Below are 144,179 nucleotides of genomic sequence, written 5' to 3'. Positions count from 1 at the left end.
GGTATTCTGGTGCGGAGAATTTCTGGTTTGGACCCGGAAATTGCAAAACGTCACGTTTGACGTCAGACTTAACAACCGGATATTCAGGGCTCTCAAGTCTCACGCATTTTTTTATTTTTACTACCCCTAGTGGTAGTGGCTCTAGGCTGCAGCCTAGGTAAGCCTATAATCTGCGCATGCTCGGGGCGCATTTTTTGCGCCCCGACCGAGAAATAGCAGACAGCCAATTGGAGCGCTGCTACAGCTCACGTGTAAGCCAAAAGTATTTGGACTGCCATAGACTGCCATTCGGCCGGCGTCCCGAACTCCTCCCCTATGTATTTTCACAGTGAATTTTACACACACACAGATAAAATGTTTATTGTATTGGAGGATTTTTAATGAATGCTGATAGGCGCCGACAGAATATCAGCCGCATTTTATGAATAAACAATGTTTATTTTTAAAAATCTTTTACAAGTAGCAACTAGGAAGTGGGGCTGCGTTGGAAGGTGGGGGCGGCGCCCTAGCGCCCTCTATTGGCCAGCCGCCACTGCTTATAAGTTGTGTTGTTGATACCGTGTACAGCTAGCTAACTGTGTTTGATAAAAATGTTTTACTGTTCAGAACAACTTCATGCTGTGGTACTGTGCCTGGCCTTGCCTTGACACTAGCCCTCCACCTCCTGATTGCCTGAGTTTCCAGCACTTCAGGTAATTCATTCATTCACACGTATTACCTCTTTCATTTTATGAACAGGGTATTACGGTAATATTATTTCATTTACTGTGGGCAATAATTCAATGTATTGTCGTCCGTCTGTTCCAGCTTTGATGCTAAGGAACCTGGCGTGGTTATGGCTGAAAATCACTGATGTCAAGCCCCCCGGAGGTGATCTTCATGCGCAAGGCCCACTCGGACTTGACATGGCCAGACTAGGGTTGCCACCCGTCCCTTAAAATACGGAATCGTTCCGTATCTGACAGTTAAAAGATGCGTCCCATTTTGAACCAATACGGAACGCTGTTTGTTCCGTATTTTCAATCCACCCGCATTGCGTGATTCCTCCAATATATCATACAGAGCTGCCAAGTCTTTTATTTTTGAAATTCCTTTAAATAAAGCTACCGGACGCGAGTTTCGTGGCATCTTTCTGCACGCGCGTTAACTTGAGTCTGCAATCGAAGCGGGAGGCGCGCGCTGCTGGAAGAACCTGTGTTCACGCGAGCTGCATGTAAGTCTTAGAACGTAGTAGTGTTGCCAGATTGGGCTACTTTTGGTCACACTGGACGGGTGGATTCAGCAGCTTTTAGACTGGTTGGGCTGGAAATTGTCAATTCCGTCTGGCAACCCTGGTAGCAAAATATGTGCATACGTAACTGGTAACCTGGTACATTCAAATCGCAAGTTGTTTCATCCTCTGTTCTCTTTTTCGGGGTGATGGAGGAGAGATTGGCAGTGAAATATCCATGATGGGACTTTGCTCATCATCCTCCGTCCTCACACTCATGTTTTTCCCCCTCCATTAATCTTCTGTTATTCAACACGAGTGTGAACACGGATTGTATTCTTTATCTCAAAGACACTATGGCATACCGTTTCTTAAATAGGCCTATTCACTTAATATTCACTTAATTTGGGTGAGATGATAGGCCTACTTTGCAACTTTACAGTTTTGGTAACGGTTTTTTGTTTCTCTACTGTAACATAATATAACATTGTTATTATTATTATTATTATTATTATTAATTACAATGTACAATACAAATACAACAATTGGGGGTCCCTCAAAAAAAAGATTGCAGCGCTACGCGCGCACAACATCAGTCCCAAAGGCCTCATTCAGACCCAGGAAAAAACATGGTATGTCCTGTATCCGCTTGTTAAGTCTGACGTCACACGTGACGTTTAGGAACTTCCGGGGCCAAACCAGAAATTCTCCGCACCAGAATAACATTAGTGTACTAGCGATAACTTACCATTACACTATTATTATACTATCATACTATCTATAACTAGCTAACAATTACAAAGTTAGTCAACAATGGCTGAACCTGTGAACCTTTTCACGATCACGTCTTTCTTTAGTGAGGCACCATTGAGAGTTAAAAAGGGTCTAAATTCGTTCAATTCCAACAAAGTGGTTAGTGTCACGGTTTTCTCAGGGGGTATTATCAAGGGTAGTGTCCAGGCATCCATGAAAAAAATGATTTACGAGGTTGAGGTTAGTTAAGTTAGCAGTAAGTTAGCTAGTTGAGATGATATGCCATGTTCTGGCTGAGGTGAGTTAAGTTAGCAGTAAGTTAGCTAGTTGAGATGATATGCCATGTTCTGGCTGAGGTAGCTATGTTATTATTAGCTATGAAGATGAAAAACGAAATATTGGACGGAGACGATACTTAACAGTACCAGCCAGGTTTTGTAGGGTTAGTGATGTTAGGCTAGTTGACAGCTGCCACCCCCTGGCTAACTATAGTTAACTAATATAAACACAGACAGCACTGGCAATATTGTTTAGCTATTTATGTAAGGGGGGTTAGGGATCACATTGTTTTCAATGCAGGTGCACGTTGAGGGTCAGTCAGTCAGGTACAGCACCTGCGAGTGCCCAATCGGCAGAGACAAGTGCCACCATATGGCTGCTTTGTTGATTTGGGTGGAGAAAAATGTGTCCCGTACCGACGTGGAATGCGTGTGGAAGAGGGCAAAGACACCGAAAACGAATGAAATTGCAGCCAAGACAGTGTCTGAGATGACTCCATCCACAACACAAGGTTAGTAATTAATTAGCAAGTGGTGCTTATGTTGTTACTAAATCAATACAACACATATTCTCAATTAGTATTACTCATTTCATACTATTATTTCAGCTGGAATCAAAAGACCGGTCACCCAGGAGGACAAGGAATGGGCACTGGCATCCCTGTCCAAACTTGGCCGTTTTACTGGGATGGGGTGGATTTTGAGTCCAGAAATGCCTCAGGTACGACTTATGTCTTTTGTACTTTGATATGCTTTCCATGTTACCAGAAACATTCCAATTACACAATTGAAAGGCGCTATAGAAATTAAAGTTATTATTACACTGAAACCTCATTGACTTACAAGGAAATCATTCTTATTTGTACAAATCTGACACTGTGCTTAACTTTGAATCTAGACTCTCCCTATCAAGACCTTTGATGGGCTTGTGACCAGCCCAGGTTATGCGCAAGCTGAGCACAAGGCTCTTTATGTGCTGTCATCACTTGCAGTTACTGAGGAAGAAAAGCAGCAGATTGAGAGAGCCACAGTTGGACAAGCAAAGAATGTGTTATGGTAAGAAATTGCATTAATAAGAACAAAACAAGAAACAAGCCAAATCAATTACTATTAAATGAAACTGCTCAACTTTTCAGACACTTATAGAAATTGTAGCAACTGCTAGCTGCAACAGGTCAGATTGTTTTACATGTAACTGTAATCTTCATAACAGGTCAGCATATCGCAAGAAATGGATCACAGCAAGCAACTTTGGTTTGGTCTTGGCAGCAGTGAAGCGGAAGTCTTACCCGCCTTCCCTATTTAAAACCCTGCTTGGCCAGTACAACCTCAAAGAAGGACCCAAAGTAAGTTGTGGGTAATTATTTAAACTGAAGGCATCCATGTTTCTATGTCACTTACTGTGACTGGTATGTTTTTTTCCAAGGCATGTGATTGGGGAATCCTCCATGAACCAAGGGCAAAGCAGGAATACAGTGAGCGCACTGGTGTGGTCATCCAGGAGAGGGGAGTGTTCCTGTCTGACAGCGGCCTGCTCGGTGGATCTCCAGATGGGACAGTACCTGGTGATTGCATTATTGAGGTGAAGTGTCCGTGGTCAGCCAGGACCAAGACTATCCTGCAGGCAGCAGAGAGTAGGGACTTTTTTCTGGAGTTGGATAAGGTGACTAGTTCCCTGAGACTGAAAAAAGCTCATAACTACTGGCATCAGATCCAGGGCAACCTACACCTGACCAGAGCTAACAGTTGTCACCTAGTTGTATGGACTCCTCTTGACCTTGTCATCCTGCCAGTGCACAAAGACCCAACATGGGCTGTTAACTTAAACATTCTCGAAATGTTCTATAAAGATTGTTTCCTACCAAACATTGTCTCGCAGTTGTAAATCAGTATCTGCACTTGTACATACCCTGCAATCATTACCTGTAGTACTGTCCTTGTATAATACCCTGCATGCATTACCTGTACTACTGTCCTTGTATATACCCTGCACTACTGTCCTTTGAATTGAGTAACAGTTATAACCTACTAAATACAGATTTGGTTTACAATACAATAACATGTTTTTAAAATGTAAATATTTTATATTTATTTTATATTTTAATGTATATGTAAATAAATGTTTCTGGGATATAAAGAAGAGTAACACTTTTTTTAAATCTACTATAACTTTTTTTATTCAGTAAATTCATTCAATTTCACTGGGAATGGGTGTTTGCAAATTTGTAAGACACACACATACTTTAAGTATCTTGTTTATACTTTTTTTGAATTGGTATGGGATGTTGTGCAAAATAATAAACAATTTCAGCCTCTGAATGGAACGCTCAACGTGTATCCTAGCACTTAATTAGCTTGTTATTTTTCACTTCCTCCTGTGTGAACTGTCCATTGACAAGGAAAGACGGGATGTTCAGTGAAACTCCCTCTGGCAAAATGTCCCGAATTGTGAAGCCCTTGTCTCCCATGACCATATCACCTGGTTGTAGATGTTGGAGAAGTCCACAGTCAGCTGTTATTGCCTTGTCTGAGGCACTCCCACCGTACAGGTCACTGGTGAAGGTAAATACTCCATTGGGAGCCACACCAATAGAGCCTTCAGTGTGGTCCGTCCTTTATACTGGCTGTACAAATGACTCTGTGTGTCAAGCCTCTCTGTGTTAGAGACAGCAACCTCTGTGCAGTCGAGCACTATCCTACAGTTTGGAAAGGGGCGGAAGCAGTCTGGCAGTGATGTTAGATTTTTTGCTGTGGAGGGGATGTTGTTCTCAAACAGACCGACGTACAAAATGTAATAAAGCACACCAATGATGGTGTTAAAGATGTTGGTCACTGTGGCTGTGCTACAATTAAACCTTGTTGCAAGGTCTACGTGTCCGCTATTAAGTTTTAGCTTCATTAGCGTCAGGAGCAATTGATCAACTAGGGGCATAATTTGGACAGTCCAATCAGAATTATATTGTAGCTCAAATTTAGAAATAAGCGCTTCCAAAAACAGGATCGTGGCAGCATCTGGCAATCCAGAGAAATATTTGACTTTGTCAGGATTTGAGGAAATTTGACTGAAGGAAAAGGTTTGCTTCTGTTTCTCCAACAGTGTTTTCAATTTTTCATTCTCTTCTTTCAGCATGTAATTCTGTACCTCAAGCACCACAAGACTGTTTGAAGTACAAGGGGTCTGTGCAGTTGCATTGTCATCATTGTGTTGATCTGTTCTTTCCTCACAGTAAACATTTTCCTCCTCAACACCACTGGTAAGGACCATTTGTTTCTTCCGTTTACGGTGGCTGCGGTGGTCAGGGAATTGTAAGGTCTTCCCCTCGTTCCATGTAAATCGTGATGGCCCAGCACCTTTGCCATTGGGAAAATGCCAACTGCACACCCTTGAGTTGCAGTTTGGGGTGAAGTTTTCACGCCTGTAAAAAATAAAATAAATGGATCACCATTGATTAGTCATTGTGCACAAGTTTCAATTATAGTGAAGCAGTCATTATTACATCTCAGGCTCCCTCCAACAATGCTCAAACGCTATGTATAGAAAATAAAACAATATAATGGTTGTTGGTCAGACAAGCCAAGGATGAAAATATAGCTAGCTAGCTAAGATTTAGCTGGACCGCACAGAAAAACGGCCTGACAACCGAAACACGAAGATTTGGGTTTATTCATAGCTAGCAAGAAATGGTAGTTCTGACCTCGCTAGCTAGGTTAGTATCCACTGACTGGCGCCAATACATTTTTCATTACATCACTTGTAACTTACCTTATCAACTGCAGCCATTTCCTCTTTTCTTTATCATTAGAAGGAAAGCGGTAGAATGACAGTTCAATCGTTTTTTTAGACTCGAATCTATTCATACAACAAGGGACACAACACTGCGGCATTTCGAAGAGAGTGCCGCCTCAGCCAGAGCCAGAAAAAAGTCAGAAGCCAGAAAAAAAACACACACAAAAAAACTGACTGGACCCGGAAATACGTCACGACTTAACAAGCAGATAACATGATAGCCATCTATGAGCAATGCAATGTATATTAGATGATGACCAAGGGGCTGAGTCCTGTTGATTTTCTTTTAGACTCTGTAGGCTACTGTATTTGTTTATTAAGACTTACATAAATATGATATATTGTCTGAATTTGTCTTGTTTTATCAAATGTTCCAATTATTTTTTATTTCTTGTGCTGGTTTATTATGAACAACATGTACAATTGCAGGAAACTGGCACAAATAATTGTGTGGGAGAGAGGGGCACAGTTTTGCACAGTTTTGGGTCGCTCCACCGCCAAACAATCTCACTCCAAACTTTTGGTGAAACTTGGCAGCCCTTACGGCTTTATTGAAACAATGTTTAACTTATGATTTACTAGCACTGGCGCCCCCACCCCGCCCTTGGGCCCGTGGTCCCGAGGAGCGGGGCCCCTACTGCGAGGGGTGTCCCTTATTTCTCTGACTGAAAGGTGGCAACCCTAGGCCAGACAGAAGTATATTTTTGATCAGAGAATTCTGTTCAGATGAGGCAAAAGACACCACATGCCCACCAGACTCCACAGCACCTCAGAAAACTGTATTACTTATCATTACTTACTTTACTTATTTACTTATTATTGTGATTATGTACCTTGCTGCAATGCTAATGTTGAAAAACCAAAGCCAAAGATTTTTATTCTTGTGTACTGTAAAATAAATTCTGATTCTGATTGAAGACTTTTTTGTATCATTAAAAGAATATCCAGTGTTTCCCCTAGGTTTGCTGCCTTGAGGGGGTGGCATGGACTGTGGCATGGACCCCCCCCCCTCCCCCAGGGGGTAAGACCCTGCCTCATACCAGCGTCATGTCCAGGGGTGTACTTGTACATTAAGCCGCCTCACACTACGGAAACAGTAGATAGGCTCCTGCCCTATGGGCCATTAGGCTCCAGAACCATCGGTTCTCAAGGCTACTTACTTATGTGGTCTTGACTACCTGTCCACTTTCTCACCTGGTTCTTGCTCTCTCTCTCTCTCTGGTGTGCCGACACCACCCTGCTCTCTCTCATTCTCTCTCTCCCTCCCTACCCTCCTCTCTCCCTTTTGCTGTCAACCAAAAGGGAAACAAAACAGCCAGAGTATTTATAATCTAATAATATATAACATAATTATAATTGAATATTGGATTGCTGTGGGCAATCCAGTCAGATAATGTCATTTTGACTTTACTCTCTCACCTGAAAAAAAATCGTATGTGCAACTATAAAAAACAGACATTTCCAATGCTTCAATCAACTGTCCATGTACTGTAAATATGCCATTATGGTATTACCATGAAGCCCAACTCTAGCAGAATAAGAAAGATAGTATATCTACTTTAAGTAAAATAATAAAGTGCCTCCAGTTAGCTCTTTAGCTGGCAAGTGTGCAAGGAGACTAGCTCATCTCATCACCTCTGAGCTAGCTAGCTTGCTAGTTCTTTGACACTATTTACACTATGGAACTATAGTCAGACACTTTCTAGTCACGATAATAACGACACATTTTAACCAACTTTCTCTGTCAGAACACTCAGCAATTATATTTGCTAACGTTTGAACTTGCTTACTTTCAATCTGCAGACATCACAGCCGGCAAAAACTCTCGCGTCTCTCGCGCACACTTGTGCAAAATCTTGTATTATTCTCCAGCGCTGGCACAGCGCGAAGTGTGGAGATAGGTCTGGCTATGCGAGACTACGGCGGGCTAACCTTACCAACGAGCCAATGGGCTTGCCACTCGCCAGATTCGGGTTGGGTGCGTTTAAAAAACGCGGATATTTTAGCCTACTTGTCAGATGTTTGGTGTCTACGTCCGTAATAATTCCTCTTTCTTGGGGGGGCGGGGGGTTCCGTTGGGAGGGCGGCCCGCCCCCCCAAGGCAATGGTAGGGGAAACACTGATATCAGTTACAACAACCATAAAGCCTCCATAATGATAAGCTGGCTAATTTAGCTTAGGTAATACCTTGCTAGGTAGTCATGTTAGCTATAGCTATCTGACCCAGTGACTAACACTGACAGATATTGATAGTTGACAGCTGTCAATCTAGATGGGGTGGGGTTAACCAGCCATTGTTACCGCCCATTACCTGGCTGTGTGAAGGTGTGAAAAAGAAGGGCATTTTGAAGGGCATTTTCTCTGCTTAGTGATTTCAGGTGTAGCAACTCTAAAATACTCATGTTGTCTTCAATTTGTTTCCGATTCTTAATGTATGACGCATCATTTGAAATCTTACAATCTGTAGTTTAAGCACATGTAAAAACAACTGTAAAATTATTTTGCCTACTGGTAGCTCTTTTCACTGTCTGTTGTCACATATTGTCACATGCATATCGTAACAGGTACAATGTACAGTGAGATGTTGCTGATAGGAGGCATCAGTAACATCTCACTGTACATTGTACCTGTTACGATATGCATGTGACAATATTCAGTTCACTGGACTCGCTTCCTGGAATGGACCTCAGGTCAACCTTTATATCGTAATTTGAGGATCTTTGAAATTAAATAAGCCAGTTTCATTTAGTTAATGTAATTATTTCATTTTAGCTGTATTTGATAAGACTTAGTTGGACTAACTCACTTGGTTTTAGTTGGCTACATATATTTATTGGATGGAAATCCTGCCTACAATTTAATTGAGTTCATCCAATGAGTTATTTTTTTGAGTGTGACTTTGTCACCACATTCCTTGACGTAATCCCTAACGGTAGAGGTGTACAAGTCAAGGTCTGTGTGGTGGTCCTGAGTGGCCTGGGCTTTGAGCTGGGGCCAGGGGGCTGTGTCAAGCAGCTGATTGCCCTAGGTGGGGAAATGGAATGGCTCTGTAGCAATTTTGGAGTAGACATGATCAAGGGTTTTGTCTCTGGTAAAGGGTTTTGTGAAGCAGGAGACATGCTGGTGGAATCATGGTAGTACAGTCCTCAGGTTAGAATGGTTGAAATCCCCTACACAGTAATGAAAGCACCCTCTGGTAGGGTGTTCACACCGGTAATGAACCGTGCCGGTTCGCATTCGCGAACCAAGTCTGGAACCGGCCGGCGCGTTCAGACCGAAACTCAATTGGTTCGGACTTCGGAGCCTGAAAAGTTCGCAGCGGGAACCAGAAAATAGTGGTTCTCAAGCGCAAACCAAAACGTAGAACAGCCACGTGTCAGTGGGTGTGTCATTCTAGGCTGCAGAGACCAGCAAGAAGGAAGTAGACAACATGTAATCAAATCTAAATCTAATCATTAGTGATCAAAAACAATATCAAAAGTTTAATTATTCTCTCTATCTTCCTCACATGCTCAGCAAACGCGCGGACATGCGCGAACGCACATAAGCCATTTCGATTCCAGTAATGGAGCAGTTGATTAGTAAGACAACGCGTGTAGAAAGTGTCTTTTGTTTTGTTTAATAGAAAATTGTGTTTATTTCAGATACTGTAGTGGAAGATATTATCCTCTTTTCCAGTGAAGTAGCTGCCATCTAGTTGTGACATTTTTGTTTATCCCGCCCCTTCATCACCCAGCGTTGATGACGCGGATGGTTCTGGTTACACTGGTGTGAACGCAGGCTCGTTCGCCAGACAGCACCAAGGTTCAGACTGCAGTGGCGGCTGGCCGATAGAGGGCGCTGGGGCGCCGCCCCCACCTTCACTTCCACCTTCAGTTGCGATTTGTAAAAGTTTTTTTTTTAAATAAACATTGTTTATTCACAAAATGCGGCTGATATTCTGTCGGCGCCTATCAGCATTCATTAAAAATCCTCCAATACAATAAACATTTTTATCTGTGTGTGTGTGTGTGTGTGTGTGTGTGTAAAACTCACTGTTAAAATACGTAGGGGGAGAACGCGGGGCGCCGTGTCAATGCAAGTCTATGCCAGGACGAATACTTTTGGCTTACACGTGAGCTGTAGCAGCGCTCCAATTGGCTGTCTCTATTTCTTGGCCAGGGCGCACAAATGTGCGCCCTGGCCAAGAAATCTCCGGTTGTATTGCAGACAATGCATTATGCTGAGGACTCCCGACTTCCGGTTTTCCGGACTTCCGGGCTTCCGGAGTATTTTAAATGAACATTCGTAATGTCTGTCTCTGATGTTCATGGTCAATTAAATCAGCCTATTTTGTGCAACTAATAATGTTCCCGCTAATGGGTTAACCAAGCAGCCTCGCACCTAACGTGCAGGTGTAACAGAGTTGGGAATGTATGTTTAGTTGTGGTGAATATAGATGAGTTTCGCCGTGCTTGAGCAGCCCTGGTTGTTGTTGGAGCCCCCCATTGGAGTTTGGGTGTACTGCAGGTCTGCACGTTCTTTGTCCTTCTCTTGTTGCCGTACTTGCGGTGGTGCGTCAGAACATGGCCGCCACCTTAATGGGTATGTGCGTGATGTGAAATGCTCCTCGTGTTTTGTTGTTTGTATGGAGAATCTTGTAATGTAGGGTGAAGGTGTTGGTGTAGTACTGTGCTGTTTGTTTTTACATGTATTGTGATGATGTGATGTATTGTGATGATGTGAAACAGAACATTTATTGTATGTTGTTTTGAACGTGCAGATTCACAAGCAGACCAGAGAAGAATTGTGTTCTATATGTCTTCTCTGCAGGTATGTCGCTCCACATGTTGTTTGTAATTGTTATTTGTAATGTTTGAGGGAAGTTTGTGTTCTTTCTGTGAACAAATTGTCCTGATGTGAAATGTACATAGACGGTGGTGGGAGAACATGGCCGCCACCTTAATGGATTCACAAGCAGACCAGAGAAGAATTGTGTTCTATATGTCTTCTCTGCAGGTCAAATAAACGAATTAAATGAAAGAAGTTTGGCTGTTTGACCATCGTTACACTGGTGCCGTGACACGTCGATCTCAAGATCAGCTGAACGCCGATCTCCGTGGATGCTGCGTGGATGCCAGGTCTTAGTGTGATAGATCAAGTGTGGTCAGAGTATTATAGTAAATGGTCATTCAGTCTGAGGTCTGTGATTATATCAGTTTAAAAAGTGCTTTGATTGTTTTGGTTTTTATGTCCTGCTGTAACTTTATATATTTTTTTTAAACATTATTATTATTATTATTTTTTTCATTCAGTAATATTACACAACGCAAGTCTGTACCACTATGGCTCAGAGGCCAGGTTTTAATGATGAGATTTTTGCCAGTCCAGTGTTGCCTATGGGGAGGGGTGCATGGGGGGCATGTCAGAGCAGAGCAGACAGTGCTGTCATAGACATTGACAGTGCTGTCAATAGTAGGGAGGTGGGGTGTTCCCAGTTGTTTACTGACAGTGGTAGAGGCACAGGGTCAGGTCAGGACCCAGGTTGTGCTGCTGTCGGACAGTTTACAGGGGAGGCTCCTCCCACATCCACACCCAGTGTTAATGACACTGAAGCTCTTCATCACCTTTCAGACATGATGGGTCAGCTAGGTGCTCAGATTGGCGAGTCCATTGTAACCAAGTTAATTTCAGCTGGTGTAGTTCACTCAAGTAGTATGAGCAGTGCACACCTCAACTGCACATCGCCTCCAGATCCTGTAACTGATCCTAATGTTGTTAGACAGGAGGTTCCGTGCGTTACTGTGAATGTAACATCAGACAGGGAACCACCAATGTTCCGAGGTGATAGTTCTGATAAGTGTTCAGTCCAGGATTGGATTGACATGTCTAAAGCTTATCTGAGAAAGCAGAAATGTCCAATGCATGAACAGGCTGAGGAGATACTGGCAAGGCTGATGGGTAAGGCAAAGGATGTTGTGAGGGTTGGTTTGCGAAGCGATCAGACACTTGATGTGAAGCAGAACCCTGATCTCATCTATGATATCCTTCTCAAGTACTTCAGTGATGTGTCATCATGCCTCCCGTTGTCAGATTTCTATGCCACTCTACCCAGACCCAATGAGAACCCTGTAGACTACTGGTTGAGGATCAACAAAGCAGCTGATGTAGCTGGTGAGGGCCTTCGCAGACAAGGTAGGAGGATGGAGAACGTGGGTGAAGAGGTAGCACGGATGTTTGTCAGGCATTGCCCGGACTCTGGACTATCCCGTATTCTGGAATGCAAGGCTATTGAGGAGTGGAGCTCACGAGACATACAGTTGAAGATTGATAATTATCAGAGAGAGCTGAGAGCCTCTGGCAGGACCGGTAGTTTTGTGCCATTGAAGAGCCATGCCACCGCCCTCCACACTGTGCAGTCTCATCCAGAGCCTTCGATTCAGTCTGTGTCTGAGCAGTGTTCCACCCAGTACCCCCCTTCTCCTGCCCATAGTCCAGTGTACCACACACAGTGTCCGCCTTCTACCCTCATTCCTTCCCAGGACCATGCTTTAGGCCAGCTTCCGTGCCACTCCTCCGCGACTGCTGTGGCCCAGAACACTCAGCAATCTGAAGACAGGATTCTTGCTCGCATTATGGAGAGGCTGGAGCAGATGATGGGGAAAGTGCAGCAGCGTGACAGTGCTCCTCGTGGCGGAAGATACCAGGGTGGCGCCCGTGAGAAGGCCTGCCGAGTCTGTGATGACAGTAGACACACTACCATCTCACACTGCATGTCAGAGAAGCTGTGCTTTGTCTGTTTAGCCCCAGGTCACACAAAAGTTGAGTGTCCCACCAGGTCGTCCCGAGCACCTCAGCCTCAGGGAAACTAGGTGGCCTGTATTCAGAGGGAGAAAGTATAGGTTGCCAAGTAAACTCCCATTGTGAGGACGAATCTAGTGCTGAGACAGTGTATATAGCTCTCAAAAGCTCAAGTGATAACTCTGAAGATATTGTTTATCAGAATACGCATACAATTAGTGGTAGTGACAGCCTTTTCTACACACCTGTGACAGTTGGTAATACAGTGACTCTAAATGCTATGCTAGACAGTGGGTCTATGGCTTGTACAATGAGTAAGACGGCAGAGGGAAAGCTTAGAGAGGTTGGAGTTGCTACAGAGCATAACCAGTTCAGTTCAAATGTGGTGCTTGTTGGCTGTGGTGGTCGCCGTGTCAAGCCTGAGTCAGCTTTCAATGTGGAAATGGAGGTGTATGGCTGTAGGATTATGGTTCCCACTCTGGTAGTTGAAGGCCAGCATGATGAGTTGATACTAGGCACCAATGTTATTAAATATATCCTCCGGCAGTATAAGCAATGTGATGGCTACTGGAAGGCTGTGTCTACGCCCTGTCCTGCTGGCGATCCAGAATCTGAACAGTTTCTCTCGATGCTCGCTGGTCTGAACCGTTGGCGAGGTGACGTCATACCTGACAAGATAGGCACAGTCAGGTGCAACTCAGCCGTGTGTCTTGAGCCTGGTCGGGAGTACCTGATGTGGGGCAAGCTACCCAAGTCCACTATTGTGTCTCCTGGTAGCGCTGTGATGACAGAGCCCACATCGTGTCGCTCAGCTCCAAGAGGGGTTCTGGTGGCCAGAGTTGTTACTCCTTTGTGGGGAGACGGATGGGTTCCATTGAAGCTGATCAACTCGTCCGACAGGCCCGTCTTGGTAAGACGCAATGCTAAATTGGCCGACGTCTTCTCCTGCATTGCGCTCGAGGACATGGATGAGACCGGACCTGCTGAGGTCCCACTACTCAGTTGCTGTCAAGTAACCCCGTCCAGTGAAAATGCGGCCCGCACTGTTGATGAGGAACTGAAGTACATGGGATTGAGTGGGCTCGACATACACTCCTGTGACGTGTCTGAACAGTGTAGAAGCAAGATGGCTGACCTGGTTGTGCGCTACAAGGACATCTTCTCACGCCATCACCTGGATTGTGGAGAGGCAAAGGGCTTCATACATCGCATTCACCTCTCAGATCACAGGCCATTCCGGCTCCCATTCAGACGAGTGCCCCCCAGTCAGTATCAGAAGTTGCGCCAAGTACTGAGTGAGATGGAGGAGAAAGATATAATCAGGAAGTCAACCAGTGAATATGCATCTCCGTTGGTTCTTGTATGGAAAAAGAACGGAGATCTCCGTATCTGTACAGACTTTCGCTGGCTGAACAAGAGGACCCTGAAGGATGCTCACCCTCTCCCTCACCAGGCCGACTGCTTAGCTGCACTTGGAGGTAACTCCTTGTTTAGTACTATGGATCTAACCTCAGGGTTTTATAACATGCCACTACACGAGGATGACAGAAAGTACTCTGCCTTTACAACACCTATGGGCTTGTATGAGTATAATCGCCTCCCGCAGGGCCTCTGTAATAGTCCTGGGAGCTTCATGCGTATGATGACTAGCATTTTCGGAGACCAGAACTATCTGAGCTTACTGGTTTATCTGGATGATTTATTGGTGTACGCCCCTGATGAGAGGACAGCTCTGGAACGCTTGGAGATGGTGTTCAGTAGACTGCGTGGTCATAACCTGAAATTGGCCCCCAAGAAGTGTTTTTTTCTCCGGAAATCCGTCAAATTCCTCGGCCACATAATTAATGACAACGGTGTGTTGACTGATCCCAGCAAAGTTGAGAGCATCGCAAAGATGACAAGTGCTGACCTGATGGAAGCGGACGGTGTAACCCCCTCACAGAAACGAATCAGATCTTTCTTGGGGATGATCAATTATTACCAGCACTTTGTGCCTAGCTTCTCCGCTATTGCAAAGCCTCTCTTCTCTCTGTTGACGGGCCAGAAGAGAAAAGGGAAGGTGAAACAGTCCAAACAAAGGTCACAAAGCAGGAAGTTGAAGGTTACTGACTGGACCCCCGAAACGGAGCAGGCTTTCCAGAAGCTGAAAACGGCGCTGGTTGAGACGGCTGTCCTGGCTCACCCTGATTTCAGCCGTCCCTTCATGCTGTCAACGGACGCGTCCCTTGATGGCATCGGTGCTGTCCTGTCGCAGATCCAAGAGGGTGAAGACCGAGCGAGGCCAATCGCATTCGCCAGCAAGTCCCTCTCTCAGTCTCAGAGAAACTATCCAGCCCATCGGTTGGAATTCCTAGCCTTGAAGTGGAGTGTCTGTGACAAGTTTAGCCATTGGTTGAAGGGGCATGATTTCACTGTTTGGACGGACAATAATCCATTGACTCATATCATGACGAAGCCCAAGCTGGACTGCTGCGAGCAACGATGGGTGGCTAAGTTAGCGAGCTATAACTTCGACATCAAGTACGTGCCAGGCCCACAGAATGTTGTCGCTGATGCCTTGAGTCGTGTGCCTTTCGTCAAGCAGAGAGTCAGTCACAGATTACTTGAAGAGCCCTACAAGAATCTCCTCTCCGAAGTCCAGGATGTGTCGAGTGCTTCTGTACAGGACGCCTTCCGGTCGTCCAATGATAGTGGTGACACTCCACGCCAGGCAGAGAGTTACGCTCAAAGTGTCCCATCACCTCTGCATGTCCACGCTCAGTCTATGGAGATGGATGAAGTGTCTGTTGTTCTACAGTCATATGACGATCTGTGGGAGGTCGGAGCAAGAACGCGCGCTGTAGCAGTCTTGCACCATTTGCCTCAGTTAGTCCCAGGTGGTCAGGACTCACTTCCTGCTTACAGTGAGAAGGAACTCCGGGATGAACAGCTCAGAGACAGGACTCTCTCTCGAGTCTTGTACTATGTGGAGAGACATCGGAGACCCTCCAGGAGAGAGAGAGATAAGGAATCAGTCACAGTCATGAGGTACCTGAAGCACTGGGAGAAACTTGTTGTGAGCAATGGGATACTCTACAGAGTCTCGAGGGATCAAGTCGTGAAGTCAAAACGCCGCCAGTATGTGGTTCCTGAGTCTAAGAAAGTTGAAGTTCTGAGAGGTGTTCATGACCATGCTGGCCATCAAGGTCAGTTCAGGAGTCTTGGCTTGGCCAGACAGAGGTTCTTCTGGCTCAACCTCGACAGAGACGTAAGAGACTACGTCCGTAACTGCCAGCGGTGTATTGTCAGTAAGACTGTTGAACCTGCTGCGAGGGCGCCTTTGCAGAGTATCACATCAACCAGGCCACTTCAGCTGGTTTGCATTGATTTCTGGTCAGCGGAGGACTCAAGGAACAAGTCAGTTGATGTGTTAGTTGTTACTGACCATTTTACAAGAATGGCCCAGGCATTCCCCTGCAAAGATCAGTCAGCCAAACAGGTGGCGAGAGTTCTATGGGACAAGTTCTTCTGCGTCTTTGGGTTCCCAGAACGTATCCACAGCGACCAGGGAGCTAGCTTCGAGAGTCAACTAGTGAGTGAGCTGCTCAGAGTCTCCGGTGTCAGAAAGTCGCACACAACCCCGTATCACCCGATGGGTAACGGTAGTGTGGAACGTTTCAATAGAACTCTCGGTAACATGATCCGAGCGCTTGAACCAGAGGCAAAAATCAACTGGCCGAGGCGTTTGCAAACTCTGACGTTCATGTACAATAGCACAGCGCATGAGTCAACTGGCTATGCACCTTTCTATCTGATGTTTGGGCGTACTCCTCGTCTCCCTGTCGATATACTCTTCCGGACAGTCCTGAATGATCCAGCTGTGGTCAGCTACGACAAGTATGTGATGTCTCTCACGAAGGATCTGAGAGAAGCTATGGTCATAGCCCAGGAACATGTCATAAAAGAACAGCACCGTCACACAGAGCTCTACAACAGACGAGTAAAAGGGCCCACCATTGACGTCGGAGACCGTGTGCTGTTGGCGAACAAGAGAGAGAGAGGAAAGAGAAAGGTGGCTGATCGTTGGGAGTCTACTGTATACACTGTGGTGGATAGGAACTCTGAGACTCACACATATAGGATACAAGACACTGTCACTGGACGAGAGAAGGTAGTCCACCGTAATCTATTGTTGTTGGTGAACTTTCTGCCGGTGTATGATACGAGTGTGATCTCTGACCCAGTTTCATCCCTGTCTGCTGTTCATACATCAAATGAGCCAAGTGACATGTCCGTGTCGGAAGTGGAACAGGATTCCTTGCCTGGGGAAGTGAGTAGAGGAACCGCGTTCGAGTCGGAGAGAGTGGATTCCTGTCCTGGGAGTGAGGGAGGGGAGGTTGAAGACATGGAGTATGGGGGAAGAGCTGTTCGGGAGAGGGATGTTCCCTTGACTGTTCCAGAGCCCAAGGATCCCAAGGGAAGAACCCTGGAGTGGGTCACCCAGTTACCATTCCCTGACCACTCACGGACAGAGGCTACTAACACTGTAGTGTCTTCAGTCTCGTTTGCCCCTCAGAGGGTTCCCGAGCAGATGGCTGAGGAGCAAATGGTAGATCAGTCCATTAACTCTGATTCTAGATTTGTGGTTAGCGCTGATGATTGTACTGATGTTTCTGGTAACACAAATCAGACAGATGATGCTAGTGACACACAGCGTACTGACACTTTAGCTTCTGTCACACAGTGTGAACATCCTAGTACAGTCACACAGGTCAAGTCCAAGTTTGGTCGCCTTATCAAACCAGTTGACAGATTGATTTATACTATGTCAGGACAAGACATTATTCAAGACACTAAGTCAAACATTCGAGCTGTTTGCAGGTCAGTGTTCCAGGCTTCCCACAGTTAGATAAGCCGAAGCTCAGTTCAGTGCATGTATACACTGTGCACACTGACATCCTATGACATATAGGTTTGTTCGTTATTCTGATTGTTTCATAAGAGGTTGTGGCCTCTTGAAGGCTAGTAATACACAGTGAAAATAGGGTCTTGTGGGGTGTAGAACGCATCCTACCGCCAGTAGTTGGTTGGAGAGATAGGTTACCTCTCTTTCCACTTCATCCTTATAGGATACTTTTCAAGTTGGCTGTCCTGTCCTTTGGCGGCCCTATGTAATAGTGTAAAAAGTAAAAAGTAGTGTTTAAATGTATAGTTGCTGCTCAAGGTTGGCGAAATTCAGGGGAGGTGGGTGTAACAGAGTTGGGAATGTATGTTTAGTTGTGGTGAATATAGATGAGTTTCGCCGTGCTTGAGCAGCCCTGGTTGTTGTTGGAGCCCCCCATTGGAGTTTGGGTGTACTGCAGGTCTGCACGTTCTTTGTCCTTCTCTTGTTGCCGTACTTGCGGTGGTGCGTCAGAACATGGCCGCCACCTTAATGGGTATGTGCGTGATGTGAAATGCTCCTCGTGTTTTGTTGTTTGTATGGAGAATCTTGTAATGTAGGGTGAAGGTGTTGGTGTAGTACTGTGCTGTTTGTTTTTACATGTATTGTGATGATGTGATGTATTGTGATGATGTGAAACAGAACATTTATTGTATGTTGTTTTGAACGTGCAGATTCACAAGCAGACCAGAGAAGAATTGTGTTCTATATGTCTTCTCTGCAGGTATGTCGCTCCACATGTTGTTTGTAATTGTTATTTGTAATGTTTGAGGGAAGTTTGTGTTCTTTCTGTGAACAAATTGTCCTGATGTGAAATGTACATAGACGGTGGTGGGAGAACATGGCCGCCACCTTAATGGATTCACAAGCAGACCAGAGAAGAATTGTGTTCTATATGTCTTCTCTGCAGGTCAAATAAACGAATTAAATGAAAGAAGTTTGGCTGTTTGACCATCGTTACACAAGCACCTATGTTCGAACTATTCATAGCAATATGCGCGGGGCAAGGCGGAGGTACGGGTAAACACGGCTCATGTTCTGTCATCAAAGGTAAGAGTTGGTTTTCTTTAACTCAGCTGATGCATTGTTGTGTTTCTGACATGGTCTGGTTGTGATACATCATTGAATGTGTTGACCTGCTGTGATGTGTTGACCACCATCACTCTCCATCATCATCCATCATGTGTCTATGAAATAGATAGTACTGTACTACTGACTGCAGCATTCATCTCTGCTCATTGATGTAGCCATGTCACACAGACACATAGTACACATATTCATCTGCTACCTTTATTAACCTGAGTGTAGCTGTGAGGCCTGTACTAGCCTTGTTGACTAGACTTCCTCCTTGTCTGACACTGGGTATTGGACCGTACCGACGTCCATAGACCGGTCACTCTTCCACCTCAGTGTCTGTAGTTGACAGGGTAACTTCTCCATGGCCACACGGTCATTTTAAGGGTGAAAGTTGAAATTATACAATGGTTGTAACGCCAGTGCGTGTTTTATGCGCGTGCACGCGGGGAAAAAATCGTGCACGCGGGAAAAAAATCGCGCGCGCTGCGCGCGCGAAAGAAGACCCCCCGCCACACTGCTGTGCCCCACCCAAAAAAATGTGCACCAGCCGCCACTGGTTCAGAGGCACGGTTCTTTGCCGGTGTGAAAGCCCTCTGGGTGTGCAGTTTGTTGGTTGCTTACGGCAACATGCGGCTCTTTCATTGCAAGTTTCGCATTGGCATCAGGGCATATGTAGGCTGCGCTAAGAATAACAGCAGAGAATTCTCTGGGCATATAAAACGGTCTACACTTGATCATCATATATTCCAGATTCATAGAGCAATGACTCTCAAGGATGGCAGTGTCTCTGTGCACCAAGTTTTGTTGACATAAATGCACAGACCACCGCTTTTCGTTTTACCTGAGCTCTCTAAAGTTCTATCAGCTCGGAACATGTCCCTTCCTGTTAGCGTAGCAGTGCTGTCCAGTTGTAGCCAACTGCAGTCATTAAGATAATCATCATAATCTCACAGGTTGAATGAGCATTCAATGAGGTCCAACATTAAGAATGAAGAACAAATCATTTAATATTAGAGCAACAGCCTTGTCCACACACTAGACTTTGTAGATTAATATATCAAACAAAACAAGACTGAACACATTTGGGTGGCCTCATTATAAACAGTGTTTTGTATGTTTAACCATAAAAAAGGATGTTTAAATATATGTAATATAGTTTTTCATTACTGGAAGAAATACTGTATATATTGCATCGTCTTCCACCAAATTAATATTTTATTGTAGCCTGATGGTGTCTCCTCTATGCACATGCTCCTACAGAAAACACTTTAATGTTTACATTTCGAATTAATATTGTAAATAAGTTTATTAGCCTGAAATAAGGTCCCTTGTGCACTGAACTGCCTGTCGTTTGGGGATTATATGTTTATTTATACTGTATAAGTAGCAAACATCAAACAGCTGGCTCCTTAGCTCACTGCGCATCCCAGAAGGCCTTGTGTGCAGTGATAGAACGTTGCCATGCTGGGGGATTACCGAGACCAAATGAGTAACTGGTCCAATTAAAAGCTCTTAAATAAATGACATTGTCATTAACATTTACAACACAGATTCTTAAATGCCTCTCTTTATAAAGTACGTAGAACTGCGGGGTATAACAAAAAACAACAACAACTACAACATGACTTGAAAATATAGAATAAACACAATGTACAATTGTTGTGAACTGTTGGTATTGATTAAGATCAACTCAATAGGTGTCAAGCTCTGGCCTTGTAATGGCCGAAAGGCAATTGGAACATTTCAGGTTGTAGCCGAAGGATCAAGTCAATACCCTAGCAGTCTCTCTGTAATGTCAACGGCTCAGAGATGTCAAGTCAATACCTTACCCCAGACCACCTAATTGTGCCCTCCATTAATATATATAATACAAGTACTGATAATGCGAAAAGGTTAACCATTGGATAAGACCACAGAGCTAATTTCCCTAATTTACTGGTCTGATCCCCCAACGCTACAATTTGTATATAGTATTTAATATAGTATTTTAGGAATGAGGGTTTAATGTTATGTCAATTCAAATGTGATTCAGTGAAAGTGATAGTTCACCCAAATGACACAATTACATTTGGTTCCTGACCCTGAAAGGACTCTATGGACATGGACAGACTTGAATCCACACATATGTTTATATAGCCACTGTCACTAACCACTAACTGCTACCATTTCTTTACATTGTCCCCTGTTTTATCATCTTTTGAATGTCATGTCCAAATCATCTTAAAGAAACTTACAACAACTTAAGTCCAGTTCTCTGTTAATTGCTACAATGCCACAATGTAGACTACACACCAATATCATCAGAATATTCACCCAACAAGCATCCACTCTATCAGACTCAGCGAGTGCAAACCAAAAATAATGATGTCTCTGCCTGAGTAAGAAATGCCTGTACCGCTAGTTAGACTTCGACATTCCCGCTCTCTGCCCCCTCTCCATCCCATTCTCTAAGTCGAACCCCTCGTCCTCGCCAGCTCCCAATCATGGTCGATACCTTGTTACCGCTGAGAAATCAATTCTCAGTAAAGCAGCAGGGGGAAAAGACCATAATGAAAGAATGCCTCTCCCTTTGACTATGCTGGCGGCCATTAAATATGAATTTATCATTGGTTGAGGGAAGCTGTGTGTGTGAGCCAGTCAGAGGGCTGAGTTCACAGTCTCTTTCACAGTCTCTCTCTTTCACAGTCTCTCTCTCTCTCTCTCTCTCGCTCTCTCTCTCTCTCTCTCTCTCTCTCTCTCTCTCTCTCTCTCTCTCTCTCTCTCTCTCTCTCTCTCTCTCTCTCTCTCTCTCTCTCTCTCTCTCTCTCTCTCTCTCTCTCTCTCTCTCTCTCTCTCTCTCTCTGTAAAGAGGTCCCTGCTAAAGTGGTCATTACCTGGTTGAGAGTGCAGTCCCAAACATACGGTGGAAAAACTGAACCACAAAACTGAACCGCTCAACCGTCAACTGTTTACTCGCATGTTCTTGACTGCAATGAGCTGAAATTTGAGCATTCATAATTGATCTTTAATGCAAGCTCCACAACCAGCAGAAATTCGATCTGAAATAGTTGAAAATAGCCACACCGATAAAGTCCCTTCTGATGTTTCCCCCTTCTCTGCAGTAGCCTACCTCCTTTAGTCTTAACACTATTCCTGCAGCACAAGTATAGCAGGCTTGTCTTTAACCCTGAGTAGTGATTGCATCTGTAACAGAGATTGATATGCAAAGCCAAAGTAGGGTCTAGAAACCACTGTGTTTGCGGATTAGTAAACGCTCAATGTCAATCTCCCCGTGTTGAGATCTTACATTTGAAGAAGCCAAGTTGTTGGGTGTCCCTATTGATGGAACATTATCATGGTCAACTCATATCAATAATATAGTGAGGAAAATGAGTCTCTCCCTCCGAGGAATCTCCAACATCAGAAGAGGTGCTCCTTTTTTGATGGATACAACAATCGTATTAGTTCTCTAGTCTTGCCCGACTGGTCTCCAGGTCTCCAGACCACTCAAAACAGAGCTGCACACCTGACACTTCGATGCTCAATCAGACGTAATGTGAATGTAATGCATACAAGGCTGTCAGGGGTCGTAATGCATACAAGGCTGTCAGGGGTCGTAATGCAGACAAGGCTGTCATGGGTCAGGGGTCGTAATGCATACAAGGCTGTCAGGGTCAGGGGTCGTAATGCATACAAGGCTGTCAGGGTCAGGGGTCGTAATGCATACAAGGCTGTCATGGATGGTGGTAGATGAAAGACTGGCATGTAGCATTATTCTGTACCTTACATAAACCCCTTAGCCTGTTCTCACAGTTACTACCACCAATGATAGACATACCTATGATACCAGACAGTTACTACCACCAATAATAGACATACCTATGATACCAGACAGTTACTACCACCAATGACATCACACCTATGATACCAGACAGTTACTACCACCAATGATAGACATACCTATGACACCAGACAGTTACTACCACCAATGATAGACATACTGTAGCTATGATACCAGACAGGCCTCAAGCTGTCGTTTCACCCTACAAAGGCCTAGAACAAATGTGTTGTGTCCACACATAGGGATACTCAGAGTTTGATTGCTTGTGACTATTCAAATGCATGTATGACCGATTACTCTGTGATTGTGATGTGTAGCCTAATTGATGTGTCTAAATCTGTGATGTATTGCTCTTGTCTATGGTTGATACTTCAGTAAAGAACACGGTGACGCTATGATACAGTATGTGGTGTGCTTCTTACCTCAAACATAACAAAATGCACTATGGAAAACATGTTTATATAGAGCTGTGGTATACTGGAATAGGCTCCCAATATCTGACCCTTAAATCCAGCTTCAAAAAGAAACTGAAAGAAGCTGTCGTCCGAAAATAAATGAAGGTTTAGCCCAGTCTGACTTTTGCCCTGACGATAATACTGTAGTTTTGGCGTGAGCTCTCTGTCTTCTTCTTTTATTTGGTATTCTACTTTGCTACTTGTATTTTATTTAAATTCTATTAATTCTATCTTATATTTCATTTCTTTTCTTTTTCTTTTATAGTTTAATAAGTGAATGCTGTTCACTAATTATTCCTTTGTTGATTGATGTTGTTATGTTTGACTGTCTGTCTTTCATGTGGACCCCAGGAAGAACAGTCATCACTATGGTGATGACTAATGGGGATCCGTTTAAATAAACAAATAAATAAACATTGAGCCTACCACTCCCAGTGGTCAGTTCAGCAGTGGAAGTGAGAACAGACACAATGCTCTATTACTCGGCATAGATATCGAACGTTGTCCACTTCATACATGTTGTTTCTCCCTGTGCCATTCCTCACTGTGCAGCTTGTGGAAGGGAAGCTCCCCCGCTGGACTGATGTCTGTCAGTCGCCACTATGAAACAACAGACAGACACAGAGGCTGGTTATGAAACGACAGACACAGAGGCTGGTTATGAAACGACAGACACAGAGGCTGGTTATGAAACGACAGACACAGAGGCTGGTTATGAAACGACAGACACAGAGGCTGGTGCTGAGGTAGAGCCGTGTTGTGGATTAATAATGAGACTCAAGATAGGAACTTGCTTTAAATCTAGGTATAATATTTATTAAAGAAAATGGTCTTTTCACAACTCGAGTTGGGACAGTCAAATGACTTCACAATGGGAAGCTTTCAAAAAGACTGCCACCCAACTCTCACATTGTACATTTGATATATTGTCAACATAGTCACAACATTGATAACGAGTCTGCATTCCATCACTGTCCCTGAACACAATCAGGGCTCTGTGTTCATAAACAGGACAGCCAGACTCTCAACAATCCCACAGGAATAACTGCATGGAAATCTACTGTTACACTCTGTGTGAAAATGGATACACCATGCATACATACAATACATGTTAAAAATCCTTTACAAGATGCAGTATAGAGCATTATGAAATGCCATACATGTGAAAAATCCATTACAGCCGGAATGGCTCTACTCGGCATAGATATCGAACGTTGTCCACTTCATACATGTTGTTTCTCTCTGTGCCGTTCCTCCACTGTGCAGCTTGTGGAAGGAAGCTCCCCTGCTGGACTGACGTCTGTCAGTCGCCACTATGAAACGACACAGAGACACAGAGGCTGGTGCTGAGCAGTGGTGTGGTCTACGTGATACGCAGGACTACGCCGTATACCCACTAGGAAAGGCCAAGGATTTCCATATACCCACTTAAAAATGTGTGAGGATAACAGCGTTTTGTAACAGAACTTTCACACTTTCATTCATAAAATTCACCCCGTCTGTGTTACGAAGCACTTGACTTTCGGACCATTGGGACTGACTATAGCGTCATATACCATCAACGGGGGGGAATGCGACTGAAATGAAATATGTCAAAATGCAGCACTATCATGCACAGATCAGCCTTATAACATTAAATGTTAGATATATATAACGTTAGACAGGGAGCGCAGATGTACTATTTTTATGGTATTCCGAAATGAACGATATGAGGCGGGAGGGGAAAATCACAGTATACCCACTAGAAAACACTAGACTCCACCACTGGTGCTGAGGTAGACTACACTGGTGCTGAGGTAGACTACACTGGTGCTGAGGTAGAGCCGGAATGGCAGACTTTTTTCAATTAAGTGTCTGAGGCATCCTCTCAGGTGACAGGAGGGGCGGTGGAGCCGGGGAGGCTGATGGGTAGGTGGGCACGCCAGTGCTGTTGGCCCTCTCTCTCTGCCCATTTGGACCTGTAATGAGGCATTCTGACGACTTGTCTGACAGCTGCTGGTGAGGGAAAAAAATAAAAACACCCCAGCCGGGGGAGAAGAGGGAGAAGTGGAGAAGTGCAAATGAGAGCAAGCGAGGGAGGAGAGAGAAAAACATGTAATGCGTGCTTGCTCTTAAGGCAGCAATAAATTCAGTTTTAATGGGGCACCACAGCAGTAGCAGGCACTCAGCAGTCTGCTGTGTTTGATGCCAAATTGTGCAGAATAAACAGATTTGCTGTGCAGCTGGTCTCCAACACACTTACACACAAACACACACACACTTACACAAACACACACTCACTCTCTCTTCCCTCCCCCTCCAAACATCCAAGACGCAAATTAGACAAATCATCACAAAAAGATGGCAAATGCTTTGATTTATTTATTTCCCCTCAACCGAGCACTCATCCCCAGCTGTCAGACACAGCTACGGAAAACTGTGTGTTTTATCAGGGAGACAAGAGCCACATGGCAGCCAATGACTTTGGGTAAAAGACAACACAAACAAGGTAGCTTGTTTCCATCTTACACGTGTCACTTTTAGATGACCTTTGACTATTCAGGTTGAAACCAGTGGTGTAGTCTACGTGATACGCAGGACTACGCCGTATACCCACTAGGAAAGGCCAAGGATTTGCGTATACCCACTAAAAAATGTGCGAGGATACGTAACGGCGTTTTGTGACAGAACTTTCACACTTTTATTCATAAAATTCACCCCGTCTGTGTTACGAAGCACTTACTTCGAACTTTCTGACATGTTTGTTATCGCATAACCAGTCGTTCAGAATGCTAGTCTCAGTATTTCCCCTACAATTGCCTTGGGGTGGGCGGGCCAGACCTCCACACACAGCTTCGTGCCGCTGGAGAATGGTTTTGTTTTTGTTTTGTGTGCGCGAGCGACGCGAGAGAGTTTTTGCAGGGTGAAAGCTCTGCAGAAGAAAGTAAGCAAGTTGAAACGTTAGCAAATATAATTACTGTGTTCTGACAGAGAAAGTTGGTTCAAATTAGTCGTTATTATTGTGATTAGAAAGTGTCTGATTATAGTTTCATGGTGTGAATAATAGTGTCAAAGAACTAGCTAGCTAGCTCAAAGGTGATTAGATGAGCTAGTCTGCTGCACACATGCCAGCTAAAGAGCTAACTGGATGCACTTTATTATTTTACTTAAAGTATATATACAATCTTTCTTATTCTGCTAGAATTGGGCTTTATGGTAATACCATAATGGTATATTTACAGTACATGGACAGTGGATTGAAGCATTGGAACAAACCCTCACTCATTGGAAATGTCTGTTTTTTGTAGTTGGACATACGATTTTCTTACAGGTGAGAGAGTAAGTAAAGACAGTATCTGACTCCACAGCAACCCAATATTCAATTAGAATGATGTTATGATTTGATATGAATTCAATGTATACCTCTTATTAAATTATAAATACTCTGGTTGTTATATTTGCCTTTTGGTTGACAGCAAAAGAGGGAGAGAGGAGGATAGAGAGGGAGAGGAGGAGGAGAGAGAGCAGGATGGTGTCGGCACACCAGAGAGACAGCAAGAACCAGGTGAGAAAGTGGACATGTAGTCAAGACCACATAAGTAGCCTTGAGAACCGATGGTTCTCGAGCCTAACGGCCCTTAGGGGGCAGGAGCCTATCTCCTGTTTCTGTAGCGTGAGGCAGCTTGATGTACAAGTACAGTCCATGCCACCCCCCCCCCCCCCCCCCCAAGGCAGCAAACACCGGTGTAGATGCATACTGTATGCATAAGTGAGTGTGGTGGTGCTTATGGGGTGTCGCTACGGGACAGGTGTCGCTCTGACTGGGAGGGCAAAATCACAGTATACCCACTAGAAAAAACTAGACTACACCACTGGTTGAAACAATGATTGCATTTACTAGTAGTCCAGCAGTATCATTCCAGTGTTTGTTGTTTTAATTGAACACCTATAGTAGAACCTTGAAACATATAGTTGTTTGTTGTTTTAATTGAACACCTATAGTAGAACCTTGAAACATATTGTTGTTTGTTGTCAGTTGTCTCCACTATGTATGTTGACTGCCTTCTCTCTTATGTGCTCCAGATTCCATCTCTGTCGTTAGAGCGGCTGTGGCTGAGGAGGTAGAGCCGGTGTCTAATGATTGCAAAGTCAGTGGTTTGATCCCCGGCTCCTCCTGTCCATGTGTCGAGGTGTCTTTGGGCAAGACACTGAACCCCAAATTGCTCCCAATAAGCGGGCCGGCGCCTTGCATGGTAGCTTGCCGCCATTGGTGTGTGTGAATGGGTGAATGAGAGAAGTGCCATTGTGAAGTGCTTTGGAATAAGGCATATAAGTTTTGCATATAAGTTTTTTGCATATAAGTGCAGTCCATTTACCACTTTAACAAATTATAGCAATGTAAAGCGTGATAATCTAATTAAATGTAAATCGGCATCAGTATTAATTGACAAGACTCAGGTGAAGCCTCCAATGCATACTGGAGGTATGATGATGTACTGTAAGACCACGTCAGTCATTATTGTGTTTATTAAATTAAATTTAATCTATAGACCCTTTTACAGCCTAGGTCATCAAAATATGCGCACATGTAACCGGCTCGGTCTGTCTCGAGTCGACTACCTGCGTTGTGTTCTGTGCTGACCGATGACAGGACGCTGATGTGTACTTTAGGCACCTTTAATCTGTATAATGCACACAAAAATAATGTTGGAATGAAACATCAAAACATGTAGGTGTCTTCTCAGCACGAGTCAACCTCTCTCCGTCTTATAGAATGCAGACTGAGTTCAGTGCCATTGAACATTGAACAAAAGAAAACATTTCAACACATTACATTTTGAACCTGGTATTGGGAGTAGCAACATACCTGTACAATGCACACAAAAATAATGTTGGAATGAAACATCAAAACATGTAGGTGTCTTCTCAGCACGAGTCAACCTAGCACAAAAGAAACATTTCAGCTAACTGATACGGAGAACAGTGACGAGCGCTAGCTGACACAGTGATGACGCTAGCATACAGAAAAATGAACCACGAGGTTAGCTAAATGAAAGTCTCTAAAACGCTCAAAACACCAATGTTTTTGATACAACATGACAGAATTTATGTGCACTCATCCTTAAATGCATGTACAACTTCTCATATGCACTCAAATTAAAGTTATGATAGGTATGTTATACGTTTACATTGCACTGCTGTAGACACGTACCTCTCTCCGTCTTATAGAATGCAGACTGAGAGAGAAACGCGGAAAATGCAGCCTATAGCCACCACTGTCCTCTTGATGGCGCAATTACACACAAATCTCCCAATACCTACAAATTACAATGAACAATACCAGATTTTGGTTAAATAAAACTTACCTAACCACAAAATATAAAATGAAAGGTTACAAACATACTACTCATTCCTTAACCTGTTACATTCACCCCTCTTTAATTTCACCAAAATCCTTCAACGCGTAGAGGGTCGGAAAAGAAACAAAAGATAGAAAACAAGGCTAATGTTCACTTGGTCCAAGATAACCCTGGGGACTTTCCCATACACAGCATAAGAAGCTACTTACAAAGTAAGTTAAAAGAAAAACAGTAGTTGATCAGGCTACTGCCTCTTCTAGTGAATATGATGCCTTTTACACCATATAATATCTGGGCACACCTCCCCTCCCATATATGAACATCTCATTACTCAAGTCATACTACTGTACATGTGATAAAAGAAAAGCATACCACAGCACTTAAGTATTGCCCTTCTATCTAAAACAGTGGTTCTCAACCTTTTTTGGGCCAGCGCCCCCCTGTCTCTTACCGCCCCCCCATCAAAAAAAGTTGCCTTTTTTTCTTCCCTGAATATTAATGTTGACTAATATTCTGTGTTATATCATTTAAAAAGCATGTCACTGAATGCCAAATAATGGATTTGATTTAACTTGGCAGTTGGAATATCATTATCATTAGTTTACCAGAGAGCAGAAAAGCCATGTGAATGTGAATAAAAATGCTGTTTATGAGTGTTAAACAAACTCAGACAACATCAGAGAATACAAACAGACTGTTTTATGACGCTAATATTTATTAATTTTTGATTGGACTTTGTTAACAAAGTTCCAAAGTTCAGAGCTCTGCGCTCAGAGATGGGTGCTCTGACAGAAAATACCGTTTGCCCGAGCGAACTGACCGTTCGTGCATTTACGAACGTACCTGTAATAACACTGCTGACAGCTGATCAATCGCAAGCAGACAGAGTAGTGGTTTCCTATAGCAACAAAAGACGTTGACTGCTGTTCGGAGTGCTTATGTGTTCGTTTCCAGGGCATCACATGAGGAGCAACATATCACTAAAAAGCGATCGTATATTTTAGTTTGTAAACGTTAAGACGAACACATCGCAATGCTAACCTCAGAATGGCACTAGGGAAAACATCCACAACAACACTTAACAGTAATACATTTATGTAATATACTGTGATGAACCTGCGAGGGGAGGGGACATTCGTAGCTGATTTCTCCAGGTTAGATTATTGGTAGGCTAAGCGACAGAGAACTTTCCGGACTGGTTTATTACAATACGATCGCTTTTTTGAGATAGGTTGTTCCTGCTGTGATGTTCTGGTATGGTGGTATGGTATTAGCACTCATTTTAACTAAATTAAATAAGCTGTATTGAAAGGAAGCGAACGCATAAGCGCAGAGGGTAGTGTGTATACGCGGGGAGGGAGTATTTGGCACGACAGGCTTACGACATGGACTGAGTATCAAAACTAACATAAGAAATATTCTCTCTCGCTTATAGCCAACAATTACAATGAGCCTACAAACTGAAACACATGTCACTCAAGCATAGCCTACAAGGAAAACACTCATAGAAATTAAACAAGACCGTAAATTAAACAACACCTTATCGCTGTTAGATGAGCAACACAAATTAAATAGCCTATTCCTCATAAATCTTCGCCAACTGGCTAAATCCAAAGACAATCAACTATTTACAGTTATATAGCCTATTCCACTCCTATCCGTGTTCATTTGCGGGTGCTATGCAAGAAAGGGATGGCAAGGGTTGAAACATGACATTACAGATGGGATGAACCGGGGTTCTTTCTATCGTAGCATAGCATAGTATTGCAATTTCTGCACTGTACATGAACTGTCAAGATTCTTCTACAATGCAGCTTACCCAGACACATTGGAAACTATCAAAAGCTCTGCCTTTGCTAGCTGAGTTTTTAGCTTCATCTTCTTGATGACACTCTCACTTTAAAAAAAATGTGGGCGCTGCGCTACGTGTGTCTGCATCACAGAGCCCGGCCAAGTTCAGAGCTCTGCGCTCTGGGAGCGCTCAGAGATGGGTGCTCTGACTGAAAACACGGTTTGTCCGAGCGAACACCTAGAACACCTCAACGCCCCCCTTTTAAAAATATTTGTTCCAGCGCCCCCTGATGTTGTCTGAACGCCCCCGTTGAGAAAGGATGCGCTAGACCAACATCTAGCTAAGGCAGGCCTAGCCAAAGTAACCAGCGCTAGCTGGTGTTCTATCTGTCTAGTAAACAAATGTGTGTGTGTGATATGTGCATCATACATAGTCGTCTTGTGTCCTTGTCTTTGGCTTGGGAGGACTTCTGATTTCAAGACATGAAAGTCTGAGTCTATGTCATGGTATTTGATGTACTGTACATGACCACAGATTGCGTAATTGTAGGCATCTAGTGATTTATATGTTCTCAATTTGTCACGGGTGTACACGCTAGTCTTCTCCACCAAATAGGTATATATATATATCTGGCCATTGAATATTGGGCCACTTGCTAATGTCATCTACCCACTTAGTAATAGCACACAGATCTGGGAGTCGCCGACCAATTGACAGAGTTAGTTTATTGAAGTAGCATTCCCCATCTTTTGTAAAGTAAGTAAGTAAGTAAAGCTTTATTTATATAGCGCCTTTCGTACATGAAATGCAACTCAAAGTGCTTTACAATAGAACATATACAACTAAAGATTACAAGGAAAGGGAAAAAAGGGGGGGGGGGAACGAGACACAACAGCAGGGGAGGGGTGGGGGAAGGGAGGGGTTACATCACCCTCTGTAGAACATCTGCTATCTAATCGGCACACTGTGCTGCCACTGTGTGTGTGTGTGTGTGGGGGGGGGGGGGGGGTGCATGTCCATGTATGTAAGAGTCCTTGAAGGAAGTCCGTGTTTGTATGTGTGTGTATACAGGTGTCCATGAGGGATGGGGGAGGGGGGGGTGTAGAAGGCGTCCTTGCATGTGAATCGAAAAGACAGTGCAAAGACTCCGGAGGCAGAAAGCAGACAAGACCAAAGGTAGTGGGAGGGTAGAGAGGGAGCGAAAATACGACCGCCTACCGAGAGAGAGAGATTATTATATATATATATATTTGTGGATAATGTCCTTGCGTAACTAGACAAGTCAGTGCACTCTGCCATCTTCCGTTGCCAAAATGCGCGTGCATACTTGCGTACGTCATCATTGTTTACACACACTAAAAGGGTCTATAGCAAAGTAATTTTACAAACAAAATCCATACATACAAAATAAGAGCAATGTAAGGTTTACAACATAGGTGAGCAGATGCCGCGGTTACAAGGGCTAATAGTTTCCAAAATGTAATCATACGTTTCCTCTATATGCATTGATTCGTGGCGGGTCGCCACGAATCAATTTTCTCCGCCACTAATTGATTGTCCACTTTGATTCAGGCTGCGCAACGATTATTAGTTATTATGACCGGAGAACAGAAAAAAAGCAGATTGAAGCTAGATTTAGGCCGCTTTCAGACCTACATTTCGTTACGATTTAGGGTGGAGTAAGTTACAATATGTTACAATGTTACAATTAACCTCGTCGTTTGTGTTTGCACTGCAATCGAGACTGAATCACTCTCAACAGGCGCGCGGCGCGAGGCGAAACAGTTTTGTGATTGGTGCGAATTTCGCGGGACATTTGGATTTCAGGAAATCACTCTCTCTCTCTCTCTTCGCTCGTGCCCGTCCCTTTAATCCCGTATCCAAATTGAAAATGCAACATCATCAGCGACTTCTGTGGGTTATTGCATTTACTGCTGTTCTCTGGTTCATGTTCTTATACCAGTGCTCAGTATAGAGTATTTTAAATGAACATTCGTAATATAGTCTGATGTTCATGATCAACTAAATCAGCTTATTTTGTGAAACAAGTAATGTTCCCGCTAATGGGTTAACCGAGAAGCCTCGCACCTAATGCTAGCTTCGAACTATTCATAGCAATATGCGCGGGGCAAAAAATAATCTATTGCCTCTAAAAACACCACGAACAGAACGGCAGAGGTACGGGTAAACAGGGCTCATGTCTGTGGCAAAGGTAAGAGTTGGTTTTCTTTAACTCAGCTGATGCATTACCTTGCTGTCGGTTGTTTACCGAATGCTTCATCTGACTGCCACACTGTGATTTTACTTGTGTAAACAGTAACGTTAGCCGGTTTTGTGCGTGTACTCTCATGTAGGCCTACTTCATATTGATGAGCTGATGATCTTTCATTGTGTGTGTGTGTGTGTATGTATGTATGTGACTCAGTCACAAGTTTATATTCTACGGATGTTGTTCAGTGCTGTATGCGTGTTCCCGGTTCCATGTGTACTCTTGTGTACTTCATATTCGATGAGCTGATTATCGCTCGTGTACTTCATATTCGATGAGCTGATGATCTTTCTGTGTGTGTGTGTGTGTGTGTGTGTCATGCGCGTTCCGCATGTTCCGCTGCAACTGTAGGATATCTTGGTATTTGACCACCTTCTATATAAAATCACCTGCTCGGCTTTAATGACTTAACCGCTATTTTAAAAAAAAGAAATGTTGCCACCCTCTAGTTTTTGGTGAAATTCCGGCTTTGTTTTGAGAGCCAGTGCGCGTTTTATGTGCGTGCACGCGAAAAGAAGTCTGAGCGCTCTATGCGCGCGAAAAATGAACGCCCGCCACTAATGTGGAAAATCCTGGAGGAAACACTGCATTCTGTTTTCATCCGCATCTGCTGAACATGGACATCTTTTGAGTTCACTGTCAATCTGATTTTAAAGGAGGGAGGGGCATTGTGGGGAGCATGGTGCGTTCTGGCCTGCAGAGGGAGCCAGACTGTCGGTGGGGGATGGGTGACGACCCGATTGCGGACAGTGCGAGAGAGAGCGAGAGAGAGCGAGAGAGAGCGAGAGAGAGCGAGAGAGAGCGAGCGAGAGAGAGAGAGAGTCTCTCAGTGAACACCTGACGAGCGTATCCCGAAAGGGGGAACTGACGCTGCGGCAATTCCTTATCTTTATATTGTTTTGTTTATTTGAATATTGAAACCGGCGACACGTCCGTGACATGCGCTGCGACTGTGCAGGCTCTAATAAAACGCTCCGAATACACCGTTCCTCTGTGTCGACCTCCCTCTGTGCCTAGAGACTCTTACAGGCATATTTATAGATTCTGGATGTTTGTGTTAATGTACTGTACTGCATCCCTTTCTCTGTCTACTCATCTCAACCCTCTACTAGTAGCCTAGCAACTTATGTTTAGAATTATGCTACAATAGCTTCTACCAAAAACGTGTTTGTCCTTTTTACAGCTGCATCTGCTGGGAGCAGAAAAAGAAAGACCAAAATGGAAGTGACCCTTGAAGTATTTGCTGAGAAGATTAGCAGTGCCCTCAACCAGGATGACACGTAGTTGCAGTTAAAGATGCAAAAAAAGTGCAGCATGAGCATGGAATGAAAATGTTCTCCATGTTCATCCAGTGTATGGGGAGGTCAGACCAGGCAGCAGGCCAGCCTCCACACCGCCGCCTCTGGTTCAGCTGTACCCTTCAGCCAGGCCTCAGCACAGTTCTACCAGCCTCCAGATGAGGAGGAAAACTAAGTAGTTTGAGGAATCATTATCATTTTGTGGGTTGTTAAAGTTTCATTTGGAACCAAAGCTAGCCATTTTTCGGAGCTAAGCTGTAGCCTAAATGAAGCTGTAAATAGCTGTGTATAAAACACACCAGTACATACTTTAAGTTACACAGGACTGGCCCTTTATTATTTTTTTATTGAAAATGTGTTTCAATGTTCTGTTCAACATTTTCAATTAAAGTTTTGTTATTGAACTAGAAGTTGTGGTGATTAATTAAATAACTTATGTTTCCATGTATGTCTATTTCTAAGGGTCAAATGTGAGTAAAGTACTGTACTCACTACTGTTATCGAAATATTTACGTATCTAAAGAAAAATATCAAAGGGCAGCCTGTTTTCTTCAGATTGTTGTAGCAGATTCTACGCTATGAGGGAGGTCGTTTATTTTCGCTCTACAGCTCAGCACATCACTGACGTGTTGGCGGAAATCAGTTTCAAAATAATAAAAGTACACAAATAATAATCAGCCCTTTCGGGATTGGCTCGCTCGTTTTCCGCACTGTCTCTCACTGCGTCTGGCAGCTTGTGTCTGCCTTGTTCACTGCCCGGGGGAACAAACACACACAGGTTAAAAAGACCGGCTGGATGCTGAGGCTGATTACTGACACCTGTCCGTAATCAGCCCCGACATTCACCTTCCACCGACAGTCTGGCTCCCTCTGCAGGCCAGAACGCGCCATGCTCCCCACATACCCCCACCGCTAGGGGGCTATTATGTTAATATTTTATTTAGTATTCTAAGGTATTATTTTCATAAACTGACCACTTAGTTCGAATCTGGAATTTCTCATATCAAAACATATCAAAACTTACCAAATGTCCCAAGTTCAGAGCACTGCGCTCTGGGAGCGCTCAGAGATGGGTGCTCTGACTGAAAATATTCGGTTTGCCCAAGCGAACTGACCGTTCGTGCATTTATGGACGTACCCGTAATAACACTGCTGACAGCTGATCAATCGCAAGCAGACAGAGTAGTGGTTTCCTATAGCAACAAAAGACGCTGACAGCTGTTCGGAGTGCTTATGCGAACTTATTACGAACACATCGCAATGCTAACCTCAGAATGGCACTAGGGATAACATCAACAACAACACTTAACAGTAATACATTTATGTAATATACTGTGATGAACCTGCGAGGGGAGGGGACATTCGTAGCTGATTTCTCTAGGTTAGATTATTGGTAAGTGACAGAGCCCTTTCCAGACTGGTTTATTACAATACGATCGCTTTTTTGAGATAGGTTGTTCCTGCTGTGATGTTCTGGTATGGTGGTATGGTATTGGCACTCATTTTAACTAAATTAAATAAGCTATATTGAAAGGAAGCGAACGAAGCGAACGCATAAGCGCAGAGGGTAGTGTGTATACGCGGGGAGTGGGTATTTGGCACGACAGGACTGAGACATGGACTGAATATCAAAACTAAAATAAGAAATGTTCTCTCTCGCTTATAGCCAACAATTACAATGAGCCCACAAATTGAAACATGTCACTCAAGCATAACCTACAAGGAAAACACTCATAAAAATTAAACAAGACTCACCGTATCGCTGTTAGATGAGCCCAACAATTAAATAGCCTATTCCTCATAAATCTTCGCCAACTGGCTAAATCCAAAGACAATCAACTATTTACAGTTATATAGCCTATTCCACTCCGTGTTCATTTGCGGGTGCTATGCTAGAAAAGGATGGAATTAACTGTTGACGTGTTGCTCATTAGCTCCCGTGCTAACTTAGTGAATCCTGGTCCAGACACTATTATGGTCTGATGTCCTTGCAACAGAAATCCATGCACTTTTCGGTGACTTGCGATTTATATAGCTGGTAATGGTTTGGAGAAAAAGTTGGGCATTGAAAGTTGGCTTATGCTAGCATTAGCTATGGTGCATCCATGGTCAACATGACGTTACAGATGGGATGAACCGGGGTTCTTTCTATCGTAGACTAGCATAGTATTGCAATTTCTGCACTGTACATGAACTGTCAATATTCTTCCACAATGCAGCTTACCCAGACACATTGGAAACTATCAAAAGCTCTGCCTTTGCTAGCTGAGTTTTTAGCTTCTCCATCTTCTTGATGACACTCACTTTAAAAATGTTGGGCGCTACGCTACGTGTAACCAGGGAGTAGCTGAAAAGGACTGTATAATTTAGGAAGGGGCTGGTTATCTAACTAACTCTAAGCTAAATAGGCAGTGTAGGAGGATACAGGCAGGGGGCGCCAGCAAACCGTTAGACTAGCAGTTACTATCGTTAGCATTAGCATGGAATTAGCATTAGCATTAGCCTTGGAATTAGCATTAGCATTAGCCTTGTAATTAGCATTAGCATACAAACAACTAACACACGGTAACGGTATCACATATGAACAACACATTTATTTACAGAACTGAGGTATACATCCCCAGATATATATATATATTCCCTCCCCGCCGGCCACACACACACTCAATCACTCACTCATAGTCTCTGGCCTGAACAGGCTTATAGTCCAGGGCTGTGGTGCGCGTTGAGGCCTGGTTGCATGGCATGTGCGTCGATGAAGGTAGCAGACGAAAGGGGGGGGTGACGTAGCAACGCGGAGGGAAAGGGCCGTCTTCGTGGTCCACAACGAGGTGAAGGGCCCAGGTCCGGTGGTCCGCGTCGAAGCTCCGATGGAGTCAGTGTTCGGTCGCAGTCCGCTCGTGGAGGCGACGATTATGTCCAGTTGGCGTCTCGCTTGGTCCAACGTTTAACAGCCGGCTGCGGGCAAGGCTGTCTAACGGGAACACAACTAAACGGGCTACAGTGGTACACTCAATAATCACTTTCCTGGCGTCTTCAGCTGCTGCACGGTGTGCGTATGGTCTGAATCCGCCATCTTAGATTGGCTTCTCTTTACTCTCTCTCGTTTGGTCTCTCTCGTTCTGCTTCGCATCACACACTGACTCGCGGACTACTTCCGTCTCTCTTATATACACCACCGAACCTAACATCCGGGTCACGGACACACCCCGGATATACTACGTCATCAAACATATACATAAACAGTACAATAATAATACATACACCTTCATAAAACGTACAGAAATAGTATGAAAAATAAGAAAGGAAATAACAGGGCAGAAGGGCTGATTTCGGGGAAACTAAAACTGGCTCTAAAACTGTGGGCCTTCACAACAGCCGCCCCATGAAACCCTCGGTTTCAGTTAACTAAAGAAGGCACACTGGCTAGGCTGCTCTAGCAGCGTGAGGTATGAGGTGATAGGACCTTGGTCACTCTGCCTGTCTGCCAGGCGGCGCGTGGAAGGGACTGGTCGATCACCAGTACCACGGCACCTTCGGACATCTTGTCTCTCTCCCTCAGCAGAGTCTTCTGCTTCTCCTCCTTCTCCAGGGCGCGGATGTGCTCCTCGAAGCAGATCAGAGCGTCTTCCTTGTCCATGTTCTGCAGCTCCTCGTACTCAGCGAAGGTGGGGTCGTCCAGCAGGTACTGCTGGGCCTCGGACCAGGTGGTGCGGTAGGTGACGTTGGCCATGTTGTCCAGAATGCTCTTCAGCGCCTCCCAGTTCCTCTTCCTGAGCTGCTTGGCTTGTTCCTTCTCCTTCTTAGCCTTGTAGGCCTTAAACGCTTGCTTCTTCTCACTCAGCTTGGGCAGGGCGCTGTAGCGTGGGTCGTTGATGATCATTCTCATGGTTTGCTCCCATGACGCGTTGGATGAACCACCATTCTCCTTCAGAAGCTCTTTGAAGGCCTGCTTGGCCTCCTCTTTTGGGTTCCACTTGTACGTTTTCTTCGCCAACTCCGGCCTTTCCTCCTTGGAGGCGTCTACAATACTGGCTGAGACTTCCATGGCTGACGTGTACTCGACGGAGTTGACGGGTGCGTCAATGCTGACCTCGGCCACGTGAGGGTGCATGGCCACCTGCAGGTGTTCCTCGGCAACAGCTGTTGCCGCCATGGCACGGTAGCGCCACCACCGGGACTCCTTAGTCTGGGAGTTGTAGTAGTAAGGCTTCCCATCCAGAGACTTATGCTCTGTCCACAGAGACTTCTTCTTTGGTTGGTCATCCTGTGGTGAACCATTTGTGGTACTAACTGTTCCAGGTGCACTGGCAGCAATAGATTCCACTCCAGGCGGTCCGGTTGGTTGGTTTGCTTCTTCGGTTCGGACATGGAGGGATGACGTAGCTCTCCCGTCTCTATCTCTCCCCTCGGTAGCGCCTTGGAGGGCCCACCCAAGCGCAGTCTTAACAGCCATCGGGCAGCCTCGTGGTCCTCTCAGCGGAGGACGGAGCGACACGATCAGTGCAGCGTTGTCCGAGCCGATGAGAAGGGTTGGCTCCGCTCCTTCTATCGGATGTAGGTCTACTCGCCGTAGGTGGGGATATCTTGCGCGTAACCTCTCCAGGGGGTAGTCGTAGCGGGAGAGCGCTAGCTGGTCTGCGGTGAAGACATTCCGAAGCCGATATCTGTCCGACGGCCGCCCCGCCGGGGAGATAGAGAAGTTGATTCTCGCCCCGGTGACCTCTTTAAGGTCGCGACGTATCGTGCGCAGAGTCAGCTTCTCCGCAGTCCCTTGGAGCCCCAACTGGCGCACTGGCCCCTGGAGAAGGATGGTCCGTTCCGACCCGTCGTCTAGAACGGCGTACGTGTCGTACACAGCGTTGTTGTGGTGAAGTCGGACCTTCACCACCTTCAGTAGGACCTTGGAGCCGCTGCTCCGGGCTGGGTCTAGGTAGTAGACAGGTGTTGCCTCTTCCGGTGCGCTACCGGACCTAGGGCTTCTGGTGCCCTCCGTGGACCTGGCGAGGGAGACCTCGTGTAAGATGTTGAGGTGGACCTCCTCACAGCGGTTGCACTTTCTCCTCAAGGTGCAGTTCTTAGCCAGATGGTCGCGCCCACAGTTCCAGCACCTCTTGTGCTCCTCGAGCCACCTCTGCTTGGCCTCGGTACTCAGGTTGTTGAAGTCACTGCACTCATTGAACCAGTGCTCGCTGGTGCAGTACGGACATGGCGGTGGACCTCTCCGTCCCTTTTGAGGGGGTTGAGAGGAATCCTTTCCCTCAGGTCGGGTGGTCCTCTCTCTCCGAGGCTCCTCCTCCGTGTGCAGCACTCCTACTGGGCGTCCTCTGTTCGAGCTCGGCCCGTCCCAGCGGTCTCCCTTCTCCCTCTCCTTCTTCGGCTCAGCGTAACCCATGGCGTCTACGTTGGTGTCATGCACTTCCTCCAGTAGGAACTCCGCGAAGGCAGCCATGCTCAGACCCAACTTCCCGGGGTTACGAACGCGCTGCTGTCGCCGGAACCTCTCCTGCCGGAAGCGTGGGATCTTGCGGAGCAGCCGCTCTACGTTGGAGGTGCTGTTGATCTCGCTGGCGCCAGCTGGGCCCTGCGTCTTCAGCATTCCAACCAAGGTGTGCACGCGGAGCGCGAAGTCATCCAGCGCCCGGTCATCCTTGATGGGGGCCTGCTGTTCGAGGGCTTGCAGTTCAGCAAGGGCGTGGTTCCAGGGACGACCGTAGCGGGCATCCAAGTCGGCGAGCGCTCTGGTGTAAGGTGTCGGTGCGGAGGCATGGGCCAGAACCATGTTGTGGGCTCTGGGGTTCCTCACATGCTGAAGGAGAATCGCATATTTGTAGGACTCTGAGCAGGAGTCGTCCAAGAGCGTGTCTAGGCAGATGCGTAGCTCCACATACTGGCTCCTGTCCTCGTCCTTGAAGAAGGGGAACTTAGGTCCCTCCACCTGGGGAAACATCCTGTAGTGGATGATCGGGGCTGGAGTGACGGTCTGGGTGTCCGGCCTGCATGCATTTTGGTGCACTGGAGGACCTAGGGGTGTGCTACGCTCTTGGGGGATGGCTCCCCTCCCGGGCAGCGACGCTGGCTCCCTCTGGGCCGCGTAGCGGTCGGGTCCCTGGTCCTCTTCCTTCCAGGTGGTCAGCTGGGCCTGTGGTTGGACAGTCATGGCGGGGGTCATGGAGCCATCGGCGGGGGGTTCAGGAGATGGCACTCGAGAGGGCCGTGCGGATGATGCTCTGGAGCTACGGGCCGACGGAGTTCTGCTGATGCACACGTCGCGCATGGTCTGCATCATTTCCTCCATCTTCTCTGCGTGCAGTTGCTCTCTCGCCATCTGCCTCTCCGCCGCGCGTTCCGCCCCCTCCATCTGGAGGCGCTCGCGCTCGTACTGGATGCGTTCCCTCTCTAACGCCTCCTGGCGCTGTCTCTCCGCCGCACGTTCCGCTCCGTTCATCTGGAGGCGTTCACGTTCTAGCGCCTCCTGGCGCTGTCTCTCCGCCGCGCGTTCCGCTCCGTCCATCTGGAGGCGTTCGCGTTCTAGCGCCTCCTGGCGCTGGAGGCGTTCACGCTCGAACTGGAGTCGTTCCCGCTCTAACGCCGTCTCGGCCTGTTGGCGCTCCCGCTCTAACGCCATCTCGGCCTGTTGGCGCATACATTCGGACAGCGCGGCACTACTCCCTCTGGAGTGCAGGCTATCCGCCCCAGAGGCAGAACTGCCCACGGAAACCCTGGACCGGGAGGAAGCCACTGAGCGGCAGGAGCTAGGTCTCGAGCGCGCCGTACTGGGAGGCAGATCGTTAAGGCTGAGGCCCTCCCTCTTCCGCCCGCAGGCGCTGTCGGACCGGGCCTCTCCTTCCTGCTCTTCCGTTTCCACGGCAAAACCCTGCGGTGCTGCCATCTCATCCTCAGGCTGGTGCTCTTTGAGGGCTGTCTCAGTGCTAGCCACCCGCGCGCCGGCGGACACCTCGGCCTCTCCGACCACTGTATCCCGTGGAGTGCGCTCCTCGCTACCACTCTGTGAGCTTTCGAGCTCAAGCTCATACTCCTGTAACCTCGGAGGCAACCGCGGGACTCTCTGTGGTCGTGGCTCTGGCTCAGGGGGCGGAGAAGGGGGGGTAACTGTCTGGTCTGGTTGGCTGCGCTCAGCCATGCTATCACTACACTACCGATCCGGCTCGAAGGACCAATTGTAACCAGGGAGTAGCTGAAAAGGACTGTATAATTTAGGAAGGGGCTGGTTATCTAACTAACTCTAAGCTAAATAGGCAGTGTAGGAGGATACAGGCAGGGGGCGCCAGCAAACCGTTAGACTAGCAGTTACTATCGTTAGCATTAGCATGGAATTAGCATTAGCATTAGCCTTGGAATTAGCATTAGCATTAGCCTTGTAATTAGCATTAGCATACAAACAACTAACACACGGTAACGGTATCACATATGAACAACACATTTATTTACAGAACTGAGGTATACATCCCCAGATATATATATATATATATATTCCCTCCCCGCCGGCCACACACACACTCAATCACTCACTCATAGTCTCTGGCCTGAACAGGCTTATAGTCCAGGGCTGTGGTGCGCGTTGAGGCCTGGTTGCATGGCATGTGCGTCGATGAAGGTAGCAGACGAAAGGGGGGGGTGACGTAGCAACGCGGAGGGAAAGGGCCGTCTTCGTGGTCCACAACGAGGTGAAGGGCCCAGGTCCGGTGGTCCGCGTCGAAGCTCCGATGGAGTCAGTGTTCGGTCGCAGTCCGCTCGTGGAGGCGACGATTATGTCCAGTTGGCGTCTCGCTTGGTCCAACGTTTAACAGCCGGCTGCGGGCAAGGCTGTCTAACGGGAACACAACTAAACGGGCTACAGTGGTACACTCAATAATCACTTTCCTGGCGTCTTCAGCTGCTGCACGGTGTGCGTATGGTCTGAATCCGCCATCTTAGATTGGCTTCTCTTTACTCTCTCTCGTTTGGTCTCTCTCGTTCTGCTTCGCATCACACACTGACTCGCGGACTACTTCCGTCTCTCTTATATACACCACCGAACCTAACATCCGGGTCACGGACACACCCCGGATATACTACGTCATCAAACATATACATAAACAGTACAATAATAATACATACACCTTCATAAAACGTACAGAAATAGTATGAAAAATAAGAAAGGAAATAACAGGGCAGAAGGGCTGATTTCGGGGAAACTAAAACTGGCTCTAAAACTGTGGGCCTTCACAACACTACGTGTGTCTGCTTCACAGAGCCCGGCCAAGTTCAGAGCACTGCGCTCTGGGAGCGCTCAGAGATGGGTGCTCTGACTGAAAAGACGATTTGTCAGAGCGAACTTACCGTTTGTGCATTTTCGAACGTACCCGTAATAACACTGCTGACTGTTTTTCATGAGAAAATTACTTTTTTTAATACTTTTTTGCCGTGGTTGATGCTGGCAGCTAGAGAAGTCGTGCAAGAGAGCACAGGTTTCAGCCCTGACGACTTAGTGTTTGGGCCCACAGTGCGCGGCCCTTTAGCTGTCCTGCAGGATGACTGGAAAGAGTCCGACCCACCTAAAAATCTGTTGAGTTATGTAAATGGTTTTAGACATAGGCCTTACGCTGCTGGAGAGTTCGCTAAAATGAAACTTGCCTGTGCTCAACAGAAGATGAAAGCAGCGTGCGTTTAGTCCGGGTGATCAGGTTCTTGCCGGTGGTTGACTCTCCTTTTCAAGCTAAGTTCACTGGACTGCATACCGTGGTACAGCGGGTTTCTGATTTTAATTACCTGATCGCAACACCTTTATGTAGGAAGCCTAAGCCAGCTCTGCCGTGTTAATCTGTTGAAACCATATTATGGTCGTGCCAATACGTCCGATTCGGGGCAGGTGGCACCAACTATTTTCCATCCATCCGGTACAGTGGTGATGGAATCATTCCCTTGTGCGGTGGCAGAGTGTGAGGAGGATGGTCTGTCTGCTTCTGATCCAGTGCTGTTGACCGCAAGACTGAACAACTCAGAGTCACTCGGTAAACTGGGTGATTCGTTGGGACATTTGTCTGAGCTTGAACGTGTGCAGCTATTGGCCCTAATTAACGATTATTCTTCTCTGTTTAAGGATACCCTCACGCAGACTCATTTCATTGAGCACAATATTGACGTGGGTGATGCTCGACCTATTAGGCAGCGGTTCTATAGAGTAAACCCTGACAAACGTAAACAGATGGATTCTGAGATTAAATATATGCTCGATAATGGCATTGCCATCCCATCCTCTTCTAGTTGGGCGTCCCCGTGTATAACAGTTCCCAAATCTGATGGCACCTTGCGGTTTTGCACTGACTTGCACAAGGTGAATAGAGTCACCAAACCGGACTCTTATCCACTTCCACGGATGGAAGACTGTATCAACCAGGTCGCTTCAGCAACTTTTATTAGTACATTCTACCTGTTGAAAGGCTATTGGCAGGTGCCTTTGACCCGGAGAGCCCGTGAGATCTTGGCGTTCATCACACCATCTGGACTATACGAGTATACAGTTATGCCATTCGGACTGAGAAACGCTCCAGCGACATTCCAACGTTTAATGAATTCAGTTGTGGCCAATTTGGTAGAATGTGCAGTTTATTTGGATGACGTAGTGATCTATTCGGAAGGTAAGGTTTAGTGGGATACTATAGGAGCTTCTGCTGGAACTTTTCCACTGTGGTGTCACCTCTCACTAGTTTGCTGAGAGGAGATATCCAGTTTATCTGGGGTACTCAGCCAATTGGCATTTGACAACGTTAGATCTCTGTGCTGCTCCTGTTCTCGCGGCTCCTTTTATGGATAGACCATTTATGAATGAATGAATGAATGAATGAATGGTCTTTATTGTCATTGCTATAGTACAGGTACCAAACAACGACATTTAGGAGGGGTGGCTCCCCCGGTGCTAGGAAAGAAAAAAAAACAAAAACAAAACACAAGAAGGGAAGGAGCTGGTTTACATAAATAAAGGCTATGTACACTATCCACTATACTATACTGTACAGATAGACGACTAGGGTTGTCATATTGCACATAGTGTTATTGCACATTCATTTGAAGTGTCGCAGTTTGCAGGCTAGAAATGTACATATTTGTGCCTCAGCACTACACCTGATTTTTTCTTTTTTCTTTTTTTTTTCCAGTCCAGCAGCTGCCATCAATCCGTCCAGACTGTCCAGGGCCCAGAACCTAGGTCTTTGCTGTGTTCAGGGCCTGGATGGCCCTGGGGTAGAAGCTGTGCTTCAGTCTGTTTGTCCTTGCGGCCATGGTCCTGTACCGCCTTTTCGAGGGCAGCCGGGTAAAGTGTTCGTACCCAGGGTGGGTTGGGTCTCTGGAGATCTTGGAGGCCTTCCTGAGACAGCATGTGTTGTACAGCTCTTCCAGAGAGGGGAGGGGGGCACCGGTGATCTTCTGGGCTGTTCTCACGACTCTCTGTAGCGCATTTCTCTCCGCGGTTGTGCATCTGGAGAACCAGTTGCAGATGCCGTAGGTGAGGATGCTCTCCACTGCGCCGCGGTAGTAGGCCACCATTATCTCCTGCTTGCTGTGTTCCTTCCTGAGGACTCTCAGAGCTGCTGTTGTGCCTTCTTGATGGTGGCTGTTGTGTTGTTCTTCCAGGACAGGTCATCCTGTATGTGCACCCCCAGGAATCGGAGGGTTGAGACTCTCTCCACGCTCTCTCCGTCGATGAGCAGGGGCTGGATCTCGGACTTTTTCCTCCTGAAGTCCACGATGATTTCCTGGGTCTTTGACTTGTTCAGCAGCAGGTTGTTAACCTTGCACAGCTTGCTCAGTTGCTCTACCTCATCCCTGTACGCCGCCTCGTCCCCCCCCGAGATGCAGCCCACCACGGTGGTGTCGTCTGCAAACTTTACGATGGAGTTGCTGGGGTGGACGGGGGTGAAGTCGTAGGTGTAGAGGTTGTAGAGGATGGGGCTTAGCACGCAGCCCTGGGGGGACCCAGTGCTGAGTCTGAGGGCTGTGGAGGTGTGGGAGCCCACCCGCACCCTCTGGGGGCGGTCGGTCAGGAAGTCCTTGATCCATGCACATATAGAGTGTGATAGTCCCAGGTCTAGTAGTTTGGTCACTAGCCTGTCTGGAAGGATGGTGTTGAAGGCAGAGCTGAAGTCCACAAAGAGCAGTCTCGCGTAGCTGTTTCCCCTCTCCAGGTGGGATAGAGTGGCGTGGAGAGTCGCCGCGATGGCGTCCTCTGTGGACCTGTGGGCTCTGTAGGCGAACTGGTATGGATCCAGGTTGGGCGGGAGGCGTGTGAGTATGTGGGCCCGGACTAGTTTCTCGAAGCACTTCATGATGATTGGTGTGAGTGCCACCGGGCGGTAGTCGTTTAGGCAGCTCACCGTGCTTTTCTTCGGGACTGGGATGATAGTTGAGGTTTTCAGGCAGGGTGGGATGGTGGCCTGGGACAGGGACTGGTTGAAGATGTTGGTGAAAACCCCGGCCAGCTGGTCGGCGCAGTCCCTCAGCACCCGTCCCAGGACGCCATCCGGCCCCGAGGCTTTCCTGGGGTCCACCGCCTTCAGCACGCGTCTCACTTCGTGCTCTGTGAGGGTGAGGCTGCTGAGAGCTGGAGAGAGTGGTGTTTGTGTTGTGGTTACCTCCGTTCGCCCCTCGTCGAACCGGGCGTAGAAGGAGTTCAGCTTTTCCGCCAGCAGGGGGTCGTCCTCTGCGGCTGTGAGCCTGTTGGCTCTGAAGTTTGTCATGTGCTGAACCCCCTGCCACATCCGCCTGGAGTCGTTGCTCAGGAAGCATTCCTCAATCTTCTCTCTGTGGTCTGCCTTGGCCTCTTTGATGCCGCGCTTTAGGTTAGCCCTGGTGGTGCTGTACAGCAGTGTGCCCTTCCCTGCGAAGAAGGCGTTGTCCCTCTCATTGATCAGTTTTTGGACCTTCCCAGTCATCCATGGCTTCGTGTTGGGGTAGACCCGGACCCGTTTGTCCACGGTGACTGAGTTGGTGCAGTTCACTATTTAAGCTTCAGGTGGATGCCAGCCATGTGGGTGCAGGGGCGGTGCTCCTGCAGTCAGATGAGTTAGGGATTGAAAGGCCTGTTTGGGCTCTGCATCATTTTGATGTATATTTAGTTTCCGGGCTGGCCCCAGTGACTGTGTATATAGATCATAATCCACTAACGTTCTTAAATTCCTTGAAATGTCTGAACCAACGGCTTATCTGGTCACTTATGTTATAGTCAAATACCCTAGACATACGTCACATTAAGGAGCGGGACATTGTAGTGGCAGATGCATTGTCCTGAGCCCCATGTTGAGTTTTTTGGGGGTTATCCTATTTTTGGTGTTTGTATCCTGTTTTGTGGTTCTCTCCCTTCTTGCTTTCTCCTCTCCTCTCCTCTTTGCTTCGTAGGTACCTATACCTGTTGCTGGGGTTGGAGGAGTCGGCGGTGGGGTTTGGACGCAGGTGCAGGGCCTGTTCAGGTTTTGTTTTGTTTATTTGTTTATCTTAGTTGTATAGATTTGTTTATTTTTATATATTTGACATTTTCTTCTGTTTATTGTAGTGCACCAGTGGCCTATGGGTCACTGTCTTTGTAGGGGTGACAGCCCTCTGGCCTTGTCTGGGGCCGATTCCTAGAAGCGCGATTAACTCTGATCCAGGGGGCCGTTCCACTAAAGGTGGCTTAGTATATCGGCGATTGAAATAAATGCGGCGATCAGGCAACTCGGGATTGGAATTCAAGCCTCAGGATCAGGCTTGTGTTATGAGTGTTCACAGAACACCGGCTTACAAATCTTCGATATGGGCGCGTGCACGCAGACATAAAGAGCCCCGAAGAGACGATCTGTCGAAATGAAGATACTCCACTCTGCAGGGGTCATACATTTGCGCAGCATTCCGAATTATTGATCTTTATGAAGACGGAAAAATAAGATGTAAAATGCAATACTGCCGCAATTAACAAGGCGAGGGAAATGGTTTGGCAAGAAATTGCTGACCGATTAAATGCGTAGGTCATACTAGCCCCAGTTATTGTTATATGTTCATATTTTAATAAATGAATATTTACTACTGTGGTGATATCAGCAGCAGGCTACAAACCATCATAACGCCACAATGGCCTAGTGGTATCGACCGCTGCCATAGGATTTGTTCGTCATTTTTAGACGGTGGTTCGAATCCCTCTTCGGACACACTTTTTACTGCATTTCGTTGTCTGAATCTAATCTAAAATCTCATCTAAAAAAGTATGTAGGCTATAAAATTATGGTGCAGGCTAATTTACAAGAACTGACACGATTACAATGGTGTTTGAAGCCTTTGCATGAAATCTTCGGTTAAATGTAAAAAAATATATATATATCACTTAGTCAAGTCACAAACTCCAAGCGCCAGCCAGACCGCTGTGATGACAGCAATGCAAGTTGAGACAATTGCCTTTTTTTTTAACACTCTTTTATTTATTGATCTATCGATCGATCACACTTTCAAAATATCAAATTATCTATCTATCACACAGTCAACCAATCCATCTATCTATCTCGTGTGAAGTGGGAACTAATATTTCCTAAAAGAGGAACTGTCGTTCGGGATGTAGTTTCCGCCTGTGAGCCTTTTTTGACGCGCGTCTTACTTTAGCCAGTGTTTTAGCCTGGTCGCGACCAGGCTAATTATATCTGACTCAGAACGGAGCTCAACCAAGCAGCGAATTATTTGAGCCACATTGATGGAACCGAACGCAAGCTAACATTATCGAGGCTTAGAACTTTATCGAGGCTTAGAAGATAATCGACCTTAGTGGAATAGGCCCCAGGTGTAAATCAGATCCGGCGCTAATTTCAGCTTGCATTCGGTTCCATCAATGTGGCTCAAATAATTTGCTGCTTGGTTGCTAGCAACCAATCCTTCTGAGTAATTCTGGTCGCGAGCTGGTTTAGGTAATATGTGCGTCCAAAATGTCTCACAGGCGGAAACTACAGTATATCCCGAACGACAGTTCCGTCAAGTGTCTTTTAGGAAATATTAGTTCCCACATTTTACGAGATAGATAGATAGTTTGACTGTGTGATAGTGTGATAGATAATTTGATATTTTTCAAGTGTGATCGATCGATAGATAGTTTGATTGTGTGATAGTGTGATAGATAACTTGATATTTTAAAAGTGTGATAGATATACTATCAGATATGTATATACTAAAAAAGTAGGTATGTCTATTAACTTGCATTCCCGCCATCACAGCAGTGTGGCTGGCGCAGGGGTTAAGGCAGCCAGCTAGAGGTCGAAAGTTACCGGTTTGAAACTTGATTTATTTATATATATATATATATATATATTTTACATTTAACCGAAGCCTTCATGCAAATCGATTTACAATATATATATATATATATATATATATATATATATATATATATATATATATATATCTGTCTAAGTGAATCATCTATCCATCAGTAATCAAAAATAATCTATGCCAAATCCAGGGTCCAGTTAGAAGAACATTCTAAGAAAGGCTACACCATTGTAATCATGTCAGTTCTTGTAAATTAGCCTGCACCATCATTTTATAGCCTACATACCTTTTTAGATGAGATTTTAGATTAGATTCAGACAACAAAATGCAGTAAAAAGTGTGTCAGAAGTGGGATTTGAACCACCGTCTTAAAATGACAAATAAATACTATGGCAGCAGTCAATACCACTATGCCATCTTGACGATATGACTGTATGTAGCCTGCTGCTGATATCACCACAGTAGTAAATATTCATTTATTAAAATATGAACATATAACAATAACTGGGGCTAGTATGAACTACGCATTTAATCGGTCAGCAATTTCTTGCCAAACCATTTCCCTCGCCTTGTTAATTGCGGCAGTATTGCACTATTTTACATCTTATTTTTCGTCTTCATAAAGATCAATAAGTAGATCAATAAGTCTTCGGGGCTCTTTGGCCCAATCCCGATTCTCTTTTCTACCACTTCGGCTCGTTTTGGAGTCACTCGCTTTTGGAGCCAAGGCCTCCGAACAGAGCCACAAGCCGTAGTGGTTCCCCTAAGAAATGGGACAACCCTTCACGACTGAAACGTCATTCGCGTCATCGCGATTCATTCACAACTTGAATGAACTTGAACGCTATCAATCGATCAAACAAGTCATCAAATAAAAAAGAACAATGCTTCATTATCAGACCATGACAGAATAAGCTCTAACCTGTATGAAACCTGTGCTCCTATCCTGCCAGTCTGCACTGATTTAGGACAACAGTGCAACAACTTCGCGGCTGAACTTTAGTTACATTTACGGCGTCATATGCCATCAAAGGGAAACATGGAAAAATGCATGACTTACAGATTTAATTTTATGACGTTACTGTCATGTACTTATACTACCACCTTGTGGGGCATCCGGGTACTGCCTAGTATATATGTATGACGCGTTATGTGTTCCGTTTGTTGACTAATAAAGTTACCACCACTACAGTAACACGGTCTCCATCTCCTGCTTGCTCTACTGTATAGAAAGTATATTTAGTTATATCAACATACCTAGTTAGGATATAACAAGTGGCGACGAGGATCGGCGAGACTTACGTGTGTTTTCTTCGGTTTTGTAGTAGAGTTAGGAGACGTTACGACGGAGCCAGGCTACCAAGGTATGCTAACAACATTAGCATTGCTAGCACCGGCAGTGAAAGTGACGCATGTCTGACGGCGAACAGCGGCAGCCAGCTGAACCAGCCCAGCCTATCCCAGCTGTTATTATGGCGGGGATATTGGGAAGCATCGGCCCCTTTGAGGAAGGTACGGAGCAGTGGAACTCCTACACTGAACATTTTGAGTACTTTGCAGCAGCAAATGGTATTGAAGGGGTGAAGTTGGTGCCGACGTTTTTGAGTGTCATGCTACCTAAAGCATATAATTAGCTCCGTGCACTAGTCCAGCCGGACAAACCTGGGACTAAAAACTATGCTGCTATTGTGAAAACCCTGTCAGAGCACTTTTCACCAAAGCCCCTGGTGATTGCGGAGCGGTTTCGCTTCCATAAAAGGAACCAAGAGGAGGGGGAGTCAGTAGTGACATTTGTGGCTGCCCTTAGAAGGCTGACAGAGCATTGTGAATTTGGCAATGTACTGAACGACACCATACGGGACAGGCTCGTGTGCGGCCTCAGGAGTGAGGCTGCCCAGAAACGCCTCTTAACTGAAAGTGCACTTACCCTGGAAAGAGCTATTGAAGTGAGTGTGTCCATGGAATTAGCGACCAAGGACGCTCATCAGCTCAGTGAGAGCGGTAAGCTGCACAGAGTCTCCGCAGAGGACAGAGGTACCCAGAGCAAATGTTACAGATGCGACAAGAGTGGACATTTGGCTGCTGAGTGTTGGAGTAAGGATGTGGACTGCAGGAAGTGTGGAAAAAAAGGTCACATTGAACGGGCATGCAAAAGTAAGGGACTGATTAAAAATCCTAGTCTGGACAACAATAAGTCAAAATACAGATTCCAAAAGAGACAGCCTGTGCATAGTGTACAACCTAGCCAAGCTACGGCTAATCTCAGCAGCTCATCAGACGAGGAACCTGTGTATGTCCTGTCAGTAGAGGGAGGTGCAGGGGGTTATTTAGAAACTCCACTGCTGGAGGGGAAACCAGTGCGTATGTGGGGCATCCGGTTACTGCCTAGTATATATGTATGACGTGTTATGTGTTCCGTTTGTTGACTAATAAAGTTACCACCACTACAGTAACACGGTCTCCATCTCCTGCTTGCTCTACTGTATAGAAAGTATATTTAGTTATATCAACATACCTAGTTAGGATATAACATTTACGAAATCCGATGTGACAGGAACGCTGGAGAAACAGCCGCTGTCCACTGCATTAGTTAACTACATATATAATAGTAATAACAACTGCTTGGATTAGATTGCCGGTTGTTTTGGTATAATAACAACTATATAGCGTCATATACCACCAAGGGGGGGAAATTCGCGCCTATCATGCTGTCAAACACCACAGGTAATAATTTATTTCTAAATAAACATGATTGTACATCTCTGAAATGGAAATCGCACTGTGCTTGACACTTCCATGGGACTGGCGTCGGGGCAGCGGAACACGGTGACTGTCAGCCTGTGACAAACGCGCAGATATGAGTGCTCCGGTCTGTCCTGCTGGCTCCGGTGTCCTGGCCGCTGTCCTGAGCGCGCTGGACTGTGGAACTTTCTATGTTAAGCATTTTGTTATGCTTGTTATAAAGAAAAGGTCTATAATGCATTGAAATGACATTAGTAGCCTACATCAGACATTAGACATCAGACATGGAAATATTTCAATGCGCGGCTGTCATGCACAAATCAGCTTGTAACGACACACAGCTTGTTAGACACACAGCACATCGGCATAATAACGGTTTGTTGTTGTTGTGCTTGTTATAAAGAAAAGGTCTATAATGCATTTAAATGAATGATACAACCCATTAATAATATTACCTAATAACAACTGCTCGGATAGCATTGCGGGTTGTTTTGGTTTAATACGTGCCATAGCTGTACATAAAACATGGACATAGGTCATGCGCGTCTATCATGCACACATCAGCCTAACGTTAGATAGATAACTTCACATTAAATATGTCTATCATCATCCGCTGTCAAACGCCACAGGTAATCTTTTATTTCTAAACAGGAATGTACATCTCGATGTGAATCGCGCTCCTTATATTATTATAGAATATATTATATTATGGGAAGGCTGTGCTTGACGCTTCCATGGGGCGCTCCTGCATAGGCACAATAGCGGCATAATAGCGATCTTTTTGTGTTATGCTTGTTGTAAAGAAAAGGTCTATAATACATTGAAATGACATTAAACTAAGATAATACGATGGTTATCATATTTTTTCAAGTCTTTAATTACAAGTAATTCCAGAAAAAGTAAATGACATTTCAGGCTCGCTTCCGTATTACGAGAGCGAAAAGAACATTTCTGTAGATGTTTCGCAATGCATGCCGGAAGGGAGTCTCATGGCTCCGAATCGAACGAGGGTCAATATTTTCTCCGTTTGGAGCCATGGAAAACCCTAACCCTATCCCTAACCCTAAATGAGTAATGAATTGGGACGCCACTACGGCTACACGTGAACGCGCAAAAGGGAGATTAGGGTTGAAAACGGAGCCAGAGTGGTGAATCGGGATTGGGCCTAAATGTCTGCATGCACACGCCCATATCGAGGATTTCTAAACCGGTGTTCTGTGAACACTGATGACACAAGGCTGATCCTCGTTCGAGGAATCACCAGAGGCTTGAATCCCAATCACGAGTTCCCTGAACGCAGTTTTTATTTTAATCTCAAATATACTAATCAAGGTACGTGGAATACCCCCCTGGCCTGTTAACTTGTGTTTGTCCAGGTAGGCTACCTGGTGGGCGGGGCTGGAGCCCAATCAGGCGTCTTAGGGGCAGCTGGCGCTGCTTCCTGATTAGAGTTTAAAAGAGTCTCTGGCTGTGTTTGTAATAGCATACTAGCATACTACTCATACTAGATATGACGTAGATTTTGAGTATGTAGTGCGTTCACACTGTACAGTATGCGAGATTTGAGTGTGCGAGAAATTTAGTATGTGAGCAATTACTTCCGGAAAAATTTAAGTCAGTTACGATGGACACTAGCTCGGGTCCTATTTCCCAAAATGCATTTCGCGTCCAGGGTTGAAGGGTTGCGTCCATGGTTGCCAGATGGGGCGGGTTACCGCCGAATGGGCTACTTGATTTTGAGGTTCTAGAAAGTTTAGGCTGTAAATTGTCAATCCCATCTGGCAACCCTGTGCGCTTTCAGCCTCGTCAAACTGTGTCGTACAAACCCATCATACAGCTGTTGTTTACATTGTCCGCGAGCGATTTTCTTCAGTCTCGTGAAACCATGGCGGACAGAGAAGCGACGGGAGACCGGTCTTACAAATGTGAGTAACCAAACTATCCGACTTGTGGTAAAAAAAAAATATTTGAATTACTCATAATGAATGTATCTTTATTGTTGTTGAAATTGTATCTACCACTCGACTTGCCTGCAAGCCCTACATAATGATAATCATTAGCTTAGTGGTTATCGAGTTGATAACAGCTAATAACACTGTAGCTAGCTAACGTTACTGTAGCTACAACAACCTGACCTGCCGTGGTTATTAACGCTGTATTTTGTTTCAAGGGACGGATGAAGACACAGCCAAAATAATTCGGTGGAGGGGGGAGAATGAGCCCAAGTTCACAGGGAGGCGTAATGTTGCCATGATTGGCTTCGAGTAAGGTGAATCAATCTATGAAAAAAAAGCACTTAACCCCAAAAAATGTGATACAAAAGGTTTTTCGATGGATTCCGATAGTATTGGGCGTGCTAAATAACATACTAAAAGTCGACCAAAATCGACCCCCCCGAAAGCCGCCATTTCCAAGATGGCGTCCCAGATGGCGGTGGAGATATTAAAATGGCTATATCTCAAATTGAGAATATGGTGCAAAGGATTTCTCAACTGATTCTGGTACCTCTGGGCATGTTCACTAACATACTAAAAATCTAGGAAAATACACCTTCCAGAAAGGCTTAATTTTCAAGATGGCGTCCAAAATGGCGGCAGACCAAGCTTAAAATGGCTATATATCTCAATAGAAAAAAATATATAACTATGATTTTTCACTTGATTCTGGTACCTCTAGACATGCTTGTGAACATACTAAAAATCTAGGAAAATACACCTTCCGGAAAGGCATCATTTTCAAGATGGCGTCCAAACTGGCGCCCAGGAGCTTAAAAGGACTATACAAATACAAATAGCTTACTAAAAAAGGTGTTTGCACTCTCCAGCTCTCAAACTACCATACTTGAAGCCTTCTTTTTGACCATTATAGTTGTTATAGTTAGAGGTGTTTGCACTCTCCAGCTCCCAAACTACCATCGTTGAAGCCTTCTTTTTCTGAATCAGTTTCTTTCTTTCTTTTCTGACCTAGTCGGGTCCTATGTTCCCCGGGTTCTATGTTCCCCGCTTCCCCGCTTCCGAAAAAAGGGTTCTATGTTCCCCGTTTTTTTTTTTTTTTATGTTTTTTTTTTATTATTTAAAAAACAACATACACAAATACATAATCATCCTGTTTTTTTATTTTATTTTTTATTTTAAACAACATACACAAATACACAAATACATACACAAATACATAATCATATGTATCAATGTCAATCATATGTATCAATGTCAATATCAATATCAATGTCCTGAGGTTGATACACTAATGTATGCTGACGACACTGTACTATTTTGTACATGGTCAGACCAAGACGGAGGTAGCTGCTGTACTTACCAAATCTATGGCTCAGGTGACTACATGGTTGAACCACTGTCGTCTCCAACTTAATGTTTCCAAGACGGTCAGCATGTTTTTTACCAAAACAAACCGTTCTGCTGAAGAAGCATATGTCATTATCTCAGGGGAACAACTACAAGTTGTGAACGAGTTCAAATATCTTGGGGTGCTGTTAGATTCCAACCTCACTTTTATGGCACATATCAAAAAGGTCTGTAAAATTGTCAAGTTCAATCTGTCCAACTTCCGCTTTTTAAGGGACTACATGTCAACAGAGGCAGCTACCATGTATGTCCACGCCATGATCTTCACACACATCAACTACTGCATAACAAGCTGGTCACAAGCAAATCCCACAACCTGCCTGGTCAGTTAGAGGGGCACGTGAATGGAACCTGATTCCAGGGCACCTTAAAGAATTAGGCACCTTTAAATCATTTAGAAAGCACCTAAAACAGTGGATGATCAACACACACACCTGCCAACATTGAAATGTCCTGTCCTATACCTGTATGTCATGTGTACCGCCTGTCTGTGTACTGCCTAACATGTCTTACCTGTATAGTCTGTGTGCTTGTTTTTAGTCTGCTTACCGTGCGTATATCTTGCTTGCTTTTAGTCTGCTTACCGAATATGTACCCTCCCTTTAACCGCCTATGATTAATGTATGCTCTTTTAACCCTCTGCTTATGTACCCTCCTTTTAACCGCCTATGATTAATGTATGCTCTTTTAACCCCCTATGTTATGCCCTTAAGCTAAATGCTTGTCCTGTCTACTTTTTTGTGCCTAGGTCTACCTATATTTTATCTTTTAAATGTACTTTTTTCCTCCAGGGAGCCGTATACAACATCATGGCATAGGGACTGCGGATGAAAACTAGCTTTCGGGCTAACTCTGGCGTATTTACAATTTATTTTTGTTTTATTAATATGCACTGTCCCTTGAATAAATAAATGAATCTGAATCTGAAATCAGAAATTTAAAAAACAACATACACAAATACATAATCATATGTATCAATATACATAATATATATTATGTAATAATCAATGTCATAGTATTGTCTCAGCATTTTATATAACTCCCTAGATAGATCATTTTCGAGATGGAATTGAAAATCTTATATTCCTAAAAGAACACCAGCGCAGGGGTGCACCTGTTATGTGCGCCTGTCGGGGCTTCTCTCGGGATTATTCCATTTTGAATTGCACTTGCATTAATTAGTTAGGCCACATTTAGGGTTAGGGTTAGGGTTAGGGTTAGGGTTAAGGTTAGGGTTAGGGTTAGGGTTAGGGTAACCATAGGGTTTCCAATTCAAAATGGAATAATCCCGAGAGAAGCCCCGACAGGCGCACATAACAGGCGCACCCCTGCGCTATCAGAACGAGCTACCCCAATGTCACGTCGGAATTCGACGTTTGGATGCAAATGTCACGTCGGAATTCGACGTTTGGATGCAATCTCACGTCAGAATTCGACGTTTGTCCATAAACGTTGAATTCTGACGTCTGCCGTGTGAGACCAGGCTGATTAGAGTTAGTAGATTTGTGACAGCCCCCCAGTGTGTCTGAATTGGAGTCCTAGTATACTGTACTTCCAAAAATGGTTTAGCATGGGGGGTCAGCTTCAGTACTAGATTTGGGCCGAGGTCCAATAGTGTCCTACCTACAAAAGGTTTTGTACATATAATCATTTTGTTCATATAATAATGTTGTACACATAATCATTTTGTTCCTATGTATAATAGTTCCTGCAATTTCCTGTAAATGTCTATCAATTAGTAATCCACAGTATGATTATGTATTTGCGTATGTTGTTTTCCAAAAAACAAAAACAAAACAAAAAACAGTATGATTATGTATTTGTGTATGTTTTTTTTAAAAATAATAATAATAAAAATAAAAATAAATCACGGAAGCGGGGAACATAGAACCCTTTTTCGGAAGCGGGGAACATAGAACCCTTTTTTTTCTTTTTTTCTAAGAAATCGGGGAACATAGGACCCGGGGAACATAGGACCCGGGGAACATAGGGATGACCCCACCTAGTCCTGTGTTTGGGCATGCCTGGGCGTGTCTGGCCTGGCAGTGTTATTTAAGCCCCAGTTTCATCCTAGTCTTTGCCAGAGGTGTTTGCACTCTCCAGCTCTCAAGCTAGCATAGTTGAATCCTTCTTTTTGACCATTATCTGATTTCTAAAGTGATGAGTGAATTCAGTGCCCAGATCTGTCCCATTTGTTAATTGGAAGATGGAAGTGATTTTGTTGAGATTAGGGGAGACCGTGATGTTCCCATGGAATTTCAGCCTGATTGTAATCCAAAGCGGAGTGACCGTGATGTTCCCATGGAATTTCAGCCTGATTGTAATCCAAAGCGGAGAAAGTCTGGAAGGCCAAAGAATGAGGACCAAGAACAAGCCTTCTCAAAAATGTGTGCTTACTTTGAAACGAATGATGATGGACAGCTGACCGTTTCTGCACTTAGGTGTAAAATGCAAGAGTATTTGTCTAAGGCCGATTCCATCCCATATAGTAATCAATACCTAAAAACATTGCTGATGCAACGATATGCAAATAGCATATTTATTGCAGAAGGAGATGGCTTGGATTGTATTGTTACAATAAGAGAGAAAACATCAGACATACTCAGATCCTACTATAACAACACAAAACAAAACAGTGATGAAGAGTCTGAGAAGAGAAACAGCTGCAAAACAAAAAAAAAGTGACATAATGACTAATGTTCCACCTGTTAATGAGTACCCGACTACAGAGACACTAAAACTACAGAATGCCCTTGATTATATTCCACAATCACTCCACATTGTGTTAAAAGCTTTGTTTGTCGGTAAAGAGACAGAGCAGAAAATTGCTAGTATTGGCCACGCAATCATACAGGCAGTCCGACCACGAGCTGTCCTTGCCCCTTTGCAAATTGGCCTAGCAGTGCAAATGCACCACTTAAACCGGTCTCGGTTCATTGTAGATATGCTGAATAAGATGGGATTCTGCTCTTCCTATTCTGAACTGCAGAGGTTTGAAATGAATGCTGCAAATTGTACTGCACCAAACATGCTTGGTAAGGATATTGATGTGTTGAACACGACCGTCTTATTTGCTGCAGACAATGTAGATCATAATATTCTAACAATTGATGGGAAAGGGACATTTCATGGGATGGGCATGATAGCTGCCTTGACACCAGGACAGAAGACAGACCAAAGGATTCCGAGGTTCAGAATTAATGAACTGAATCTTGTGCAGAGGTCAAAAGTTGTGATAATAGATTATCACTTTGCCAAACACTTTTGCAGAGACACCACATTTAAAGAACTTCCAAGACTCGCAGAATGTAACAAGATGGTTGATCTGCATTGGGAGTTATCGTTCAATTTCAAACAGCCTGCACCTGGTTGGCAGGGGATGATGCACATTATTCATAAGGGAGATGAACATCCAGGGCAGTCTTCAGTGAGACAAAACATGCATTCTGTCAACACTGGAGTTCATTTGTGGTCTGGCATCCAAACACCACCTTGCCCCAGTAGTTACATTTGACCAACCCCTATATTGGAAAGCAGCAGAGATTGATGGTGGTTCACTCCTTCACCGAATACAATGGAAGCACGGACAAAGCTATGGTAAAATTGCACAGTCATATGCAGACTTCACCATCCAACATTATGGCTCAGCTACAACCATTGTGTTTGATGGCTATGAGGATGGGCCATCCATTAAAGACAACACACATCAAAGAAGAGGAAACAATATTCATCCCATTGTCAACTTCACTGCTGAGACAGAGTTCTCAGGTAAGAAGGAGGAGTTCCTGTCAAGAGATCTGAATAAACAGAAACTGATCCACATGATAAGTGATGAACTGAAAGAACGGGATTGCACTGTGGTCAATTCACTTGGAGATGCTGATGTAGACATAGTAAGGGCCGCAGTGGGATCATCTCTTCTTCACACCACGACGCTGATTGGAGAAGATACTGATCTCCTCGTCTTACTTCTTTACTATGCACAGAGAGATAGCAAGGGCCTTTATTTCAGATCAGACAAGTCGAAAGCTGATGGCAGTTTTAAAGTGTACGCCATAAACCATTTGAAAGAAGTACTCGGACAGGATGTGTGTTCTCAGTTGCTGTTCATCCATGCTGTGACTGGCTGTGACACAACTTCCCGGATCTTCGGAGTTGGCAAAAAGACAGCATTCCAAAAACTTGTAAAAGGGGATCCTGTCCTTCAGGCTTGTGCCAATGCATTCACTGTACCAAACCAGACAACAGATGTGATCGATGACCTTGGGTGCCAAGCAATGGCTGTCTTTTTTGGTGGAAAGTGCACAGATTCGCTTGCAAAAATGAGATATAACATTTTCAGCAAGAAGGTTGTCTCAGCTTCATCAACGGTAACGCCTGAACGTCTACCACCAACTGAATCTGCTACCAAATTCCACTGTCGTAGAGCATACTACCAGGTTATGGTCTGGATGGGAACAGATGATGGTATAGATGCTCTAGACTGGGGCTGGAACCTGCAGGACAATAGATTTGTCCCACTCATGTCAACAATGAATGCTGCTCCAGACAGTCTCTTGAAGGTCATTCATTGTAACTGTACCACTGCCTGCAAGACACTTCGCTGCTCATGCAGAAAATATGGACTACCTTGTACTACTGTCTGTGGACCATGTCAACTTCATGAATGTGACAATCCACATAACAAGTTTCTCCCAGAGGATCCTGAAGATGATGATGAATGGGCCTAAAGACCACAATAAGTGGGTCATTTATTTTGTGTTCAACACCAAAGCCAGCTTTCTAGGTTGAATATAATAACCAATTTTAGCCAAAATAAGCTACAGGCAGCCATTTTGATGATGCAAATTATGCATTCCTAGCAGATATATTTAGCTAGATATTTTGCTCGTTATTAATGTATAGAGGTGCCAGAATCAGTTTATAAATCCTTTAGAAATGTTTTCCCATTTGAGATACAGGCATTCTAAGCTCCCAGTCGTCATTTTGGACACCATTTTGAAAATTAAGCCTCTTCGGAAGGTGTATTTCCCTAAAACTTTAGTATGTTCCTAAGTATGTCTAGGGGTACTTGGGGTACCAGAATCAAATGACAAAATCATTTAAATAATTTTTCTATTGACATATATATAGCCATTTTAAGCTTGGCCGGACGCAATTTTGGACGCCATCTTGAAAATGAAGCCTTTCTGGAAGGTGTATTTTCCTAGATTTTTAGTATGTTAGTGAGCATGCCCAGAGGTACCAGAATCAGTTGAGAAATCCTTTGCACCATTTTCTTAATTTGAGATATAGCCATTTTAATCGCCCCGGCGCCATCTGGGACGCCATCTTGGAAATGACGGCTTTCGGAGGGGTCGATTTTGGTCGACTTTTAGTATGTTATTTAGCACGCCCAATACTACCAGAATCCATTGAAAAACCTTTTGTATCATTTTTTGGGGGGTTAAACCATATATTAACTCGCCTACTAGTCCAGTTCACTATGTTCACATCTATGAGTTCGTTCAAATTTTGGGGGGAGTTGGAAAACTATATATTTTTGAAAACCTTAGAGCATAACAAATCAGAAAATGCATGATTCCATTTTCCCAGAAGCCAATATGGCGGCCATCTTGGACTTTTAAAATGGCGACCTTTAAATACTACCCAGCAGGGAATCCAACGGTGCTAGTTAGAAATCAGTACAACTGATCTATGGCACAGGTTTAGATCATCTTGGATTTTTTATGTGCAAAACTGTTTACACTTATCTCATTCGGTTGTCTTCTTATCCGTTGTATTTTTCAGGTTTTCTGCCCGAAATGACATGCCCACAGTGAATATAGAACATCTCCACAATCACAAGGGCCTTCATAATGATCTTGGTATCAAATGATAGCTAACACCTGTGGGGTGACTGTAGAAGTGTCAGAATCAAAATATATGTTTGTAATGGGTTCGGCACAGAGGGAGACGGACAACAGGATTTGGCGGGTATAGGAACGGTATATTTAAAAGCACACTGGGTCAAAGTCATTCTGTACTGAGCCTCGCTCAGGGGAGTACGTCTCCGCTGGTTCGCTTGCCCGACCCTTTCGGTCGCGGCTGGACTGCAGCGCTCTCCGTTACTCTCTAAATGACTCTCGCCCGTTTCTCTCCTGGTTCCTTGGTTCTCCGCCTTCCTTTTCCTACTGAACTCCCGGGGGAAAACAAAGCAACACATTAACTCTTTGACCGCCAAACCCGGAAAATTCCGTGTTTTATGATTGAACGCTTGGCCGCCAATAACGGAATATTCCGGGTTTCAGAGTTATCACTGCCAGACGCTAGGGGGCTCTGTTATGCATCGTTTGACCAAGTATTACACATGTCCATCCTTCACCAAGCCAACAGGAATTTTCAGAAAAACTCGACGATGCGCAGCTGTTTTCCAGTGCGTAATAAGCGGGATTATCAAATCAAATCACAGTCGCACCACTTTTCCCCCAAAGATGCCGCGGCCTAAAAGCTATTCAGCAGCTGAAATAGCTAAATTTGTCATGTCCAAACTGTGGGACTCAGACCGAGAGGTTTTTGATGAGGCAGGTGATTTACATTACGACCGTAATATTGACATTGAGCCGGAGGACAGTGTGACGCGAAAGACGGAGACGCAGGGGAACGGTGTTGTGCCGTATTTCGACCCCCCGGCAGATTCAGACCCCCCTGCGCGTGAACGCGCATTCGCTTGTTTTGTTTTCAGTAGGCAGCTCGTATAGTTCGATCTGCGCTGTTCTTTCGACAAGATGAGTGTTTATACAGTTTCTACCACTCAGCAAATACGATAATACACTACGAGAGCACTTAGAATACATAATAGTTTACAAGTAATACGTTTATATTATTTACAGGGCTCTCAAGTCTCACGCATTGGGCGAGAGACACACGCATTTCAACCCGTTCACACGCTCACACGCCACACCTTGTATTTCTCACGCAGAGAAATTACCAGGGGCGCCCACCAAGTTACGCCGCTATTTTTTAAAATAGAACAGGTAGAGAATCAAGTGAGTTCCCTCTGGTTCCCCTAGAGTTCAGAAGGCCACGCACCAGCTAATTAAATAAAAACATATAGCTACCGAACAGCCAATCAGAAAATAATAGCATTGCTGTATCCGGGTAACATTTTGATATTCCCGCTACAACAAACAACGTTCTGATTCCAATGACACGGGCTGACTGGAGCTATTGATTCAGATGCTCGCTACACAGAAGAGGACAGATTATTTGAATTGATCATTCACATCTCGAAGTGCCTACAGACTGGTCGACGTGGGAGAAGACCATATCCTTTGACGCTGAGACTGTGTGTGTGTGTGATTTTATTTTATTTTTTTAGTACAAATTGATGTCATTTATCAGATCAGACCCCGTCCCCCCCCGCCGCCGCCAAAATCTCACTCTGAACTCTGTATTTATCCCCCCTCACATGTATTGTGGTTAGCCTACATGTTTTGCTCACTGCACTTCTTATCCACCACTGATGTAAAAACCGAACAATTTCTGAATTTTGCTTTTATAATATAGACTACCCACTTCAGTCACCTACACCACTGCTAGAAAGCATATGTTTGTAGTTGGAACAGGGAGCATTTTGAGGGAGGGGGTCAGAATATGGTGTCTCTTTACGTCCCCCCCCCCCCCTAACTATTGTTTGCAAAGTCTGAGACGCTTCATATTTTTTGTGGTGACATCTTTAGGTCACTGGGTGGTACCCCTGAAAGCACATGCTTGTAGTTATAACAGGGAGCATTTTGAGGGGGGGGGGGCAGAATATGCTAGCATGATGCTGAACATTGCGTACTACCCGTTTGTCAGGAAGACACAGCCAAAGAAATGTATTACATATCTCTTTGAGATCAGTTTCTTCAATGCCTCAGCACCTGAGGTAGACAGACAGACAGACAGGTGGTGAGGAAACTGGTGCTGAGGAAGCAAGAGGGAACCCCAGACCTCATTACTTTAGAGCACCAAACGAGGACCCTCAGGGAAGGCGGATGGGAATATGGGAGCCCATACACTCGTGAAAATCCCCCCAACTCCCAAAAAGCAGAACCCAACCAGGGGTTGCAGGGTTTGTGTAAAAAAGGGAAAACGTAAAGAGACATCGTTCCATTGTAAAGCCTGTAATGTCCCTTTACACACTAGCTGTACCACACCAAGGACAAATATTGGCAATGATTTGTTCCTCATGAGGCTTCTTCTTCAAAAAAGGCAATTTTCTAATATTCATTATGAACAGGATCAGTAGTAATAGATATTTTGAGAAGATAAAAGAATGTGTTTATTTTTATACTGATTAGTACTTCTGCCAAAGTAGATAGGGAAGGACCCTACACCGGGCGGACCGGACGCTGCTTAGTGAGAAGACCCGCGGAGGCGGCCTCATTATATCTACGAAGGACAGCTGGTGCTTAAACACGAAAACTGTAAGTAGCTACCGCTCCCCAGACCTAGAATACTTGACTGTTAAATGCCGACCCACATACCTCCCGAGGGAATTCAACGCAGTGTACATAACATCTGTTTACATTGCGCCTAACGCAGATGGTAGCTTAGCATTGGCGCGGCTATATGACGTCATCAGTGGTGAACAGAGCGCGGACCCACAGGCAGTCCATATAATCGCCGGAGACTTTAATCATGCTGACCTGAAGGTAGTACTACCGAAGTTCTATCAGCATGTTAAATGTGCAACAAGAGGAGAAAAAACACTGGATAAGGTATACACCAACATCAAGCTTGCTTACAAGGCTAGACCGCTAGCTCATCTAGGCATGTCTGACCATGTGTCAATCCTCCTGATCCCAGCCTACACTACCATGAGGAAAAGTGCTCCCATCACCACTAAGACTGTCAGAACCTGGCCAGCAGGGTCCGCTCCACTGCAGATCTGCCTGAATGACACCTCATGGCAGGAATATGAGCATGAGGACCTGGAACAGTTCACGTCGTCGGTTCTGAACCACATAGTGAACTGCACCAACTCAATCACCGTGGACAAACGGGTCCGGGTCTACCCCAACACGAAGCCATGGATGACTGGGAAGGTCCAAAAACTGATCAATGAGAGGGACAACGCCTTCGCAGGGAAGGGCACACTGCTGTACAGCACCACCAGGGCTAACCTAAAGCGCGGCATCCGGGAGGCCAAGGCAGACCACAGAGAGAAGATTGAGGAATGCTTCCTGAGCAACGACTCCAGGCGGGTGTGGCAGGGGGTTCAGCACATGACAAACTTCAGAGCCAACAGGCTCACAGCCGCAGAGGACGACCCCCTGCTGGCGGAAAAGCTGAACTCCTTCTACGCCCGGTTCGACGAGGGGCGAACGGAGGTAACCACAACACAAACACCACTCTCTCCAGCTCTCAGCAGCCTCACCCTCACAGAGCATGAAGTGAGACGCGTGCTGAAGGCGGTGGACCCCAGGAAAGCCTCAGGGCCGGATGGCGTCCTGGGACGGGTGCTGAGGGACTGCGCCGACCAGCTGGCCGGGGTTTTCACCAACATCTTCAACCAGTCCCTGTCCCAGGCCACCATCCCACCCTGCCTGAAAACCTCAACTATCATCCCAGTCCCGAAGAAAAGCACGGTGAGCTGCCTAAACGACTACCGCCCGGTGGCACTCACACCAATCATCATGAAGTGCTTCGAGAAACTAGTCCGGGCCCACATAGTCACACGCCTCCCGCCCAACCTGGATCCATACCAGTTCGCCTACAGAGCCCACAGGTCCACAGAGGACGCCATCGCGACGACTCTCCACTCCACTCTATCCCACCTGGAGAGGGGAAACAGCTACGCGAGACTGCTCTTTGTGGACTTCAGCTCTGCCTTCAACACCATCCTTCCAGACAGGCTAGTGACCAAACTACTAGACCTGGGACTATCACACTCTATATGTGCATGGATCAAGGACTTCCTGTCCGACCGCCCCCAGAGGGTGCGGGTGGGCTCCCACACCTCCACAGCCCTCAGACTCAGCACTGGGTCCCCCCAGGGCTGCGTGCTAAGCCCCATCCTCTACAACCTCTACACCTACGACTTCACCCCCGTCCACCCCAGCAACTCCATCGTAAAGTTTGCAGACGACACCACCGTGGTGGGCTGCATCTCGGGGGGGGACGAGGCGGCGTACTGGGATGAGGTAGAGCAGCTGAGCAAGCTGTGCAAGGTTAACAACCTGCTGCTGAACCAGTCAAAGACCCAGGAAATCATCGTGGACTTCAGGAGGAAAAAACTGAGGTCCAGCCCCTGCTCATCGACGGAGGGAGCGTGGAGAGAGTCTCAACCCTCCGATTCCTGGGGGTGCACATACAGGATGACCTGTCCTGGAAGAACAACACAGCAGCCATCATCAAGAAGGCACAACAGCGGCTCTTCTTCCTGAGAGTCCTCAGGAAGGACCACATCAGACAGGAGATACTGGTGGCCCTCTACCGCTGCGCAGTGGAGAGCATCCTCACCTACTGCATCTGCAACTGGTTCTCCAGCTGCACAGCCGCAGAGAGGAATGCGCTACAGAGAGTCGTGAGAACGGCCCAGAAGATCACCGGCGCCCCCCTCCCCTCTCTGGAAGAGCTGTACAACACACGCTGCCTCAGGAAGGCCTCCAAGATCTCCAGAGACCCATCCCACCCTGGGTAAGAACACTTTGCTCGGCTGCCCTCGAACAGGCGGTACAGGACCATGTTTGCAAGGACAAACAGACTGAAGCTCAGCTTCTACCCCAGGGCCATCCAGGCCCTGAACACAGCAAAGACCTAGGTTCTGGGCCCTGGACAGTCTGGACGGATTGATGGCAGCTGCTGGATTGAAAAATCAGGTGTAGTGCTGAGGCACAAATGTGTACCTGCAAACTGCGACACTTTAAATGAATGTGCAATAACACTATGTGCAATATGACAACCCTAGGGTACATCAGTTTGCAGAGAAATAGGAAATGTTAGAATAGGTATAGCATAGCATAGAGTACAGCACAGTGTTTTATCTGTACAGTATAGTATAGTGGATAGTGTACATAGCCTTTATTTATGTAAACCAGCTCCTTCCCTTCTTTTTTTTTTTCTTTTTTTTTTTTTCTTTCCTAGCACCGGGGGAGCCCCCCCTCCCAAATTTCGTTGTTTGGTACCTGTACTATATCAATGACAATAAAGACCATTCATTCATTCATTCATTCAGATGGTGATAATGTAAACCAGTGCAACTTTGTACCTGTTTTAGTACAGGTATGTTTTGGCGGAAAACCAAATTGTGCCATTTGGACACATCAGTGACACCATCAGTGTATCAGACTTTCTCATGTATCAAGACTGTAAAATTGATTATATTTCATTGACATATCACTATAGGGATGAATTGAATCGAAATCCGAATTGAATTGAATCGAAAACTCAATTTCCCAGCATCAGGGCCTTCCTCCGTGCTTGGCTGCGCGCGCGTATGGCGCACCCGCCTCTTTTTCACACCAGGTCAGATTACGCAGTGAATTTTCTCCCGGAACCATTGTTCGGAATGTCATGATTGACACCTCATTTGAAGCGTTAGAGCCAATAGAGTCGAGCAGAGAAAAAAATTACTTTCGAGGACCAATGATATGGAAATTCGGCGGTTGAAACTAAGCATGCTCGGTTTTGCTATGTGACGTATCTGTAAACAAGAGCGTGTGACTCGCAGTGTATTTTCCGGCCGAGAAAAAAATCAATATGGTCGAGTAGCAGAGGATCTAATGAATCGTTTGCGACATCGATGAACATTATTGATAAAGGTAAGCTCTTTATATCAGTTATATTGTTATATATGTGTTAGAAGCAGCTATACACCCTGAGAGTCCTCAGGAAGGAACACAGCAAGCAGGAGATACTGGTGACCTTTTACCGCGGCGCAGTGGAGAGCATCCTCACCTACGGCATCTGCAACTGGTTCTCCAGCTGCACAACAGCGGAGAGAAATGCGCTACAGAGAGTCGTGAGAACAGCACAGAAGATCACCGGCGCCCCCCTCCCCTCTCTGGAAGAGCTGTACAACACACGCTGTCTCAGGAAGGCCTCCAAGATCTCCAGGGACCCGACCCACCCTGGGTACGTACACTTTACCAGGCTGCCCTCGAAAAGGCGGTTCAGGACCCTGGCCGCTAAGACAAACAGACTGAAGAACAGCTTCTACCACAGGGCCGTCCAGGCCCTGAACACAGCAAAGACCTAAGTTCTGGGCCCTGGACAGTCTGGACGGATTGTATGGCAGCTGCTGGACTGAAAAAATCAGGTGTAGTGCTGAGGCACAAACATGTACATTTCAAGCCTGCAAACTGTGACACTTTAAATAACGTGAAACAATACTATTGTGCAATATGACAACCCTAGTCGTCTATCTGTACAGTATAGTACAGTGGATTGTGTACATAGCCTTTATTTATGTAAACCAGCTCCTTCCCTTCTTGTGATTTTTTTAAAAGTGTTTTTTTTTTCCCTTTCCTAACACCAGGGGAGCCACCCCTCCTAAATGTCGTTGTTTGGTACCTGTACTGTAGCAATGACAATAAAGTCCATTCATTACAGTGTGGACACTGTGCACTGTGCACTAAACGGGGGTCTTGATCCACCAGTGTGCCCGTTCGGAAAAACAGGTTTTAAGTCGTGACGTGACGAGATTCTTCATGGCTACACCCGAACTGTCATGCCTGTCAAGAGAGTTCAAGAGTCAGTTTGGCATTGGAACAGCTGGCAAGAACACAGAACATCCTGGACTAGGATCTTCAGACATCAGAAGAGATCATGAGGCAATTGACAAAATTAAGGCTGCCATACTTAGTCATGGCAACCCAGTTACCGCTGAGGGTGACAAGTTGTACAACATGATCACACATGCCTATGTCCCACAGGAGTATGTCCAACAGATCTTGAACATCAATGACACTGGGCAGAAACTGTACGAAGAGTATATGTCAGAGAGAATCAATGGAGGAATCAGCCTCTGGGCACCAGTCAAGAAGGAAAACAACAAAATGTTTATATCTTGCAACAAGAAGTCCACTGTGAAAATCCGAGACAAAACTGTAGATCTGAAGGAGACCAAAGATCTGTATGGCAGACTGCTGATCCTTGCCCCGTCTAACAGACACATTGACCAGAAACAGGCTGTTGGCAACTACGAGTTCACACAGACACCAAGAGCACTCTTTGCCCCTAATGGGGATATACTGCCATGCACTGACAAGTCAAAGTTGATTCACCTCCTAGAAAAGCTGGCAAAGGAAGACACAGCAGATCAGGACCAACTACAAGGTGGAGCTCCAATGGACATTGAAACTCTGGGCTCCAGTCAAGATGGTCATGCTAGTCAAAAAATTGCACTAGTGGATGGCATGGTTGTTGTCCAAAAACTGACAAAGAAGCCAGAAACAGTAGTCACAGTCAAAGATTTAAGTGATTGGTTCTACGGCAGACTGATGTCTCTAACCAGAGACTACGACAAGGTGTGTTTGATACATACAAGGGAGAAAAGAAGACAAGGAAAGGATCCAATCAAATACCAAATCAGAGATGACACAAACATCAAGAACATTCCAATGAGCCGCTTACTTTCTCATGACCAAACAAAGGCTGATCTGACGGAGTATCTGGGAACAAAGACTGTTGAATACAGCAATGACTCCCCCAAGCTTGTCATTGCTTCTGCTGCAGGACACACAGAGAGCAACAATCATTTACACTTTGAAGGCAACAACCATGAAGAAGCAGACACCTTGTTGATCGACCATGCAGTTCTGGCTTCACGTCGCAACTCCTCCATTGCACAGCTCATGTTCTTATCCCCTGACACAGATGTACTGGTGCTGGTTGTAGCAAATTATGACATCCTGCTGAAAAATATGTGTGTTTCAATGGTATCTGGGATTTTGGAAGTGAAACCAATATGGGAAGCTCTGGGTGCAGATCGAGCAAAGGGTTTGCCGGCATTTCATGCATTTACAGGAGCAGACAACACTGGGCGGTTTTCTAGAATAGGCAAAGCTACCTGGCTGAACATCTACCTCAAAGCAGATGATTGTGTCCTCAAGGCTCTGCAGACACTTTCTCAAACCAACCAAGTTACAGAGGCTATCTGCTATCTACATTAGCTACGTTTGTATGCACTGTATACTTACCGAAGGGTCAAGGGTCAAGGGTTCATCCCTGAACTGAGATGGTATCTTTTCTGCAAGCACATGGCAGAAAGTGATAAGCTTCTACCCACACTTGGTGCTCTCAAGCAGCATGTCCTAAGAGCCCATATCCAGGCCAGAGTGTGGGGTCAGGCAGACATTGCCCAGCAGGAGTTCCTTGACCCACTACAGAATGGCTACTACAAGGATAAGGATGGTCAGCTGAAACCGATCACAACAGAGTTCCTCCCAGCACCAGAGGCCATCATTGAGATGGTCAGATGTCAATGTAAAGCAGACTGTTCTTCACACAGATGTTCGTGCAATTCAGTGAAGCTACCCTGCACAGAGCTGTGTCAGTGTAGCGCTGACTGCCAAAATGATGAAGACTCTCAGGATATCACACTTGCTAGTGACAGTGAGGACAATGGAGATGTGTAGACTGGGTGGGTGGGTGATGTGTAGGTAAGATGGGGAAACAGTGTTATGGGGTTAAGGGGATGTGGTTAGTGGGTAGTTGGGTTGGATTGGATAAATAATGTACAAACTGTCTATGTTCGATGACAACAGTTTATTTTTGTTTGTACACAAAATTAATAAAGAGAATAAAACATATTTTAAGATATAAATATCCTGATTACCAGAATAGTCATTTCAATATGATTATGTCCGAGATCATGTTTACCGCAATATAAATTCAGCTATGCGTATTAAAAATGCAAGATAGCCACCTATACATCTGACTATGACCATCTATATAATTTGTCATTAGCACAATTGGATTCCTTGGCCCAAAAAATGTATATTTGACAACTGCAATCTTGATTCTAGGTAATCCAGGAGGTGAGATATTGAGAAACTTAAAACGCCATTTTTAAATGACCAAGATGGCCGCCATACTGACATTTGAGAAAATGGAATCAAACATTTTCTGGTTTGTTATGCTAAAAGGTTTTCAAAAATGTATAGTTTTCCAACTCCCCACATTTATTTTACGAAATTACACAAGGAACCTGACTAAACATCACGTTTTATGTGTTGTCATTTTCATGTGCATATGGGTCGGAAAGTAGCACCAGCCATCAGCCAGATGCTAGTAAAATGTTAAAGCGCTTTGAGTTGCATTTCATGTACGAAAGGCGGTATATAAATAAAGCTTTACTTACTTACTTACTAAAGTCGTTGGTAGATTTGATTTACCATTTGTGTCACATTTTCATCGCGTTGCTCAGAAGTCGCAAACGGGAAAGGCTTCAAATCAGCTTTCAATGTTTTTCAGAGCAAAAAAAAATCAGATTTCATTTTTTTGCCATCAGACACAACTTAAGGTTTTGAACTACCCACTCGTTATTTTTTCGAGCAGTTTTACGATAGTTAAATACGTGTACTTAATCAACAAAATAAGCTTATCTTTAGCCTGATTTCTCCCGGGAAATCCTCCCTTGTGGGAGTGGAGAAACTGGTTCCAGGTTTTTTCTCATTGGTCGATCGATTTGGCTACGAGAAGCACTCGTGCTTGTTTGTTCACTCCACTAAGACTCGTAAGGTAAGATCTTCTATTTACATAGCGACTTTGTTAGTTAAGTTAGTTGTTAGTTACTAGTTGAAACCAGTGTGTTCGTGTATTTAGACATTTCTTTATTATTACCCACTAGCAACTAACTGAAACTACATTGTTCAGTCTGCAAGCTGAACCTTTGTTTATTAGCATGCTAGCAGCATTGTTGTAGCTCTGTAGGCTGTCTACGTTGTAAGTACGGTTAGTATGTCTACGTTGTAAAAGTTGTGTGTAAGACTCATGTTCAGTGTGTAATACTGTAACATGTCAAGTGTAATAGATTACAGAAATGTTAACAGTTTAAAAACATGTGTTGCTTTCTTTGTTATGAACGAGCTAGCCGCTAGTTGGCTAACGCCAAACACACTACTCTGAGCACTTTAGGTAATTATCATTGTCATGTATTAGGCTAGCTATTTTATGAACATGGTGTTACGTCTGTAGTTTTACGACAGTTGGGACTTTACGACGTGCCGTATTACGTTTGTGTGACACTCGTGTTTGATTAAATGGAGTACACGTTCCGACTACAAGCTCTGAGTTCAGTCTCCATTATTGAACATAACATTGGCGACGAGGATGGCTGATTGTTCTTTACCACCACCCCCTCCTTTCCTAGCAGTCCCGGCAGAACCACCGATTCCGTGGGACCGCTGGATTTCCTCTTTCGAGACATACATCCTAGCTGCCGGCTTGGAAGACATCTCCGACAAGAGAAAATGTGCGCTGCTGCGTCACTGCCTGGGAGCGGAGGGTCAGCGCGTGTCCGGAACTCTCGTCACTGCGGCGAGATACACAGACGCTGTGGAACTATTGAAGCAACACTTCGCCCCTCCACAAAGCGCTCTTCTCCGCCGCGTCATATTCAATCGAAGACATCAACGTTCAGGTGAGACAGTGACACAGTATGTGGCTGATCTGCGGGGTCTGGCGAGCTTATGCAAGTTCGGGACATTACAGAACGAAATGATAAGAGACCAACTCATCTTACACACGAACTGTGACAAGATTAGGGAAAAACTGTTACTGGAAAATGATGAACTTACATTATCAGCAGCTCTGAACATGGCGGCCCAGGTTGAAACAGCTTTAGAATGTGCAGTTAGTTTTTCAGCCTCTCCCAGCTCACCGGCAGAGGGCGCGCACAGCCTACAGGTGCCCCTCCTCCACGTGAGTGCAACCAGCGGCGGGGAGAGCATTTTACTGGCCTCTCGGTCACGTGACCAGCCACACCAGCCGTGTGGGAATTGCGGCTCTTCTGCACACAATTCAATAGCTCAGACATGCCCAGCCCGTGGTAAAACCTGCTCCAACTGCGGGAGACTAAACCACTTTCACAAGGTCTGCAGGTCTGCCCCAGCTAGAGCTTCCCAGTCACCTACCACAGTCATCCATAATGTCAGCTCAGGACGAGCGCCATTCAAAACATGCTCGTTGATGGTTGGTGATGTCACTCTGCCGCTCCTCCTAGACACTGGAGCCACAGTGTCCCTTGTGAACTTGACGACCTATACACAGTTCTTCTCCCATGTGCCCCTGGGGTTGCCCTCCACCACCCTGCGTGGCTATGCCAACTCTAAGATTGACATTGTGGGCTCTTTTCAGCTGCCTGTGAAGTACGGGGAGAGGACACTGCCGGCTTTCAGGTTCAACGTTGCACGCCACGGGACCAACCTGTTAGGCCTCGACCTGTTCAACGCCCTCGGTTTCACACTGCTAGACACATTGAGCAGGTGAATGCATCGCCTTGGATCTCCAACCTGGTGGTGGCGAAGAAGAAGTCTGGGGGGCTGCGCATCTGCCTGGATCTGAGAGCGGTAAACAAGGCCATCATCCCTGACAAATACCCCCTGCCGACGATAGAGGAGCTCACCGCCCAGTTCTACGGGTCCAGCGTGTTCTCTAAACTGGACCTCCGTCAGGGTTACCTCCAAGTGCCACTACACCCCGAGAGCCGCAACCTCACAGCGTTCATCACTCACAGAGGGGTTTTCCGCTACAAACGCATGGCTTTCGGTTTAAGCTCCGCCCCCAGCTGCTTCCAAAAGATCATGGCCTCCATCTTCGCTGGGATCCCAGGTGTGGCCATCTATCTTGATGACATCCTGGTTCACGGGGCCACCGTCGAGAGCCACGACGAGCGTCTCCACAGTGTGTTCAGTGCATTGGCCAAGCATCACCTCACACTCAATGGTGAGAAGTGTGTATTCGCCGCCCCAGCCATTGACTTTGTGGGGTTCCGCCTCTCAGCTGATGGCACGTACCCGCTGCACTCGAACACCGAGGCCATCCATCATGTCCCGGAGCCCACCACAGCCGCTCAGGTGGTCTCCTTTCTAGGCATGACGGCGTACTACCTCCGTTTCCTGCCACAGTACTCGGCCACAACCACACCACTGCGGAAGCTGTTGAAGCATGACGAGCCCTGGCTCTGGACGTCTGCCTGCTCAGACGCCGTACGCCTCCTGAAGGCCCAACTCACCTCGCCACCAGTCCTGGCGCATTTCGACCTGGCCAGCCCCACTCTTGTCACGTGCGACGCCTCTGCCACAGCCATTGGTGCGGTGATGTCCCAGCTGCAAGGGGGGGTGGAGAGACCGATCGCCTTCGCCTCCCGTGCTCTCAGCCCCACGGAACAGAAGTACTCGGTGGGGGAGCGGGAGGCCCTAGCATGCCTCTGGGCATGTGAGCGCTGGCACATGTACCTCTATGGACGTTTATTCACACTGAGGACAGACCACCAGGCCCTCATCACCCTCCTGGCCACGTCTGGCACCGGTCACAAGCCACTCCGCCTCCACCGCTGGGCCGACCGCCTGCAGCAGTACAACTATCGGCTACAGTTCACGCCAGGACGAGACAACGTGGTAGCCGACTTGCTATCACGCTCAATCCCCAGCCCACCCACAGCCCCAACCTTGACCCCCGGACTGGACCAGGCTGAGCATGACCTCGTCCAGCTCCTCCACACACCCCTTCAGGAGACGGTGTCGCTGAAAGAGCTCCGGGATGCCTCAGCCGATGACCCCACCCTCTCTACACTCTCAACCTACATCACGCAGGGGTGGCCGGCAAGAGTACCTTACGAGCTACTCACTTACTCCAGGATCAGGGAGGAGTTGTCGGTTTGGAATGACACCTGTGTCGCTCGCGGGTTCTGCACTGTGGTCCCAGGTGTCCTTCGGGCGCGTATCCTTGATATGGCACACGAGGGTCACCTGGGCATAGTCAGGCTCAAACAGCGCTGTCGTGATGTTGTGTGGTGGCCAGGCATCGACAGGGAACTCGAAACCCTGGTCAAGGATTGCACTGCCTGTCTCCTTAGTGGTAAGACCAGGGCCCCAGCTCCACCCCCGCCCATGCAGCCGTTGGACTGGCCATCTCAACCCTGGGAGCACCTGCAACTGGATATCTGCGGCGAGCTGCATGGGGTACCACATCACCAGCGTTTTCTCGTCGTGACCTACGACCTCCACTCTAAGTGGCCAGAGGTGACACCTGTGGGCTCGGTCACAGCAAAGGTGCTGATCGACATTCTCGACGCTCTGTTCGCACGTTGGGGCCTGCCCAAGAGGATCACGACTGACAACGGTCCTCAAATGATTTCCCATGAACTGTCCTCCTATCTAGTGGGTAAAGGGATCCACCACATCCGCACAGCGTTCTACCACCCTGCTGCGAACGGGGGGGTGGAACGGCTGAACCAAACTCTGAAAAATGGCATCAGGGCCCACCTGGCACAATGGTGCACGCTCACCACCAGCCTCCTCCAGACGCTGTTGCATTATCGGGCCACGCGACACGCCACTACAGGAGTCTCCCCAGCCTCCCTCATGCTGGGGCGGGAGCTCCAGCTGCCTCTCGATAGGCTCCGCCCTACACTAGCTCAGCCCCCGGTCCATCCAGTTCAAGCCACAGTCACCAAACACCAGCGCTTGATGAAGGATCGTTTCGACAGGGCCAGACGTGCTAGGCCACCTGTCATTGCTGTGTCGGACTGGGTCAGGATCCGACGACCTCATCGGGACAACAAACTCCAGTCGTTTTGGTCTGACCCTGTCTAGGTCAGCAAACAGCTTGGCCCGGCCTCGTTTAGGCTCGCCGACGGCACTCGCTGGCATGCTACCCGCCTGCGTAAGGTGCAGCCTCCCCCTGGCCCAGCGCTGGGTGTGGCCTCTTCCACAGTCTTGCCAGCCGCACGGTTGGATGAAGCAGCTACCCCGGCCTACCAGGCTCAGCCCCAAGGCGTGGAGCCGCCACCAGTGGCTGTGGCTGCACCAGAGCCACGTCTGGTTCGAGCACGCAACAGGCCCGATTACTTGCGTGACTACATGACTGAATATCACACCTAGGTTGTGTGAGGGGGGGGGAAATGTTACGTCTGTAGTTTTACGACAGTTGGGACTTCACGACGTGCCGTATTACGTTTGTGTGACACTCGTGTTTGATTAAATGGAGTACACGTTCCGACTACAAGCTCTGAGTTCAGTCTCCATTATTGAACATAACACATGGTATGGTAGTATTTTATGAATATGGAGTGCCAGTAACTGTAGGCAATATTTTAATGTACTATCTTCTGTTGCAGCTTTGATGCCCCCCACCCCACCAGACACAGCAGCTCAACAACTCACTGGCAATATTTTGTTGAATAACAAGAACAGTTGGGCATAGATACAGCATTTTGAACTGTGTCATGATTTATTATCTATTGATAGTCAATTCACAGACCTTGCATGCTTACCTGTGTATAGTCTGTTGTATTTTCTCAGTTGTTGCCCTCAGTTCCAACTATACTTGTACTTGAAACTTGAAACTGAACTATAAGGCTGGACATTGACTACTGAGCACTACACTATTTCCAGCACAAGACATCAGCAAATTACTCTTAATGCCTCCATAATAATAATCTGGCTAATTAGCTACAGTAATAACATTGCTAGGTGATAATGTTAGCAATAGCTAGCTAAGTACTGTAAACTTCTCTTTGAAAAGTCTATCTGACCCAGTGACTAACACTAATGTTTGCACACTGATTATACTTTGCACAGCTTGTCGCACTATTGTTCTGCTGTAGTGCGACTACCATCACTTCTACTTATCATTGTATTACTTATTATTGTGACTATGTACCTTGTTGAAGAACCAAAGCGAAATATTTTTATTCTTGTGTACTGTAAAATAAATTCTGTTTCTGATTGAAGACTTTTTTGTATCATTAAAAGACAGTAACAATAACAGTTACAACAACCATAAATAATAATAAGCTGGGTAATTAGCTTAGGTAATACCTTGCTAGGTAATAATGTTATAGCTGTATAACTATAGCTGTCTGACCCAGTGACTAACACTGACAGGTATTGACAGCTGATAGCTGTCAATCTAGAGGGGGAGTGGTTGGGGGTGGGGTTGACCAGCTATTGTTACCGCGAATTACCTGCCTGTGTGAAGGTGTGAAAAAGTATGAAATCTTTGAAGGGCTTTTTCTCAGGATTTAGTTTTCAGGGTTAACAAGTTTCAAATACTCATGTCGTCTTAAATTTTTTCCCGATGTCTATGTATGACGCATCATTTGAAAGCTTACAATCTGTAGTTTAAGCATATGTAAAAAACAGAAAAATTACTTTGCCTACTTGATGATCATTCCTCCATATCGCGTCACATTAAGTGACTGGTGAATTTTTAACAAATCTATAATCTGTGGGTGGTAGATTTTCACATACGTGCTTATCCCCTGTCAAAGGTTTATGCCAATGTTTGACCAATGTTATGGTTGTATAGGATATTCATCAAGGAGCATGGTCTGGAGGGCATGGTGGAGGCTGGATGGGCGAAAAAGAAGTGGGAGAATTTAAAACAAAAATATAAGGTAAGTTGAAATATAAAAATGAAATGTTTAACTAAATAATGATCAATCAGATTACCCTTGTGTATGTTATTTTGTAGGAACTGAAGGCACCAAGGACAGGGGTCAGCACTGAGGGAGGAGAGGCCACTGCTGCCAGCTGGAAGTGGTTCGATGCCATGGATGAGGTGATGGGGCAAAGACCATTGGTGACGCCACTTTACTTCATCTCCTCATCTGTGGCATCGACGTCAGCAGCAGCAGTGGTCTCTCCTCCAGAGGCAGAGGGTACCACTCCGGCTCCCAAGAGGAAGCGGGAGTCGGAGTGGGTCTCTCTGTTTAGAGAGGAGCAGGAGAAAGAGGAGGAGAAGCAAGAGAGAAGAGAGAGAGAGGCGTTGGAGAGAGGGGAGAAGAGGGAGAGATTGACAGAGGAGAAGGGAGAGAGAGGAGAAGAGGGAAAGAGAAAGGAGAAAAGAGGGAGAGAGAAGGGACCGGGAATTTAGAATGTGGATGGAGAGCAGGGCGAGTGAGGAGAGGAAAGAGAGAGGGCAAGTCGGGAGAGAGAGGAGAGATTCATGCAAATGATGCAATATATTTTTTATTTTTTATTTATTTGATTGAATTTTGATTTGCCGTCTTTCTTCTGTGATTATTTTAGATAAATTCTGATGGGTTATGAATAGAACAGAGACAGTAATGACACAATAGTCAAATAAAATAAGAAGTTGTGCTAACAGGTAGAATAGTGTGGTCTGATCCTTGCATTGAGCAAACATTCTCCCCATACCCCCCCCCCCCCCCCCCCCCCCCCCCCCGGTACCAGTAATACAACTATTAGGCTACCATGTAATTATTTATGTTAAGACTTAGGCCTCTGCTAGTTATCTTGGCAGAATTGTTCATTTAAAAGGGTTTATGGAAATGAAGGGGACAGCCAGTGCAATCAGAACCAGGTTTATTATTACATAGCCAGAGTGTGCAACACTTTACTCTACAAATAATTGTGTTCCTGCAGTACAGGGATCAGGTCATTAGGAGCAGACACTGCAGCTGCGAGCTTGTTTCAGAGGGTGTCCCCAGACTGCTGGAGCGGCTCATTGACTTCTCCGCCGACACCGTCATCACCATCACCACCTTCATCAGGCTCCAAAATGTCCCCATTGCTGATGCAGAGGTTGTGGAGGAAAAGACAGTCAATGATGACCTCGGACACAAACTCCACCTTCACCTCTAGCGCCTTGAGAAAGATGGACTGCCACCTTGTCTTCAGCACCCCGCACGCCCTCTCCACCACACACCTTGCCCTGGACAGCCTTGTGTTGTACCTTCCCTCAACAGCATTCCGGACAGGCTCACGGAATGGGGTCATCAGACAAATGGGTTGAGCCAGACAGGGATACCCTCTGTCCCCTATGAGGCACCATCCTGGAGGTGGGTACAGCTGGTGCACAACAGGGGGCTGCACCTGAGGACCCGGGCATCGTGCACAGAGCCAGGGAAGCCGACGTGGACATCCAGAAAACAACCCTTGTTGTCACAGATGGCCTGGAACTGGATGGAGTGGAATAGCTTCCTGTTGAAGTACTCCACTGCAAACTGTCCAGGTGGTACTATGCGCACATGGCACCCATCTATGCTCCCTGCCACTTTGCGGAAAGCTGGGGAACCAGACAGCTATTGGAACCTAGCCCCGATTTCCTCCAGCTCATCCCTGTTGGGGAGGCAGATGAGCCTCTTGAACACCCCTTGGATGCCCTTGCTGATCCGGTGCACCATGTCATGACATGTGGTACGATGAATGTCAAAAGCCTCTGCCTACATGCAGCAAATTTACATACAGCTGTTATTTTGGGAATCTACATGGTGAAATGCATTCTTAGACATGTCTACGTCGTCATGATTACAAATATGCCACTTAAAATGCATGAAATCCAAGTTTATTCGTGTCTTACACACACACGTTGGTTGTATTGTGCTTGCTGCAGCAAGCCCACGATATGTTATTGCTCATATATATTTATTTTAATCATGTTCTTTTACCAACTGCTAAGACAACAATATAGTAAACTAGTTACTTGAGCTAACTAAAGATATTGGCCCCCCAAATCATTTTACAACTTGTAATTATGTTATGTCATTACTACTTTTCTGTACGTATGTAAGCAACGCAGTTCGTTAATTTACTCTGAGAGCGTCGGAGCGCACACTGGGTTCAACGTCAGAAAGGGACCAGGTAATTTGATTGGACAAGAGGCATTCCATGAGTGCTGATCAGATTTCCAGGGCAAATTTACGAATGCAGCCATAATATAGCTAGGAACAGAAGACAGAAAAAATCGTCAGATATATAAACAGGTTATTTTGGTAAACTGGACACATTTTGGGAATATATGTGGTTACTTTCTCGCCTGAAAATTCAGTTCACCCATCAATCCCCATTGTCTATAGTTGAATAAATCAACACTGTGCAATGTATAACATGTTGTCTTTCTAGTTTGTCTTACATTAATATTGCTTTAACAGTTGTCACCCCACACAGTATTAGGCTGTCTGCATTCAGAGCATGGCATACTTGTGTCCTAGCCCTGGGTTTGACTCCAAGTACCATCTTGCTGGCTGGGAAAATATATTCATCACACTGTACTTGATATGTTCAGGGACAGCAAAAACACATGGAGTTTAGTTTATTAGTTTATTATATCGAGGACAATCCAAATACATTAACCATATAAAATACAGTAAAAAAGGCAGCGTTAGCCTAGTCGGCTAATTTTCAGCTGAAGTCCCCGGCCAGTTGCAACATGGCATCCTGAAAAGTAACGTCATTAATTAAAATAAAACATTTCAATATTCTAAGAACACGTGGCTGAGACAAGGTACCCCAACATCACACTTGACAAAAAACACAAGTAAGCAAGCTGAGGTGATTACAAGTGGCTGCAACAAACACTAACAGCGCATAGGGGACAGGGACACATGAAGTCATAGCAAAAACGTAGAAGCACACACAAGCCAGAGCATGTTTACAAACCACACCACATACACACTTATGGGCAGTGTTGCCACAGTTACTTTGAAAAAGTATTCTGATTACTGATTACTGATTACTCCTTTAAAAAGTAATCTAGTTACTTTACTGATTACTTGATTTTAAAAGTAACTAAGTTAGATTACTAGTTACTTTTTTAGTTACTATTGGCAGCTGCCTAGGCACCCGACCCCCCCCGCAACATAAAAATGAAAACTGGTTTTGCCAAAACTCACTTTATTTTAACAGTAACTTAAATTACATAATTAAACTTTAAACAATAACTTAAAACAACAAAATAAAGAGTATTTCTTTGCCTCACCCAACATAAATACTTGTTTTTAAACAATAAAATAAATATAATCTTCATTTAACAGTAACTAGCAAGGAGTGGTTTCACAAAACCTAAAACCTACCCTGACCATTCTGATATGATCCTAATATAATCCTAATCCTAAACTGGGTGAGTCTGAGTTTATCAATGAAGAGTGAACTCAGCTGTCAAGACTGGAAGGAGGCCATGAACACGCTATGGAGGCCAGGAACACGCTATGGAGGCCATGAACACGCTATGGAGGCCATGAACACACTATGAGTGAAACAGTGGAGAGGGGCGAGTAAACCAGTGGTTGTATCTCATTAACAGAAGCTTCTCAAACCTCTTGTCAGAAAGTCTGTTCCTTCTAGGCGTGAGCACCAAACCTCCCAGACTAAAGAGCCGCTCTACAGGAGCGCTAGATGGGGTTGGAGTGTTATACTTCAAGAAAATGTTCTTAATGTTTGGATACTGATTCAGAATCTGAAGCTCATGCCCTGACCTCAAGTAGTCCATGACTTCCTTTTCTGCCGAGTAGGTCTCCTCTGGCTCCGCCTCAAAAGCAAAAAAGTCCATCTCGCCTTGGTTGGCAGTCGTGGTGGGTACACTGGCAGGGCTCTGTGCTGCAGGAGCATTTTTGCGACATTCTGCTGTGAGAAGCTCCTTTACTTGCTCCCTCCTACCTTCATCTCTCAGCCATCGGAGTTTGAATTTTGGACAACTAGCAGCTGCGAGAAGGGCATCTTTGTTGTCCAGCACACTGGCAAAACGAGTCTGGATAGCCTGAAAGATATAATTTGATATGTTTATTATTATCTAGTTGTAGCCTATAAGGTCTATTATTTATACCTTTATTTACTAATTATGTATGCAATTAGTTTGTGCAACTGACAACCTACATACTGCAGTATGGTGTGACTCTGCTCCATGTTCATGAATAGTGCAATGACAATTTATTTATTTATCTTTAAGATGGAACAACATAGCATACCTGCACTATGGCATCTGGAAGGCCTGCAGTCATCTTGGATAGGGTGTCTTTCACAGCAAGGGTCTTCTGCATCAGGACTTCAAGTGTGGGCAGTAAAGTCCCATACGGACAGTCACCTAGGATATCCAGTGCTACAGTTAGAGGCTTCATGACGGTACAGTACTCATGCAGGTACTGGTACTCCTGGTCTTTGAAGCACTTCACTCCCAGCTTGTTGCACAGATTATTTAGCTCATTCATGGGGATTTCTGCGATTCTCTTTATGGCTTCGTAAAAGGAATTCCACCTTGTGGATGTCGGTACCAGGAGCTTTCTTTTGTTAACCTCCTCCACCGTTTCTGACGCAACGGTAGATCGGCTTGCTTTCGTCCAGAGAGCTGTGCATTTTGCTGTGCTGCTCCTATACACAGCCTTGCTCTCTGGTTTGGAAGTAATGTACTTCTCCACATCACTTGTAGAAATAAGGTTGAGGGTATGTGAAGCACACCTTTGGTGCGGGGGAAGAATCAGCTGGCCATCACTATCATCCTCAGCTGATAGGATTTCTGACACATCTAAAAAAGTGACATCATCCGTGGCCGTGAGAGTGGACTCCTCCACCGTCTCATCATCGGACTCTGTGACAGCAGGCTGATAGACTTGAAATGCCGTGACAAAGTTAGATCCATTATCTCTCACTGTTGCTACTACTTTGTTGATTAGTCCATATGAGGAGTGAATGTTTCCGATTTCTGCACCAATAACATCATACGTGTGTCTACCGCGGATTCTCCTACACGCCAATGCAGCCTTGTTGCGCTCTAATGTGGATCTACTAATCCAGTGGAGCGTTACTCCCATATAGCTCCTATTGTTAGCTGTCCAAATGTCCGCTGTAGTTGACACATAGTCGACCTCGTTCAGCGCAGCCTTCAGATTTTTTTCCATCTCTGCATACTCCTTCTCCAAGTACGAAGAAAAATATGTTCTGTGAGGTAGCTCGGCATTGGTAGTAGTGGGGATCTTGTTAATGATGGCACGGAAAGAGGGCGAGTCAACTGTGTTTATGGGCAGCATTTCCTCTACAACATACCGCCCGACCAATTTATTCAACTCTCCCACACTTACAGGTTGTGATTTTGTAGGCCTACTTAAGTCCAGCTTTTGTTGCTTGAGCGGTGTGGGACCTCCTGCAGAAGTCGAGGCTGCGGTCTCTGGGACTTTCTCTGCGAGCTTGACTGTGCTGTGCTGAGATTCCAAATGTTTCTTTAAATTTGATGTTGTGCTTTTACCACAGGACAATATTTTCTTGCCAGCACAGAGTGTACAACGAACATTTATGTTCTTGTCATCCTTTGCTGACACAAACTCATTATCCTTATTAATCCTTATATTTCCAGCTATTTAACGCATATCTCTGTTCTCGCTCCATTGTGTAGGCTACGCTTCTGTTTACACTGTGCAATCAGCGTGGTGATACACGTGAGCGATTCTGCTGCAACCTCCTGTTGAAAACGTGAGCACTGACGTCACTCCCCAAGACGCGAGAAAAGCAAACAAATGTTTGTTTACTATCGAACATTACAAAGAAATACTGCATTTAGCCTAAGTTATGAGGTAGTAACGCAATAGTAACGCACAGTCACTTGAATAAGTAACTTTAATCCGATTACTGATTTGGAAATAGTATCGCGTTAGAATACTCGTTACTGAAAAAAGTATTCAGATTAGAGTAACGCGTTACTTAGTAACGTGTTACCGGCATCACTGCTTATGGGAGCAGCAACATTTTTTTGTATTTGATGGTGTCTTCCCAGCTAAGGTATTTACATTTGTCTAAGATGGTACAGTAGTGTGTGCTGTTGGGCTTCTGGTCCATGACCTTAAGGGTCCGCTTGTATAGGGTGGCTAGTGGCTTTAGGGAAGTGCTGTGTGCATGGACCCAGCTTGTCAGACAATATGTGAGGTGCGACATAATTGATGCGTCTGTAGGAGTTGGAGCGTACAAACGAAACGGAGACTTGGTGCCAGTATAAAGCCGACCGTGTCGGCATTTATTTAACTGATGACATAGCGCCAATAGCAACGTACAAACACTTCCTTAAATGTTACCTGTACGCCCATACGTCACACCCCAGTGACCGGCGTTAAAGTGCCCGCACACAATTCCCCATAACCAAACACACAGGTGAATTATGTACATCATACATCATAGTATTTGTCCGCTACAGACCTCCCCCCAGAATTCACCATAACTGAGAACAGTCACCATTGCGGGGCCCGGATCACCCGTCCAAAACGGCTCCGTAAAACCGGAGCAGGGACTGAAAGTTCAACAGTCTGCTTATGAGGGACAGCAGGTGTTTTTTTAGAGGCTTTGCGGTGGCGTGGGGGCATAGCTGGAGGGCGGCCCCATATATAGTCTGGCAGCACTCATGGTCAGTGAGCTTCTGATGTACCTGAAGTTTGCCAGGCCAAACTTCACCCTACCAGACATTTTCTTGATGTGCTCTTTTAAAGTCAGGTTTGAATCAATGATGATCCCTAAATATTTGAACGTCGGAACTATACTAATGTGTTGCCTTGAAATGGTTATGTTTGCCGTGGTCATATTGTGTTGTTTGGAGAAGAACATTCCTACAGTTTTGTTAACGTTGAGCTGGAGGCAAGAGCTGTTGAGCCATTTGGTGACCTTTTTCATAGCAGAGAGAAGTTTGGCAGCTGCCAGGTGTTTGTTCTTGTCATGCACATATAAGACAGTGTCATGAGCGTACATTTGTACATGCACTTCTGGGCAGATGGATGGTAGGTCGTTGATATATAGGCTAAACAAGAGTGGGCCAAGTATGGAGCCTTGTGGTACCCCGGTGCAAGACATGATGGTAGGTGAGCTGATTGTTTATCTGGACTAGCTGATTTCTGTCACTGAGCTATGAGTCCAACCATTTAATATGTCACAAGCATCAGCTTTATTTCACTTTTGAACATCCTCAGTAGCATGTCACACCTGTTGGGACAGTTTAGGTGTTCACTGGAAGGGTACAACAGACTCACAGGCGTTTGTAAGAGCACAGCATACTGTATACAGACTGGATAACATAAGCTTCTAAGACTGACGTTAGCTAATGCTAATGCTATTTGCCGGCCTTCTGCAAACGTATCTGAGACCAAACCGGGCTACTTAACTGGTCCTTGAATAACTCTGCACTGCACTTTATATATATATATTTACAGCACTATCCATGCACTGTCTGTCCTGTGTTGTCCTTTTTTTGCCTGTTTTTGCATTTGTATTTGTATTTGTTTTTGTTCATGTATATGTGAAAAAAGCATAAATGCACCTTCTGTAATGCCAAAACAAATTCCTATATGTGTCAAGCATAATGGCAATAAACGTTATCTGAATCTGAATCTACCGGAGCTCTATAGACGGACTGGGCCTTTTAGCAAAAACGTTTTTACTTGGCCTTTTGCAAAAATGTCAATAAATCAATGCATGTCACATTCCACTCACCCTTTTTGAATAGTTTTTTCCTCAGAAAATGTCAAGTTCTCAACCTTTACCATTTGAAGAGGAACATTTAAAAAAAGTAAATGGTAATCGATAGTCAATAATGAGTATTTGACTTGTAATTTAACCAATGACATAATTTAATAGTAGTTGAATTCCCCCCCCCCCCCCCCCCACCACACACACACACACTTATCCTATAATTAAACACACTATAAGCTTTATGCTTTACCTAATATGTAAACAGTTTTGCATGCCATGAATTTACGTCAATAGAAGATTTGTACGTTCCTCACTGTAGGCTGTATGGTCAATGGATCTTTGTGCTGTTCCCATAGTGATGTGACTGGCACATACACTGTGAGTGGATGAAAAAGAGAGGGAGTGTTTTAGTCAAAATGAAGACCTAACTCATAGTACTGATGGCAGCATGGAGCAAACAAACCCTGCCCAAAGAACGTATTACAACATGGCAAGCCAGCCTTAAAGGCATGATGACGATGTGTTCTAATTCAGTTGTCCACCACCGTACAGTAAATAATACGCAAAACGTTGTGTGTTATGTGTGCTTTAGTAAGCAACCGTGGAGGGATCTAATCCTATTTTCCCGAATTTTCACTACTCTCATAAATATATTTTTCATAACATTGCTTGTCTCTGAGTTAAACCGTCCCTGTGATTGGCTCACGTTACTTTGGAGGTCCCGCCCTCTTAGTTTGAGTCAAGAAGGCAGATGAAGTGTCTGTGTGTGCGGCTGAAGCACCTCTCTCACTTCCCCTTCACACAAAGTTGATAGATCAAAGCGTTCAGGAGCTGCAGCTGAATCTCTGTCACAACTGCTCAATTTCAGCAGCACTGACTTTCTTGACTTTAGATCACTGTAGCTAAGGTTCTGTAGGCCCTAGCAAAAGTGAGCAGTGTCTCTAGCCCTAAGCATTGCAAATTGGCGCCTGTGACAAGTAGTGGGATCGGTCCAATTCGACTTCTTGAGGGCAGCGAGTGAAGCACATTTAGCCAACTGTGTAAACATGGCCAACATCCTGTGAAGTTCTCTCTATCTCTCTCTAAGGCCAGGGGCCCCAATAGGCGGCCCGCAGGCCATTTCCGGCCCGTGACGTTGATTTAAGGCCTGCGAGAATTTTGGGAGAAATTCCAGATGGGAAAAAATAATCATTTGATAGGGAGATTATAATTTTACGGAATAAAACGTTTTCTTCTAGCCTGGCAGGAAATGCAACTGCAGCATCTCTCTGTGTATCATGGCGTCTCGTGAAGCAAAGAACCTTAGATGCAGCACTTTTGAAGTCTTGTGCTGTGGATATGTTGGAGGAAGTGCTCATGGAAGGAAGTGCTCTGTCACAGGGCGGTTTAATGCACTAAGCGTCAACCATGAAACCGCAGGGTTCCTGGTGAGCCTAATATGCCGAAATATAGATGGAAAATATCTATTTAAATTATAATCAGAAAATATCCATATGGCTGCTTCTAACCATGCAATTAAAACATATTGTATTATAAAGTCATCAACATGTTTAGTGTGCGGCAAATTATAATACCTTCAACGTATCTACACCAAAACAAACCAATTAAAACATCCGTCCACCACCCCCTACTGGTGGCAACTGGTACAGGAGGATTACAGTGCGCATACTTGGAGGACTACAGAAAAAAACATCAATTTTATGTTCCCGTAACTGACATATTTCTTGTTAACTGGTATTTACGTAACTAGTTAAGAATATTGGTCGGCTGTTAATGTAACTCAGTTAGTAATCTGATCACATTTCAACCGTTCACACCATGAGTGTTTAGTTGCGTGATGGGGCTGGAGGCTGAGTGGTCCACGGTTTCCCAGTTCATTTTAAAAGTGGCCCGCTATGAAAAGTAATTGGGGACCCCTGTGTTGAATCGTCTATTCTTCCTAACACACCTCCCTTTTGACAGGCTTGTGTATCAGGGCTCAGCCAGGGGGCTGCCTGCATGCTTCATCGCTGGTCTTGCCACATGGATGAGTTAATATCAGTAGCCCTCCCTTCCTTCTCGCTGTCTCCTCTGAGCCATGTGCTTCATGGCACTTTAGGCCATGCCGTTGTTGTAACGCTTGAAACTATGCTTAACACCACCTCCAGCGAACCACAGGGGTTCAAGCTCTGCCTCAGTCACACCTTACACCCTGTGGATGACCCACTACCTATCCTGCCTGCCACTGAGATCAGAACCTTCAATAAATATCTCTGTTACATGCTCATATCAAGATCCACATGCTTATATTTTAAGATCCACATGGAATGATTGGCCATTTTCAGTTCACACCAGAATGCCGTTGCCAGGGCAGGTCTTTTTTTTTTTGCATTAGAGAGAGCAGAGCTACCCCAAGAGCTCAATAAATCAAGTTTGTTTGAATTCCAGTTGGTTTCATTGATGACCACAAGAGGGCACTGTTGGACCCTGTTAAGCCTCATAAAACCATCTCACAGGCCATTCCCCTTGACTTACTGAGCACTCACATACACATACATTTATCCTATGTGCAGCATCTCATTTGAGGCAAGGTTGAACATGATCATGTTTTTGTTTGACTGTATCATCCAAGCTTTTGTATGAATTGAAGAAGAATAAATGATGTAGGCTGATGTATAATGATATTAAGATCATCTTGTTTTTTCACCCTCAATGATAAATATTGTATGCGGTGCATCACCAAGAGGGATACCGGACGGCTGGACAAGCTCGTAAAAAAGGCGGGTTCAGTGGTGGGAAGGAGCCTGGACTCTCTGGGGACGGTGGTGGAGAGAAGGACTAGGAGTAAGCTGCTGTCCATCAGGGACAACCCCAACCACCCCCTCCATCATGTCCTCGCTGGGCAAACCAGCAGCCGCCGCAGAGGGCGGTTCATTACGATCCGCTCCCGGACGGAGCGATATAAAAAATCATTTATCCCGGCTGCACTAAGACTGTTCAATGGCAACTAAAGTAGCAGTCGGGGTCAAGGCTCCTGAATTTGTATTTATTATTTATTTTAATCATCATCATCACTTTTTTAGTATTTTAATATAAATAACTATAGCCATCCTGTCGTATATTTTTACACATATTAATAGCCTTCTTATATAACGTATATCTTACACATATATTAACGTATATTTTTATATATATATACATACATATTATTACAGATGATCGCGGGGAGATTTGAGAAGCAATTGTCGCACATGCGCAGACACACACACACGAACATGCACGCCCCCAAGGGTATAGGCCAATCAGAGGCCTAGAAGGAAGGATCACGATTGGCCAAGAACATACTGTGATGTGATTGGCTGAGAGACCGCTATAAAACCAGGAACACAGAGATTTCTGTCTGTTTCTGTCTTCCTCTCCCCACGTCGTGACTGTTTTGTGTGTAAACCTGATCCTGTAATCTGAGGACCCGATCTTGTCTTTTTTGAATAAATACTCTTAAACTTTGAACAGGAGTTTTTACCTCATTTTTGATCACCAAACAGAGAAAAGAGACTACAAAGTGGCGAGCCTAAATCCAGAAGAATCCATAGCTTTGGATGACCGGCCGTTTTGCAACTCTTCAATTCAACAAAAGGTAAGTCTTCTGCTGAATTCGCCAGGACAAGGCGGAGCTGTGCAAAATAGACTGTGTATATCAGATAAGCTATATTTAAAAAGAATCTTGAAGTATATAACTGGGTAGAGGTTAGGCAGAGAGCCGGGTTGTAGAACCTGTATTGGTAAAAACGTTTAATTGTACGATATTTTATCGTGTGTGTGGTATAATTGTAGTACAGCAGAGAATGAGCTGCTTGTAGGCTTGTTTTGGGAACAAGGTATTAGCATAAAAGCTGAGGGAGAGACGTTTTCCCAGTGGGCTAATGAATGTGTTTTGTATCAGAAAATAGTCTGGTGTGTGTAAAAGAATGAGAATTCTTGGTTGATGTGTTTTGTAAGTAAGAGCTTAGTCCGTGTTTGTGAGCAGAAAATAGCGCTATTTTAAAGATATACATTGTTAATTTACTTGAGAACACGGAGAAAAAACGTGGCTTTAGTAGAAAGGGCGCCATTTTTTCCTTTGTCTGAACGCATGTCAGACACGCGGACACAGGCCTCTAGTTGAAAGGACGCCATCTTTTCCTTTGTCTGAACGCATGTCAGACACGCGGACACAGGCCTCTAGTTGAAAGGACGCCATCTTTTCCTTTGTCTGAACGCATGTAGACACGGGGACACGGAGCCTCTAGTAGAAAGCATACGCCATTTTAGGAGTATTTGAATAAGATTATCTTGGCAAATAATAAGTTTAACTGCATTGAAAGATATTCTTGAAATTGCTGTGTCGTGGAAAATAATAATTATTGTGGAAAAGCAGTGTTGTGTTGTAGTCCACAGCGATTTTCTTCAGAGGCGGTAAGTAGCAAATACACACGCGCGAGTTTGATAGATTTCAGTACTCATCTCTTAAAGATAACGATAAAACCATACACATAGACTAGTATTGATAAAGATAGATATATAGTGAATTGATCTCGGGGTATTTCAAATAAGTTTAAAGGTACGGTTACTCGGAAAACAGGAGTTTACACGGGGCCAGCGCATTTCACACACAGAGAGAGCACGCGGAGCGAATAGGCCTGCTTACAGAATATTGGTGAAAGAATCTAAAAGGTTAATGCATAGATTGATGTTGTGAATGACTTTTCAGTATTACATTGATTTAATTAATTACTTATCAGTTGAATTAATTATTCAGAGCATTCATTTTCTGTTTCCCAAAACAATTGATTGATTCCATAAGTTTTAAATCAATGTATATGATGATATAGTGAATAATTCTAACTAATCATTCATTCCTTTCACTTAACAATTGATTTATGTATAGATTGTAAAAGTAAAAGATAGATTGTGAGTTTTAGGTAAGAAAGAGTCATTCTGTAAGACATTTTCAGTGTGCTGCCCTCTACTGGTCAGAACACGATAAAGACATTTTCAGTGTGGCGCCCTCTACTGGCCAGAACACGATAAGACATTTTTAATTATTTACTGCCATCTAGTGGACGAAACACGATAAGACATTTTCAATTGTTTACTGCCCTCTAGTGGACGAAACACGATAAGACATTTTTAATTGTTTGCTGCCCTCCAGTGGATGGAATACGATAAGACACTTTGGAACACTGGTCCTCCATCACTGGTCCTAACATCAGTCGAATAAATGGATGGTTACTTCAATTAATTTAAGTAATTACAAATTGATTGAATTAATTATTCAGATTATTTCATTTTCAGTTTTCACAAAACTTTGATCAATTGGTTTATAGTGGTCTAGGGATGACGTTTTCTTTCACAGGATTACATCAATGAAGTGTAAATGACTAAGTCTAGTTGATTGTGCATTCCTTTCGAGTAGCAGGTCGATTTCTTTACAGATTGTAATTGATAATTGATCATTTTGTTCCTTTCAAATAACAAGTCGATTTCTTTACAGATTGTAATTGATAATTGATCATTTTGTTCCTTTCAAATAACAAGTCGATTTCTTTACAGATTGTAATTAATAATTAATCATTTTATTCCTTCCAAATGACAAGTCGATTTCTTTACAGGTTGTAATTAATATTCGTGTTTTACATCTTTTTATTTGAAGTTAAGTTCTTTTTTCACAGTTCTTGATTAAAGAATAGCAGAACAGTTTCTATCTGAGGATTGATCAATCAAGGGGTTGTGGATCAGAAAGACTTAGAGCGTGACCTGCTTTTGTAATTTGATAATTGTGTTGAACAGCCTTTGTAGTTTAATAATTAAGTTGACCTGAACTATAATTAGTATTGATTGAGCAATTAAGTGACACACATTCATACATAATAAGGGAAAAAACATTTAGATTAAAACACACACACATAGATTACATTTAAGTCAATAATACACAATACCACTGAAACAATCCGTTGTTCTGGAGTTGTAGTGTTCTGTGTGGACAGTTGACACAGTTAAGAGTTGGACTAGCATCTGTTTAGCAGATACGGCAACAGAAGGTGGGTTGTAAGAAAAGTACACCTTATAGCATATTATCAGCATATTGAGCAGTATAAATCAATCAGCTTAACATGGGAGCCGCATCCACTAAAATTGTAACGGCTGTTACCACAGCTAGTGGAATATTGGCAACTTTATCCCCTGTGGCTATAGTGGAAAAAATGAATCCTCTTGTTAAAGAAATTAGCAAAATGTCAACGAGATGGAATATTCGTTGGGCAGACATTGAACAACCATGGCCAGAGGAAGGCACCTTTGACTTACAATTAATTGCAACATTGGAGATACTTATCAATGTACACAAGGCAAATCAGAAAGGGAAAAATAGGTCAGAGAAACGCAAGTTAGAATTAGACATCTTAGACCTCTTTAAGGTAGAGGGGCAGAAAGTAGCATTAGCTTGGAATGAGAAAACAGCTCACATGGATCCAGAAAAAAGAGATGAATTGGCCAAAGCAATGGAAGAGAAAGTGAACATTCCATTCTCACACACAGCTCCAATCTCCAGTCCTCCTCCCTATGCCAAGAGACTGGAGGACAATTCTCAGCGGATCTACCCTCAGGTCCCTGTCCTAAGTACGAGCGGAACCTTCACTATCCAAGATAAGGATGAAAATGTACTAGAGAGGGGAAGAGCGAGAGTGACCGTGGACTTCGAACCAGAGAACAGGTCAGGTGCCAAACAGAAAAAGAAGGAGGAGCCGAGGGGAAAAGGGGACGAAAGGAGGGACAAGACGGATGACAGTGAAGATGGCAGTGGAGGTGATAGCAAAGATTCCAGTGATGACAGCAATGCACAAGGAGGCTACAGTGCTCCGATAAGAAAACTACTAGCCAGGGCCGAAAAGCAGGGAGGGAAAATACGCTATAAGAAGGGAAAAGAAGAAAATAGTTCTGAAGATGAGCAGAAGTCTCTGAAGGTAGGGAAGAGAAGAGAGAGCTTAAAGCAAAAGAAGAAGAAGCTGCAGGAAGACAGGGAGGAAGAGGAGGGAGAAAGGAGGGCAAGAAAACTCCGTGCGAAAATCCTAAGAAACGAAGAAGACTACAGACAACAGCTGCAGGACCTAGACGTAGAGAGAGAAACGTATCGTCAATCTCGAGCGGCATCATCACCTGCATCCCGGTTGAACTCCCCAAGGTCCGGAGCGACACCAAGGCGGGACGTAAAAACGGAGCCACAAGTAAGCGATTATGAAACAGCATCGGAAGAAGAGGCAACTCAGGGGAACTTCCCAGTGCTGATTCGAGGTAACCAGATGGAATATCGTCCCTGGAATCATACAGATCTGTCAGAAGTGATAGAAAAACTCCCAGTCCTGGAAGATGGTGGCCACCCCTGGACGACGCAAGTCGACGTGAGATTGACAGGAACGCACGCTGCTATGGGAGACCTGAAAAGACTCTTAGCTACCATTACAGGATTGGACACCATGCAGGAAATATTGATGAAGGCGGGACTTCATAGATATATCGATACATCCGTTTATGACCCAGAGCTCTTCGCAGCAAACAGAGGCAAGCTGTGGAAGGCAATCAGAGAAACATACCCTACTCACATTCACCCAGACAATGTCATTGTGAAGCCACTGGGGGGAGATGAAAATCCCCGGGGGTTTGTTGCCCGTGTGCACTCTCAATGGAGAAGTGTGACAGGGAAGGATGCCGAAGATAACCCGTTAGAAAAAGCCATAATCAGGGAAAAGATTCAACAAGGTCTCCCTACCCCAGTTAAGAACAAGTTAGCAGAAGTGGTGGGGCTACGACACATGAGCAAGGCTGTTTATATAGACAACATAGCACACCAAGTAGAATTATTTAGAAAGAAGATTCAGACACAGAAGGCACAAGACGAGGACTCACTCAGAAAACTAACTCAAGTGCAATTGACAGAAGGCAAGAAAACCAGAGAGAGAGAGCAGACTATAGCCCTACAGGTCCCATCTCAGCCACAGCAACTGCAAATTGTCCCTCCCCAGTCATACCCACAGGGGCCACAAGGGGGGTATCCATACCCACAGGGGCCACCAGGGGTGCAAGTGGTTCCATACCAGCCATACAACCAGCCTGGCCAAGGACCACCACAAGAGGGATGGACCACAGCACCGAGGAAGATGCTAGGACCATGTTTCCTATGCGGCCAGTATGGACACTTAAAACGTACCTGCTTTAAGAAGAACCAGGGGGGCGCAGGGGGGAAACAAAAAGGAGGATATAGGCCCCCTGCTGCACCGGCTCCAGGAGTGGTGAACCCCTATGGAGGCCCAGCAGCTGCGCTATAGGGGTGCCCAGAAGATCCGAAAGGGGGGTGCCAGCTGGTGGTGACAAACAGGCCTGAAGATGAACCTACAATATGGGTGTCGGTCAACCAACGTCCATTAGAATTGATGGTGGACAGTGGAGCAGCCTACACCTGTCTGAAGCCTGAAGACGCCACGCACCTTCCTATGTCTGGGAAATATGTGAAGACAATCGGATTCGAGGGAATTAAACAGCTGATCCCTACCACTGAGCTTGTAAGCTTAGAGTACAAAGGACAGAGAGCAGATCTGTCAATACTTGTATCAGAACACACGCCAATAGGGCTACTAGGGAGAGATGCACTATGCCAGTTAAATTGTACCGTGAAATGCACACCTGACGGCTGTCAGGTGACAGTGCCACAAGAGAACAGACAGCTGTCTGTCATGATGGACAACAACGCATCTATGGTATATTGGGTGGGAGGGCTTAGCCCAGACCTAATGGAACCAGCAAGGATGTGGGACAATTATATCCTGGCACACATGGCAGAGGCCAGAAGGCCTACTGATCCATTGCATTGTACACTCCAGTATTTTAGAGAAGTTGCAGATGCAACCCCAGATGAGTGGCTGAAGCATCAGCCAAAACAGGTACAGCTTAGTACAAGTTGTATAATCCTAGGCCCTCAGGGAGTGGCTATGAAGATAAACAGTGACACTTATCTAGATCAGGAGCATAAGATTGAGGGTAGCATCCCTCATGTGACACTTATGATATCTGAACACTATAAACAGAAGCATTTAGGGGCAATGATGGCAGACTCAGAAAAAGCCAGATTTGTAACGACAAAAGAAAACCCTGCTATCTGGAGGAGCATTGATGGACAGTTCACAAAACTGATGATCTCTGCTCAAGGAATAGGACATCCGCAGACTGTGAAGCTAATGAACCAGCTAATCCTTCCTGTACAAGCTGACAGAGACCTCAGAGAAGAAATGATGCAGAATGTGCCAGCCGACCTGTGGGCAAAGAACAGTACAGACATTGGATTTGTGAAATCAGCTCGTCCATTGAGAGTTGAACTCATACCGGGTGCAAAACCCCCTTGGAAAAACCAATACCCATTGAAACAGGAAGCAATTGATGGAATTGAGCCACAGATCAAAGGACTGTTAGAGGCAGGAGTCCTGAAGATAACTCAATATCCGTTAAGCAATACACCTCTTCTGCCAGTGACGAAACCTGATGGTTCATATCGTCTGGTACATGACCTACGGGCTGTGAATGAGGTAGTTGTCAGCTATCCAGCTGAAGTTCCTGATCCTCATGTGCTGTTGACTCAGATTCCATCTACAGCCAAAGTGTTTACAGTGATTGATTTATGCGGGGCTTTCTTTTCTATACCTCTTAGTGTAGAAAGTCAAGGGTTATTTGGGTTTACCTACAAAGGTCAGCATTATCAATATACCAGAATGCCACAGGGGTACAAACACAGTCCTCATGTTTTTAATCAGGTCTTGAGGGAGGACTTAGACGGGTTAGAACAGATGATAAGTAGTACTGCCATTCAGTACATGGATGACATACTCCTTTGTGCCCCAGATGAAGAAACATGTCACAGGGATTCCGTTAAACTGTTAAAGGTTTTGGCGGAGAAGGGACACAAGGTGTCTAAAAAGAAGCTACAGTATTGTCAGGAAAAGGTAACTTACTTAGGACAATCCATTACACAGGGACATCGCAGCGTCACTAATGAACATTTGGAAGCTATTCAGAAGGCTCCAAAACCACGAACGGTTAGGGAAATGATGATGTTTTTGGGCATTACTGGGTATAGTTCAGCATGGGTGGAGGATTACACTAGACTAGTCGCTCCATTGAGGGGGATGATTAAGGAAACAGGTAGTGATAACCTCCAATCTTGCATTACTTGGACAAGGGAAGCTGATTTGGCGTTTGAGACAATTAAACACAAATTGCAAGAAGCGCCAGCTTTAGCGCTTCCAGATTATTCCAAAGAATTTGGATTGTATGTTTCTTCTTCAGCCGAGGGGAAGTATGCCTGCGCTGTTCTTACGCAACCAACAGGCATTGGACCTAGTCCACAGCCCATAGCCTATTATTCTGTCGCATATTCAGAGGTAGAAATGGGTTTCGCGCCATGCTACAGAGCAATGGCCGGGGCTTATCTTATGTACGAGAAGGCAACAACCTTAACAATGGGGTACCCAATTACCATTCTCTGCCACCACAGTCTAAGGAACCTCTTGAATCAAGGCAAGTACACTTTGACGATGCCTAGGATTAGGGATTATTACAGGATGTTGGAAAGGGAAGATGTAACATTACTAAGATGTAACACACTTAACCCAGCAGAGACCTTGCCAACCCCAGAAGATGGGGAACCACACGATTGTGTGAAGGAAGCTACGAGGTACTCTAAGCTTAGAGCAGATCTACTAGCTTTGCCTTTAAAGGAAGCTGACGTTGAGTATTGGACTGATGGATCTTGTTACCGGGTAGGAGAAAATTTACTGCCGGGTATGCCATAGTCCGATCCCAAAATTCGGAGTTCATTGTGGAACAAGCCGAGGCTGTTCCTCAGCCTTGTTCAGCTCAGTTGGCTGAATTGATTGCCCTCACAGAAGCATGCAATTTGGGAACCGGACAAAGAGTGACAGTATACACCGACTCTGCCTATGCCCACAATGTGTGTCATTTACATGGAGCTGTATGGAAGGGACGGGGTTTTAAGAAAACTGATGGTTCGCCTATTCAGCACCACGCTCAAATCATGAAGCTGTTACAAGCCATGATGAAACCAAGGGAATTAGCCATAGTGAAGTGTGCCGCACACAGATCTGACTCATCACATGTCACACAAGGTAACAGGGCTGCAGATGATGCAGCCAAAGCTATTACAGGAGCAGACAAAGCAGGTAAAGTTCTGCTGGTCACACATGAAGCACAGTTACAGGGCATGGTCACGCTTGAGGATTTGTTGATGTTACAGAGTGAGGCAAATGCGCTAGACAAAAACCTATGGTTAACAAGGGGAGCTAGTCAGGATGACACAGGTCTATGGAGAAATCATGAGGGACTGGTTGTGGCACCCCCAGATTTATTAGGCATACTGATACAGGAAGCCCATGGATTAGCACATGTGTCCAGGGGGGAGGTAAGACGCAAGATCACCAAGGAATATGGTTTTTGGGCTCCATATTTGTTGGAACAAATAGACCATATCCTTGGTCAATGTGTGGTCTGTTTGAAGAACAATATCAGACCTGGAATACCAGTGGGAACTGGGCATATCCCTACCCCAAACGGGCCAATGAAACATTTAGTGATTGACTATGTGGACATGATTCGTCCTGTTGCAGGATACAGGTACATGCTAGTTGTAGTAGACAGGTTCAGCAGATGGGTAGAAGCTTGCCCCACTCGAAGAAAGGATGCTCAGTCTGTAGCAAAGTTCCTATGCAGGGAAGTCATGCCTAGGTTTGGAATTCCAGATAGGATATCGTCAGACAATGGTAAGGAATTTGTGGATAAGACGGTAAGGCTTATACTACAAAAGTTGGGAATCAAGCAGAGACTTGGGTGTATTTACTCACCTCAAAGCCAGGGGATAGTAGAGAGGATGAACGGGGTCCTTAAGAACCGTCTTTCTAAGGTCTGTAAGCATACAGGTCTTAATTGGTTGGAAGGACTCCCTCTTGCATTGATGGCCTGTCGTTCCAGTGAGATTCGAGGGCTGCACTTGACTCCCCATGAACTGGTAATGGGGAGGATAATGACAGCTCCCTGTGCACGAACCAGTGGGAAAGGGCCAAGTTTGGCTCTCCTGGAGAGTGACATGAAAGCCTATGTACAGTACATGACTAACCGGCAAAAGAGTATCTCTTCTTATGTGCTCCACAAACAGGAACGTGAAGAGGAGGTGAACGCACAGGAGAGGAAGGACGCGTTGCAACCGGGTGACAAAGTATACGTGAAGGTCTACAGACGGAAGTGGCATGAGGCTCGACGGGAAGGACCATACGAGGTCGTTCGGTGCACTGGGACTGCCCTCCAAATCAAGGGGTCCCCCACCTGGTATCACGTTCATCACTGCATCAAGGCACCCAATGAGGACGATGAGGGAGAACCTCAGCAGGATGGTGAGGAGACCCCTGGGGACGAGGAAGTCCACAGCTTGGACATCCAGGCTGACGAAGATGTTGGTGAGTATCTGCGCCGTGATGCAGATGATGCCGGGGGCCTCGTCCCAGACCCTGTCCAGCCCAGAGATGAGTGGGCCAACGGAGACCGTGAAGGATCCAGTGACTGCGACACCCCTCTTGGGGGTTCTACCAAGCCTGGTGTTGCCCCTGTTGTCACCCCTTCCGACCCTGACAATGCTCCAGACGGAGATGTCAGCGACCCGGGCGGCTGCCCGGACCGAGGTACCATTGAGAGACACAGACCTGTCAGTGATACACCCCAACCAGACAGACCCCGTAAAACACCAAGGCCAATTAGGAGGAAACTCAAGCCATGCCGTTTCAGAGACTAATATACCCCTTAGTGTTCCTACCCCATTGACTTCTTTGGACAATGTTACACTTTACTCACACACTGTTATGCCTGGACGTCAGAGAAGAATGATCACAGCAGGTAGAGCTTTTGTTTGCCCACATTCACGTTGTACTGTTGATGATTGTTTGATCTATACCGCCGAAGCGAACGAGTGGTATTTATTGGATGCTACATATGTTACACTTAATCAACACTCAAGCAACACGCAAGAAACTCGTGTGACATTAACTAATGTTGACCAGGTGTTGAACTCGTATTGGTGTGCTAGACGTGATATCGGTGAACAGGTGTCTAGTAAATCCAACAATTTCAAGGACAAAGTTTGTAGGACCAAGCCTGACTTTCCACACCACTATAGGTTGGACTGTGAGAAATTTGTGCATAAAAATGTTCACGTTGAGTTATCAGGAAAGGTTGAAAATGTTGCTGTGAAGGCTTCTACGAAGGCGATTGTAGTCGCTACTGACGATTATTTGTTGTATGATTCTAATCACCTGGGGACACGGTCCCACCCTAATTCTGCCACTAGTATCATGAAAGATTTTGCTTCAAAAATGAATTATTCTGATTGCTGGATTTGTCAACAGGTCCCTGTAAGTGCGTCTGCTCCTATGTTTTTCCCCATACCGTTAACTAAAGCAGAATGGCTTCATTATAATTGGCAGGGTTTAGCCCCATTTGTTTTACAGGGCAAGAACCAGAGCTCTTCTTGTCAGCCCAGCACGATTCTGGTTCCTTTAAATTCTTCCTATGCAGGTGTGGATATTGGTGTGTTGGAACGTCTGACAGCAGCGGTTAACAAACACCATAGGCCTAGCGGTGTGGGGAAGGTTATTATTGATAGGCTTACACATTTGTCACAACCAACAGGTCCGAAGAAGATATATATTATCCAAGCTATGTTCGCTCAATTAAATGGTACTGCATTGAGTCCTCATCTGTCATGTTCTGGGAGTGTGACTTCTACACGGTGGAGGGGTTCAGTTGTTATTTCTGGATTGAAATGTAAAGTTGTTGATTGTGCTATGGTGCCTCAAATGAAATTACATGATACCAATACTACCAGACGGCAGAAAGGCACCACGCAGCTTAAAGTCATGCCTCTCGTAAATATTACAACCTGTATTGACATTCAAGTACGGCCCAAGAGCAGCGCGGTTCGTCAGTTAGGGGCCGCGTCTTGTATAGGTGGAACCATGTTCTTGTATCCTGGTACGGAGCTTCAACTCCCGGAACATGTGTTTCTTGTGTGTGATAATGATGCATTCTCTAAGCTTCCTGCTTTGATTGAGGGTGTTTGTTATTTGGCTCATCTGATACCTTTGATTAGGAAAGTTACTCGGGAGGAGATGTCTGTACTTCACAAACAAGCAACCCATCGTAGTCGTAGGGCGTTGTCTACCGCTCAGAAGTTTTTTGGCCTAATATTCCCAAGTTATGGTGTCTACAACTCTCAGACTGAATTAAGTGCCCTATCATCCGTTCTTGAAAAACACATTAATGCTTCGGATGCTGTAGTATCTGCCCTGGCCACTGAATTGACTGAAACTAAGAATGTAGCTCTCCAAAATAGAATGGCTTTGGACATTATTTTGGCCAGTCAGGGTGGTACTTGTGCTTTGATAGGCGGTGAATGCTGCAGTTATATTTCGGATTCTGATAACGCTTTTTATGATTTTCATGAATCTAACAAGAAGGGTGTAGAGGATTTACATAAAGAACACGGTTGGAATATGTTAGATTTCTTTGATTCTGCTTTTTCAGGTATTGGTAATATGATCAGGTCCGTCGCTATTATTTTTGTTGTCATTATCATCTGTATTATGTTACTTGGTATTTTAATCAAATGTTGTGGAAAGTGTATTTCTGATGTTCCTATTAATGCTTTAATGTTGACCAACATAGCTGATGAGCAAAAGCTGGATTCTGTTTTGCTTTCTGATTTTGTTTCCTCCTTTGATGATTTGTTTATTAAGTGATGTTTTATGATTATTTGCTTCGATTACTGTTTGTTTCTTTCTATATCATGTGATTGATGTCAGTTGAGAAGTGATGTGGTGGTTATGCAAAGATAGGAAAGAGGTTCTGTTCCTAGCACAACGAAGAAAAAGCTCTTGACTGGGAAAGGATATCAATCTGAGACAGCGGTAAAGGCTGTTCTCCAACTGGGTTCATGTGCTAGTAACCTCTGTCCCTGGCGCTTCAAGGACAAAGAAAACATCGGTCGTTGGAAGTTTCTATATTAATTTGTGCATGATGGACTGTGTTTAGTTTAATTGTGATTGTTATTTTCAAGATTCTTTTTATTATTGGTTGGTTTCTATTTTTTGCATGATGTCTTTGGGTTCTTAATAGTTATTTTTTTTTTTTTTTTTTTTTATATTTTCTTAGCTGTGATATGTGAGGTTTGTGTTTTTGTTTTGGTTTATGTGATCATTTAGTTTCGGAACACCCTCTGGGTGGTCCGAGGGGGGATGTGTCGTATATTTTTACACATATTAATAGCCTTCTTATATAACGTATATCTTACACATATATTAACGTATATTTTTATATATATATACATACATATTATTACAGATGATCGCGGGGAGATTTGAGAAGCAATTGTCGCACATGCGCAGACACACACACACGAACATGCACGCCCCCAAGGGTATAGGCCAATCAGAGGCCTAGAAGGAAGGATCACGATTGGCCAAGAACATACTGTGATGTGATTGGCTGAGAGACCGCTATAAAACCAGGAACACAGAGATTTCTGTCTGTTTCTGTCTTCCTCTCCCCACGTCGTGACTGTTTTGTGTGTAAACCTGATCCTGTAATCTGAGGACCCGATCTTGTCTTTTTTGAATAAATACTCTTAAACTTTGAACAGGAGTTTTTACCTCATTTTTGATCACCAAACAGAGAAAAGAGACTACAATCCTTTTAATCCACTTTTATATCAGATCTCACTGTTTTTTATATGCTGTACATGGCTGGCCCAGTGTTGTTGTCTGTCCTTTATGTTGTGTTGTGTTGTTATGTGTGGTTTTTAGTGGAGTGGCGCGGCAAAATGAATTTCCCCACGGGGATAAATAAAGTATCTATCATCATCATCATCATCAGAGTTTATACATAAATGCACATTCAATAACTATAGGGGTATACTGTTTGGACCTATTTGTATTTCATGTACATGATTTATCTTCACAGCACAACGGATTAGGCACAATCTTGTTATTATCCTTTATCAAACACAGTATCAATATAGGATGTCAAATAACAAAGAGCTTCATATACACATTCATCAACACAATATGCCACAGCTGTAGTTGTTGACAATCCAGCAAATTGTCAATGATATTTATATTTTTCTTAAATAGTCTATACACTGGTAGTGACAGCATTTTCCATGAGCCTTTCATTTGCCTATGTCGCTTAACCCTCCTGTCGTGTTAGTTTCTCCTCCCTTACTTTGGTGTTCCCAGTCAAATTTGACCGGTTTGTTTTAACTGCTTTTACATTAACACAAAAAACATTAATCATCACCACATTTTATTTAACACCCTTTTAAGCTGTAAACAATGTCTCAGACTAGCGGTTAACATGAATAACTGCAGTGAATATACAAAGAATAGACACTGAAAATGTACTGGTTGTGGATGTGTGGGTGTGTATGGGGATGTTTTCCATCTGATCGATGAACATAATCTAGGGTTACCCATTCATTTCCTATGGCGGTCATTTTTGACCGGGAACACCACAGGTGTTACAAAGCTGACTAATCAAATTGACTCTCAAAATTCTATGAAAGTGGTGATCAGCAATTTTACATGTTCAAATGGCTAGTGTGGAGGATATCATAAGGCCTTGAGGCAATCAATGTAAAACACAATATTTATGATTGATGAAAGTTGGAAATCGGTCAGATTTGACCCGAACACGACAAGAGGGTTAAGCCATCACAGACAGTTATCATCTACCTGGATAAAGCATAGTATAGTGCCCTGCATCATTATTGGGGCTCTGTACTCCAAAACTTAGTTTGAAATCAAACATATTTCTATGAGGTTAAAGTATAGATTCTCAGCTTTTATTTTGGGGTATTTAGAAAAAGAAAAGTGCTAGGGTTCGTTTTATCGGTTGTTGAACCATTCTTTATTGTACAAAACACCACAACATACTGTAGGGCTGATATGTCATTGTTTTGACTATCTCCAATGCATGGCCTGGTGTACAAGACCTGTCACCCTCTGATTGGGGAAACCGAGGAAACCAAACCAATGAGTGGCACACTGACGGCACTCAATACAATTACACTGACGGCACTCAATACAATCACACTGACGGCACTCAATACAACCACACTGACGGCACTCAATACAATTACACTGACGGCACTCAATACAATTACACTGACGGCACACAATACAATCACACTGACAGCACACAATACAATCACACTGACGGCACACAATACAATCACACTGACGGCACTCAATACAACCACACTGACGGCACACAATACAATCACACTGACGGCACTCAATACAACCACACTGACGGCACTCAATACAATTACACTGACGGCACTCAATACAATTACACTGACGGCACTCAATACAATCACACTGACGGCACTCAATACAACCACACTGACGGCACTCAATACAATTACACTGACGGCACTCAATACAATTACACTGACGGCACTCAATACAATCACACTGACGGCACTCAATACAACCACACTGACGGCACTCAATACAACCACACTGACGGCACTCAATACAATTACACTGACGGCACTCAATACAACCACACTGACGGCACACAATACAATCACACTGACGGCACTCAATACAACCACACTGACGGCACTCAATACAACCACACTGACGGCACTCAATACAACCACACTGACGGCACACAATACAATCACACTGACGGCACTCAATACAACCACACTGACGGCACTCAATACAACCACACTGACGGCACTCAATACAACCACACTGACGGCACTCAATACAATCACACTGACGGCACTCAATACAACCACACTGACGGCACTCAATACAATTACACTGACGGCACTCAATACAACCACACTGACGGCACTCAATACAATCACACTGACGGCACACAATACAATCACACTGACGGCACACAATACAACCACACTGACGGCACACAATACAATCACACTGACGGCACTCAATACAATCACACTGATGGCACTCAATACAACCACACTGACGGCACTCAATACAACCACACTGACGGCACTCAATACAACCACACTGACGGCACTCAATACAATCACACTGACGGCACACAATACAATCACACTGACGGCACACAATACAATCACACTGACGGCACACAATACAATCACACTGACGGCACACAATACAACCACACTGACGGCACTCAATACAATCACACTGACGGCACTCAATACAACCACACTGACGGCACTCAATACAACCACACTGACGGCACTCAATACAATCACACTGACGGCACTCAATACAATCACACTGACTGCAGTCAATACAATTCCAGCCAAGGCTGGTTGACCCTCAAGTTCAACATGGAAATCTAAAAACAATCATCAAAACCCCAATCTCTCAAACTACAACCAACACTTCTGACTGTCATACACACGTTGAAAGGGGGGCAAAGGGGGGGGGGGGCAATCACTGTGCAATCACAAGTGCTAGGGTTCGTTTTATCGGTTGTTGAACCATTCTTTATTGTACAAAACACCACAACATACTGTAGGGCTGATATGTCATTGTTTTGACTATCTATCACTCAATACAACCACACTGACGGCACTCAATACAATCACACTGACGGCACACAATACAATCACACTGACGGAACACAATACAACCACACTGACGGCACACAATACAATCACACTGACGGCACTCAATACAATCACACTGACGGCACTCAATACAACCACACTGACGGCACTCAATACAACCACACTGACGGCACTCAATACAACCACACTGACGGCACTCAATACAATCACACTGACGGCACACAATACAATCACACTGACGGCACACAATACAATCACACTGACGGCACACAATACAATCACACTGACGGCACACAATACAACCACACTGACGGCACTCAATACAATCACACTGACGGCACTCAATACAACCACACTGACGGCACTCAATACAACCACACTGACGGCACTCAATACAATCACACTGACGGCACTCAATACAATCACACTGACTGCAGTCAATACAATTCCAGCCAAGGCTGGTTGACCCTCAAGTTCAACATGGAAATCTAAAAACAATCATCAAAACCCCAATCTCTCAAACTACAACCAACACTTCTGACTGTCATACACACGTTGAAAGGGGGGCAAAGGGGGGGGGGGGCAATCACTGTATCAACGGTGGGAGGTGGGAGGTCCTCCAAGAGCAGCGATGGAGAGATCTTCCTCTGCCTGAGCAACAAGAGGCAATGGGTGTGTCCTGGCAGGTGGGTGTGTCCTGGCAGGTGGGTGTGTCCTGGCAGGTGGGTGTGTCCTGGCAGGTGGGTGTGTCCTGGCAGGTGGGTGTGTCCTGGCAGGTGGGTGTGTCCTGGCAGGCTGTCTTTTACTGCTACAGTAGCTTCCTTCCCAAGAAGCAATGGAGGTGATCTTGGATTCCTACCCGTAGATATTCTCCTCCAATGCTTTTTGAGAAGAAGGCCAGGAGAGATGAAGGCTAATAGGACACAACCATCATTACTTTGTATGTCACAAGAAATGACCTGGCATTGTTTCCCACATCTGTGGTCCCTAACTTGCATTCTGTGTATGCTTAAAGGGTTAGGGTTAGGCAAAAAGAAAGAGAAAAAACTGTCTTTTACAGGTTGTAAAACTGATTATTATTATTATTAGTATTATTACACAATTACTATGCACTTTATAGTTTTAATAGTTGTTCCTGTTAATTATTTGAAAACAGATGCTCTATGAAATGCTGGAATGACGGTATTCTATTGAAAAATGTAATGTCAAAGAAAAGGCATGGAGATAAGCAAATAGAAGGCCTGACTTGAAGCGGTGGGGAATGTGCATCTAATGAAAAAAGCTACAAAAGGACTTGAGGGGAAATGTGCTTTTCATACAGATATTCAACTAATTAAACAATTTCAATCAAGAGTATCTTACATTGGAAAGAGAGAAAACTCTTTTTACTGACTTACATTTTTAAATCTAATTGCGAAATGACCATACTCAGTCTTCAAGAAAACATTTTGGCACATACACATTCTCATCTCAAATCATCTAATCCTCACTGTCAACCGCTCTCTCTCTCTCTCTCTCTCTCTCTCTCTCTCTCTCTCTCTCTCTCTCTCTCTCTCTCTCTCTCTCTCTCTCTCTCTCTCTCTCTCTCTCTCTCTCTCTCTCTTCTTTGGTTTGACTTATAAAGTGCCTTATTCCAAAGCGCTTTACAATGGCCTCTCATTCACCCACTCACACACCAATGGCAGCAAGCTACCATGCAACAACATGTGGCCAGCCGGGGTACGACGGCTCTACCTCCTGCGCCACAGCCGCCCCTACCTTTAGCATTGTACAGATTTCACTAGAACATCATGGGCCCTATTATGCACTTCATCAATAAGACGAGGCGGTAGATCTAAACTTAAGACGTGGAGGCGTGGTCAAGGCCACTTTGCTATTATGCGTGCTGTAGTGGGCACCTAAAACCCGGCGCTAAGCAAAGAAATTAGTCATGGGTGTGTTTTGGGCGTCTTCTCAATCAACCAAATCAGCGTGCCAGGTGCCATTCCCTTTAAGAACCGGCTGCGTTGAGTCATTAGCGCTATGCTATTATGGAAGTCCTAAGAAGGAGGTCAGCGCGCTTCTCTGCCTCTCCCTTCTGAAATAAAGCATTTATACTGTGACCGTAATTGACGTCTTGCCGTGGAGCCACGTGCGTGTTCATGTGTGCCCACATGCATGCGCAAACCGCGGAGGCGCGCTCGTGTTTCAAAACGTGCATGAAGTCTAAACTTAAGAACTTTTCAAACCACTTCTTAGCGATAGGAGCAAAGTCAGATCGCATAATAGCAGGGGCGCCTAGTGCACTTCATTAACATATGAACACTCCCACAATGAGCAATATATGCACGGGAGTTTTACGTCTTATGTGTGGGCGCCTATCGACACCTGTATAATAGCAGTAGCGCGTATGAAGCGCATAATAAGGGTGGCGGTAGGTCTTAACCTGGCGGTGCGTCTTAATTAACACTTAAGACGGCAAGTTAAGAAGTGCATAATAGGGCCCCTTGTGTTCCATACATTTCCCCTAATTCGAAATGGGAAATCATAATATACATATACATTTTATGCCTTAAATGATGAGGTGATTCAGATTCAGATTCAGATAACGTTTATTGCCATTATGCATTACACATATAGGAATTTGCTTCGTCATTACAGTAAGTGCGTTTATACGTTTTTTCACGTGTCAAAAAACAGGACAACACAACAACAACAACACAGGACAGACAACAGTGCATTGGATAGTGCAGTATAAAGTGCAGTGCAGAGTTTTTACAGTGAGTCCAGTGCATATTCAGTCCTGGGCAGACTTGGGGGCGGGGGGGAGGGGGAAGCCAGAGTCATTTATCAGCCTGGCGGCTGAGGGGTAGAAACTGAGCCTGTGGCGGGCCTTCAGTGCCTTAGGCAGCCGCAACCTTCTTCCAGAGGGAAGCAGGGTGAGGAGGCCGTGGCCGGGGTGGAAGGGGTCTGCCATGATCTTCCTTGCCCTCCTCAGAGCCCTGGTGTCATGCAGGGAGTTGAGGGAGGGCAAGGGACAGCCGATCACCCTCTCTGCTGAACGTAGCACCCGCTGCAACTTGGCCTTGTCCTTGGTCGTTGCAGCAGGGAACCAGGTGATGATGGAGTGGGTGAGGATGGACTCTATGATTGCCGTGTAAAACTGGACCATCATGGACCTCGGCAGCCTGAGTTTCCTCAGCTGCCGGAGGAAGAACATCCTCTTCTGGGCCTTCTTCGTGAGGGCCTCGGTGTTCTGCTCCCACTTTAGGTCCCGGGAGATGGTCATGCCTAGAAAGCGGCATGACTCCACGGAGGCCACCGGGGTACCTCCCAGCGTGATGGGAGGGGGCAGGGCTGCTTTCCTTCGGAAGTCCACCACCATCTCCACTGTTTTCAGAGCATTTAGCTCCAGATTGTTTAAACTGCACCAGCTCTGCAGCCCCTCGATCTCACCCCTGTAGGCAGATTCATCCCCCCCGGAGATGAGGCCCACCAGGGTGGTGTCGTCTGCAAACTTCAGGAGCTTGACCGAGGGGTGGCGGGAGACACAGCTGTTGGTGTAAAGGGAGAATAGTGCTGGAGACAGGACGCAGCCCTGCGGGGAGCCCGTGCTGGTGGACCTGGAGCTGGAAATGCTCTTCCCCAGCTTCACCCGCTGAGACCTGTCAGTCAGGAAGTCTGTGATCCACCTGCAGATGGAGACCGGCACCTGCAGCAGGGATAGCTGGTGCTCCAGGATGTGTGGGAGGATCGTGTTGAAGGCCGAGCTGAAGTCCACGAACAGGATCCTGGCGTAGTTGCCTGCAGTGTCTAGGTGTTCTAGTACGTAGTGCAGAGCCATGTTCACGGCGTCCTCCGTGGATCTATTGGCTCTGTACGCGAACTGCAGGGGGTCCAGCACAGGATCCGTGATGAGCTTCAGGTAGGCCAGGACAAGGCGCTCCAGGACCTTCATGACGACAGAGGTCAGAGCGACGGGTCTGTAGTCGTTGAGGCCTGTGACCTTGGCCTTCTTGGGGACGGGGATGATGGTTGATGCCTTGAAGCACGCTGGGACGTGACACAGCTCCAGCGAGGCGTTGAAGATGTGGGTAAACACCGGGGCCAGCTGGTCGGCGCAGTGCTTCAGGACAGAGGGAGAGACGGAATCCGGACCAGCTGCCTTCCGGGGATTCTGCCTCTTAAACAGTCTGTTTACCTCTCGCACTGTGACAGAGAGAGGGGGTGGGGAAAGGGGGGTGGGGGTGGGCGGGGCGGGTGAGGAGGGGGGAGGGAGGGGGGGGAGGGGGAGGGTGGGGGTAGCAGGAGGGACATTGGCCCCCCTGGGGGACGGGGGTGGTGGTTGTAGCCGGGGGGGGTGGAGGGAGAGGGCGGGGGTGGGCGGGAACCTCTCTTTCTCAAACCTACAGTAGAACTCGTTCAGCTCGTTAGCGAGAGGGAGGTTGTCGGACATCAGCGGGGACCTGGGTTTGTAGTTGGTGATGGTCTTTAGGCCTTTCCAGACGGAGGCGGAATCCCCCTCAGAGAGCTGTTGCTGCAGCTTCTCCGAAAAGCGATGCTTCGCCTCCTTCACCGCTTTGGCGAACCTGTACTTGGCCTGCTTGACCCGGTGCACGTCCCCACTGCGCCTAGCCACCTCCTTCTCTGACCTCAGACGCCTGAGTTGGGATGAAAACCAGGGCTTGTCGTTGTTGAAGGACTTCCTGGAGCGGAGGGGGACACACACCTCCTCGCCAAAGCTGATAAATGATGTAACAGTGTCTGTGTATACATCCAGATTGTTACCAGCCTCTGGCCCCGCCCACTCCACCAAGTCCTGGTCACAGCCTGCACTCTCCAACCAGGCGCAGAGTCGCTCACATGCCTCACTGGACCACACCCTGAATCGCCGTACAACAGGTTTAGAGAGTTTTAACCTCTGCCTGTAGCGAGGGATCAGGTGTATGAGGATGTGGTCACTGTAGCCCAGTGCAGCACGGGGGACAGAATGGTAGGCTTGACGAGCTGTGCAGTAGCAATGGTCCAGAGTGTTCACCCCCCTGGTGGGACACGTGACTTGCTGCCTGTATTTGGGGAGCGCCCGGCTAAGATTAGCCTGGTTAAAATCCCCCAAAACAACAACAAAACTGTCCGGGTAACTACGTTCCACACTCATCAATTGCTCTGCCAGTGTGTCTACTGCTGCGGTGACGTCAGCATCAGGTGGAATGTAGACACACGCGAGAATGAATGAGCTGAACTCACGGGGGGAATAGAATGGACGGCAGAGGATGAATAGGGATTCTATAGCCGTGGAACAGTGTTTGTGGAGCACTGTCACCTCGGAACTCCAGCGCACGTTTACAAAGAACATTAACCCCCCACCCCTAGACTTGCTCACCGCCTCGAAGTCTCTGTCAGCCCGGAACGCGGAGAATCCCTCTAGCTCCACCGCCTCGTCAGGGACAGATGAAGATAAATGCGTCTCAGTGAACGCGAAGACAGCCGAGGAGTGTAAGTCGCTGTTCCTTGCAACGAGACACCGGAGTTCATCCATTTTATTGCAAAGGGAGTTCACGTTGCTCAGGAATATGCCCGGTAGTGGTGGTCGCGTTCCTCTCCGCCGAAGGCGAACCAAGCAGCCAGCTCTCCGACCTCGCTGCCTTCTGATCCACCTCACAGCTCTGGCGAAAAACGCGGTCCCCCTCACAAGCATATCCAGAATGTCCGTGGAACGGGTGAGTAGTTTGGGGAAGATGTCCGGTGGGGTTAAACCCCTCATGTGCAGTAGAACGTCGTTTGTGTACGACGTTAGGCAGGACACAGAGACACAGAACAGACAGAACACAACAAACTGTAGCGACATAGCAGCCATGGTCGGCGCCATCTTGGATCACGTCAGCACCATCAGTGGATAGAGCTTAACTGCAACTGTGAACTCACTGGCTAGCTAACTGCCTGTCTGGCATTACAGTTTAGCTAAAATCAAACTGACGAAGTCAGCTGAACTGTGAACACAGCTAGATAGCTACTGTATGTGAGTTGCATAATGTCAGAGGAAAAAATACCTGTCTTAATTTCAGCTGTAGTGCAAGTGTCTGTGGTGCCGTGAGTGGAATGCAATATCATTACCTCAAAAATAGAGTGAACTTGGGGAGTGGATTTCTCCAATTTGGCCAGCGTACATACATAATAAAACAGTACCATTACCATATATAATAAAAGAGTAAAAATTGCAACAATGGCAGTTGTTGCGGTTGTTTGCTCTAACCCTGTGGGTGGCTTGACTCAACCGTGATGGTGCGGTTACCATGACAGCCCTACTTCAGCAGACACAAAAAGACAAAGACGTTGGTCTTCAAAAACACCACCCCCATTCAGATACTTACTCTCATAGGGCGTTCACACCGGCAAAGAACCGTGCTGGTTCGCGTTCGCGAACCAAGTCTGGAACCGGCCGGCGCGTTCAGACCGAAACTCACTTGGTTCGGAGCCTGAAAAGTTGGTTCGCAGCGGGAACCAGAAAATAGTGGTTCTCAAGCGCGAACCAAAACGTAGAACAGTCACGTCGTCATGGGTGTGTCATATTCTAGGCTGCAAAGACCAGCAAGAAGGAAGTAGACAAAATGTAATCTAATCTAAATCTAATCATTAGAGATCAAAAACAATATCTAAAGTTACATCATTCTCTCTATCTTCCTCACATGCTCAGCAAACACACACACACTCACACACGCGGACATGCGCGAACGCAATTAAGCGATTTCTATTCCAGTAACGGAGCAGCTGATTAATAAGAGAACGCGTGTAGAAAGTGTCTTGTGTTTTGTTTCATAAAAAATGTGTTTATTTCAGATACTGTAGTGGAATATATTATCTTCATTTCCAGTTAAGTAGCTGCCATCTAGTTGTGACATTTTTGTTTATCCCGCCCCTTCATCACCCAGCAGTGGCGGCTGGTGCTAAAATGTTTGGGTGGGGCACAGGTTATGGGGGCATGCTCCACGGCGAAGAATATCAACTTTAAAATCTGGATTTACAGTCAATTTTAGCATGAGAATAGCTCTACCCCCCTGTACAGACCTCGCCATCCCCTCTACCCCCCTGTACAGACCTCTTCATCCCCTCTACCCCCCTGTACAGACCTCTTCATCCCCTCTACCCACCTCTACAGACCTCTTCATCCCCTCTACCCACCTCTACAGACCTCTCCATCCCCTCTACCCTCCTCTACAGACCTCTTCATCCCCTCTACCCCCCTGTACAGACCTCTTCATCCCCTCTACCCCCCCTGTACAGACCTCTCCATCCCCTCTACCCTCCTCTACAGACCTCTCCATCCCCTCTACCCTCCTCTACAGACCTCTTCATCCCCTCTACCCCCCTGTACAGACCTCTTCATCCCCTCTACGCCCCTGTACAGACCTCTTCATACCCTCTACCCCCCTGTACAGACCTCTTCATCCCCTCTACCCCCCTGTACAGACCTCTTCATCCCCTCTACCCCTCTGTACAGACCTCTTCATCCCCTCTACCCCTCTGTACAGACCTCTTCATCCCCTGTACAGACCTCTTCATCCCCTCTACCCCCCTGTACAGACCTCTTCATCCCCTCTACCCCCCCTGTACAGACCTCTTCATCCCCTCTACCCCCCTGTACAGACCTCTTCATCCCCTCTACCCCCCTGTACAGACCTCTTCATCCCCTCTACCCCCCTGTACAGACCTCTTCATACCCTCTACCCCCCTGTACAGACCTCTTAATCCCCTCTACCCCCCTGTACAGACCTCTTCATCCCCTCTACCCCTCTGTACAGACCTCTTCATCCCCTGTACAGACCTCTTCATCCCCTCTACCCCCCTGTACAGACCTCTTCATCCACTCTACCCCCCCTGTACAGACCTCTTCATCCCCTCTACCCCCCTGTACAGACCTCTTCATCCCCTCTACCCCCCTGTACAGACCTCTTCATCACCTCTACCCCCCCTGTACAGACCTCTTCATCACCTCTACCCCCCCAGTTTTCTCTACAATTTCTAAAATTTTCTCTCTACAGTTTCTACACGTCAACGTGTACCGAAACACTTGTTTCCAACGTGGTCCTACGTTTCTCCTACACCAAGACACATACAAAGAGCATAGAAACATACAAAGAGCATAGACACATACAAAGAGCATAGAAACATACAAAGAGCATAGAAACATACAAAGAGCATAGAAGATACAATCAGAATACAGTCTGCCATTCCTTCTCCCAGCATCGATTTGGTTTTCCTATCATGACTGAAGGACAGATGATTCACTTACTTACACAAGTTTGACTTCGGTAATAGGTCCAGTTGCAATATCATCAAGTTGGGAACAAAAGATGCCTCCTTCTAATCCATTTGTTCAATTTGTTTACAAAGTCCGGTAGTGGTTTGCTGTGTGATTTGCTGTATAGTTCCATATTCCCCCTGCGTGTTGGTCGCACGGCAGCGGAGACGGTCGCGGAGACGGTCGCTGATAATTAATCCTCGGTTATACGATTTTCCAATTTTCCCTGCCTTTGTATAAACTTGCTTTATAATTAAATTTGGTCTGGGTGGTCCTAATTCCTTTACTGTTAATTTCTCCTGGTTGCTACGACGGCTGAACGGTGTTTCTTTTAAAGATTCAACCGAGTTGTTCAGAACATTACTAGCCGCCATAGCCATGGTGAAGCAGGTGAACGAACGTGATCTGAAATGTAGGTTAATTGGCTAGCTCGTCTAAAGCTACGCCGGCCGTATGACATGACGTAAGCACGTATGATTCTTTGTGCATGTCCCAAAACCCCATAGACAAATGACCGAATGGCCTGAAGTTACCAAAATAGATTTTACATGCAAGTCTACGAGAACAGCCTAGTGCAATTTCGAGTAGAGTGAAAGTTGCACTGAAAGGGGCGGGACTTGAAGCTGATTGGAACATACTCCACAGAACACTAGCTGATTGGACTATGATATACTCCACAGAACACTAGCTGATTGGACTATGATATTCAGAAGCAACACTGTCTAGAAGTCATAGAAAAAAAATCTCTCTCTTCTCCCTTTGGTGGGGCATTGTCCAATTGCCCCTAATGAACCAGCCTCCCCTGTCACCCAGCGTTGATGACTCGGATGGTTCTGGTTACACTGGTATGAACGCAGGCTCGTTTGCCAGACAGCACCAAGGTTCAGAGGTTCCCGAACACGAACGCGAACCGGCACGAATCTTTGCCGGTGTGAAAGCCCTATCAGGCCACTCTCTTATCAAAGGAGGAGAAAAAAAACATTCTCTCATTACCTTCTGTCTCCGACCTGCCTTGTCTGATCCCTCTCAATGAGGTGAGACAGATTGAATGTGGAGCTGACCCCAAATGGGTTTTCTCAACACTAGACCAAAGGCTCCCAAAAAGAAACCCCTGCATACATAATAGTCAGAGTTTTTTTTTTTTTACTAAGCTAACCTTAATTGCTTCATTTTAATTATAAAATGAGAAATGTATTTTCTCTCCCCTCCTATCAAAGGCAACCTGCATCACATGGGAAATGGCACCCGGCAGAGTAGGAGCTTTCATGTTGAAGAAAGGAGAGGATTCAGAGTTATTCAGCATGTTCTTTGTTATCGAAGCCCGACACTGGCATATCTATGACAATATATATATATATATATATATATATATATATATATATATATATATATATATGTATATAAGATTGATTTAAGCAATTGCAATTCTGAGAAATGGCTTTAATGTATGTGGTTATATGTGTATTTGTATTTGGGGCCATTGTTTCTATTTACATACTTACTTGATGCATACTTTTACATATAGTCCGGGAGCCAAAGCCTGCTTTTTTGCTGAACCTTGTTTTGTCGGGTAACGTTTTCTTCTCTGCTGTTTCTTGTTCCTACCTCTTCAACATACAGGAGGGTGCCCGGTGATATCCCTTGAGCATGTTCAGATATTAACCCCGTCATGCCCGAAATGCCAAAATCCCAGTAAAATGGTATTCAAATTAGATTTCATGCAAAATACTCAAATCAAATGCATCAAATTTGCTTTCTCCAATGTTTATTCATGAAGGAGGTCATGTACAATGTATTTTATTTATTTTTAAAATGTTCTCTCAGATTCTCCCAAATTAATGAATAGTAACACTTTTAGGCCACACCAGCAAAACACACTTAATGACAATACAGGTGGATATACAGGTACAGGTAATACAGGTACATGCTGGATAATAATAACAATAATAATAATAATAATAATAATAATAATAATAATAATACCTTTATTTGTATAACGCTTTTCCTGCAAACGTTGCAGCTCAAAGTGCTTTAATCATTATATAATCTTAATTTAATTATTTTGTAACTTAAATGCAATATTAAAATAATGGGTTTTTATCATCTTAATTTAATTATTTAGTCATGTAAAGGCAATATTAAAAAGATGGGTTTTTAGTCTTGACTTGAACCTATTTGCTGAGGTTGCATGTAGTAGGATGAACCTTCCTGTAACCCACTGAGCCTTTGAGATTTAGGACAATGGAGTTTGGTGTTTGTATAGAAAAACGTTTGCAGGAAAAGTACAAGTATTTATTATTATTATTATTATTATTATTATTATTATAGGGTTTTCATGTCATGTGTAATATTACACATTGTGTAACCATTTAATCTAAAGTGTTATGTGTCTTGCGATTCTACGTAATGTAATTAAACATTTTGAGTTAGCCTGTTTTACATTTTTACATTTTTGGCATTTAGCAGACGCCTTATTCCAAAGCGACTTACAATCAATACATTTGAATACTAAGCATGTGAATCAGCAGTCCACTATTCGTTGCAGGAAGAGTACTCTAGCTCGGGCCCGGGGCCACTGATAGAAGGAAAAACCTTCTCCCTATTATCGCCTTCTACTAAAACTTTTTAATTTTTTTTATTTTTTTTTAATTTTTTTTTACTGGAGAAACTGAGAAACAGTACAAGGGGGCAGTAGAAGTTCTTAGGGACACAGTAGAGGGGAAAGCGGGTGTCTTTAGGAGACGTAGTGGTGAGGGTCAGAAGATGTCTCAGGGGGAGCAGTTAAGATGTAACCTGAAGAGATGGGTCTTCAGTCTACGACGGAAGATGGGTAGTGACTCTGCCGTTCTGACGGCCGTGGGGAGCTCATTCCACCAGCGGGGAGCCAGTGTTGTGAAGAGACGTGATCGGGCAGCCCGACTGCTGTGTAGAGGAGGTGGGGCCAGTCGGCCAGCCGAGGTGGAGGAACGGAGTGAGCGGGCAGGGGTTTGGGGGGTTACCATTACCTTCAGGTAGGCAGGGGCTGTCCCTTTAGCTGCCTGGTATGCAAGCACCAGGGTCTTGAATCTGATGCGAGCTGCTATCGGGAGCCAGTGCAGGGTGCGAAGGAGAGGGGTGACATGCGAGTATTTGGGGAGGTTGAATACCAGCCGGGCAGCAGCATTCTGGATGAGCTGCAGAGGTCTAATGGCTGAAGCGGGGAGCCCAGACAGGAGTACATTGCAGTAATCCAGGCGGGAGATGACCAGTGCCTGGTTCAAGAGTTGCGCTGCCTCTCTGGTAAGGAATGGTCGTATCCTTCTGATGTTGTAGAGGAGGAATCTGCAGGAGCGAGCCGTTGCTGCAATGTTCTCCGCACAGGATAGTCGGTTATCCAGGATCACTCCAAGGTTCTTGGCTGTCAGGGAGGGGGTTACAGTAGAGTTCTCCACTGTGATGGAGAAGTCTTGGAGAGGGCAGGCATTCCCGGGGATGAAGAGGAGCTCGGTCTTGTTAAGATTGAGCTTGAGATGGTGGTCAGCCATCCAAGTTGAAATGTCAGCGAGACATGCTGAGATACGGGTTGCCACGTGTACATCAGACGGGGGGAAGGACAGGAAGAGTTGAGTGTCGTCTGCGTAGCTGTGGTAGGAGAGCCCATGTGAAGAGATTACCGAGCCAAGAGACTTGGTGTAGAGGGAGAAGAGTAGGGGCCCTAGGACGGCCTGTCAAGACAACATTTTGAGTTAGCCTGTCAAGACAACATTTTGGTTAAAATCACACTGGGGAATGCAGCTCAGTTGGATCATCTTCCATGCCCTTGTTGAAGCATAATCTGCAAGTATTTGTAAGTATTTTGTTTATAAGATTATTGTGGACAGTATTATATCTTATATTTAGTGTTATTTCATATTTTTAGAAGTGTTTTTGTTTTCCTCATGATGCTAACTATTGAAGCTATTGAATGTACTGTAAGCTCGACTAAGCTAAGCTATGGCTCTTGCGTGTCTACCGCGGAGCTGCTACAGTCAGCCCTATCTTTGTATATTGAGTTTGCGTTTGATAATGGGCAATAATATCAATAATAATAATAATCAATAATATAATGTTTCATTTAAGTTCATTATAAATTGTTCTGGGTTCAGTCTGCTGTCATCCATCCTTAAAGGGGAGGAATAATCAACCAAAATAAAGTTTCCGAACTTCTTTTGAGGGGTTTAGGTGAGGGGCAGGTGGAGCAAACGGGGTTTGGAGAATGACAGGAGGAGTGACAGCAAACACAAGGGGGGAAGGGGTGAGGTTGGTGGTTGGAGGGAAAGTAAAAAGTGGACTGGTGAATGGTGGGTTTATATTCACAAGGGCTCCAAACACCTGGGGCATAATTGTAGTGGGGTGAGGAAACCGCTGCCTCTGGGCTTCCAGCCTGGGTCTCACTGTGGGTGTGGGTGGTGCTGCAGTGGCTGTAGCTGTGGCCTTTCTCTTTCTCTGAGCCTTCCCTGCTGTTCTCTGTGGCAGGTGGTAGGAGTGTTGAACTCCAGGTAGTTGAGGGGCAACGGCAAGGCGAACCTTGCCTGGAGGAAGGGACTCAGCAGCCACGGAAAGGCGAGGAGGCAGATCAATGTCCTGCTGCAGCAAGGACAAATCCTGCCTGGCCACCCTCTTGTTGTGCCACTGGATGAGGGTGGTCTGGTTGACATGCACCAGCTGCAATGTGGTGTCTTGTAAGAGGGCCCTGTCAGCCAGAATCAGTTGCCGAATATTATTATAGTCACGCAAGATGAGAGTCCATCTTGTCAGGGTCACACCGTCCTTCTTCTTTGGTGACCTGTGAAGCTGGCAGAGCCTGACAGAGATGGACTCTATCAGTCGGCAGCAGTCTGGCCACTGTGCAGGAGAGCCGCTGGAAGAAACCACACAGTGTCTTGTGCTCTCCACACCAGGGGTGAACTCCGCCTTCTTTTGGGGGACCTGAACCTCCCCGTCTTCAGCCTGTCCTGGTGCCGGTGGAAAATACCACCGGCCGCTTCTCATATTCCGGCAGGGCCAGAGACGTGCAGAACTTGTCACAATTTGTTTGGGAGCCATGCAAGCAACTGGAAACAATACGAGGAAAGGCTGCCTTTTCTGTAATGAAGAACAATGCTTTGAAACCCCCTGCGGAGTCCGTTCCGCATACATTCCGCCCGACTCTGTGAGAGCCTTTAGAGGGTTCTCCCACAGGAACTGCCGAAGAAACCTTTCAGGTGCAGTACAACCTGTACAATAAGTGAATGTAGCCAATTACATTTCAGTAATGTCAACACTGTTCAAGTTTCAAGTGTATTGTTACGTCACATTACACGAGTACATGACATGTAAGAGAGTACAATTATTAGGCTTCGGTTCCTGATATTGCAGCACAAGACATAAGGCAATAGGCATAATTCAAGATGAAACAAAGTGACTGTAGTACACTTATGTAGTGACAAAAAATAATAAGACAGGATATAGTTAGCAGTATCCGGACAATTTGCAGACAATAAGGCAATAGGCATAATAAAAGATAAAGGTGACAATAATACACTATAATAATAACACAACCTCGATCGATGGCACTCACTTTTGAAAAAGTCAAACATTCAACTCATTTACCACATACTTTATAGGTGAACAAATGTTATGGAAATGCTCATTATTGCTATGTAATTATACTTTCTAGCTTTGTTTTCATTTATAATTGTGAGAGACACCTGTTCTGTGCTATTTTTATCACCAGGTCAATCACTTTGATTACTCAAGTATACAGCCTCTTTTAGCCCTAAACTCAAAATAGAACCATAACCAACTTATTAACCTTTTAGACCCCTTTACAGAGAGCTGTTTTTAATTGTTAACACATTAAACAAGAGTACAGGATCATTCACGGACGTGAATTCATGTGTGTAATCATTCAAATGTCACTACGGTGAGAATATTACAGCAAATTCATTTTAATTAGTTTGTGTTTCTTGCTTGGAAGATATAGTGAATATAGGTAGAAGAGTGAAACTCAGAGATGGTTTCACTCTTACATATATTGTTACAATTACTGTCAACTATAAAGTAGAGATTATCACATTTAACTAAAAAAAAAAAAAATTCAGATTGGGTTCACCAAAAAAAGAAGACAAAATGCTTCCTTTTACCAATACTTAGGGCACTGCACCTGTATGCTGACTAGGATGAGTCCGGTTGTCATATTGATTAGTGACTAGACCAATGGTGTGGTGTAAAAACATTCAGTAAAGAAACATGTTCAAATGGTTTCATGAGGAAATCTAGGTTTGACACTAATCCTTTATCACCATGGAAACACAACATGGAGAACAAAGCATCTTGGAGACTGTAATAGCGACTAATCACATTAAGCACATTACTCTACCAGTACACTTGTCTAAAAAACATCAAATGAAAAAACTAGCTAAAACAGCTTTATTTCTAGTTCCAATACAAACATCGCTTGCTTGTCTCCAGACGGCTTTTTGATATTTCCGTTGTAATGATTGCATCATAATCCCTTTACCAGAGTACTGGAAACAACCAAAACACCCCAAACCCGCATGCCCTTCTCCTTCTCAAACACAGCCAACCTCCTAAACACACATTCAGAGCCATAGTCAAATCATACATCATCCCATTCCGCAAGAAAATTCATATTAAGCACATGCATAAGTTATTGCTAACGACTTATGTATCTTAGCAACACAGGGAATGCATTATTTAAACAGGTGTGTGTTAGAATAGGTTTGAGTCATCACCATGAACTGTTAGAATTGGTATGAGTCATAACCATGAGCTGTATGCACATCGGCGCACAGGGGGGTATTCCATGTACGTTGGTTTAGTATATTCACGATTAAAAGGAAAGCCTCGTTCAGGCAACTCCTGATTGGGATTCAAGCCTCAAGTGATTCCTCGAATGAGAATCAGGCTTGTGTCATCAATGTTCACACAAAACGGAATTGGAAATTCTCGATTTGGGCGCATGCTCGCAGGCAGAAGGAGCCCAGAAGAGCCGATTGTCAAAAAGATAAAGAAGATACTAGACTGGAACTAAAGAAGATACTAGACTGGAACTAAAGAAAATACTAGACTGGAAAGTGACAGCGCAGCGGTCCTACGTATTGATCTTTACGAAGACGAAAAATAAGATGTAAAATAGTGCAATACTGCCGCAATTAACAAGGCGAGGGAAATGGTTTGGCAAGAAATTGCTGACCGATTACAGTTTTTTACGGTCGCTAAGTCGCAGTGTTCAAGTCACAGAGTCACAACTCTTCATACAGTCAGCGAAGCAGAAGTCCATGTGGACCAAACTGTGACTCTTACTCTGTGATTTTTACATTGCTGCTTTCATACAAAATGCATTCAATGACCACGTTCTCCAAAATCTATAACACTTCTCTCATTCAAACTCCCCCACCTGCAAAACACTATGTATTTGCAACACATTTTTTCATTGTTAACACACTGTGTTCAAAACTGTGAAGAACACATTCAAAACAGAATGATTTGGTGCATTTTTGCAGTAATAATATTCCTATCATATATGACAGAAAGCTCACAATAAACCATGTTTTTTGCATAGTGTTTGAGTGTGCAGATGCTGTTATTTTGCACTCTATTGGTACCAGTGGCGTACCGCAAAATCCCGAGGCCCCGCCCTTTCGCAACGGAGGTAAAAAAAACGTGTGTTTTTTATAGTCCGATGCGTTATTGACGTTGCGAAATTTCGCAATATGCACTCTACATTCTAAATGCTAGACATAGCAAAAGGTACAAACAAGTGAGAGCAGTGGTGGGCCGTCAGGGCCAGCAAGGCCTTCTCTGCTGGCCTAAACATCATCAGAATATACATTTAATTTTGATATATTTTATTCACAAATATGTATTGAATTATTCCCTTAGTCTATTCTCTTCATTTCATAGCTTTCTTCTTGGTTGCGCTGCTTCCAGCCATTTGGAGGGCTGGGCTTTAGCTTTTATCCAATCATTTAATTTAATTTCAGCCATAATGTGTTGCCAGGGTACCAAGAAATCTGCCCGCCTGCAGATTCAACAGTGGCACGAGTACAGATTGTAATTTAAAGTGAACGAGAAAATAACTGGCGTACCGTAGTCAGATCTCGAGTTGGCGAGCAAATCCAAGCAAATCCGACGAAGGCGCCTGCTGGATGGCGGAGCACCTGATCAGCACCTGCACGTCTTTTGATTGGATACGAACTATTGAGAGGCAGAGCTAGCAAACTGAACTTGATCAAGCTAATTTGTGTAGATGTAAGCAGCCACAATGGCTGAAGGAGGAGAAGAGGTAGATTTGGTGGCAGATATTATAACAACAAAGAAGAACCTTCTAAGAAAAGCTAGACATAATCAGAAGAGAACCGCCAACCCCGACGTTAGCGACGCTATCCATGTAGAAAAGGACTTATTGGTGGAACTGATAAACTGTACAACAGAGTCATTGAAGTCTTGTTGAGGAAAGAAAGGAGGATGGATTTTGTGTTCAAATAATCAGTTGTTTTGGTGAGTACAAAGCATTTAATTTTTTCTGCAAGAGATGTAGATATGTACGGACTGGAGCCACCTTGGGGTCCGTAGATATGTGTGTGCTGGCTCAGCTGTGTGAGTAAGTGGGGCTTCAATGCGATCTTTTAATCACTTGCTACCGTAGAAAACACACCCCCGTGACTGTATGAACATGAGGAAGATAACCAGCCTCGAATGGACTCGATACGGTCCTCCTATCGAGATCGACAGGCCGATAAGCAAAGTTCGGGAAATAACTGACCGTTTTCATGCAATGAATACACCCAGACGAGGTGCAGCTATAATAACAATTGCAACGCCCGGTTATACTGCGTTTCTGTCTAAATGTATCGTTTCTAGAGCCATGGCGTGTCATAATGTATTAAGAGGTGGAATAATTCAGGTAGGACTGTGTAGGACATCACTGAAGGCCTAGGTGTGAAATGCACCGCCCGCCACTGAGTGAGAGCAATAGCCTATAACTAAAACCAAATGGTAGACTACATCAGTAGAATGTATTATAAGTAGAAAAGTACAAGCTTTATTTCTTTTAACAAAGTGTGGTGTGCACAGCAGTGTGATATCTGTAAACATACTATCTGTAGACTCTCCGCTAAGGGTTGCCAGATGGGATTGAGAATTTCCAACCTAACCAATCTAAAAACTTCTAAATCCACCAAAAACCAGCCCATCTGGCAACCCTGTCTCCGCTGCATCAGAGTCTACTTGTTGCGCAAAATTGGCCAGGGTTTGTCAAATCCTTTGTTGGACATTTATTTACTGTTTGCCATCTGGTCTAGGAATACCCAGGGAGACGCAGAAGTAGAATAGAATAGTAGAATATATTTTTTATTTTTTTTACAATATCGGACCGACAGTCCTACATATAGCGGCTATAATGTCCGAATAGAGAATCTACCTCCACCTAAAGAATGCTTATTGGGAAACTCCGAACGTTGGCGCTGTCTGGCGAACGAGCCCGCGTTAGACACTGGTATGAACGCAACAGGATCCGTTAAATCAACCGGGAAATTGGCTCTGTCTGATGGATAGTGTTCACCTGTGGTTGTTGTTGCCTTCTCTAGATTAATAATAGCATCCTCAGACTCCTCGCCTGGTTGATCAGTGGGAGTGCAGCTAGTAGACTGGTCAGGTGGCAGGTCCTCGTTGTCGTCGGCCGGCTGCAGTAACACTGGCCTCCACAGTGGTGCTGCTAGCAACAGGTGCATCAACGACGTTTGTCCCTGACCCAGTGCTAATCGCATCCCAACCCGCGTTAGTCTCAGAAGCTGCATTGGGTAAAAGAAAAGATGAAAGATTTTCGAAGTTTCGCTGAATTTTGTTCCTTTTTATAGGAAAGTTCCCGTTTTTGCGCACCGCTGAGGTATTTTCGCTTGCTCATTTTCCTTGTGTCTCGCTGCCAATTGAGCCTACGTGTGACATCAAATTCATGTTGCTATTGGATACGGCTAACTATGAATATATTTTTCAATATAGGCCTATATATTAAAATTAAGGTTGACACAATGAAGGGCCACTTATTTTCTTTGTTTTATATTTATAAAAAAATAAAATAAAAAAAGTTTGTATCCAATGTTAGGGGGCCCCCGAGTGGCTGGGCCCCCCCCGTGGTGCGTCGCTTGCGGGCCCGTCCGCTACGCCACTGATTGATACTCTTCAGTTCCAGCACCTCAGCAAAGGCTGATAACGGATGAGCGGTTGTTAAAAAGGCTGTGGAGGACTGAGTGGTCAAAGCGGCCAATCACTGGCCAGCAGAGGGCGGGCTCTAGGAATTACGAGCGAGAGAAGAATACTGGCAGGTTGAGCAAGAATTACGAGCGGAGAAAGTTGCGAATACATATTAGTTTAGTTAACACATTAGAGTTCAGTTAAGATTGTTACGAATCGTGAGTTGTGCGTCCACGATAAAGTGAGTAATCCTCTGTGTTTCCTCAGCATTGAGAGTAGTTCTGTGAGGTAGATAAATGTGTATTAGATGTTGAATGTTTGTCGGTTGGTGAGATTGCGTGATGTTATGACTGGCGCATGCACACTACTGCCCATATGCTGTACGTATGCTAGGTGTATGTTTGATGTGTTTAGTAGATGTATATGTATCTGTGTGTATGTATATGTATATACAGTATATATATATATATATATATATATATATATATGTGTTATAGGGTAGATAGCATGTGGCATATACATATGTGTATATATGTATGTTCAGTGGAGTCTGTGTACTGTTCTTACAGTTGCATTCTGTTGTCTTTGCAGAACCACAAGTTCACGGTTTTCATTAAAGCCTTTAATAGTAACCTGGTCTGGTTATTATCTCCATGCATATAAGGACATCATAGTTCTAACCGGACTACCCACAGTGATTTGAACTATCCACCAGTCAAGTCTGTCTATATTTTTCAGCGGTAGTATTTTCACTATTTGCAGTAATCATATTGACATGTCTAGAAAATATTAGCAGAATATATACAATGAAATGAAATAGACTAAGGGAAGACATTAGATGAGACCAGAGGGTGGACCAACATTTTTGGTGTGATTGCTATTGTATTGTAGCCCTGGAAATTTCTGTTTTTCTTTTTTGTTTGAACTTTGCGTCTTCCACTTTATTTTCCACTTTTAATTTGACATGAGTAAATGTAGTGGACTTTGAAGTAAATGTACCGTAACTTACTTTCTGCAAAGATACAGAAAAAAAAGAATACACTAAAGGATAGAAGCAAATTGCGGCATTTCTGATTCATTCTTGTTGCCTAATACTTTACAGTTGTACAGTCAACTATTCTGTCTATGATTACTATAAATCAAACCATTTTTATAATGCAATATTCGTTCTTGTGAAATTCATTCAAACTATGTAATGCTCCCTGTTGTTAGTGTTTTGTAGGTCAGAGTGTTATGAATGACTGTGTATGCTTTCTGAGTTAACATTGTTGCCAGTGTATGGTTGAACAAGCTTCTTTTGAGACATGAATGAAGTGATTGGCCAACATGCATGTTAGTAATGCAGACTGTATGAAGAGTTGTGACTCTGTGACTTCAGTATTGAACACTGCGACTTAGTGACCGTAAAAAAAAGTCTAAATGCTTAGGTCATACTTAGGCCCAATCCCAATTCACCCCTAGTCCTTGCGTTCACGTTTAGGGCGAGGGCTGTCCCAATTCATATTTCATCAAGGGCTAGGGGTAAGGGGGAGGGCTAACTATTACTTCGTTTCGAGTGATTCCAGGACCACACTAGCTTCGAAGGGCTAACGGTACGCTACCCCTTGATACCAGGATGCATTGCGAATCATCTACAGAAATCTTATGTCGCTCTATTCAATGCGGAAATGTCATTTTACTTTCTCTGTAATTACTTATTAATAAAGATTTGAAAAATTATGATAACCATCGTATTGTCTTAGTTTAATGTCATTACAATGCATTATAGACCTTTTATTTATAACAAGCTTAACCCAAAAATCGCTTTTATGTCGGTGCTGTGTCTAACGTTACAGTAACGCAACGCTGCATGACAGTCGAGCATTTCAGAGATTACAGTCATAAATCAATTATTATCTGTGGCGTTTGACAGCGGATGATGGTTTGTTTCTGGACACCTCTCGGAAATGAGAAAGACGTCAAATTCGTCTTTAAAGTTTTTTTTTTTTTTTTTTAGATTTTCGTTTTTTTAGCTAACATTCAACTCGAAGATGTGAAGTACCCACTCGTTATTTTTCCGAACAGTTTTACGTTCATTAAATAAGTGTAATCTATAACACAATGACTTCGTTTCTTGTTGTTTGATGGGGATTCATTATCTTTGATGGGGATTTTATGTGCTTAGTGATTTCCGGTGTAGCAACTTTCAAATACTCATGTCGTCTTCAATTTGTTTCCGATTTCAATGTATGATGCATCATTTGAAAGCTTACAATCTGTAGTTTAAGCACATGTAAAAAACTGAAAAATGATTTCGCCTACAGGTAGCCCTTTTCATTGGGCTGTGTCACATATGTAAAGTTATCTATCAAACGTTCATCTGACTACATGATGCGCATTTCCACCCGCAATCTAATCCGAGCAGTTGTTATTAGGTAATATTATTAATGGGTTGTATCATTGTATGTAACTTACAAATGTAACTACAGCTAGAGCGCAGACTGGCATCGGCACGGGTGAACTATACCACAATGCATTGCATGTCATGTATAAAAAGATCAATGCCACAATACCTATTGACAACGGCGAAGAAGAGAAGAGAAGAAAGAGACAAGAGACAAGTTTAGAGACCACAAAAAAACAACAAGATACAGAAGATGCCACCAAAAACTGAGATACACAAATGTAAGTATTTACTTCGTTAACACTAGAACAGCCGTGAGGTGTTAAACAGCACCAGTGAGTACAAAAAAAATCTACCTTTGCACTCGATCACATTTCAGGACCCTCCTTTCATGACTTTTCCTAGATATGTGCGTTCTACCACCCAGCATTTTTACATTTTCAAAATCGAGTTAGTATAAAGCGTTTTAGCAGTATTTCTGTGTGTGTCTGTGTATTTGTGGCTGCCATCTTTTTCTCCAAGCCTGCAATTCTCTTTTATATCAGCAGAGGTAGCAAGGGGGCACACACTGTGCTCAAATTCAGGCTCCAGTGCTGAATGAGACACAGTGCATAAGACTGATATTTGTGTTTATATATAGGCTACAATAACAATCAAAATAAGATATGTATATGTGCAGACAGTTATGAAAATGATAAAATGTACAGTATGTCTCCCAATCAATGTTCGTTCAGACAATACAACCAAAGGCGTAAAAATACTGATGTTCTCATAATGTAATTATAGATATAGCTAAATTAGACTGTAGACTGCTATGGAGGTATATTGAAACCAATATATAGATTATATATATAGATTATATATACAACCTGATTGGATTAAATAAGATTCTGTTGTGATTGTGTTGACATTGTTGTGATTGCAAAATAAATCTTGGTTATGTAATGTGTAAAGAACATGATGACACGAATGCCTATTATGATGATATGCAAAAGGGACAATCTGTGTCTATGAATCTTGAACAATCACCGGTTGAATATGCTAATATAGGAACAGTGCCTAAAACCCCACTTCAAAAGGTTGTTATTCAAAGGCAGCATCCAAAGCCTACTAACACATTGCACAGTAAAAGAGAACATGATCAAATGTCAACAATGAATAATCAGTCAACAATGGATAATCTTATCAATCAAGACACCATGTCCAATGTAGAGCAAAAACATGACATCGCTGATATCCTTCTTACTCAGCAGAAACTTGCTTGAGAGCCGTGTTTGAAACCCGCTTGGCTCCCCTTGGGAGGTGTGGGGGATGGAAATCCTTTGTTTGGCTGATTACCTTCCCCCAAGATTACCATCCCCCATGCTTCAACCATTACATCAAGTGAATGGAACTGACTTTAGAAACGAGTTATTCTGGTTTATTTACGAGGACCACAGGAAAGGCCAAGGATTTCCACTTACACATGTGTGAGGAAACGTAACAGCGTTTTGTTACAGAACTGTTCGCAAATGTTCCATTTGTTCATTTGCTTTATTGAGGTGACTCTGCGAAATGACAATAACTAAACAAGTCCTGACAACAAAAATATATGTATAATATTGTATATAATGTTTTTTCTGTATATCACTGTAGACCACAGTCTCACTCACATATACACAACACAACACTGTTGTGTATAATACAGTTTTCTCAGTCGCTTTGGTGCATTTCTCACATCACTATTAACATTTGCACAACAGTTGTCAGTGTCATCAAAATGAAAAGTCCTGACACCATTGTTTATGAACAAGATAGTCAAATGGCTTTGTCATGTTTTCATTATGACAGTTCACTCTGTAAGTGTTTTCCAATGCAAAAAAGTCAGATCTTGGTGACACTACCTGAAAATGCTCAAGACAGTACTATACACTATTTGCACGGCCATATGAAATCTACAGTGGGTTACACATTACTGTATTTAGTGAGGTAAATAAGTACAAGACGCTGAATAGTTATGTTTCACATTTTTACTGCATATGCTCTTTGCAATTCAAATGTGTTCACAGCATTGTGCAAAAGAAAAATACAAACTTATTTACAACAAACATAAGAAACACCCTTTGGGTATAGCTGTGCACAACTGTAAACAATATTGCAGTACTTATTGGACATACAACATACACAGTACTGTAAATTATTCATTCGCATCCAGACGTTCCTGTCTGTCTGGCCACATATTTTCATCAACATCACAGCGAATATCATCCCTGGCAATGCAGCGAGGAAAGTACCTCCTTGAGTGGCGAATCCACCCTCTGCAGGACTGTGCTGTGATGTCATCACATGCAGCATCCATGGCCGCTAGCAAGGCCATTTAGACCCCTCTCATTCTCAGGGATTATGTCCCTGTAAAGAGTGTCTTAAAAAGTCAGCAGATGTTGTGTGTTGTATGGACCAAGACAGGGTATATGGGTGAGGACGCCGTTTTCTGAGACGGCTGCACACATGGTAATATTCCCTCCTCGTTGGCCTGGGACATCAGTGGCTCTCTGTCCAATGCGATTTCTGCCACGCCTTCTACCTTTTGCCAGATTGAAACCCGCCTCATCAAGATATATGAATGTGTGCAGCGGTTCCCTGGCGTCCAGCTCCAGTACATGCTTTATCCCAGAATAGAGAGAGAGAGAGAGAGAAACTATAACAACTTTTCCTGTGTAACATAATGCATTTTGGACAACATATTGTACAGTATGAACTGTCATGTAACCAGTTTACAGCACTGAACATTAGAGTATGCATAGAACACATAAATGTTTTACCTGTACATACTGGTGACGGATCTCCTTCACTCTGTCACTGTTCCGTTCAAATGGCACATTATACAGTTGTTTCATGCGCATTTCATTTCTCCTAAGCACTCTGTCAATTGTAGAGATTGAAACAGATTCAATATTGCCAAAGATATTGTCATCCTCTATAACAGCGCTCTGGAATCTGCAATCACCATTGCACAAATGGCTTCCTCTTGTTGCGGAGTAAAAATGGGCCCTCTTCCACCTCTGTGAGGTTGTCTTGCAATCCTATGTGGTGCAGAGTAAAATTAGAGTAATGTACAGTAAACATGAGATATACTGCTTTAACCCATATTACTGTAGTGTACAATAACAGTGCTTCCCACTTGTAAAATGCTGCAGTACAGTACCATACTGTAAATATGGCAAATATTTACTGTAACACTACTTTACACTACAATACAGTAAATCTGTGCTGCAGTAAATCTGTAAATCTAAATGTAAAATGTAAAAAGTGACGACAAGTTCTTGTCCCACTGTAAGCTTCATGTATGACACAATGACAGTAGTGCAGTGCAGATAGTTTAGTGCTGAATTACTGTCCAATATACACACCTGTTCTCCCGACAAATGTTATGAATTAAAGTGAAAACGCAGGGTGCGTTCGTAAATTCGCTATGAGAGCGCCGGAGCGCACACCGGATTCAACGTCATAAAGGGACCAGGTAATTTGATTGGACAAGAGGCATTCCATGGGTGCTGACCAGATTTCCAGTGCGAATTTACGAACGCATGCTAGCGAATTCGACGACGAAAATCGTCAGAGGAGATATACGGGTTATTTTGATAAACTGGACACATTTTGGGAATATATATTGGTACTTTCTCACCTGAAAACATATTAAAACTTCATAAAATGACACTTGTAAAGGCAAAATTACAGCTTTTTTTTTTTGTTGAAAAAAATGGAGGATTCAAATCGCCTTCTGCTTGCCGGTGCGAAATGCATTCTGGGAAAAAGGAGTGGGAGCCTGGCAGACGGCCTTGTGTGACATCGCCCTCCAGCGATCTTTGTGCGTCAGTACACTCTTCTCTATGTTAAACTATCATAGTGCTGAAAAACACCTCATCGCGATTGAATAAGGTCGCGATCCGCCGCGTTCGTAGTGTTAATGAAGTTTGTGAAAAGTTATGACCATGGTATTGTAATGTCCAAATTGTAACTATATACGACTGTCGCATCTGGCAGGCCCATGCAGAACACGAGTTCGCCAGAAAGCAATAACGTTGGTTCTTTCGATTCTGAACAATGATACAACTATGATACAACTATGTTCCATCATTAGGGACTCCGGAGCAAACCAGACAACTCATCAATTTCAGGAGTGAAAATGAGAAAAACATTTTTAAAAGCAAAGCGGCCTCAAAAGGCCTTTGGGAGTGAGTAATTGGTTTTAAAGTTTCTTGACTGCATACAAACGTCTATGTTTGTTTATAGTTTTTTACATTCTGTTAACATACATTTAACACACACACATACAGATAACACACACATACAGGTAACACACACACACATACAGGTAACACACACATACAGGTAACACACACATACAGGTAACACACACATACAGGTAACACACACACATACAGGTAACACACACACATACAGGTAACACACACATACAGGTAACACACACATACAGGTAACACACACATACAGGTAACACACACACATACAGGTAACACACACACATACAGGTAACACACACATACAGGTAACACACACATACAGGTAACATTTTTTTTATTATTGTTATGATACAGGGCGTTTATTAAACAAATTGGGCTGGAAGGGAAGATGTCCCACCAGCAAGTGTCCAAGAAATGGGAGAACCTGAAAAGGAAATATAAGGTACTGTGTAGGCTACTGTAATAAAGGCATGAAGGCATTATTTGTCATTCTTCTCATTATTAACATTGTGTGTTTATTGCAGGAGTTGAAAACCCCAAAGACCGGGTCAGGCACAGAGGCTGGGGAAGTAACAGCGGCCAATTGGCAATTTTTTACTGATATGCATCAGGTCCTGGGAGCTAGGCCATCCATCGACCCCCCTTTGGTGGTCAGCTCTTTGGTAAGGTTTGAAGATTAGATACAATCACATTTACCAAGTAATGCAATAGTAATTCATCCATTTCTAACATGTATTTCCTTCTCATTTGTTTTTTTTTCTTTCAGGAAATGACCAACCCCACCTCAGCCTCTCCCTCTGCCTCTTCCTCTCCCTCCGCCTCTTCCTCAGCCTCCACCTCAGCCCCAGCCTCCACCTCAGCCTCAGCCCCAGCCTCAACCTCAGCCCCCGCCCCAGCCTCAACCTCAGCCAGCCCTCAAACCCCGAGGAAGAAAAGGAGGACGACCGCCCTAGACACCCTGGTAACCCTGGTGGAAAAAGACATGGAGCTTGAACAGGAGCGTCATAAAGAATTTTTAGCGCTGTTCAAACAGCTAGTGGATACAATTCCTGACAAGTAGAGTAGATTTGTTTAGAGGGGCTATTCCATCAACTTTGCTAAAGGAAAGTCCATATTTTTTGGATTTTCCTTTAGCAACGTTGATGGAATAGCCCCAAAGTTGTTAACAGTTAATTAACGTTGTTGTTTTTATTGTGCTGTTGGGGTATTCCATCAACTTTGCTAAAGGAAAGTCCTTATTTTTGGGATTTTCCTTTAGCAACGTTGATGGAATAGCCCCAAAGTTGTTAACAGTTAATTAACCTTGTTGTTTTTATTGTGCTGTTCGGGGGGTATTCCATCAACTTTGCTAAAGGAAAGTCCTTATTTTTGGGATTTTCCTTTAGCAACATTGATGGAATAGCCCCCATGATACTTACATTTGTTGTTGTTGTTGTTGTTGTTGTTGTTGTTGGAGGACTACTAAAGTATTTGTTTCAAACCAATTGTTGGTGGATTTATTATGAGCATGAATAACAGATTGTCTTATATAATCAAACCACATTTTCCCATTTAGCTAGCAGTTAGTTCACTGTAAAAATCCTAAAATTGTAAGACAAATATTTTTGTAATATTTTTTTTATTTGAAGAAATCACACAATTAAGACATAAAACAGATTGAAACAAGCCTAAAATGGTATCAACATGGCTAACATACAATTATACATTTCTGGGTCACAAACAGCATTGTACTATGGTGCTTGCACATGGCCCGAAACCAAGGCAGCCAGTCTGTCCCTTGTAGCATTCCCAGAGGTCTCGTTACCTGCTAGGGGCTCACCGGGAGGTTGGGGGTCAAACATGTCCTGTGCATCTGGATCTAGCTCCAGCATGTCTCCATTATCGAGACACACATTGTGCAAAAAGGCACAGGACGCAACTACCACAGGTGCAAATATTGGTTTAACCTCCAAGGCTTTGAACAGGGTAGATCTCCATCTGGTCTTCATCATTCCAAAAGCCCTTTCTACAATGCTGCGGCCTCTGGAATGATAATTATTGAAGCGCCCCTGTATTTGTCCAATAACGGGATCCTTGTATGGTGTGATGAGGCAGATTGGTGTGTCCAAACAGGGATAGCCACCATCACCCAGAAGCATGTAACCCCTGGGAGGGTACTGTCTGGTCCTGTAAAAGGTACTGTTCTTCATGATGCGTGTGTCATGAACCGACCCCGGGTAGCCTACAAAGATGTCAAGGAATCTACCCTTCGAATCACAAATTGCCTGCATGTTAATAGAAAAGAATCCTTTGTAATTTAAATAGTCAATTCGGTGTAGTAGAGGGGGTTTGATCCTGATATGGCAGCCATCTATTGCACCCACAACGTTGTTGAAGGCAGGGCTTCCTGATAGCAGGGCAAATCCTTGCCCAACAGCATGAAGCTCTCCTGCCGGTGGGAGAGAGATGGCTCGCTTGAGGTTGTTCCAGATGTGCTGTGCAACTCTGTGGATGATGCGGTGGACTGTGGCTTTTGGCACATTGAAGACACGGCATGTAACCTGATAGGACAGTCCATGAGCCAGCCAGTACACATAAATGAGGACTTCCATCTGATTTCCCCAGCCATGATCCTGTTCCCTCTGTAGGAGCCTCTGCAGACCATGCATGGCTCTTCTGCTGAGGCGGTAGTCCTGTCTCAGGTCAGCCTCTACATTCAACCATAAACGCAGGATGGGCAGGTCCTGACTCAGCTTGCAGTATCTCATAGGATGACCAGTGTGTAAAAGGAAATACGTTCACATTCCTTAGTCTGAATAGGAAATATTTTACTGCAGGACATTTCTCCATTCCCCATCGCCCAATCAATGTCCCCATCCCCCAAGCCATTTCCCCCCAATCCCCCCAAACCAAACACATATGGAACACGTTAATAGCACGATAGCATTAATTACCACGTAATTATGCCATGTACGCATTGTACTGCACACAGATCATCACACAAATCAATAATACAAAAAGTAAAAGGTCGGTTACTCGTCGAGACAACATTTACATGAATAACCACTATACTAGCATGTTGTGTTGCTTGGTTAAAAACTTTTTTGCAGTCTATCGTACATACCAAAAACTGTCCCATCAGTCCCATCAGTATTCTGGCGCGTCGAAGACGTCGATTTCTCAGGTGTGTTGATAATAAACGAAAAAAGATGCTTATAGCACACGCAACAGAAATAAACACAGCTGAAGAAGGCATTGCGAGATGTGAGAATTCGCCGGCAACACAACGCGTCACCCGTACCGCGTCAAACCACTGTTGATGACGTAGGCGCCGTGAAGGGCTGTCCCAATTCATAGGGCTGAGATTTCAAGGGGTAGGGCTTGTGACGTATTCGAAGGCCTTGCCTTCGAATCGAGTGACACTCGAAAACGAGCCATAGGGGTAGAAAAGGGAATTGGGATTGGCCCTTAGGCCCAATCCCGATTCCCTTTTCTACCCCTATGGCTCGTTTTCGAGTGTGACTCGATTTCAAGCCAAGGCCTTCGAACAGAGCCACAAGCCATAGGGGTTGAAATCTACCCCTATGAATTGGGACAGCCCTTCACGACGTATACGTCATCAGCAGTGGTTTAAATAGACGCGGTACGGTGGACGCGTTATGTTGCCGGCGAATTCTCACATCTCGCAATGCCTTCTTCAGCTGTGTTTATTTCTGTTGCGTGTGCTATAAGCATATTTTTTCGTTTATTATCAACACACCTGAGAAATCATGGAGGAGGGACAACCCTTCAAGACTGATACGTCATCCGGAGTATCGTAGAAAAGCATTGACGCTCGCGACTCATTCACAACTTCAATCGATCAAACAAGTCATCAAATAAAAAAGAACAATGCTTCATTATCAGACCATGACAGAATAACGGCGCTCTAACCTGTATGAAACCTGTGCTCCTACCCTGCCAGTCTGCACTGATTTAGGACAACAGTGCAACAACTTCGCGGCTGAACTTTAGTTAAATTTACGGCGTCATATACCATCAATGGGAAACATGGAAAAATGCATGACTTACATATTTAATTTTATGACGTTCCGAAATCCGAAGTGACAGGAACGCTGGAGAAACAGCCGCTGTCCACTGCAGTAATTAACTACATGTCCTTGATGAGTCTCCCGCTCACTGCCCTCCATCAAAAATGTCACATCCATCAATAATATTACATAATAACAACTGCTCGGATTAGATTGCGAGTTGTTTTGGTATGCCGCAATACAATTGTGACGCAATCTGATGTAAATGGACACCTCTCGGAAATGAGAAAGACGTCAAATTCGTCTTTAAAGTATTTTTTTTTTTCTTCAGATTTTCGTTTTTTTAGCTAACATTCAACTCGAAGATGTGAAGTACCCACTCGTTATTTTTCCGAACAGTTTTACGTTCATTAAATAAGTGTAATCTATAACACAATGACTTCGTTTCTTGTTGTTTGATGGGGATTCATTATCTTTGATGGGGATTTTCTGTGCTTAGTGATTTCCGGTGTAGCAACTTTCAAATACTCATGTCGTCTTCAATTTGTTTCCGATTTCAATGTATGATGCATCATTTGAAAGCTTACAATCTGTAGTTTAAGCACATGTAAAAAACAGAAAAATGATTTCGCCTACAGGTAGCCCGCCTACAGGTAGGGGGGGGGGGGGGGGGGGGGGGGGAATTCGCGCCTATCATGCACATATCAGCCTGTGGATAGAAAACTTTAGAGAGATAACTTTACATTAAATATGTCTACCATCATCCGCTGTCAAACACCACAATTTATTTCATGATTGTACATCTCTGAAATGTTAATCGCGCACATTTCTATGGGTCAGTTGCCGGGGCAGAGGAACAGGGTGACTGTCAGCCTGTGACAAATGCGCAGATATGAGTGCTCCGGTGTCTTGCTTTAGTAGTCTAATGGAAGTGATCAGGCAAAACAGCGATTTTTTTTGTTATGCTTGTTATAAAGAAAAGGTCTATAATGCATTGTAATGACATTAAACTAACGTTTGATAGATAACTTTACATATTTGTACCTGCCAACATCCGCTGTCAAACGCCACAGGTAATAATTGATTTATGATTGTACATCTCTGAAATGCTCGACTGTCATGCAGCCTGTAACGTTAGACACACAGCACATCGGCATAATAACTTTTTGTTGTTGTTGTGCTTGTTATAAAGAAAAGGTCTATAATGCATTTAAATGAATGATACAACCCATTAATAATATTACATAATAACAACTGCTCAGATTAGATTGCGGGTGCCGCTACATGGAAATAGGTAAAAATGTGTATCATGTACAAGTCAGCCGAACGTTTGACAGATAACTTTACATATGTGTACCATCATCCACTGTCAAACGCCACAGGTAATAATTGATTTATGATTGTACATCTCTGAAATGCTTGACTGTCATGCAGCGTTGCGTTACTGTAACGTTAGACACAGCACCGACATAAAAGCGATTTTTGGGGTTATGCTTGTTATAAATAAAAGGTCTATAATGCATTGTAATGACATTAAACTAAGATAATAAGATGGTTATCATAATTTTTCAAATCTTTATTAATAAGTAATTACAGAGAAAGCAAAATGACATTTCCGCATTGAATAGAGCGACATAACATTTCTGTAGATGATTCGCAATGCATCCTGGAATCAAGGGGTAGCGTACCCCTATGGCTTCGAAGCTAGTCTGGTCCTGAAATCGCTCGAAATGAAGTCATAGTTAGCCCTCGAAATGAAGCCATGGTGGAGCTATTTTAGTGCCAGCAGAAATGGAATTGTATTTGACAGATTGAATTGTATTTGACAGATTGAATTGAATATGAGCACAAACTGAATTGTATTTGACAGATTGAATTGTATTCAATTCAGTTTTCATTATTTTAATTCAGTTTTAAAATTCAGTTTCTCTAAATACAATTTGTTTTTTCTCAAAATACAATTTAGTTCTCAAAATAAAATTCAGTTTTTCTCAAAATACAATTCGGTTCTCAAAATACAATTCAGTTTTTCTCAAAATACAATTCAGTTTTAGAGGCACTCATCCGGGGACTCTGGGCTAGGTAGAATTATAGAGCACCGATTCACAGATAACTCCCATTCATAAGAACAATTGCGAGTCATCTCCCTGTCATCAGACACGTCCCCGGTTGGGTGCTAGAAGTGTAGAAGTTTGACTGGCAGTCAATGGAAATTTGTGGTCTTTGCTACTTTAATCCGATAAAATAAGAAAACTGTATCGCTTTTTAGATATTACGATCTCAAATCCGATGGCCAGTCAGGCAAACAATTCTATAGTGTCGTTGCCGCTATGGAGAACATTTATGAAATAGGCAATGAATGTGTGTCCTTTCAGTCTGCCTCCATCCATGTGTATGAACCACCCGACCCAAAGGCCTGAGGTGTTGTAGGGGGGTATTTAGTATAACAGGCTAATGGGTTTATTGTGAGTTTACTTTGATTGTTTGTTTATTGTCTTGATCACCGTATTGAGAAGTCATATGGTTATGGGGGGTGATAATATTGCAAGGTAATTTAAGCACCTGCGCATCTTGCATGGCGGTAGTGGAGAGAGAGGGGAGCGATGTATTTTTGTTGACCGCATTATACGCATATTCTATATGCATTGTTTGTTATTTTTCTGTTTTTGATCGCTTATGGATTATTTTTGTACGTCGCCAAGTTTGATTGTTCTATTCTATTCAATAAATGCTCTAAAACTGAATTGTATTTTGAGAAAAAACGAATTGTATTTAGAAAAACTGAATTAGAAAACTGAATTAAAATAATGAAAACTGAATTGAATACGATTCAATCTGTCAAATACAATTCAGTTTGTGCTCAGATTTAATTCAATCTGTCAAATACAATTCAGATCTGTCAAATACAATTCAATTTGTGGTCATATTCAATTCAATCTGTCAAATACAATTCAATTTCTGATGGCACTAAAATAGCTCCATACCATGGCTCGATGAAATATGAATTGGGATAGCCCTCCCCCTAAACGTGAACGCGCAAATCAAGCCATAGGGGTGAAAACGAAGCCGTAGGGGTGAATTGGGATTGGCCCTAAGTATCAAATCGTCGTTTTAAGACGGGGGTTCAAATCCCTCTTCTGACACACTTCTTACTGCATTTCGTTGTCTGATGCTTGTACTCTATAACAATAAAGTTGAATCTAATCTAAAAATGTATGTATAAAATGATGGTGTAAGCTAATTTACGAGAACTGACACGATTACAATGGTGTTTGAAGCCTTTCTGACTAGTAAATTAGTTTTATTCTAACTGGACCCTGGATTTGGCATAGATTCTTTTTTCTTATGATTACTGATGGATAGATGATTCATTTACTTAGACAGCTGTATATATTGTGAATCGATTTGCATGAAGGCTTCGGTTAAATGTAAAACAAATAAAGATTAAATTAAATCCAGAATCAAACCGGCAACCTTCGGACTTCTAGCTGGCTGTTAAAGAACCCTGGGTTTAGCTGGGTTAAGGAACCCCTGCGCCAAACACACCATTGTGATGTTGTCGATGCAAGTTGATAGACACACCTATATGTCTATCTATCTATCTATCTATCACACAATCAAACGATCTATCTATCTATCTATCTATCTATCTATCTCGCAAACAGAGTAGGCTGTCTGTGCTAGCCACTGACCACACTGTCCAAGTCCCTTAGAGAGCAGGCCAATGATTGCAGATCGCCAAACATTCCAAGATGACGCACAAGCGTACAACACACCTTAAGAACATTGAAGATGAGAACATGTAGATTCCAGCACAAACGTAGATGTGTACATGCAGGCACAGTGTTACACGTGCACTCACACACAGACACACACCAAGACACATATACTAACAAAAAAACTGGTAATCCCACATCTATTAACATAAATAAATCAAAAAAACATATTGAAAAGGTTAACAGCATACTGGACACCACTCTCCTCATAATTGCTCAATGCAGTTAAATGAATCCCACCGCAGTATTTCACCTCGCACAAATTAATATCTAGAGTTCACAGGCAGAGGAGAGAGGAAGAAAAAGCTCCAGCCCACGCATCGCTCTCCAGTGTAGCTGAAACCTCAACCACAATAATTAAACTGGCATGAACTGAAATGAATGACTTTTTCCCTGAGAGGAAATCAAAAGCATTTATGCGTTTATCATTCCCTAATGTGATATATCCTAAAGTAATTAGAGGATGGCGGCCCAATAAATCCGTTTGGCCCTCAGAGTGCATTGTGTGGGCAATGGCATTAATGAAGGACGGAGGGGACCATGACTTCAAGAAAACATTTGTTATGTTCTGGGTAACGTGTATTTAATGTTTTCCTCACCATCGCTACTGGGATGTACTGAATACACAGTGAAAGAATACCTATCCCTCATTTGTGATGCCCTCTGGTGTTCAACTGTGCTTTGTGGAGTTCAGTGGAACAGTTCCTTCACAGAGAAATGTTCGGTCATGAAGACTGCTGCCCTACGGTCGGTACCGATCCAGTGAGCAGGGTTCTGTTAAGGCTCTCAGTCCGCATACAGGTATGAGGTTCACAAGGTCCAAAAAACGGATGTGCCGGCAACCATGAAGATCTTGAAAATGAGCAGTACCTCTGCAAAATCAGTGGAAACCAAATATCAGTGGAAAATGCTGATGTGTGAATTTGTAATTGGACCTTTCAAGGCCTTCTGTTCACTCCCCCACTCCGCCCACCACACCGTCACACCGCATCACACAACACAGCAGAGAATACTGGGACACGGGAGCTTAATGAAGAAAACGAGATCTCTCCACAGGATGAAGAAAGGAAGCAGAAAGGGTCAAAGCTGACCCTTCAGCAGCTAATTGGCCAAGCCTGCGATCCGTCCAGACAGGTTCCATTATTATGCCTTTTACTTCCTGCTCTACGGCCTCCTTCCTTTGACAGCTAATAACCAGTAACTGACCTGATCTCACATGAACAGTGCAGCGAGACTTGTCTTCTCAGTGCCCATGTCTGCCAAGTGCCCAACACGAGGAAACCCTATGAAATATGTATCAGGAGTGGTTCTAGTTTTCAACAGGTCAGGAAAGGATCGCATACATACTGACAGAGCTGAGCTGTGTGGGGTCTGGAGCTTTTGTTGTTGTTGTTGTTGTTGTTGTTTACACCACATTGTGTTCCTACTGCGAGGAACAAGGTTGAAAAATAAGCCCTTGTATATTTACAATGGAACTATCTTGTGAACCCAAAGTTGAACGTCTCTGAAATGTTGAGTTTCACTTGACCACGGTCAACCCTGAACCCCTTCCACCCTAGGGTCAACGTCTGGGATTACCAGTTTTCTATTCTATCTCCACATGTGCCACATAAGGGAAAAACCCAGGACAGATGAGAAGTCAAGCTAATCTCCTCTCGGTCAGGTTGTGGGAACAACTCTGTGATAAGACATGGACTGTTGATAAGTCTACCGCCCCTACGGCTGAGCCTGGGGTCTGGAAGGTGATTCTCAGCACTGATAGCAGGATAAAAGGAGCTGTGGCTCTATGGCCAAGTCTCACAGAGAATTAATTACACTGCCGTTTCCCTCCTCGGCTCCAGCAGACAAAGACACTTCCTTTATTGAGCACCTCAGTTAGAGTCAACAATAACCACTGCACTGAGTTCCTGTGTCAACAGGAAGCGATATTGTGAGATACAAGGAGTGGTGGCTCATTGGTGGGCTGCCTGCACTCTCAAGACAGTACACACTAAAATGGTATGAACATTAAAGAAAAAAGAAAATGACATGCTATGTATGCCCTTTTCCTCTTTATTTTTCTCTCTCTCTCTCACACACACACACACACACACACACACACACACACACACATATTTGTGAGTTACAAAGACCACAGTGTAAGGATGGATACTATATGTCTCCCTTTCTCTCTCACACACACTAACACACATTGGTGTCCATGTGCATGATTCATCCAACTGAAAACCTCACCTAATTAGAGATATCTCTCCAATGGATGTCCCTGAGACGTGTTAAACAGAGCCATGTGAATGTGGTGGAGAATCATGCTCTCTCGCCCGAGTCCAATCTGTACAGTATTTCCACTGTATCACTGACACTATACAGAAGTACTCCGGCAGATCCAGATGTCATCGGGCAAAGTGTAGAAATCAGACAGCTCTGTCGAGCTCTGTGGTAATTGTATGACATACCCTTAAACCTTCTGAAATGAAACGAGGGTTACACAAACACCAACCCACCACAGTTTCTCTGCATTGAAACATCACAGAATCTGACGTCTCTCCTTGTAGCCCCACCATGCCCGACCAACAGCCCGCCACCCGGGAATGCCATATTAGGTCATTATTCTATGATTCCCGAATGTTCACACTTGCCTTGTTAGCCCCCAGAAAGTAACTTGCGCTCTTCCTCTGCAGACGGGTGCTTGTACTCCAGCAACACTGCATGGTCCCACAGGGGCTTATTAGAAGAGATGGGCTTCTCACAACCTCAGCACTAGCTGCTCACACTACCACAGAGGAAAGTAGAGTTTCACATTAGTAGGCTTACGTGATGTCTTTTAGACCCTTTCACTCTGCAACAGCACTGCGTGACATTAGAATTATAAGGTTCTATCTCCATTTTTGGTCAAAATTGAGTTTTTTACATAATCTGATTCATTAGGTGTTAATTAATGCCTGTGTGGTGTTATTTTTTAAATGTAGAATTTTTTTAGTTAGTAATTCATAAAATACAAAGGTTCCATCTCACAAAACATAATGGAATGTAAACACTTTGACGCTCAATATCTCTGAACTGCCCTAAACGGAGATAGAACCTTATAATTCTAAGCTCACGACTGGGAGATGTGGAGTGGAATGTGTTACGTCTGTAGTTTACGACAGTTTGGACTTTACGAGAGTGCCGTATTACGTTATGTGTGACACTCGTGTTTGATGAAATGGAGTTGCCAGCTCCGACTAGAAGCTCTGAGTTGACTCCGTTATTGAACATAACATTGGCGACGAGGATGGCTGATTGTTCTCTATCCCCACTCTCTCCTTTCCTAGCAGTCCCGGCAGAACCACCGATTCCGTGGAACCGCTGGATTTCCTCGTTCGAGACATATATCTTAGCCGCCGGCTTAGAGGACGTATCTGACAAGAGGAAATGTGCGCTGTTGCGGCACTGCCTAGGAGCAGAGGGTCAGCGCGTGTTCGGAACTCTCGGCACCGCGGCGAGATACACAGACGCTGTGGAACTACTGAAGCAACACTTCGCCCCTCCACAAAGCGCTCTTCTCCGCCGCGTCATATTCAAACGAAGACACCAACGTACAGGTGAGACAGTGACACAGTATGTGGCTGATCTACGGGGTCTGGCGAGCTCATGCAAGTTCGGGGCATTACAGAACGAAATGATAAGAGACCAACTCATCTTACACACGAACTGTGACAAGATTAGGGAAAAACTGTTACTGGAAAATGATGAACTTACATTATCAGCAGCTCTGAACATAGCGGCCCTGGTCGAAACAGCATTGGAATGTGCAGTCAGTTTTTCAGCCTCTCCCAGCTCACCGGCAGAGGGCACGCACAGCCTACAGGTGCCCCTCCTCCACGTGAGTGCAGCCAGCGGCGGGGAGAGCATTTTACTGGCCTCTCGGTCACGCGACCAGCCACACCAGCCGTGTGGGAATTGCGGCTCTTCTGCACACAATTCAAGAGCTCAGACATGCCCAGCCCGTGGTAAAACCTGCTCCAACTGCGGGAGACTAAACCACTTTCACAAGGTCTGCAGGTCTGCCCCAGCTAGAGCTTCCCAGTCACCTACCACAGTCATCCATAATGTCAGCTCAGGACGAGCGCCATTCAAAACATGCTCGTTGATCGTTGGTGGTCTGCCGCTCCTCCTAGACACTGGAGCCACAGTGTCCCTTGTGAACTTGACGACCTATACACAGTTCTTCTCCCATGTGCCCCTGGGGTTGCCCTCCACCACCCTGCGTGGCTATGCCAACTCTGAGATTGACATTGTGGACTCTTTTCAGCTGCCTGTGAAGTACGGGGAGAGGACACTGCCGGTTTTCAGGTTCAACGTTGCACGCCACGGGACCAACCTGTTAGGCCTCGACCTGTTCAACGCCCTCGGTTTCACCCTGCGAGACACAGCTGGCTCAGAGATTCACACCGTTTCCATCCCCTGGCAGCAACAGTGGCCTGCGCTGTTCAGCGGTTTAGGCTGCCTCGACACTTTTGCCCACCAGCCTCTGTTAGATCCTACAGTGACGCCTGTTATACAGCCCCTCCGCCGCTCCCCCCTGGCCCTCCGCGATGACATCTCCTCTCAACTACAGAGCATGCTCGATAGCGACATCATTGAGCAGGTAAATGCATCGCCTTGGATCTCCAACCTGGTGGTGGCGAAGAAGAAGTCTGGGGGGCTGCGCATCTGCGTGGATCTGAGAGCGGTAAACAAGGCCATCATCCCTGACAAATACCCCCTGCCGACGATAGAGGAGCTCACCGCCCAGTTCTACGGGTCCAGCGTGTTCTCTAAACTGGACCTCCGTCAGGGTTACCTCCAAGTGCCACTACTCCCCGAGAGCCGCAACCTCACAGCGTTCATCACTCACAGAGGGGTTTTCCGCTACAAACGCATGGCTTTCAGTTTAAGCTCCGCCGCCAGCTGCTTCCAAAAGATCATGGCCTCCATCTTCGCTGGGATCCCAGGTGTGGCCATCTATCTTGATGACATCGTGGTTCACGGGGCCACCGTCGAGAGCCACGACGAGCGTCTCCACAGTGTGTTCAGTGCATTGGCCAAGCATCACCTGACACTCAATGGTGAGAAGTGTGTATTCGCCGCCCCAGCCATCGACTTTGTGGGGTTCCGCCTCTCAGCTGATGGCACGTACCCGCTGCACTCGAACACCGAGGCCATCCATCATGTCCCGGAGCCCACCACAGCCGCTCAGGTGGCCTCCTTTCTAGGCATGACGGCGTACTACCTCCGTTTCCTGCCACAGTACTCGGCCACAACCACACCGCTGCGGAAGCTGTTGAAGCATGACGAGCCCTGGCTCTGGACGTCTGCCTGCTCAGACGCCGTACGCCTCCTGAAGGCCCAACTCACCTCGCCACCGGTCCTGGCGCATTTCGACCTGGCCAGCCCCACTCTTGTCACGTGCGACGCCTCTGCCACAGCCATTGGTGCGGTGATGTCCCAGCTGCAAGGGGGGGTGGAGAGACCGATCGCCTTCGCCTCCCGTGCTCTCAGCCCCACGGAACAGAAGTACTCGGTGGGGGAGCGGGAGGCCCTAGCATGCCTCTGGGCATGTGAGCGCTGGCACATGTACCTCTATGGACGGCTATTCACACTGAGGACAGACCACCAGGCCCTCATCACCCTCCTGGCCACGTCTGGCACCGGTCACAAGCCACTCCGCCTCCACCGCTGGGCCGACCGCCTGCAACAGTACAACTATCGGCTACCGTTCACGCCAGGACGAGACAACGTGGTAGCCGACTTGCTATCACGCTCAATCCCCAGCCCACCCACAGCCCCAACCTTGACCCCCGGACTGGACCAGGCTGAGCATGACCTCGTCCAGCTCCTCCACACACCCCTTCAGGAGACGGTGTCGCTGAAAGAGCTCCGGGATGCCTCAGCCGATGACCCCACCCTCTCTACACTCTCAACCTACATCACGCAGGGGTGGCCGTCAAGAGTACCTGACGAGCTACTCACTTACTCCAGGATCAGGGAGGAGTTGTCGGTTTGAAATGACACCTGTGTCGCTCGCGGGTTCTGCACTGTGGTCCCAGGTGTCCTTCGGGCGCGTATCCTTGCTATGGCGCACGAGTGTCACCTGGGCATAGTCAGGCTCAAACAGCGCTGTCGTGATGTTGTGTGGTGGCCAGGCATCGACAGGGAACTCGAAACCCTGGTCAAGGATTGCACTGCCTGTCTCCTTAGTGGTAAGACCAGGGCTCCAGCTCCACCCCCGCCCATGCAGCCATTGGACTGGCCATCTCAACCCTGGGAGCACCTGCAACTGGATATCTGCGGCGAGCTGCATGGGGTACCACATCACCAGCGTTTTCTCGTCGTGACCTACGACCTCCACTCTAAGTGGCCAGAGGTGACACCTGTGGGCTCGGTCACAGCAAAGGTGCTGATCGACATTCTCGCCGCTCTGTTTGCACGTTGGGGCCTGCCCAAGAGGATCACGACTGACAACGGTCCTCAAATGATTTCCCATGAACTGTCCTCCTATCTAGTGGGTAAAGGGATCCACCACATCTGCACAGCGTTCTACCACCCTGCTGCGAACGGGGGGGTGGAACGGCTGAACCAAACTCTGAAAAATGGCATCAGGGCCCACCTGGCACAAGGGTGCACGCTCACCACCAGCCTCCTCCAGACGCTGTTGCATTATCGGGCCACGCGACACGCCACTACAGGAGTCTCCCCAGCCTCCCTCATGCTGGGGCGGGAGCTCCAGCTGCCTCTCGACAGGCTCTGCCCTACACTAGCTCAGCCCCCGGTCCATCCAGTTCAAGCCACAGTCACCAAACACCAGCGCTTGATGAAGGATCGTTTCGACAGGGCCAGACGTGCTAGGCCACCTGTCATTGCTGTGTCGGACTGGGTCAGGATCCGACGACCTCATCGGGACAACAAACTCCAGTCGTTTTGGTCTGACCCTGTCCAGGTCAGCAAACAGCTTGGCCCGGCCTCGTGGCTGCACCAGAGCCACGTCTGGTTCGAGCACGCAACAGGCCCGATTACTTGCGTGACTACATGACTGAATATCACACCTAGGTTGTGTGAGGGGGGGGGAAATGTTACGTCTGTAGTTTACGACAGTTTGGGCTTTACGACAGTGCCGTATTACGTTTTGTGTTACACACGTTGTTGATTAAATGGAGTACACGTTCCGACTACAAGCTCTGAGTTCAGTCTCCATTATTGAACATAACACTTTCGTTGTGGAGTTCCGTTTCCCTGCGCACTTGTTCGTTGAGCTGTAAATCCACTCGGGTGTCCCCAAAGGTGTTCAAAAGCACCGTTGCTTGTAAGTGCCCAGCCGTGCTTTGGTGTCTCGTTGCTGCCTTGGATAGACAACTCAAGTTTGCAAAACCAAGTGTGGCTCCTAACACCCGATCGATCTGTTGCAAATAGCAGGCATTGCCAGCAGTACAATTTGCAGTGCCTTTCGGAGCCTGTGAGCCAGGGGTACCGCTCGTAGTTAGCGATCTGAAAGTGGCGGACAAACCCTTTCCCCCGCTGAGATAGGCTCGCTAGCATCGGGGTTGGCCGTTCTCTGATAATGTCTATCTTTTCCTGGAAAGTTCTTCTAGAAAATGGCGTTGTTTTAAGATCTGCCACCAAATCTGCCTCTTCTCCCCCTTCAGCCATTGTAGCTGCTTGTAGACAGTATATATATACACAAATTAGCTAGCTACGCATCTCAATAGTGCGTATCCAATCAAAAGACGTGCTGGGTGCTGACATCATTGAGCCTTACAGCAGGCGCCGTTGTTGCTATTGCTCGCCAACTCGAAATCTACGTAGGTTTCCACTAGGTACGCCACAGGTTTTCTCGTTCAACTTTAAGTTACAGGCCGTATTCGCGGCACGTTTGTTTTTGCAGGCGGGCAGATTTTGGAGCCCCCTGGCAACACATTTTGATTGGATAAAAGCTCTAACATAAAGGCCACGCACTAGAGCTGGATGAGGCCACTGTTACCATAACAGACTATATAAGATTCTGTGTTGACAATGTTGTCCCAAAGAAGGAAATAGTAGTTTATCCTAATAACAAACCATGTATCACAAAAGAAATCAAAGATTGCATAAATAGGAAAAAACAGGCATTCAGAAATAAGGACAGAGCAGGACTGTCAGTGGTCCAGAAAGAACTAAAACAACTGCTTGTTAGTGCAAGGAAAAAACATAGGGACACAATGGAACAAAGTTTTTTGACTTCCAACTCTAAAAAAGTATGGGACACAATGAAATCAGTGACCAACTTGAACCCAACAAAAAGACAGATCATGAACTTAGACGAACAACAAAAAGCAAACGAGCTGAATGACTTCTACCTGAGGTTTGACACACGGAACTCTCAGGGGTGTGACCGTGTGTTGCAGACCCTGCCAGAGACTGATGCCAACTGCGGGTTGGAGGTAAATCCTACCAGCATTCAACGTCTCTTTAGCAGGGTGTCGACCAACAGGTCCCCAGGTCCAGACGGTCTATCAGCTTCTCTTCTCAAAAACTGTGCAGAAGAACTAACAACAGCATGGTGTCCGTTATTTGAAAAGTCCCTGAATACCGAAGTTCCAGCTCTGTGGAGGAAGTCAATTATAATCCCTGCGCCGAAAAAACCTCGTGCCATGGAGAATAATGACTTCCGCCCCATTGCTCTAACTTCCATTGTGATTAAATTTTTTGAACGATATGTACTGTCTCTGCTTAGAAAACACATTGACCCACTGCTAGATGTTTTTCAATTTGCCTATAAACACAACCGTAGCACGGAGGATGCTATTCTCTATATCACACATTCTGTATCCAAGCACCTCGAGAACAAAAAGGCCTATGCCCGAATTATGTTTGTTTACTTTAGTTCCGCCTTTAATACGTTACAACCCCACGTGCTCTTAGGAAAGCTCAAAGACATGGGTGTCAATAGTACTTTAATCAAATGGATCCATTCCTTCATGTTAGAAAGAGAACAGCAAGTGAAAGTCAATGGAACACTGTCAGTGACTAAACAC

The sequence above is a fragment of the Nansenia antarctica genome (assembly GCF_963989245.1).
Source record: "Nansenia antarctica genome assembly, chromosome: 4".
NCBI lineage: Eukaryota > Metazoa > Chordata > Actinopteri > Argentiniformes > Microstomatidae > Nansenia > Nansenia antarctica.
Note: the sequence above shows the minus strand (reverse complement) of the source record.